Here is a 116,604-nt window from a genome sequence, read left to right on the forward strand (position 1 = left end):
AAAAAACGATCTAAGCACTCCTCTTAATTTAATACTTTTAAATTACGAGGAGTGCTTAGATAATTTAAAAGTATTTGTTCATTTGGTTTAAGTTCTAGAAAAGTTAGCAGTCGAAAATTGTAAAAAAAAGAAAAAAGCAGCAAAAAAACCTATACCAAATGCAGTAAAATTTAATTATCTACTATTATTATACTTTTAATGTGCTAAAACTAATTGTTTTTTCTAATTTCAAAATATGTTGTTCAAAGTGATTTTTATACACTGAATAAAAAAAAATAAACAAATGACCCCTTATCACTTATCGGGTAGGAAGGCTTAATTTCTCAACAGTTGTAAACAAATGACTTATTTTACCACTAACCCTAAGTTCGAATTGCACTCCCAAATTTAGAGTTAGTAGTAGTCATAGATTTTTTATACAATTTTTCAAGAATGAAGTCCACAATGGTTAAGCGACAAGCAACCAGTTAATGGTTGTAATGACAACGATTAATTACAGAAATGAAATAAAAAGAATTAAAACACAGTTTTAGTATGCATATAAAAGACACTTGAATTTTACTGCATTTGGTATCAGGTATTTGTTGATTTTATTTTTTTATTGTTTGCAATTCTCGACTGTTAACTATTCTACACTTTAACAAATTACTGTGTTGTTCTTACTTGCCTCCCCAAAAGCCAACATTCATGATTTTATTTATTTTTACAACTTTTTCCAACATTTATTATTTTCTAAGATGCAGCATATGTTAATACCTCAGCGAAGTTTATTGCATTTATTTTTTAGCAAACATTAATAACCAAAAGAAAGTTTTTCACATGTAAAAAATTTTTACTTGCCTTCCTACGATGGCAAAGGTTGGTTTTTAATGTAGTAAAACCCAGCTACCCCCAAAATGAGGTATTTTGGATTGAGGCAACATCTGTTTTTTAATCCTCAATCTTAAAGGATTTCTCCTTCATTGACCAAGGACAGAAAAGCTAAAGTATAATATAGAACAGATATTATACTTTAACATTAATTTTATTTTGAAAAGTAAAAATAATACAAATAAACCGAAAATAAAAAGATTGTAGTGGACTGGTGGATATATTATACATATCCCCCAGTCGTACAAAATAGGAGAAATGATTTGAATTGGGAAAGGAAAAATGAATTGCTTTGAGGAAGGAACGAACAATGCGCTTTCTTGAATTAAACGAACTAGGATTTATTTCGTGAAGAAACAAGTGAAAGAAAAGGGTACTACACATGGTTAGTTTGCCGTGCACCTCTCGCTGTTTACTGGTGAGAAGGAAAGTCTATTGTCGTAGAGAGAGAAAGAGGGAAAGTCAATCCAGTTTGGTGTGCGTCTCTCGCTGTTAGCTGGTGAGGAGGAAAGTCTATTGTAGTATAGAGAGAGAATGAGAAAAAGTCAATCCAGGCTATGGAGATAGAAAATGTATAAAGTGTACATACTGTCTGTTAGCTCGTGCCCCATACATAGTAGCAGGGGACGTGACACGTGCGAGCGCGCGCCTCCTTTTCGGGAGGCGGCTGGTTCGCCGAACCTCTCAGCTCGAGAGCTGGTCTGAAAAAGGGAGATGCTGCTTATTGCTCTTGCTTTTATAATTGTTTCCGGTGGTCTTTTGTTCATGTGTGGGTTTCCTTTGAAAGGGGAAGTGAAGTTGTCCTTGTGTGTGTACGTGTGCGCATATGTAAGTACATGTGTGTATGTTAGCGTGTGTGAGTGTATACACGTGAATGTGAGTGTATGTACACGAACGTTAATATATCTACTTGTGTGTACATGTGCGCATATGTTTGTGTGTGCGTATGTATGACAAGAAATATGGCTCGTGATGTGAACGTGTGTTTTTGTGTGAGACTAGAAAAGGCTCCCACAAGATACTGTAAAATTGGCAAATATTTAAATCATATTTTCTTTTCATTTTTAAAATATTCAGAGTAGACAAAAATATTACTGTGAAAAGTGGTGGGCATGAAAAGTGCTGCCCAATTGAATGTTATATAACATCCTTATTTCTAAGGCTTTATAACGGTTTAGGATTCAAGGTTGTTGAGCATTTTTTTTTTTTTTTTTAATTCTGCTTGTTTTACTTTTTAAGGGGATTTTGTGTGGTTTTACGACATTGCAAGTCAGACTTAGGGTTAGACATCTATTAATGATTAGTTACGTTTCCCAAAAAGTTAGAATGTCCTAGAAATGAGGGATCATTTTAATAAATTTATATGAAAAAAATGATCCTCCACTTTAAATTCTAAAATATTTTTTTCGAAATATTCATATGTAATCGCCTAAAAAAGCAGAATCTCATTTTTTGGAAGGGGATATATCTAAGGGTTCTCATCTGCTTTTAAATATAGATATAAATTATTTTTTAAATTGACAAACTTAATGTTTTCCCTCTATATATATTCTCAAAGATTTTCATCATGTGCTATTTTCCCCATTTATACATTTGTGCCATTTTTACCTATTCTCCTCAACCCCCCTTTCAAAATGGTTAAAGAATCTATAAATAAACTTGGTGCCTATTTTTTTGCGGATTTTTTTTTAATTTTTTATTTTGCAAATATTAATTCATACGATATTTATGGAGAATTTATTCGGCAATGTTTTATACTTTGGTACACCATTATTGTAATGTTTAATTTCAAATATTTCAATTTAACTTTTATTATAAACACTGATTTTATTTGTTTCTTGCAAAACAGGTAACACCGGTAAAACTAGCTGATGAAATGTGAAAGCCTTCTTGGGGGCTAACCGTTTCCATATTATTCCAGAATAGATATTTTTTTATGTAGGATAAGAAGTTAAAATACGGTATTTTTCTTTTTTGGAGACTTTTTTGTTTCGAATTAGCGGTTATTGAAACTTTCAGACGACAAAAGTTAAAAGTCTAGCGATTTTGTAGAGATTTCTTTTCCCGCCTGATATACCGGGTTTTTTACATTTCAGTTAGTAACAATGATCATAAGTAGTGTTTTTATTGGTGCAACTGCACTATAATAACGAAATTCCAACTTTTTAGTATCGAATTTCAAGTCAAACTTAATTGTCATGTTATAGTAATAAATATATCCAAAAATTACGAAAAACGATCAAGTAAAAAAAAAAATGGTGCTAGTGCACTTACTGATCCGCGCTATTTTTTAAATCGTATTTCCAAGTTTAATTAAAGTTTTGATATGTTTTTTATTCAATTGTAAGGTTGAAGTATAGAATAGCTACAAAACACCCTCCCCCTCCCCATGTTAAGAACGGCTTTTTAACTAATAACGTTATTATTTCAGCACGGATCAATAAGTGCACTAGTATCAAAAAATATATTAGAAGAAAATATTTTTGGACGAAAATCAGTGAAAATAACGTTTGGCTAAAAAAACAAAAAAACATTGGAGTTGCGGTAGCAGTGTCAGAAATTTCATGAAAACTATTGAATAATTCCACCCGCTATCTTTCGAAGCTTATAACTACTCGAAAAATGTAATTCAAGCCCTATTTTTTTTTTTTCAATTAAAGGAGCAAGGACCAAGGTTTCATTAAAAAAACAAAAAAAAAACAAAAAAAAAACGTGTTTTTTTAAAAAAAAAAAAAGGTTTTAAACTTCGGACTTTACAGGTAAATTTCTAAAAAACACTACTTCTTTTGTTTTAAATTTGAATATATTATTTATTGATCTTTTATCTTCAATTTGTGATATATAAAACTCTGGTACATAAATTATTTACTTTTTAATAGACATTTGAAAATGGGGGGGGCGTAAATTAAAAAAAAACGTTTGTCTAAAATATTATATTCGGTTTATTGGAAAGAGCATAAAATTTCACATTGACCCTGAAAATATCATAAAAATAGAATTACTAGAAAAATTTTGATAGATTTTTAAAGTTTAAAAATTGAAAAATACTGAACTCGTAAAATTCAATTAATTTCATTACTATTTTTTTTTAAATATTTCTATTACTTTTTATACAACTTTTAATAGTTTATTTTGGAAGTATAATCCATAAACAAAATAAACAACCCACCTTTAAAAGAGAAATTACGAGTTTTTTTATATTTTATTTGCAGTTTCGTGTTAGGGAGGTAAAAAATTCCTACAAAAATTCTGATACACCTAGAGTTGCGGATGTCCCTCCCCTCAATATATGCAGGTTTAATGCGGTCAATAAATAGAGTGTAATTATTGCCTTTTTTTGTTTGTTTGTTTGTTTGTTTGTTTTGCTTCGTTATTGTACCTATTTACTATGCCTCCCCACGGGACAGAGTTAGACACCAGGGTCGTTTTTTAACATGGAGAAAAGGTACAAAAATAAAAAATTGTCTCAGTCGTGAAGGATTTCTCCTCCACCGAAAGAGAACAAAAAATGGAAATGCAGCATCTGAAGAACAGATACTACACTTTGATCTTGTCCCGAAGGCACTTATTGTAGCGAAATTCGAAAATCGAAATGTTGAATTTAAAGTGAAACCAATGGTATCTACTGAATTGTCACAATAATGAAAATATCCAAAACTTATGAAAAACGATAAGATATAAAATCAATTATTGATGAAAATAGTTTTCGAAAAAAAAATTTAAAGCGTGTATATAAATTAACATCAAGTCAGGGGGAGTAACTCGGTCTGTCTTGTTACAATTAAGGGTTGATGTCACGCAATGTTTTATGTACTAATGAAGTAATATTTGACTAATTGTGACATGTTGGAGATTGGCATAAATCCCTTGAAATAAATAAATAAAAAGAAATACACTACCAAATAATGTAAAATAAACTTGTGGTTATTTTCATTAAAAGAAAAGAAAATACTTTTTAATGTGAGCCAAGTTGGCAGTTGGTATGAAAGAAGGAAGGGAGGAAGAAGGTGAAGACTTGAAAGCATGAGAAAAAAAAAGTCCGACTACGTGTTGTGGCGAAGTGAGAGAAAGAGAGAGTCAAGCAATCTTCTTTGACGTGCGAGAAAAGCTGTCATTTCAGCTACTGAATTTCACTTGGTGGGCGTTGCTGTTGATGTCGGTTATCCCTCTCTCTCTCTCTCTCTCTCTCTCTCTCTGATGAGAGAAGTTCTCTGTGCCTTTTATATTTCTTTAGCGGCTCCCAGAAGCATGCAAAAATAAGTTTTTTTTAAATCGAGCCCTGATCGGTCAAAAATTCATATTTTTGACAAAAAAAAAAAAAAACGTGCTTTCAGCGACGTCGACCATTTCTCAAACCTTCTGCTTTTTGATCCAAGAGGTTTGGTGTGGGTGAATGCTGTAATTCCTGCACAAATAAATTTATAAATTTTTAATGTGTGTGTGTGTGTTAGAAAAACAAAGAAACAGCACAAATATTGGAAAAAATATGGAAGATGTATATATATATAAATATATATTTTTTTTTAATTTGTGATATATATATCATTTAATTGGAATTCATTGAGATGAGTATTATTTATTAATTTTATTTATTGCGGACAATTATTCTCATCTTTTTATCAGTTGTTTCACGACGTTTCGGGGAACTATTCCTCTGGCCTCCGTCAGGTGGTAACCGCGACGGATAGGAACTCTGAATCTCCTGACTGAATTCACTGCAATTACTGCCTTCCGTAGTTGTCGTTTCACCACGTTTTGGCCAAGTAAGCCTCTGGCCGGCTTGTGGTGGGATTGAAACCGTTATCTTCAGACAATTCTCACCTGGAACCGTAGAGATACAACATCTCTATCAACTGCATCATGAGTCCCGAAGGACCTTTTTTTTTTCCTCTTTTTTTTTTTTTATTCCTCTGGCCTTCGTCAGGTGGTAACCGCGACGGATAGGAACTCTGAATCTCCTCACAGCAATTGCAATGAATTCAGTCAGGAGATTCAGAGCTCCTATCCATCGCGGTTACCACCTGACGAAGGCCAGATGAATAGTTGGTCGAAACGTTGAGAAACGACTAATAAAGATGAGGATAATAGTCCGCAATAAATAAATTGATATAAATAAAAATTAATAAATAAAAATTAATAAATAAAATTAATATGTAACATATTCTTTAAAATGTTTCGGCCAGTGGATTCTTCTGCCGGTTTTTGTAGTAGGTGTGACGTCCGTATTTTGTTTTTCAGCTTCCTCGTGTTCTTTATGAATTTGTTCTTGTGGAAGAATTTCATGCGGATGTCCCTTGATATATGCAGGTTTAATGCAGTCAATAGCGATATTATCTTTCTTTTTTTTTTCCTCAGGATAGTAAAATATTTTTTATGCCTTTCCAAAACTACGTGTGATCCTGAATAATTTGGGCAAAGTGGCTTTTTAACTGCATCGTTCCTGATAAGTATTTGCAGGTGTGAAGATCATTTGGGATATAAGTTTGTTTGCTTTCCTGGTTGATGTAAAACTAAAAAAACTATACAAAATACTGTTAAAAACCCACCGAATATATGTCAGCTCCTGTTATGGTAACATATATTGAGTGGGTTTCTAACAGAATTTTGTATAGTTTTTTGTTTTAACTCATTTTCCCAAACTTACATAACAGAGTCCACCGCCATTTACATTTTTCAAATACATTGGTAAACACTGCATGTTTTTCAAGCCAAATAAACACTTTTCATTAAATAAAAAATCATCCAGTTAGGTAGAAAGTAACTTATCTTGCCTTTGATAACATTTATTTGTTATATATTTGTTTTTTGACAACTTTTTCAAATCTATGTGTATAGCAATACAAACCCGAATAACTTTCTACTTGATGAATTTTTGGTAATATTTGGATATATTACTAGTTTCGACATAACAATTAAGTACGTAATATAGCACCTTTTTTTTTTGTAAATCGTGTGTCTTGCCTAGATTTTAGTATAACTGAGTTATTTCCCTTGTTATTATGTCACGTTTTCCCTTAGAAATATGGCAGTTGTTTTTTACAATAAAGATCGAAAAATGTGATTTTGTTTTGTGTTTTTGTTAGTAATGTGGTAATATTTAAATTTTTCTGACATTCCAATTAAGTAGATATTTAGTTAAAATTAACACAAAAGGTGAGTAGATACCATTGTTTTTGTTTTTTGTAATCAATTTTATTTGTTTTCCAGATTTCGCTATTATAGTGTAGCTGCACCTTTTTATTTTTTTTTTATACTAGTATTTCAGCCCGGCGTTGCCCGGGTGTTTGGAGGGGTATGTTGAGCAAAAAAAAAAAAAAAATGCGATCAATTTTTTTTAACTTTGACCCCTTAACATTTATTGTTTTGGGCTCAAATCAAGTTATTAAGTTAAATCCATGTCCAAGGAACCTATATCTAAAATTTCAAGTGTTTAGACCCAAAATTGTCGGAGGAGTTTGGTAAAGTTCTCAAAGGTCAAATCGTTGAACTTTGACCCCTTAACAGCAAAATTTCTGGCCGAAAACCGATCACATAGATTTTCCCAAATCTTAGTACCCTGTATATCAAATTTCGGGTCTTTAGACTGAAAATTGACAGAGTTATTGCGTAGGGAAATGTACACACACAGACAGACACACAGATACACAGACACGTTCACTTTTATAGATATATAGATAGGCTAGTAGGGCAATGGTCATAAATTACGTTTTTATTTTGTTTTTGTTTTTGTTTTTTTTACTTCGGAGTCACCACTTATCAAGGCCTGTAAGCCACTCGAGGATAAGGGTTCATGAATGTAAGGTGGTAATGTAGTAATCGTTAATAATGTAAATTGGGTAGAATTTAATTATTTATGGGGGACGGCTCAAAAACTACTTGTTTACATTGGATTTGAAGACTACCATGTTGTATTTAACTGGGAAGTAGGCTAGCAGAACAGTGTTCCACAGGCGGGTAGTTCTAGGAAAGAAGCTTTATTCATGGAATCTGTGTTTGGATGTAGGCACAGACAGAGTTTGGGAAATATATATATTGTGGTTGTAGCTAGTCAGGTGTTGTGTGAAAGTTTGGCAAAGGCGACCATAGATTGGAGTTCAGTTGAGCATTTGCGGTGAAAACAGCGATAGAGCAGAGACACGTAACGTCTCTTCTGTGAATAACCAATCATCTCGAAAATTCAGAAACGTGATGATGATGATGATTGTAAGTTTCCATTTGTTATCTACTTATTTTATGTCCAACTAAAAAATAGAAGCCATGCACTGCAATAATATAATAACAGGAAATAAGAATAACAATAAAAATAATGTTAATTATAATAGTGATGATCGAAAATAGTAAGACATAATTACAGCCTCAACTGCTGACCTGAAATAATAATAAAAAAGTCCGAGTCTAGGTAATTAATAATCTTCCAGGAAGAGGTCAGCAGAAGCTTTTTCTTATTTATAGTGTCAAGTACAGATGGATTTAAAGCTGTTTGCGTTTCTTAGTTGCGACTAATAAAGTGATCCAATTTCTTTCAATGCATTATGGGATAAGCTGCACCTATTCCAGGAATAACTGGACTAACCCAGAGACAATAAATATATGAGGTGCGGCATATAAGTAACGCCCCCCCCACACCTTTTTGTTTAAATGGAACAAAATTAAAGCCTTTTGGTTATTATTTATTTTTTCAAATATGAATGTATTGCCACAGGTTAATAAATTAATAAAGGACGATCTAAATGTTGTGGCGATGGTTTATGGAAGCTTCTTATCAATCGGCCATGATCACAAACTATTGTGAATTGAAAGCCATGTTTAATTTCAGAAGAGTTTCTGATGGGTAACTATTCTGTATAAGTCTTGGACTTGAAAAAGAGTTTCTGGTGGGTAGCTGATCTGTATAAGTCTTGAACGTTAAAATTTTGCAAGCAAAGAGTGGACACAAAAAATTATTTGTGGGAATTCAAAAAGATCCAATAATTTCCGATTTCTGATTGGTTGTTAGCAGAATGTGGCTCCATTTGATTGGTCAGTTCCTATCACCAGTGTCTATAAGTAAAGTAGAACATTCAAAATTTCTTTAACCATACCCTCATTTATTCTTTGAATTATACGGGTGGATCTCCTTGCTGCTTCAGCTATGAAGGCTGGGTAAAAAGTACCAGTCAAGAATTCGTTCTTGATAATCAGCCCGACAGATACGAGGCCAGAAACTGGCCCAGTGCCTGTCGGACTGAGGTACACCACCTGGATATTACCTAGGAGGTCCACCTTCCTAGGTCTTGCCACTCGACTTTCAGGTGGGGCAACTTTATTGCTTGTTGCCTGATTAGAGATGCCCAGGCAAATTTTGCTAGGCCAGAGTGTCCCTCTTTTAGGGGCACTGGTTGGACACCCCCACTTTCTGACCTTGTGTCACATCTTGCTGAGGTGGTCAGCATGCAGATATCTACCCTCATTTATATAAAAAAAAATATTGCAACAAACTACAACTTGGTTATCTTCAAGCAATGTCCTTTCCATCTATTGTTTTCAATCTGTAATAGAACATTATCGTGGACTGCTTCGCTTTCTATTACAACTTGATCACCTTCAAATCCACTATCAACAAAATCTTGTCACTGATCATCCCATAAGCAATCAAATGTAGTTCATGCCACTAATTAATGTTACTACTTATCATCTTTTGGCTGATAATCATTCCCATCTCATTACCTAACGGGGAAGCAAGCAAATAGGAACTTACACTGTCACTCAGATTCCAGGGAAAACCACCAACCATTATCAAAGCTGGTGCGAGAACATAGAGCAAGTTACAATGAAAGAAAGTGGATCTGTGGAGATCTTCACTCACTCAGACCCCAGTTATTGCCACTCAGTGAGAAATCACTTGCTGGTTTGGGAACTCTAAGTGAGTAATACATTTTGGGGGCACTTCTGCAATTAAGCACCCCAGCAAAAGAATACGATGTTTTGAACGCCATTACTTGTTATTTTAATTGCTCTTTTTTAATTTATTTAAAAAGTTTAATATAATTAACAGTACTTCTGAAGTTTACGGACTATGATAAAATAACTTTATTATTTAGAAACCCATTCTTAACATGGGAGGGGAAGCATCTTGCCGGGAATGCTATAGCGAAGAAGTGTCATTTGGGGATGGGAAGGAGGAATTTCAGGATTTCATTTCTATAAAAAAATAAATGTTTGATATGAAACCATAAAAATAAATATTTTCATCCTCAGACCCTCAAAATCAATAGATTAGACCATTCCTATAATGATCCGGTTCCTGTTGACTTTGCAGTGGAAGTTTAGTTCCATGCAGTTCTAGTAGGTCCACCCTCCCAGGCATTGCCTGCTCTCTATGAGTAGGGCTTTATTGTAAATCGTCTGAGACGCCCTAACTGGGGAATGCCGACGGGGCTGCCCAGGCACTTTTTGCAGGTCAGAATGCCCCTGCTCACAGGCGCTGACTACTCAATCCCAATTTTAGACCCTGGTGTTTAAGTTCTTGCAGTGGGAAAGAACCAAATTAATACTATAAAAGTAAATGTATTGAATAAAACTATGATTGGTTGATATTTAACTATGAATGTTTGAAATGAAGCTATAAAAAGATGTTTGAAATCTATATATCTATAAAAGTGAAATTATTTGTCTGTGTGTATATGTGTGTGTCTGTGTCTGTGTGTGTACAGTTCGCTACCAAACTACTCTGTCAATTTTCAGTCTACAGACTCGGGATTGAGATTTTGGGAAAATCTTTTTAATCGTTTTCAGATAGAAATTTGGCTGTCAAGGGGTCACTTTCAACCGTTTGACCTTTGAAAATTCAACCAAACTCCTCTGCCAATTTTGGGTCTAAATACTTGAAATTTTAGATGTAGGTTACTTGGACATAGATCAAACTTTTTTAATTTGATTTGAGTCCAAAACGATAAATGTTAAGGGGTCAAAATTGGGGTCAAAGTTTTTAAAAAATTGACTTCTGTGGTCTCTACCAAATTACTCAGCCAATTTTTGGTCTAAACATTTGAAATTTTACATAAAGTGTATGAAGACACAGGGCAAACTTTTTAATCGTTTTTTGCCAAACATTTGGCTGCCAAGTGGTCAAAGTTCAAAAGATTTGATCTCTGCGGTCTCTAGTAAATTATTCAGCCAATTTTGGGTCTAAACATTGGAAATTTAACATAAAGGGTATTCAAGCGTGAAACAACCTTTTTAATAAAGTTTTAAGCGAAAATTTTGCTGCCAAGAGATCAAAGTTGAAAGAGTTGACCTTTGCAGACTCTACCAAACTCCTCCGCCAATTTTGGGTGTAAACACTTGAAATTTTAGATGTAGTTTACCTAGACATGAGTCAAACTTTTTAATATATATATATGTATACATATGCACATAAATTTATGAACAGTACACAGGGCCCGATCAAAGCTGGGCTAAAACTTCTAGTGAAACTATAAAAAGAAAAGTTTGAAATGAAACTATAAAAAGAAAAGTTTGAAATGAAACTATAAAAAGAAAAGTTTGAAATGAAACTATAAAAACAAATTTTTTAAATGAAACTATAAAAAGAAATGTTTGAAATAAAACTATAAAAAGAAAAGTTTGAAATGAAACCATAAAAAGAAATCTTTGAAATGAAACTATAAAAAGAAATGTTTGAAATGAAACTATAAAAAGAAATGTTTGAAATGAAACTATAAAAAGAAATGTTTGAAATGAAACTATAAAAAGAAATGTTTGAAATAAAACTATAAAAATAAATCTTTGAAATGAAACTATAAAAATAAATGTTTGAAATGAAACTATAAAAATAAATGTTTGAAATGAAACTATAAAAAGAAATGTTTGAAATGAAACTATAAATAGAAATGTTTAAATTAAATTATAAAAAGTTTGAAATGAAACTATGAAAAGTTTGAAATGAAACTATGAAAAGTTTGAAAGCAGTCACAAATAAATTCATACACATTCCTTTGTTAGGATTCAACAAAGGTTCCTTTTCTTCCACAAACTCTCTTTGCTCATCTGTGTTGTACTGCTGTTCAAAGAGGAACTCTCTGTTGTTGACAACATGATGAACATGTAGGTTTTGTGGTGCTGGTAAGTTGAACTGCTGCAGATTTTTACCAAATGTGTCAAGCTTTTCTTGCAGATATGAGAGGGCTTGATTATAATGCTTTCCATTTATTAATAAGGTATGATCATACAATGTTCTTTGCTCCAGATGATGGAAATCCTCTGACATTGAGTCCTTAAATCTTTCCCAAAGATCAATTGGATTGTTGATTTCACAATTCACAAGGAGCACAACAAATAAATCTCTCATGAGAGATTTATTTGTTGTGCTCCTTGTGAATTGTGAAATCTTGTTCTTTTCGCCTCTTCCATCGTGTGCTGCCAGTGAGCATCATCATGCAGCAATCCTTTCTCTCGGCATGCATCTTTGAATGAAAGCAATATTACACCATGGACTGTTTTCAGTTCATCAAAAGACACTGGTCCTTTAACATGATGAAGCAGTAACCTCATATAGTACAAGTCGCCACTGTTGGGAGAAACTGTGTATACACGTCCTATGATGTTTGCTTCAAATATGTGAGGATGCAGTTGTACTCTCATTCCTGCTTTTCTTCTTTGCCATCTTTTATTATTCCACACATAGAATCGTGGAATGTCAACATAGTATAGTGTTTTTGCAAAAGGATCACGGACACAAAGATCAAAGAATTCCGTGAGTGTAATCTTGGTCATATTGTTATTGTGTTGGATTGTTTCATTTTCTTGGTAGAATACCTGTTGCTGCTCAGGAAGATGTACTTGGAGACGAATCACAGCAGGTTCTCTATTATGAATCGGAAAGCCAAGAATAGTAGAAACAGCCTCCGATGGACCAATATACCTACCAGTTAAGTACTGTGCCACTTCATCCTCACGGCTTACTCCAAAACAAAGTTGGTCACTGCCCTTCATTGTGTATAATGACATATTTTATTGGGTGCACAGAAGAGCATATTTCAACATTTAAGTGACCGTTGAAGATTTTTAGTAACTGCAAATTATGAGGAACAACCCATTCGTTTGTAATATTTTCTTTATGTCCATGATGTCCACCCATTTCAGGAGATCGGCGTCAGTAAACGGGATAAGAATCCTCTCCACACCTTGTATGCACACTATAATGCTTAGGATATCTCTTGCTTCACCGTCCGTCCTTCCAACATGGTGACTTGTTAGTGCAATACATTTGCCAAACAGACCTTGGGTACCAGTCAAGTACTTTATGAAATTTTTTCTCTTTAGGTCAAACACACGAGCTATCAAATCTGGCCTGTCATTGGGTTGTTGATTCAAAAACAAATGCTCCTTTATTTCTGGCCAGTTAGGGTTGCATGTCATGGTGATAAAAAATGTAGCATTTCCATAACGTCGTACATACATTATGGCATCTTGACACCGTTCCATCATGTATCTTGGTCCTCCAACGAATGTTGAAGATAGAATGATTCTCCTTTCAATATTGCTAAAATCATCATCATCATTTAGTGCATCAACAAAACCTCTGTAGGTGGTACATCTGAGAGTGGATTGGTTCAGCCTCAATTTTTGCAGCCATATCAACCAAAAACTGTTGCAACAAACGCCCACCTCTTAAGAGATGATTAAATTCATTTTCATGAACCATAATTCGATGGGCATAGTAACGCATTGCAGTTAGTTTTTTGTTATTGGTCATTTGCATTTGTTGGTGCCAACCGTCTTCTCCAGATGGAAAGAACAGGACATACTGAAGAGGGTCATACGATCGGTGGGATTCAGATATAGTTTGCAGTTGTCCTCCTGTGTGTAAGAACAATGCGCCGTGAGGATGAATGTGGCTCATTATTATTTTGAATGATGATAGCCACTTCGTTGGCAACTTGCTTATTGAACCTCATGCTCTTGAGTTGGCCTCTTATCGGGATCGATTTCAATTGTTGCATTAGGAAGGTTTTTTATTTCTTCTTTAGCATGCCTTAGTGTCAAGATGTATTGATTGTGCTGTCTTTGAATGTTTTCCAATAATTCAACACTGTTGCGTTGAATGGTAACATTTTGCAATATTTTCAATCTAATTGCAATGCTGTCTTGTGAATCCAAAAAAATATATCTGAATGTACTGAGCTTGTTCTTCAGGGTCAGGGATAAGTGATCCAATATAATGATGAACCTGGCCTTGGATCACAACAGAAGGATTCCAACCATTTCTATGACTGATTTCCTTTGCTGCAAAAGAAGTCATTTGAAAAAGACAGTTATATTGTCTTATGTTTTTCCTAAATTCATTAGAAATGAGTTCATCACTGCTGAATAAATGATGGATCTCAGGAGGCAAAGGCTGAAGATTTTGTAACTGAACTTTGCCTTTCATACAGCAAAAATTTGCAGTTTCTCCATGAAAAAGATTAGCTCTGCAGTGAGGACAAATCTTGGTCATGTGGCCAACATCTGCACCTCAAATTGTTTCTCATATTCTGATGTAATCGCTCGACTCTTTCTGCTTCTGTTCCTTCACTTCTATTGTATCTCTGCATTTCTCTTTGACTGTTGAGCTGCTGCTTTCTGTGCCCTAACGTTTCTTCAATTCTATTTTGCATATCTGTTTCTCTCTGACTATTCAGACGCTGCTCTCTCTCTTCAAATGTCTCTTCATTTCTGCTTTGCCTTTCTCTTTCTCTCTGACTGCTTAGGCGTTCTTCTCGCTCCTCTAGTGTCTCTTCATTTCTATTTCGCTGATGTCTTTTCCCTCTGATGGTTGAGGCGCTCTTCTCGTGCTCCTCCGTCTCTTCATTTCTATTTCGCCTGCTTCTTTCTCTTTGACTGTTGAGGTGCTGTTCTCACTGGTCCTGTGTCTCTTCATTTCTATTTTTCCTCTTTCTCTCTGACTTCTTAGACGCTGCTGCCTTTCTTCCTGTGTTTCAGCATTTCTTCTTCGCCTGTCCCTTTCTCTTTGTCGTTGGAGGTGGATTTCTCTTTCTTCTTCAGTTTCAGTTCTTCTTCTTTTTGGTCTGCTTGGTCCTGCATCACAGCTTCAATTTTTATCAGCTACTTGTGGTCTTATAACTTTGCGTTTAGGCATGATCTGAGGGGAAATACATTATTTCAATTTTCTTCTTCTTCATTAGTAGTAGTAGTATTAGTAGTAGGAGAAGTAGTAGAGTAGTAGTAGGAAAAATAGATGTCAACCAGTAGTAGTAATAGTAGGATAAGGAAGAGGATGCGTAGTAGTAGTTGTAAAGAGGAGAAGTAATAGTAGTAGCAATACTGTTTTATTGTGTCACAACTCATCAGTGTGGCTAATATATATATATATATATATATATATATATATATATATATATATATAGTAATTTATAAAATATATATGGCGACTAAGCTACACTGAATATTCTGCGTTTCATCCACTGTAGGATTCGTCAGGCTGGAATTGTCCCATCACTAATATATATATATATATATATATATATATATATATATATATATATATATATATATATATTAGTGATGGGACAATTCCAATATTTTTCCCGATTCCGATACAATTACCGATTCTGTACTAAAATCCAGATTCCAATACAATTACTGATTCCAATCCTTTATAAATGTCTAAATATTTTACCTATAAAAGTGTTATTTTGTCCCGATTACTGTAAAAACACATCTTAGATGTGCCTATATTTTCTCAGACATAAAAACACACTTGTAAGGGCGTGATCTAGAGATTTTAGTCTTACTGGAAATTTAAATCAGTAAATATTTATTATTTTATTATTCCTACAAGCTATGGAAGATGTTTCTTAAATCAAAATCAAATAAAAAAAGATAATTAAAGGAATCGGTTTTGGCATTGGAAAATAAGCTCAAATTCTTCTGATACTGATTCCAATACCCCAAAAAGCTCCGATTTCCCAATTCCCGATTCTGATTCTGATTAATGATCCCAACGTTAATATATATATATATATATATATATATATATATATATATATATATATATATATATATATATATATATATACATTAACATTCGAGGCTGCTGTATTGTTTTAAAAATTTGGCCTTCTTACGTTTTGTCATGGAACCAAGTTTTAATAAATAGCATTAAAAAAGGGTCAAATTTGGCCATAAAATGGCCAATCTGTCAAACTTTAGAAAAGCCAAATTTTAAAAGCAATATGGCAGCCTCGAATGTCATAAATTTAGTCAAATAAAAAATGATAAAAAGATAATAAAAATGAAATTTTTTCTGGTTTTGTTTCAGCTTTTGTGTCTAATGTGTTTTATATAGAAATAAAACGTTTTTAGAATTTGTTTGTCAACAAACGAAAACAAAGCAAAAAAAATAGTACCGTGTAAAAGGTTGTAAGCAGTTGACATGATAAGTAACATGTGTAAGAAAATATATAAGTACAAGCGTCCATGGTAATAATAAACGTAAAAAAAAAAAAAAAAGAAAATGCAATAAAAAAAACGCCCCCTCAAAAAGAGCAAACAAAACAAAAAACAAAAAACTAACATCGTGTAAGGGTTGTAAAGACGCTCCAAAATCGAAAAATAAATAATGGTACTTGCGCGTTCATTTATGTATAAAGAAGTGGATTCTGAATGATTGAATTGGCTGATCTCAGCCAATCACATGAGGCAGATTTTAAAAAGGGAGTATTTATTATTTTTTATTTAGTTAATGGAAAGATTGTTATTATTTTTTTTAATTGGGTAATGGAAAGATTATGTTATGTGTATGTAGCTAATATCCAGTTACAATGGGTGCAATATAAGTAATAAGTAAGTTATAATAAATAAGTAAGTTGGAAAATATAGAATAAGTCCCGGTGTCAACTGGTAGCAGTTGGAAGACTAAATATTTATAGAGAAAAATAGGGACTCCTTCCTCTATGAATGTTGCGATAGTGATGGTGTTACTCCTAGGATGCAATGTAGTATTTTATTATAATGAATAAATATAATAGAATAGATACATTTAGAGCATTGCCAAGGCTGCTGCAAAGAAGATTGGCTCCCTCTACCGTGCTAGAAAACTACTTACGCCTGAAAGTATCCTGTACCTCTATAAGGCCACTATTGGCCCATGTATGGAGTACTGTTGTCACATCTGGGCTGGTTCATCTGCTGCTTGTCTCTCACTCCTGGACAGGGTTCAAAAGAGAGTCACCAACCTGATAGGTCCTGAACTGTCATCTAGGCTTCAGCCTCTGTTCCATCAACGAGATATTGCATCCCTCTGCCTGTTCTACAAATACTTTAATGGTGAATGCTCTGACAAACTGAAAACACGTGTACCTCCTCGATGTAACTACCCCTGACAAACCCGACAAGCCACTAAGTCTCACCCCTTTACAGTAGAGATCCCTAGGTGCAAGAAAGCCTTTTACTCCAATAGTTTCTTCCCCAGAACTGCAGGTCTTTGGAACTCCCTTCCGGGATTCTGCTTTCCCAACTGTACTGATATGCAGAAGTTCAAGTGTAATGTGAACAAACATCTTTCTACTCATCCCCCTTCATAATCTCCCTGCAAATTATGTCCCTGATAGTAGCCCCCTGCTTCAAAGTGGCACTGTGCCTTGTTTGGGGTGAAAATTGAATTAAAAAAAAAAAGAAAAAAATGACTTAATGTGTATAAAATTGTGTTTGAAAATTACATAAGATAGTGGCTAATAGCCTAGATGTAATGAATTAGTATGTGACATCTGTTATTGCAAACATACGATACTTTGGTCCAGAGGGGAATTTCTGCACAGTCAAAATATTATATAGGAGATATATATATATATATATATATATATATATATATATATATATATATATATATATATATATATATATATATATATATATATATAAGATCTGTTATTATTTTTTGGCGATATAAACAGTTTTTAAATTATGTTTTTAATATTTAAATTCGCTACCTTAGCAATGAGAGTTATCTGTCCTTTGTTTTGCATATAAATGTGTTGCCCCTTTTATTAATGAGACTTTTTTAGTTTTTTTGTTTTTTTTAAATATTTAAATATTTTTATGTGCATTGAACAAAGCATTGATGTTATTGTTTCTTTTTCCCCTTTGCAAAACTGAATCATGTTCTGCAAAGTTAAAACCAAAAAAGAACACAATTTCCCTCTGCAAAACAACCAAATGATGCACAATCAATAAATATTTGAAGATACAAAGAACTTTAAGCATGAAAGGTTTTCTCAAAATGATTGGCTTTTGCATTAAATTATCCAAAAAGAGTTGATATGCCATAAAACAAAACAGCCAAACCAAACGTTATAAATAAATATTTGAAGATCTAAATAACTTGAAGCATAAAATTTTTTCCAAAATGACTGAACTTAGCATTTAATAACGTGAAAAGGGTTGATTTGCCATAAAGCAAAATAATCAAAACAACTAAATGAACATTTATTTTGTTGCCATCTTATCTCTATTTATATTCACACAGCTGCTAGGCAATAAGGGTAGATGATATTGAATATATATATATATATATATATATATATATATATATATATATATATATATATTGCAAATGAGGGCGCAAAAAAAAGAGGGGAGGCTTTCATGAAAGTTCAAATACCGCCAATTTGTGTGAAATTCTAAATAAATAAATATTCCCAAAATGTTAGTTTATTAGGCCTTTTAGGAGCATAATATCGACACAATCTCCCATTTTAACATTCAAATATTTAAAACTAGTACGACCCGTGGACATTTCACGGAAGGAGAAATATATTTAATCAACAAATATGTTTTGATAAAGCCGTTATTTTTCTGGATAGTGCAAACAATTAGTTTATTGGACAGAAAAAAAAAAACAATCATCATAGCATTTCACTCCATCTCGTAATCAAAGCCTGCTGGAAGGTCTTCTTTTGGTGCCAGAAGAGCTTCATTGTTGTTGTCTTTGACTGATTCATTTCACCAACACAGGCGGCAGGGCTCTACATTGCGAGTTAAACAGTTGCATTTTCGAGTGATTTTTCAAAGTGGCGACTAGAAATAATAAAACACTTATCTTTTGACGATTATATTTCTTTCACTGACAATCTTCCAAAGCTCACTACTGAGTGAAAAATATCTTTTCAACTTTCGTTTCTTTTTTTTTAATAAAACAAAAAGATAAATTATTTAAACAATAAAAGTTTAATAGAACAATATACTCATTTTTTTTTTTTAACAAAGGCTGTTTAAAAATACATCTGAAGAAATTAGAATGTTTATACCTTCAAGTATCAACATAAAATTTAGAATTAAACTTATCAAAAAAAAATACAGAAAAATGTTGATGTACATACTCATCACAGAACGAAGATGTCATATTCTAAAAATCATGTGAGTTTGACTAGCAACTTTTCTATTTAGTTAGTAAACGAAAATATTTAGTTGTCAAAGGTCAACTAAAGATAAATTTGTCCGAAGAGCTCTGGCAGGTGGAAAGATGTTAGTGTTGTTTATTCGAGGCCTGTGATGGTGGCAAAGCTCTTGCAGCATAGTAGTTGCTGCAACACCTCTTCGTATTGAAATAGAAGATGTCGATTGTCATTGTTCTGCTTGTCACGCTCTGCCTTCATCATCGCCTCATGACGGATCAGTAGCAGAGCGATTCCGGACATCCTGTAGACAGATGACAGGTTCGTCGATTTCAGATTGCCAGTAATCGTCCTACATACCTTGTTGAGTTGGACGTCAACATTTGCAGCATGAGCAGAACAAGCCCATCCTACTGCATAGTATTCTGCAGTCGAGTAGTACAGCGCTAAAGCTGTACACCCCAAAAAATGAAAAGCCCATAACACGCAGCAAATATGAGTTTATTAAGATCTTTATGAAAATCGTGTCCATTGTATTTTAAATATAGAACTGGCCCAAATGATAATAAATTAATAACTAAGTACTACTGAATACACAGAAAGTAATATTGTGCTACATAGTTCAATACAAATCATAAAGTCACATTGTAAGAAACAATCTTTAATTTACTCCTTCAGTTCAGCACCTCTTGGCAGACAATGTTTTTTTTTTGCTCTGTTTCTTTCGAATGTTCCCTTTTTTACATTATGCTTTGCTGACTTTCTTCAGTGAAGAACCGTTGCACATTGAAATTATTACAAGTTCCTTTCTTATAACATTACAACAATGATCATATATTATATAATGATATTCGAAAACGAGGCTAGATCAAGGAGAGGTCACTTTCATATTCTTGTCTAGGGTTGTCAGATTGACCTTTTTAAAGTCAAATTTGCGAATTTGGCTTTTTTTTCTTTTTTTTTTTTTAAGCAGTTTGGCCTTCAAAAATTGTATTTGGCCTTTTTCAAATCTAATATACAGACTAACTATGGAAAGAACAAGCAGAATATTATATAGATTTATATTAAATGTCGTCCCTAGTAATTAGACAGTAATTAAGAAAAATTCCCTGAATTTCTGTTTCTTCTTTAGATTTCTTAAGCATTTTAGAGATTTCCTAGAATCAAAATCATGTCATGGATTTTGATCAAAATTGGAATAAAAATTTTAGTTATATAGATTTATTATCATTATATCTTGATTCAGGTTTGTTTTACTATACACAGATTCGAAAAAGTTGTCAAAAACAAATATAGAACAAATAACTGCTATCAAAGGCAAGATAAGTCACTTTTCTACCTAACTGGATATGTTTTTAATGTTTTTATTTAATGTAACATGTTTATTCAGATCAAAAAACAGTGTTTACCGATGTATTGGAAAATTTAAAATGGTGCCCGACTCTCTCTTTGACATAGTAAGTTTGGGAAAATGAGTTATAATTAAAAAATACTAGACAAAATACTGTTAAAACCCCACCGAATATATGTCAGCCTATGTCCTGGTAACATATATTGAGCGCGTTTCTAACAGCATTTTGTCTAGCTTTTTATTTATAACTCCTTTTCCCAAACTTACCGTGTCAAAGAGAGAGTCGGGCGCCATTTTTAATTTTTCAGTACATCGGTAAACACTATCTGTTTTTCGAGCTGAATAAACATGTTACATTAAATAAAAACATTAAAAACATATCCAGTTAGGTAGAAAAGTAACTTATCTTGCCTTTGGTAACATTTATTTGTTCTATATTTGTTTTGTGACAACTTTTTCGAATCTGTGTACAGTGAAACAAACCCCTTGATTCTAATCTTTGCTGGGGGGAGGGGGGCATAAAAGTGGTGCAAAACTGTTCTGTTCAGAGAAATTTATTTTACTTGTCCTCTTTACTCATTCATTTGTAAGTAATCTGTTTCCATGGGCAAAACATGGATACTAATTAATCTGTTTAGTGTTTGACTCACAACATGTCAAGTCAAGATAGCTTCAATAAAGACCAAAAAAAAATGTTTCAAACAGAAGTCAAAATTGTATCTATTCAGTTTCTAGGTCACATAGTTTATGAGCTTTCGTTCGAATGCACCTTATGATTAATGGTTTTAAAACGTCTTTTCCAGTTCGGCTGATGATCTCAGTGCATTTATCTTTACTGTAAAGATAAATGCACTCAGACCATCAGCAGAAGTATGTTTCATTATCCCGGAGAGACAAAAATGAGGGGGGGGGGCTTTAAATAATATTTAGATGTTTTCACTTTGTTTTGTTTTAAGGCATTTCGACTATTTTTGTGTGATTTAATGTCGGATCCAATTCTTTTGATAAAAACATCTGATGTTTTAAAGTTCTTAACATCAAACAGAATTTCAATGAACAGGGTTTCTTTCTAAGAACTTCCCATCCGTAGAACACATTATCGCGTGATTGCTTCTCCGTAAGGTACAACATGGCCGTCTTCAAATCCAATGTCAACAAATACTTGTCAGAAACTGTCCTCATAAGTAATCAATATTTTGTTGTTTTTTTTCCATTTCTCATTTTAAATCCTCTCATAATATTCCTCGTCATTCAACTGTCAATCCCGTCATCTCATTAACCCTTATATTTTTAGCTTTAATAAATGATAACTCATTAATAAAAGGAAAAAAATCTTCAAATATTTATTGATAGTGTCTGTTTGAATTTTTTATGCATTATATAGATCAGAGGTTGGCAAGTCATTTAGCCTCCGTATCAAGTATCATGGTTCAGTTGTGCTCTGAAGAGAAACATTCATTTCGAATGCACCCCTGTCTTATCAAAGAACCAACTGTTGATTTTATATGCTGGCTCGTTCTGCTTGTGTGGTGATAAAACCTCACTTGTGATGTTAGGCTTTATAAAGTGCTAACTTTATTCAAAATTAGACTGCTTCTTTTATAATCGGATATTTCGATTATCAATTAATAATTTTCGATCCTTATTGGAGGCATTCCGATACAAAACCTATATTCCCAGATACATAAAGTATATTCCTGTTAAATTTCATAAAAATGGTCCTGCCGTTTTGGAGTTCATAGGGAATGAACTCACACGGTTAGACAGGCAACTACTTCAAGCCAGAATCGAAACTCGATCGCCCAAACGACAGAGCTTCTAACCGTTGCACTCTACGGCTGTTGCTATGCGGGCAGTGTATCTATATAATAATATTTTTAAATAAATATGTTTCAAACTTTCGTTCTTTTCAGTGCAGAAAATAATTACTTTCAATCTTAGGCTCATGTCTTACCTCCAGGCCATCAGTAATTAATAGAACACTTGAAGGAAATTATCTATAAATGCTAAATTAGTGGCTATAAACAGTAAACAGCTAGAGAGTATTCAACAGTAGGAAGTCAGAATATTGCATTTAAGCTTAATTTGATTGTTTATTCTCAATTTCCAAAGAGGGCTCAGCTTATTTTCTTCAAGGAGCCTCATAGCAATAATATTTTATATATATAAATGGCAAATGATAAAAACAAAGATGGCGTAAATATCCTAAAACACAATGCAACTACTCTTAGGATTTTTTTGTATTTATGTAATCATGCCCAAATCTTTTTTTTCTTTTCTTTTCTTTTTAAAGTTAATGAGTTTATATTCTTCTGATGAATCAGGGCGGAAAACATTAAAAAATTATATGGATGTTTCTGTGCTACAAAACAGGTGCTGTCAAGAATCGAACATTTTAACATGCTGAAAGAAATAAATGGTAAGATGAACAACATTTTGGAATCTGGAAGATAAACTTTTTGTCATTTATTTGTATATGCTCTGTAACATACATCGAGCTTCATAAATAAAGTGTGCGATATATTTGAATAAGCATATTTTCCCATAAACACACACACACACACACACACACACACACACACACACACACACACACACACACACACACACATACAAATACTAGCATGGGTACCCGGCGTTGCCTGGGTTGACATGAAGTTCCATTTGGAACACACCTGCTATACTAATCATTTTCATCATGGGTAACATGGATACCTCCACAACAATTTAAAAAATAAAAGAACGGATAAAAACATGTAAATGTAATCGCCCCCAAAAAGAAGTATCTGATACCCTCTCCGCCAGATATTTCGGCACTGTCCTAAGAAAACTCACGATTTTGTGAAACTAAAAAAAAATAACGCTTATAAACATTAATGCATGCGTTTATTTTTTATTTTGGTAAATGTGTAGTTTAGCAGCGTAAATTATTTGCCAGACAAAACATTATAAAAATAATATAATATATATTTTTTATATAAAACACATTGTTAGACCCAAAGGCTGACATAAAAAGGCCGACATAAAACCAGAAAAAAAATTTCATTTTTATTTTTTTATCATTTATAGTTATTATTCGAGGCCGCTATATTAATTTTAAAATTTGGCCTTTCTAAGGTTTGGCAGATTGGCCTTTTTAAGCTCTTTTAATGTTTTTAGCCGCCATATTTTTTTTTATTATTTTTTTTTTTAATTTTAAAATTTGGCCTTTCTAAGGTTTGGTGGATTGGCCTTTTTAAGCTCTTTTAATGTTTTTAGCCGCCATATTTTTTTTTATTATTTTTTTTTTTAATTTTAAAATTTGGCCTTTCTAAGGTTTGGCAGATTGGCCTTTTTAAGCTCTTTTAATGTTTTTAGCCGCCATATTTTTTTTATTATTTTTTTTTTTAATTTTAAAATTTGGCCTTTCTAAGGTTTGGTGGATTGGCCTTTTTAAGCTCTTTTAATGTTTTTAGCCGCCATATTTTTTTTTATTATTTTTTTTTTTAATTTTAAAATTTGGCCTTTCTAAGGTTTGGCAGATTGGCCTTTTTAAGCTCTTTTAATGTTTTTAGCCGCCATATTTTTTTTTATTATTTTTTTTTTTAATTTTAAAATTTGGCCTTTCTAAGGTTTGGTGGATTGGCCTTTTTAAGCTCTTTTAATGTTTTTAGCCGCCATATTTTTTTTTATTATTTTTTTTTTTAATTTTAAAATTTGGCCTTTCTAAGGTTTGGCAGATTGGCCTTTTTAAGCTCTTTTAATGTTTTTAGCCGCCATATTTTTTTTATTATTTTTTTTTTTTAATTTTAAAATTTGGCCTTTCTAAGGTTTGGCAGATTGGCCTTTTTAAGCTCTTTTCCGCCATATTTTTTTTATTATTATTTTTTTTTTTTTTGTAATAAAAGAACGTAAAAGAACTTAAAAAGGCTAATCTGTCAAAACTAAAAAAAAAGGCCAAATGTTAAACATGTAAGGCGTGCACATTTAGTCTAATAAAAAATGATGAAAAAACATAAAAATTAATTTTTTTTTTGGTTTTATCTCAGCCTTTTGGTCTAATAATGTTTTATATGAAAATGAATAGTTTTTTTGTTTGTTTTTTTTGTCTGTCAAACAATTTACACTGCTAAACTACACATTTACCTTTATTTTTTATAAGGGCACTTTTTTTACTGGCTCCTTTTTTTGTAAATAAAGGAAATTTTCGATTTGCTTTTTTTTGGGGGGGGAGCTTTTCGATTTGCTTTTTATTTGTCGTTTTATGTTTCTAATGTAATCCCTCTCCCCCCCCCAAAAAAAAAAAATTAATTTGTCATATTTTGGGGTTTGTTTTGTTTATTAAATTGTTAGGTGAACATAGAGAATGGTCTCATAAAAAATGATTAAATTTATCTATTTTATGTTTCCAATGTAATTCCCGCCCCCACCCCACCAGAAAAATTGCCGATTTCTGTATAGCCGTTTAAGGAATAAAATAAAACAAACAAATGAAATCTTTTCAGTTTTCTTCGTAAGTGTTTTTTTGTTGCTTGTTTGAATATTAAAAAAAACAAACAAAAGCCAAACATTTTCCTATCTAGATGGAATTATTTTTCCAGCTAGAAACTTAATGAAATTACCAAATGATTTTATTTGGCAAACGTTTGTTTTTTTTATGCATAGCATCTAGGGGTAAATAAATCTAAAAGAGTTTTTAAAAAGGGTTGCTGTTGGAAATAATAATTTCAAATAAATTAAATTAAATATATTATCAATATAATTGTTGTTTAAACTTTATTAAATAACTATTTTAAATAGAATACTCTCATTAAATTCTCATTAACAACATTAACTAAAATTATATGCAAATAAGGTGATCTCTTCATTGTATATTTTTGCAAGAATCATACTATATATAAAAATAACTGAAAGATTAAAATAAAGCATGTTTTGTATATATTAATCAAATTGTAAACAGACAGGAATACGAATTGTTATATATATATATATATATATATATAACAATTGAAGTGGAAAGACCTAAAAACTTGACGACATTTCACCCATTTAGTGCAGGCTTTTTTAAGAGTAACAAGGCCGATAGTCATTAGTCGTATGCTCTCGTGTAATGAATGAATGCGTGAATGTAGGATTGACATGAAATTCTTAAAGATAAATTAAAATGACCGAAAAATGGGCTGAAATGACTTAAATAAATAAAAAGTAAATGACTTTAATGAACTTAAGGATGAATTGAATGACCTTAAGAATGACTTGAATGCTTAAAAAATAACTGGAATCCTTCAAAAACAACTTGAATGATCTGAAGAATGACTTGAATGGCTTTGAGACTGACTTGTTGTAAAGTGGATGATCATTTTACATTAAATTAATACAGAAAAGCAATCCCCCACTTTATATCACAAAGTTACAAACATAAGTACAGCATGTAGTAAGAACAGATACTACACTTTGATCTTGGCCAAAAGGCCAAGAAAAGAGTATTTATTTGCTCCCCCACCGAGCAAATTAGGCACAAGGCCGATTTTTAATGTGAGGAGTGAAGGGGAAATGGAGACCAGTTCCCCGGGGAGTAGGGAAGCTGGATAGTGACAATTGGTATGAAGGGTTGCCCCTACATTGACCAAGGTCTTATATGTCAGGTTGCCCCCACATATGGTCTTTGCTTGCAGCATCTGCCGGAACAGACACTACATCTTGATCTTGGCCAAAAGGCTAAGGAAAGCTTAAAAAGCTAAGAACAGCATCAATTAACAACAGACCTTTGATCTTAACCAAAAAGGCCAAGCACAAAAGTGTTACGGACAGACAGACTGACTGACAGACCAACCGACGGACCAATGGAGTGACTTATAGAGTCACTTGCATGCGACTAAAAATGTAAAATGCTCACTGACGAGAAGATTAATTAAGAATATATACAGAGAGGGTGACAGTATATTTGTTCATATGTAAAGAAAATGAGATTATATATAGTTACAGGAGGTTATTTCAGATATTTCAATATTTTTTTATATATGGCATTGTTTTTACTATTTGTAGGTAGGATAATACTTCTGTTAAGTGATTTTTTTTAGTTATGGGGCTGTCTTGATTGTGCTTAAATATTTCTGGGGCTTTTCTTTTGGTGTTTAGTAAGAAGTATGGTGATTATTGCAGTTCTTTAAAAGTGCGTTCTGTGTGTCAGAATTCTTCCTCTAATTGTTCGTTACTGCATATTCTCAAAGCTTGGAGGTAGAAACCGATTATGGTGCCTCTTTTCACTCTATCGTTATGATGAGAGTAAAAGTGTAGTCAACCTTATTGCAATGGACTTTATACTCAAATTCAATGTTATTACTTATTAAATGGATATCAAGAAACAATATGTATCCATTTACTTCTTTTTCATGTATGTAATTTATAGTGTGCTCAAATTTATTTATTTTCATGGTAATATCTTCTCTTTTGGATGACCTAAGCAGGAAAATCAAGATGGTAGATATTGTAGATATTGGGTAGATATTGTAGCTATTGATGGTAGATATTGTAGCTATTAATTGTAGATATTGTAGATATTGATGTTAGATATTGTAGATATTGATGTTAGATATTGTAGATATTGATATTAGATATTGTAGATATTGATGTAAGATATTGTAGATATTTACGGTAGATATTGTAGCTATTGACAGTAGATATTGTAGATATTTACAGTAGATATTGTAGCTATTGACAGTAGATATTGTAGATATTGGTGTTATATATTGTAGATATTGATGGTAGATATTGTAGATATTGATGTTAGATATTGTAAATATTGATGTTAGATATTGTAGATATTTACGGTATATATTGTAGCTGTTGATGGTAGATATTGTAGATATTGATGGTAGATATTGTAGATATTGATGGTAGATATTGTAGATATTTACAGTAGATATTGTAGATATTGATGGTCGATATTGTAGATATTGTAGAAGGTGAAAGTCTTTTGTGAAAATAATGTCCTTATTTCAAGGTTTTTGTTTGAACTAGCGAAGTTCGTCTTATTCAAAAGTCCCATGAAGAAAGTAGTCCATTGTTAGTAATTCTTATAGAAAATGTACGGAATGGGTGCGTGTGTGCATAAGTGTGGTTTTTTGGATGCTCGCGTGGCGTGTCTAATTATGGTTTCGACAGATTTGAAAACAACGATGAGATGAAAACAAGAGACATGTTCTTGTGTCAAGTTGGAGCGAAGAGAGAGAGAAAGAATGTTTGTTACGTTCAAATACTTTTTGAATTGGATTCCAGCACAAGATTGCTGCTGCTGATATTTGGTTTGGGAAAGCATTAAAAAACAATCTTCTAAAATTTCTCATTGGTCGATATTGTCACGTGGTATTGTCTTCGCCTCCGTCCGGCAGAAATATCTCCATTTTGCTTTTGTTGTTGTGAGAAAAGCGTGTGGGCGTATTTGAAATTATGTCGTTGCTGGAACTTATTTTTGTGCAAATGCGCGGGGAAATTAAAATCAATGAATGTTCGTTTATTTGCGCAACGAGCGCGCGCACACGTGTGTGTGTGTGTGTGTGTGTGAGTAAGTGACAACACAAGTGTGAACAGACAACTCGCTGTTCAACTCCCTACATAGTATTCCTGTCGAATTGGTCCCAAATAGTCACCCGTTACGTTCAAGTGCACTGTGCTTTGTTTGGAGAAAAGTAAAAGTAAAATCTCTCTCCCTTTAGAGAGAGAGAGAGAGAGAGAGAGAGAGAGAGAGAGAGAGAGAGAGAGAGAGAGAGAGAGAGAGAGAGAGAGAATTTAAAATAATATTTGAAACATATATTTACCGAGAGAGAGAGAATAAGTTATTATATTTATTATTATTATTCATGACGGGGTTATTATACAGAAGTATGTACACTATATCCCCCCCAACCAATTTACCAAAGCAGGAAACACTGCGAGTTATTCCCCTTGGCCCTTGGCATAATCCCTTAAATTATACATTTTAATAATTATTTATCTTTATTTTCATCCGTTCAAACTAATAGCAGTCGTCATTTCTGTATTAGTCATAAATTAACATCGCTTTTAATGGAGTATATGGATTTATTTGTATGTAACTGGAAATTGTAAAGGGGTTTCCTTTCGCTGCGGCTGTTGGCGAGCGCATGCTCATTACGTAGAAAGGAAGTCGCGTGGCCCGCATTTAAGAACACGACTGCAATAATTCAAATCTAACATGTCGAGGGAACGGCGTCAAAATTGTGCAAATGTTTACTCAGATTATTTTTATTTTACGGCTATCACCTTTTTATTTTGTTAGGTAAACCTTTATTGCTTTAACATTACGCATAGCACGTTTGTAAAAAAAAAAAAAAAAAAAAAATCCCGTTCATAAAAAAGATTTTAAAAAAAAACCGAGGAAGAATAATCCTTCTACATAAAAAAAAGAAGCCGGTTGGATCCAAAACAAGAGATTTATTCAAACACAAACAAGAAATCGCACATTGTTTTGGAAAGTGCGATAGATTAAAAAGAAGTAGAAGTTTGTTTTTCTTATATAGAAAGAGAGAGGGAGAGACACGCGCATAAGTAAAAAAAAAAAATTAAAAAAAATTATATATTTACTAAACAACATTCTGAGATTACAAGCAAACACACAAAAAAGACGCTATCTCATGCGAAAATTTTAAAATTATTGTCACAAAAATTTCGACCACTTGCTGGATGAACTTTTTATTATGTTAGTGACAGTAACAACTTTATCAGACGAGGTTTTCACGATTGAAGTGAGTGAAGACCTTGAATTGGAAAATTTTAAGGCGCTATGCGAATTCGAAACTGGTATCCCAGCCAAGGAAATTGCGATCCTATGGAACGGGAGGCCTTTACATGATGGAAAAACTAGCCTGAAAACCTATGGGATTCGTCACAATGATATTTTGCTCCTGCAACATATGCGAGGGGTAACCGGACTAGCCAATCCGACTGGGGTTCGATCGTCCCCGAACACTAGCACAGCTCAGCGAACAGGTAAGAAAAACCCGGAAAGAAATGGAGTTGTTTGTTTGTTAAATCGGTATTTTTTTACGACGCGCTCCAGCGTAGTATAAACACCTCCAACCACCCCATGTTAAGAATGGCGGTACTAGTGCAGAGAGAGTGATCCGGACGTAAATAATAACGTTATTATTTAAAAAGCCATTCTTAACATGGGGAGGGTGTTTTGTACCTATTCTATTCTTTCAATCTTACAATTGAATAAAAAAAACCATAAAACTTTGGGTTTGTATTACTGTACACAGATTCGAAAAAGTTGTCAAAAAACAAATATATAACAAATAAATGTTATCAAAGGTAAGATAAGTTACTTTTCTACCAAACTGGATATATTTTTTGTGTTTTTATTCAATGTAACATGTTTATTCAGCTCGAAAAGCATACAGTGTTTACCGATGTATTGGAAAATTCAAAATGGCGGCCGACTCTCTCTTTAACACGGTAAGTTCGGGAAAAAGTGTTATAAAGTTCGGGAAAAAGTGCTATAAAGTAGACAAAATACCGTTATAAAGTCGCTCAATATATGTTACCGTGACATAACTTGACATATATTCGGTGTTTTTTTAATAGTATTTTGTCTAGTTTATTATTTATAACACCTTTTCCCAAACTTACCATGTTAAAGAGAGAATCGGGCGCCATTTTGAATTTTCCAATATATCTGTAAACAATGTACGTTTTTCGGTATTATTATACAAACACCGTGACAGCGTTAGGGTTAGGGTTAGGGGTAGGGTTAATTCGCTGTCACGGTGTTTGTATAGTTTTACCCGTTTTTCAAGCTGAATAAACATGTTACATTGAATAAAAACACAAAAAATATATCCAGTTTGGTAGAAAAGTAACTTATCTTGCCTTTGATAACATTTATTTGTTATATATTTGTTTTTTGACAACTTTTTTGAATCTGTGTACAGTAATACAAACCCAAAACGTTAAACTTGGAAATACGATTTTAAAAAAATAGCGCGGCTGCACTAGCACCAGAACGGCTTTTGGAATATCCCCCCCCCCGTCAACCTCCCCATGTTAAGAACGGCTTTCGAGGTTGGGATTATTCCGAAAGCTGTTCTTAACATGGGGAGGTTGGGGGTGTTTATAATACGCTGTCTGGGCATGTCGTAAAAATTTACCGTTTAATCTTTAAGCTTTGAAAACAAAAATCTGAGAATACGGACCGTGCCGACATAATGGTACTTGTGTATCTATGTTACCGTGCTATTTTTAAGAATAGTATTTTCAAGTTAAATTTAATTTATTTTTTTTTACGATATTTTTGTTTATTAAATTGCTAGGTGAAAGTTCAGAATAGTTACAAGACATTATCCTCCTGTGTGTTAAGAATGGCTTTCTAAATGTTATTATTTAGTTCCCCATTCTTAACGTGGGGAGAGGAGACAGTTTATCGTAAAACTTGAATTCAACTTGAAAATCTTATCTAAAACAAGTAGCACGTTTCGTAAACTACAGAAGTACCGAATTTTTAGTTTTGTTCGGAATTTGGAGGTTTGGGATTATTCCGCTCTTTTTCTCGTCTTGGTTGTTATATCCACAACGTTTCAGCCGATGTAACCTCCGACCCCCTTCGTGTGAATTTTTCGAAATTGGGATTTACAAGCCTTTTACGTAATCCACGAGGGTAGATTGTTCTCATTCCGTCAGCCATGATATGATCGGGTAGAAGACTTGGTACTGGTACAGAATAGTTAACGAAACCTCCAATCATGTTAAGAATGAGTGGCACGTGTACATTTTAACACAGCCAAGCAAATTAACTTGTTTTCATTTTAGGAAAGGAAGAGTTAAGTCCCACCTTCTCCCCATATTAAGAATGGCTTTCTAAATTTATCGTGGAATGTAAAAATGCCCAAGTGCCAAATGGGTTTCTAAATAATGGGTGCTTATGCATTTATGTTACCGTGCTATTTTTTAAATAGTATTTTCAAGTTTCACGAGTGGGAGTACAGTTACAAAACACCCTCCTCATGTTAAGAATGGCTTTCAAAATAACGTTATTTCAATACGGTAACATAAGTGCATAAATACTAAATGTTAAGAAATCCATTTGGAGACCGGGGGCATCTTTGTTAATTATTCTGTACTTTCACTGGAGAATTGGACATTCTTGATTATGATTACCTGTAGTAAGGGTTGAACCTTCACTTCTCAGAAAATTACCAACGCTGTTAAACGTTACTCCATGGGTCCATTTCGAAAATTAACACCTTCACCCAATCATGGCTGACGGGATGAGAACAATCTATCCGACATGATTTAAATAAAGACTCCAGTTTGAGACTCCGTCCAGATTTCTGAGTTCAACTCAATACGTTTGAAGAAGGTCGAGGGTTACATTGGTTGAAACTTTATAAATATAACAACCAACTAAAAAACCGTTTGTAGTCTTTTGTAGTGGTATAAACCAATCCATTCTAACCCTCTCCCCCCCCCCAAACCGAAAACAGTAACCTACTCAGACCTCAAGCGACACGTTTTAAGTTGTAAAAACTTTATTTATTTTTGGAAAATATATGCTTATTCAAGACGGACGATTAGAGCAATTAATTATGTGAGACTTTAATTTTGGCTAAGATCAAAGTGCAGTATCTATATATTAACACTGTAGTACTTTTTAACGTATTTACGTCACGGTTTCCAAATTATAAATTATTCGATCGGGAGATCCTATTTATTCAAAAGGAGGAGAGAAGGTGATAACTACGAACATTGCTATATAGAGACACTAATTTAATGTTCGTAGTATGCTATCACGTATTCTCCTCTTGGTACTAGTGCACTTATTGATCCGTGTTGAAATAATAACGTTATTATTTAAAAAGCCATTCTTAATATGGGGAGGGGAGGGTGACTGTTTTGTACCTATTACGTACTTTCACCTTACAATTCAATAAAAAACAAAACTTTTATGAAACTTGGAAATACGATTTAAAAAATAGCGCAGATCAGTAAGTGCGCTAGCACCCTTCTCTTTAATAAATAGGATCTCCCGATCACCGAAAACGCAATGTAGTAATAATAATAATGTCGCTTTTATGCCGTGCGTGAAATTAAAATATACCTTGTTGGTTTTCTGACTAAGATCCAAGAGTAGTATCGGTTCTGTCTAAGGATGGTATAATGATATCGTGGGGTTTCTGTTCGTGCAGGACGTTACAATGGAAATATGTCGCAGACACCTATAAGGATATTGGAGATAAACCATAATGAACAGATACATTCTAACACTACATTAACTAGATTATTTAGATAAATACTTTTACAAATTTAACAAAAGGGCTACTGGGGAGGCATAGTAAATAGGTACAATAATATTGCGAGGTCTCCATCCACGCTGAACGTCTACAGAATGCACTGCAGGTGCAGCAATGTTACAGCTGAAAGATGCTGCTGTGGAATTTCCACAGGTCTCGATAGTAAATGTTATTACTGTAAATTTTAAGTATTTGAAACCAAGGATGACTAACGGCACTCATTATCCCCACACTTTTGAATGACCTTGTGCCTAATTTGTTCATTATGTATTTTTATATTTTGTGCAAATAAATATTTAAAAGTGTAGTATCTGTTCTTACACTTCACTTCATCCCTTATCTTCAGTCAGTGAAAGACTGAGTCAATTTTAATTTTTTTGCCAATCTAAAGTGACCCTTTTGGGGGAGGGGGCTTTATTTTCTTTACATTAAAAACATGTCTAAAAAAACAAAACTTGGTACTTATGCACTTTTATTACCGTGTTGGAATAATGTTATTTAGAAAGCCATTCTTAACACAGAGTAATTATAATTATTCTGTACTTTCACCTCACAATTGAATAAAAAAATTGATATTGTAAAACTTGATTTTAACTTGAAAATACTATTTAAAAAAAAAAAAAAAACACTATAAAAAAGTGCATAAGCACCCAAAACTTAATCTAGGTAAATTGTCAAGTCTTCAGTTTTTATTTGTTTAACTAGGTTCGGGCCAAATTATTAACCGGTCCCCACAAATGTTGGGTACTTGTGCGTATGTTATCGCGCTGAAATAATAATGTTATTGTTTAGAAAGCCATTCTTAACATGGGGAGGGGAGTGTTTTGTAACAATTCTGACCTTTCACCTAACAATAAACAAAACGGTACTTACCGCACTGAAACAATAGCGTTATTATATAGACACCCATTCTTAACATGGGGAAGGGGGGGGGTCTAACTATTCTGTACTTTCATCTAAGAATTTAATAAATAAATATATTGAAAAACTTGAATTTAACTTGAAAATATTATTTACCAAATTATTAGCACAATAACATAGGTGCATAAGCACCACTAGCAGTGTCAGAAAATCGCCATTAAAAATGCGTGATAAAAACTTGAATAATTAGACTTACTATCTTTCGAAACTTATAACTCCTTGAAAAATGTAATTCAAACCGTAATTTTTTTTTTTTCAAAAAAGGAGCAAATACCAAATTTTAAAATAACAGGTTTAATAGCAAAATATGCAATATTTTTTTTTTTTAAATCGATTTTCTTTAAAAAAAATTTCAAGAAAATCAATGAATTTTAACTTACTTTGAATATAGTATATATATATATATGTATATATATATATATATAAATTCCAAAAAATCACTTGCCTATAAAAAATACTAATCAATGGGTACTTCCATTCTTCATTGTTAAGAATTTATCCATATTTTATATTCCATATCCTTTTTAAATAAAATACTTTTTTAAGCAAGGATTCAAAAATACTGCGATTTTAAATTATCCACAACTGGAATAAAGGGAGACAAATGTCTCCTTTTATTCGAGTTGAGAACTTTGGTGGCCTTAAGCGCCAGAATTAATCTCCCTTTCTATTGCTGGCTGTAAACAAAAGTTAGTCAATATGAGCCGTCGTAACTTGAAAAATGATCACATTTCACTTATCAGTTTTTGCTGTTAAAAAAAATTCCACTCGACCGATTTTCCATTTAAAAAAATTTTTTTTCATTCACTTAAAGAAATACATGAGTTTTTGATTTAACATATTTTATTTTTTCTTTATGGAGTGATTTTTTTTAATCTAAAAAAAAACATTGAATGAAGCAGAAAAAATTGTTGTAGGTATTCTATCTTTGTAGGACATAATTTTAAAAATATAAGGTTTCACTTAAAAAAAAAAAAAATCAATGTGGTTTGAAACAAAAAAGGCTTTAAACTTTTGACTTTACAGGTAAATTTGCACAAAATTATTTGTTTTAAATTAGATTATTTTATTTATTGATCTTTTCTATTCAATTTGTGATATTGTAGCAAAATGTAGTAGGCAAAAAACAGGAACAAAGATAGGAAATAGTCAGTTTCGCCCTGCACCACCTCTAGAAGAGCGGGATTACTTGGCTATAATAACCATAAAGAAAGGAGACAAAAAAAGGTAGAAGAAAACTTGCTTCTCGCAGATACGTAGGTCGTCACAAAGAACAATCCAACTGCCAGAACCACCTACACACAATCTGCAGGACACTGCCTGACTGCTCCCCAGTGTTGTGCCTTTATAGCGGCCGGGAATTATATATTTGCATAATAGCGCGAGAGCAGACGCAATTCTGCGAGAATTGCATGGGTTCAACGCCAATAAAAGCCCATGGATGCCTCTTGGAACTCTCTCTTCCGCTCAGCCCACAACACAACAGACATATCCGAAGTACGCTCCCCCCCCCTTTCGAGCTGATGGAACCGGCGTCACATGCATTGTCAGCCTGTACTCTTTCACGAGCTCCTTGAGAGTGTTTAGTTGTCTTCTAATAAGCATCTCTCTTGCTGCTTTGGTGCGTGCTCATGCCTTTCCAGTTAGCGTGTCTGAGACCCAATGGTATATGCAGACAGAATCTTGCTCTGCCATTGAACAGCCAAATTGATGCCTTTCAATACAGCGTCCAGTTTGGCTAAGTTGATGTGTTGAGTCATCTTCAGGTCGCAGCCAACATGCATCTTCCAACACAGTTTCACACGTACCATCCCGACCATCAGTCCTAGAACCCGTGCACCGTCTTTCAACTGCTCCGGGTTCTTGCACTCCAACCTGGACTGTGCTAGGTGTTCTCTTACACAGGTCGCAGGCACCACGTCTTCATTGACAAAAATGTCATCAATGTAAGCAGATGCTGCGCAGCTTACAACTTCTTCCTGGGATAATACTTTGCTGACAATTGCTCTCATTATCAGGGGAGCCACATTCAAGCCGAAACCCAGACGGGTCAGACAGTGTTTTTTCCCATTGATTTCCACAGTCTGGTATGGCCACAGTGTCTCATGGACCCGTACTTGTAGGTATGCTCTCCTGGGGTCCAGTAGAGACACATTAGCACCTTTTTGTCTCCATTTGCGGAGCTTAGCCGCACAAACATCTGTGTTGGCCGTAAACGCGTCTACGTAAAGATTTAGCTCCCGGTAGTCTATCACTGGAAGCACTTTGGCTTTGTTCTGCTGTATCACAGCCATCAGGGGAATTAGGCCTTGAGGGCGGCGGGCCAAATTCATCCTCTGGGTACGGCACGAGCCAACCGTTATCTATCCAGGTGCGGAGCTCCTGCGTGTATTCTCCACGGATTTCTGGCGGCACTGGGTATTCTGACACTCGATTGTGTAGCCTTTCAGGGGGGATGGTCCTCAGACAAATTCCACGATGCGGTCCACGTACGATTTTGTTGGTCAAAGTGTGTTGGTGAAATCTCATTCATTAATAGAAATGGCTGCGCATTTAATATTTTTCCTGCCACCCAGCCACACTGATCCTGTAGGCTCGACAATGACACCTCCCAGAGCTTTTATGGCGTCGATCCCTAGAAGTAAGTCAAACCCCAGCAGTTTCCCACGCACCACCAACACATCGATTCTGGCAGACACACCTTCATCAGTGGATACAGAGACCGCTCCAGCACCGCAGCACGCATGGGATATTCCACCAATCGTTTCGACATTCACATTCGTTTTTCTCCAAGATCGGCACCAGTCTGCATGTAAAATCATCCTAGAGCATCCTGTATCAATAAGTGCCAAACATCGCGTCTCGTCAACATGGATGCCTGTCACCGGGAGCGTTGTGTTCGCATCTTGGTGGGGAAGGAGACTGGCGCTTATGCGTCCTCCCCTTGCTCGTTTCCCGAGCAGTTCCCAGCTCAGTGTCCACTCTCACCTTACCGGTAACACCGTGTTCCGAGTTTTCGACAGTCCTTCGCAAGGTGGCCTTTCACATTGCATTTAAAACAGGTCACACTAACAGGAATATTCTTGGCTCTGTTGTTGTTGGGTGAGCGTGTGGCTGCAACTACAGCCTGATTTTGTTCCCCAGTCGTCATCAAAATTCTCGCTCTCGGCATTAGCTCCCCCATGGTTAGGGCTTCGATGTTCGGCACTTGTTGAAGAGCAATTGAGATGACGTCAGGGAACCCAGTGACGAAAGTCAACTTCGTGAGTCTCTCTAGGCCATCTCCTGTGAACCCGGCCAATCCAACCAACTGCCTGATTTTGTTGGCGAAAACATCCACACATCTGACCATGTTATTTTTCTGTATGCTGCAAACGCGTCGTCGGTAAATGCCTCAATCTGGTCTATCTTCTTTTGATCGTCCTCCTCCATTTGCATGTAGAGAGCCAGTGCATCACCTTCCAGATATAAAGGTAGCAAACTCGCTACATCATCCACCTGCTGAAGTTGTGCGATAAGTCTCACTTTTTCAGCCACGCTACATCTCCCTCACCAGAGAACGATGATATCATTGCTTATCTGCACCTTCGCCATAGTCGAGCCGAAATAGCTTGTAGCAAAATGTAGTAGGCAAAAATCAGAAACAAAGATAGGAAATAGTCAGTTTCGCCCTGCACCACCCACCTCAAGAAGAGCGTGATTTCTTGACTATAATAACCGTAAAGAGGGAGACAAAAAAAAGGCAGAAGAAAACTTGCTTCTCGCAGATACGTGGGTCGTCACAAAGAACAATCCAACCGCCAGAACCACCTACACACAATCTGCAGGACACTGCCTGACTGCTTCCCAGCATCGTGCCTTTATAGTGGCAGGGAATTATATATTTGCATAATAGCGCGAGAGCAGACGCGATTCTGCGAGAATTGCATGGGGTCAACAAAACTCATGGACGCCATCTTCGAACTCTCTCTTCCGCTCAGCCCGCAACGCAACAGACGTATCTGAGGTAAGCTCTTTATCCCCCCCCTTCGGTTATTGCTAATTCTGCTACAGATATATAAATCTGAGGTGAGAAAATTATTTTCATTTTAATAAACATTTCAAAATTGGGTGGGGGGGAATTTATTATATCTGGTTTATTGAAAAGAGCATAAAATTTCACATTAAACCTGCAAATATTGTAAAAATTGAACCAAAATAGAAAAATTTTGATAGATTTTTAAATTGAAAAAATTGAAAAAAATTTAACTCGTAAAATTCAATTCATTTTATTACATAAAAAAAATGGCTGCATGAGCATGCGCAGGCACTTTGTAAACACTGTTTTTTTTTTTTTAAATAAAAAATATTTCTTATTATTTTTCAAAAAACTTTAATAGTTTATTTTGGAAGTATATTCCATAAAGAAATTAAACAAACCACTTTAAAAAGAGAAATTACGAGTTTTGTATATTTTATTTGCAGTTTTGTGTTACAGGTGTCAAAAATTCCCCAAAAATTCTGACACACTTTGCCTTCCCTTTTAAAAATTCACCAAAATTCATGAAGTCAACCAATTTTAATGATGCTTTCAGTATTTATTAATTAACGATCACAGAATATAATAAACTTATTATGATTTATTTAAATCTTAGTGAAAATGTATTATTTTGTGTAAACAAAATACACCTTTGTTAAAGTTTTAAAAAGGAAATGGGGGCGGATCTGAACGAGAATCACTCCACCTCAAAGAATATCTTTCGGAATAAACACCCCCAACCTCCCCATGTTAAGAACGGCTTTCGGATTTTTGCAATTTTCTCAGTGGATTATTATTGATTGGACACCAGGGGGTGATTCTCGTTCATGTGCGCCAGGAATAGATTTAGGTTTACTTTTCACCCAGGTTGTATCCTAAAAACATTCTCGATTTTAATTTCCTGGTGGGGGTGAAGGATCCAACATCAAAATGAGATTATCGTAAATTCAATTTAAAAAAAATGGGGGATACTAGAATGTTGTATGTGAAATTGAACCCCCTTCCATATTTTTAAATATGGATTTTTTTTTTTTTTATAATCGGGTAGCTTAGTGCTCAATCGATAATAATCCGCAGAAATAGTTAAAAAAAGACGAAAAAGGTAAAAAAAATTGTAAGAGGAGCGGTGAAAGTTCATGTGAACCAATTTCCTTTTTTCTTTCATCAAATTTTTCTAAAAATAATTTTTTTAAATCTTTGATTTAACACACACACACATTTAAATTTGTTTAGTTTTAATATAAAAATGTGTCTACTATGAGTATGACACTGTTCTAATATAGGCAGATCAATTTAAAAAAACTGTTCATGGATTTAAAAATGTTGGTGCTTGTACATATCTGGCCCATGGCGGACAATATTTGCTCGGTAAAAACCCAGTAATGAGTTACATCAGCCGAAAGGCAACAACACAAAATGAAAACAAACAATAACAAAACTTTTTAAAAAAAACACTTAGTAATTTATTTGTTTTCTTCAAGCTCAGCACCCCTGTGTTGACAAAAGCTTTTTAAAAAGGCTTCGTTTTTTTTTTTTTTTTTTTTTTTATCCTAAAAAATGTGGAAGAGGTTTTTTTTTTTTTTCGTCCAGCCGACAGGACTGCAGAAAGCCTTTTTTTTTTTTTTTTTCTACATAGGAGTCACTACTAATCAAGGCCCAGAGGCCACTCAAGTATAAGGATTAAAGAGTGTACAGTAGTCAATGGGACAATATTGTAGTAATTGTTAGTAGTGGAAATTTGGTAAATTGGATTACTTAAGGGGAACGGCTCATCAAGAACTTGTTTACGTTGGACTTGAAGACGACCATATTGTGGTCAGCTGGAAAGCAAGCAAACGGAAGAGAGTTTAACAGGTGTACATTTCTAAGAAAGAAACTTTGTTCATGGAATCTACGTTTTAGGTTTAGGCACAGATAAAGAGTGTGAGAAATTATTGATCGTGTTTTCATCTAGACGAGTGTTTCTTGTGAAAGTTTGGTGAGGAGGGATCATAGATTGGAGCTCAGTCAAGCACTTGCCATAAAAATAATGATAAAACAGAGACTGGCCCACAACATCTCTTCTGTTAGAAAGAGGTTGCAAGGAAGAGAAAAGGGCATTCCCTACTAGGCTACGAAGTCTATTTTGAACTCTATCAAGGCAGAATAAGGTCTTTCTAGCAGCTCCTCCCAGATGTGGCAACAGTACTCCGTCCTTGGATGTACCTGGCTCTTAGAGTAGAGAATTGCATCAGCAGTGAGATATCTACTAGATTGATAGGAGGATCCCACCATTTTCCCAGTGACCTGAGCAACGGATTTGATGTATGCGTTCCATTTCAGATCAAGAGTAAAGGTCAAGCTCAGAAGCTTGTCAAAATATGAAGCCTCCCCAAGACGAGAGCTATTCATTTCAATTAATGCCAGTTGAGGATCAGAGCATTGATGTAAAGATAAAAGCTTGGTTTTTGATGCACTAACACTAACCAGCCACTCCTTTCTCCATTCTACCACGTACTCAAGATCAGACGAGAGAATCAGAGAGAACATGTTCGTTTATGGCCTTCGATGTGCTGCCATAGATGGTAGTATCATCAGCATAAATGTCTGTGGATGATCTTGGGATGTAATTTGAAAGATCATTGATGTAAATCAGGAAGAAAGTTGGGCCCAAGACGGGCTCCTGAGGGACTTCCGCATTAATGCTGTGAGCTTCTGATTTCTGCTCATCAACCACTACTTTTATGAACCTATCAGAGAGAAATGATTTAATAATTGAGAAGACATTTCCAGCTATACCATAGCTGGAGATCTTGTAAAGTAGACCTTTATGCCATACCTTATCAAAGACCTTTGATATATCAAGATCAATTGCCCTAGAAAGGAAGCCTCCATCGAAAGATTTGCTAATTCTATGAGATATAACTGTAAGCACATATGCTGTAGATTTAGAAGAACGGAAGTTTTCCCGAAAAATCTGTTCTGTTACTTTTTTACTCATATCAGATTTAATGTTTGTGCAGAATTTCAAAAAATTCCAAGGTGCAGTTATTGAAAAAAAAGTGTGGACAGACAAACGGACAAGGGTGAATTTATAGATCCACCCTCCATTTGTCGGGGGACCAATAACTTTTCTTTTTTAACTGTTTGGATTTTTCATTTTTTTTTTTTTTTTTTTTTTTTTTTTTTTTTTAAATAAAAAAAAAAAAAGATTGGAATTGTGAGATATTCAAAACTTAATTAACTTCCCTGTTTACTCTCCAATTCAAATTGGTAGATTTTGAAAATAAATCGCTAGATTTTACAAATATCTTTTTTTTTCTTTTTTTTTTTTTTTTCATGAATAATTATTTTTCTACCTTGTCGTTTGCCGTAATTTTTGGATACGTTACTATTTGCGACACAACAATTAAGTAGATATCATTTGTTTACTTGAACTTCAATATTTTTTGTTATCATAGAAGCATCCAAAACTAATTTGGATACAACAAACCACATCGAAGGGACCCAGAATAAGGAAATAAAACTACAGGACAAACGAGCTTCTGCTTGATACATATTTGATTGAATTTATCTGGCGGCAAAAATTACAAATTAATCACTTTTGTCGTGGAATTGGTTTAACGGTTCGTTTGTTTGTTAGATTCAAACTAACCTTTCTTTCCACTATTTTTACACACATGGATGTTAAGCCATGACACCAAAATCTTGACTCTTCAAACACACACGGTTCCACTTGCCTCACACCTAATCAAATACCAGCATCAAGTTGCTGATTAAAAAAAAAAAAAAAAAAAAATGATGTAAATACTATCAATCAACATCCCGGATATGTTTGACTGCAACAAATTTGGTCATTAATTAATTACAACTAATTAATTTCAACCCAGGTGCATGGCGGTAGTAGGCTTCTTTTTAAATGAATTTAATGAACTCTGAACAGAAAAATTTAGCTGGGGTGGTTGGAAGCTCAGGGAGTTGAAGAAGACACCAGCAGCAGCAAATCAAATTCCCCTTTTTAGGGTACCTCTCAAACTACTAGAATCTAATAAATCTTTCACACCTTGCTGTCTGCTTCATCCACTTGACTTCAGTTCCTGCTCCGACTCTTGCAGTTTTCAGCTCAATCTTGTAGCTTTGAGCTCTCTTTCCACTTCGACTCCTGCAACTCAAGCTCACTCCTACACTTCCGACACACTCCTGCAGCTTCTAGCTACAGCTCATTCCTGCTCTAGTTTTTTTCCGGTGGTTCCTGTGCCTTTGGCTCCCCATTCCAGTGACTGTTGATGCTTGACTCCAGGATTCATTGGATTAGTTGGAACCTAATCCAATCCTTGGTCACCTTCTCGCAGACTGGATCTATCTGAGAACTCTCATCACACCTCAGGGATCACCATGTTGATCTCTTTTGACGTCATTTCATGCTATCCAGAATCCAGTTCTCCTGTCCATCCAGTCTCTCCTGCTACCCAAGTACAATATTGCCTATCTTCTAACCTTCCCGCTTCCAAAACTTCATCAATCGACTTTCTCCAGTTCTACATTTTCCTCGGGTATTTGTGCGGAAATAAATTTATTTCTTTTATAACTGTTCATCTGCATTTGCTTCTCTTCTTTGCCACTTGTCATATTTTGCTTGCGTCTTGATTTTAGTTGTAGAGTCGATCAGCAACGAAACTTATTCGGCCTCTTGTAACACTTTCTATCCCATATCTATACTTATAAAAAATATCAAATTACTCAGAATAAATGCTGCAAATTTAATACCAACCAATTGAAATATAAATAAAATACGTTTATAAATCAGTTTCTTTTTTGCGTCTTTCAATTCTTGAACACATTTTTGTGTCTTGATTTATGAAGGCCTTTCCAGTTTTCCATCTTTTCTCGAAGGCCTTTCCAGTTTTCCATCTTTTCTCGAAGGCCTTTCCAGTTTTCCATCTTTTCTCGAAGGCCTTTCCAGTTTTCCATCTTTTCTCGAAGGCCTTTCCAGTTTTCCATCTTTTCTCGAAGGCCTTTCCAGTTTTCCATCTTTTCTCGAAGGCCTTTCCAGTTTTCCATCTTTTCTCGAAGGCCTTTCCAGTTTTCCATCTTTTCTCGAAGGCCTTTCCAGTTTTCCATCTTTTCTCGAAGGCCTTTCCAGTTTTCCATCTTTTCTCGAAGGCCTTTCCAGTTTTCCATCTTTTCTCGAAGGCCTTTCCAGTTTTCCATCTTTTCTCGAAGGCCTTTCCAGTTTTCCATCTTTTCTCGAAGGCCTTTCCAGTTTTCCATCTTTTCTCGAAGGCCTTTCCAGTTTTCCATCTTTTCTCGAAGGCCTTTCCAGTTTTCCATCTTTTCTCGAAGGCCTTTCCAGTTTTCCATCTTTTCTCGAAGGCCTTTCCAGTTTTCGTTTTTTTTCTGTTATAGACAATACCAATATTATTGTTGCTAGTGTGTTTTGAAGATGGAATTCATCCCATTCTATCTAATAATGATGGCAAGTCATTTCATTTTAAGCAAGCTATATTTACTCATTGTTAATTGGGTGAAAGCTTTACAGAAAAAAATCTTATTATACAAAGTAACGCCCACCGTCCCCGTATTTTTGATTGATTCGGCTATTAGTGAACTAGCTGACTCATATCCTGGTGTTTCCCTGAAAAATATATTAACTCAAGAAATTTCATGCCCAACCTTTAACGATTAGTCAGTTTAAGTCTGTTACCTATTATTAGTAATAGTAATATTAGTAATGGTATTATTAGTAATAGTAATATTAGTAATGGTATTATTAGTAATGGTAATATCACAAATTCCATAGTTGTTAAGCAGACGACAGAACCAGTATCCCTGTATGAATCATTTTTGTTATTTTTACTTGTGCATGTGAACTTATTTTTTATGAGAAAACCCCTGTCTCTGGCAGTGTTTTGTAATTCATAAAACGTAATCAATAATCACATACCAAATGAAAACATAAGACATGTGAAATGTTTGATGAGAAGTTACTTGTGCTGAGTGTAGAACTTGGATGAAGATGGCATTTCGAAGTTGATGCCTGGTGTTCATTAATAAAACATTTGGATGAATGAATTAAATTTTGGCAGGTTAATCTTTATATACAGGCTTTCTTGAATGTTCTAGCCTGTTCGTTGTATTTATACGCAAGGGAGCGTAACATAGTTCCTTTTCTTTTATGTATGCGTGTGGTTGAATCACAGCGTCATGTTCTTGCACATTTTTGATAACATGCAGGCGTTTCAAAGCAGTGACCGCAGTGAAATGTTTCTGCTTATTATTTATTCCCCTTTGACTTAGTAACTACAAAAGGATTCAGAGTTCGACAAGATACACCTGAAGAAGGTCAGAAGTTACATCGGCCGAAACGTTATGAAAATAACACTCTAAACAGTAGTCGAAAAAATCTAAATAGTACAAAATAAATTATTTGGGTCTAATTTCATGATTGTATTTCCTTTAAAATAATTTGGCGCCAATTTTGGCGTCTTTTATTTTGGGAAATGACTAAGAATAGGGTAAATTATGTTTTTTTTTTCTTTTCTTTTTTTTTTTTGTCTGTTTGTATAAAAAAAAAGTAAAAGCAGAAAGCAGTGTGACTAAAAAAAATAATGGGAATATTGCCAATTACCCAGAGAAAAAAAAAAAATCCGTCAAGCGGCTGAGTCATCTCATGGACAAGTGAGTGTCTCTGTATACAGTCACTGTATACTGTTTCCAATTTGAACAAAAAAAAAAAATTGGCTTAACCACGGCTACCGAGAGAGAGTAGACCAATGAACATGACAGCGTGATGTCATTACTAGATTAACATGTAGGTAAAGAAAGTTTCTGGTGTTCAACCACGTAGCCATAAAAAATATTTTTTGTTGCCTTAGATTGTGCATGTTTTCTATTCTCCTAAAGAGAAAAAACAATTTTCCATTTGGATAATTATATAATTGCAATTAGAATAATTGCACGTTGGGATAATTTTATAACTGCACTTTCACCTAACAATTTAATGAAAAAAAAAGATACCATAAAATTTAACTTGAAAATCCTATCTAAAATATAGCACGGTGTATACACTGCACAAGCACCATTATTATTATTATTATTATTATTATTATTATTATTATTAACTATATATTAATACGATAGCGTGTGTGTTCTTTTGTGTGTCATGTTTACATCCAGGTCGTTTAATTGTTATGTTCTATTTCTTGTCATAAATAATTTTATCAAGAATTTTCATGAGTTTTGGTTTCGATTTCAACTATAGCTGATGACACTTCATTTATTTTTATTGTTATAAATAATTTTATCAAAAATTCTTCAAAAGTTTTGGTTTCAGTTTCGATTATGGCTGAAAGAAACTCAAGTTTTATATATATATATATATATATATATATATATACACACACACATATTTTTTCATAAGTTTTTATTTCGGTTTCGATTCAAGCTAATGCACCCAAGTCATATGGAGTTTTTTTTTTTTTTTTTTTTTTTTTTTTTTAAATCGCAACTTTATAATATATAAAAGTCGATAGAACATTAACTCTATGAAAATATATACGAAATCTGCAAGAATTAAAATAAAATTAAACATACTTTACAACCAGGCTTTGCTGGGCATTCGTGCTAGCTTAGATAAATACCTTTGCAGTTTTAACAAAGAAGTTATAAGAGTCTTCATTTACACTGAACATCTACAGAATCCCAACATCAATATATTACATATGAGTTCCCTGTGGAATTTCCACAGGTCCCGCTAGTTATTATTATTATTATAACAACAACAATAATAATAAAAAAAAAAAGGTACTTTACGGGGAACATGGATGGGTTTTAATTTAATGGTTTCTCTCTAAAAAGCGCATTTGCAAAAGGTTTTCGTTGGTTTATTTAATCACAAAAACTTTTTTGAAGGTACTATTTGAGGCCAAAAAAAAGGGGGGTAAAAGCATTATTTGAATATGTGTGAAAAAATAAATGTAACCAAAAATAGAAATATTTGTGTGGAAAATATAATAATAAAAATAAATTAAAATAAATGAAAATAAAAACACGCACAAAATAAAAGTATGAATCAAATTTAATTGAAGAAATTTAAGAAATTCAAAAAATAAAATACACGCTTGATTACAAAAAAAAAAAGTGTGAGATATATGCAAAGTGAAAGAAAACCTCAGGGAGCAGCCATTAAATTAAAACCCGTCTATGTAGGGTCCACGTTCCCCGTGAAGTGCCAAAAAAAAAACACTGTAGATGACATCGACTGGTGCTACACCAACTAATTCTGAAGGGTCAGAGAGTATTAAAAGTCCAAGGTGGGAAAGTACGAACCAGATCTCCACTGGAAGTGTGCAGTTCAAATCTGGTACCTTTGGGAGGCATTTTGTCACCGAAACCCCATAATGGCCGATGCCAAAGGGAAATCTATGGCAAACATTTGTTGCGATAACGTGCAATCATGTGCACGAGTGGTCAAGAGGTGGAGAGCACTGGAAATCTGGGGAGACTTGTTCTCACTCAGTCTCCAGCGAATACCACAGGTTACTGCCAGTGAGCGATCACTGATGATGGCCTGTGAGACAACTCTTAGTGAGTGAAATAATAATAATGTCCCCTCCCAAAGTCACCACCACTCGGATTTAATATCGTATATGTTTACTATGTTTTCTTAGTTTTTAGGGTTTTTTTATGATTCCTAACCATGTAACTGATGAAAATATGCTACACATTTTGATGAAAAACATGGGAAAAAATGGACATAGATGAACAGAAAATCAAAACTTTAAATATAAATTCTGTATTAAAAGTAATAGTTATTTAAATATTTCAACATATAATCTTATGGGGAAAATCCAGCTCCCCAATAAGGGGCACTCTTGATAGGAACAAAAATAAAAATTGTCTCAGTCATGAAGGATTTCTCCTATACCAGCCGAGGACAGAAAAAGTGAATTGTAGCATCAGAACAGATACTACACTGGGATCTTATCCCGAAGGCAAAGAATCGATTGTGTTATGTTTCTTTAATTATTTGTTCCCTAAATTCATAATTCAGTTTTATCAGTATTAGATTGTATATTGCTTTAAAATTACATGATTTTACATATTTATATTTTATATTGAACTAGTGGGGGTACCCGGCGTTGCCTGGGTGTTTGGAGGTGTGTGTTGGTGGGGTTGGGGGGGGGGGGAGATTAAAACAACCCTGTTAAAAAAAGAAAATGTTGGCCGGTTGTTTGGAGGTGTAAAAGAAAAAAAATAGTTTTAGTATAAAGGTAGGCTTGAACCCCGAACGTTTGATGCGGAGGTGGAAAGGAAATGGAAAAAAAAAACCTGCGACCTAACCATCTCGACCACGGGAACTGATGAATAGGTGCGACAACGTCAAGTTGCGGAAGCCAGTTTCTGTTTTCCCTGCTATGCGGTGATCAAACAATAAAAAAAAACACAAAAAAAACTAACGTAAGGCAAACGAACGATGAAAACAGAAAAACGAACACGTGAAAAATGGCTTAAATAAGCCTGTTTCGATATTAAAATTTAAAAAATCGGTGGATACCCAGGTATTTTGGGGTGTCGCTAAGATTAAGCGAAGTAAAAAAAAAAAAAAAAAAAAAAAAAAAAAGCAGAAAAACGAACGTTACATGAAAAATGGCTTAAACAATACTGGTTCAATATTTAAATTTCAAAAATCGAAGAAAAAAGAAAAATCTCGCACCACGATTCGAACCCAAAACGTTTAGATAATAAACCAAGGCCTAAACCAACTGAGCTAACGCGACGTACATGAAATTTGTTCAGTTTTTCAACTATTTAAAGTAAATCAGGTTACGACGTCATCTGACGCACGCGTAGAATCGGTCATTGTCATGAGAGGACCGTTTTTGTTGACCCCCCCCTTCTCGAAAATTGTCGATTTCGGAGTGAAAAAGTTAACGTTTTTGGCCAATTTTTCGATATTTTTCGAGCAAAGGATGAAGCTTCGATGTGATACCGAGTTTGAATTTTCGTTGTGTCTGTCGAAAGTTTTTAGCAGACATCCAAACATACACACATACATACACATACATACATACATACATTTTCGCTTTTATATATATAGATAAAGTTCGGTTTCATTATTAATTGAATTGGGTTCCTTTCTTTTCTTTTTAACATGTTTTAATGCTCGTTTTAAAAAGGCCCTCATATAGTATCGACAGTGACAGTTTGACAAATATTACTTACATTGCCTGCAGGTATTTTTCAGTTTACAGGCCTTCTATATCTCGGTGCCATGGCTTAACCCAATCAGCATTTATTCAAATTTTCCTTTGCCCTTCCCTTCCTCCATGTCGGTGGAAAATAAAAATCAGATGTTATTTATTTATTTTGAACAAGAAGAAATTAGGAAAATTAATTAAAAACTAATCATTATTTTTTAATTTTTTTTCAACATGCTAGAAAAGTTTGAATTTTCTGTCTTTTTATTTCCTATCCACTGCTTCAAATATCTTCATCGAATAACATGACTTGATTTTTTTGTAGTTTCATAAAATATGGAAAAGGCGAATTGGGGTCACGTTATGTTTTTAATGACCCTCTTAGTCTTTCGGCTAGGAGTAGTGTACTTCATCTTTTCTGTCTTCGGTCAGTGAAAGAGAAATTTTTCTAGACTGAGGCAATTTTAATTTTTGTCCTAATTCAGAGTGACCCTTTTTTTAAGGGGATGGATTCTCCTCCACATTAAGTGGACCATGTAACTTTGCCCTCGTTGGGAGACAAGTAAATAGGGACCGTCTGTTGCGGGGGCCGGTCGTCAGGGGACAATCGATCCAACAACTAACAAGGTAGACACGGGCAAAAAGTAAACAGCAAAAAAAGGCGAAGAAGAATGAGAGACACAGGTTGTTTGGTTAAAGATGAGGGTTTGCCTTTTATTTGCAAAGGAAGCGAAAAATCATATGATCTGGATGCTGGTTGTCCAGAAGGTTGCACGTCACCGGAGGCTAAGGTCTGGAGGGCTGGAACAGGTACTCTAGACGTAACGTGGTTTAGGGTTGCTCGCTGGGTCTGGAACGATCGGCTGGACGGCAGGGCGATCCAGAACGGACAGTAGACACTGAGAACACGGGTGTCAGTGTTAAGGAACGAACAACACTGATAAAGAGTGAAGAAAAAGCTACTTTCCATTTTGTGAACAGTAGTCTGAGATGTCGGAAATTTTCTATGTCTATCCTTGTAGCCATGTCATTAGTAAGGGAGCTGGAGATAAACATTTCATCTGGGCTGACGTTATCCGCCTAATAGTCAGGGACCCGAATCTTGGATTAACCACTAAGGAGGCTGTCCTATCAGCAGGTGCAAAGTACTGGGGCTGCTGTGTTGCCATTTGGTGAATGGATTCTGGACCATGCAGTAGCTTCTGGTGGGGCCTCTCGATGCCATATTAGTGGATAATTGTTACGGCTTTACCTTATGTGCTACAAAAAAAAAAAAAATTTCCTGTCCTTTGCTCTCTTACTCTCCCTCTCTATCTTGCTCTAACCAAGTATGCCGACCTGTTCCACAAATCCCAAAACCTCAACATGAAATATCTCAAAAAAACAAAAAAAAAAACACAAATAAACCTAGAACCCCATCCTCCAACGTAGACCCCTGCTACAATGTCTCCTTCTCTAACATCAGGGGTCTACATTCCAACCTTCCAGAGGTTGAAACATGATTACAGGAGACGAAACCGGACATATTCTTTCTAAGTGAAACTGGCATAGGGCCAAACACTTCCCTAAACGAGTTCATAATTAAAGGATGCTCTAACTTAAAACTAAATCCGACCCCCAAGCTCGCCATGGGCATGGAATATGTGCCTACATTAAAGATGGCTTCCTGTGTGGCAGGGATATCTCTAGAGAAGACCCTAAGTTACCTTATACGTGCTTCCGGGTTGCACTTGCTTACACCACTGCATTTATATTTGCCCTCTATCGCGCCCACAACAGCTGTCTGCACATCCCTCGGCTAACATTCACATTTGCGGTGACTTCAATGGCTGACCCACTCAAATGAGACTGATGATGAGGGAGAGGTTCTGTCATGATTTTGCTATTGCCTATGACCTCACTCAGGTTGTTTGTGAGCCCACCCGTGTGCCCGATACTACCGGTCAGTATGCAAGCCTTCTAGACCTTTTTCTCTCAACTTCCCGAGCTATGGTCATGTTCCGTTCTATCTCCTCTAGGACCCTCCGACCACTCTGTTGTATCAGTTAAGATAAAAATGAAATGTAATAAGTCCTCAGACGTACCTCTCCACAGTACTGTATACCGATAACCTATGGCTGACTGGGATAGTTTTTGTACATCTGATCTACCCCTGCGTTCCATGTTTAAAAAGAATGTGTCCTCTATAGTATCAGACCTGACTGATTGGTTAATTGTAGGCATAGACCGATTCATACAATCCCAAAATTTCCAACAAAACCCTAACAGCCAGCCATGGTTCTCCCCAGAATGTACTGCTGCCATCGCGCACAGAAATCACTTTTTCCATAGCTACCAACATAATAGATGCACTGAGACTAAAGCTGCTTTCCTGACTGCCAGCAACCACTGTAAAAGAATAATAAAAAATGCTAGAGAGCTATATGCTCAGTCCGTTAAATCCAAAGTAGCTGAGCAGCGGCTTGGTTCCCACCAGTTTTAGCAAATAACAAATAGGATCCTGAACAGAAGCGTGCGTTCTATCCCAACCATTATCAATGGACCAGAAGTCATCTTGTTAGCGTCAGACAAGGCCAAACTATTTGCCAAGAACACCCTATGCGACGAAGGCCATCAACTCCCCGTATTTCCTCCTATAACACACAACATGCTAGGTAACATACAAATATCTGTGCATGAGGTTGCTAAGCTAATCAAGAACCTTGATTCCAATAAAGCAACTGGCCCTGACGGCATCCCATTAATAGTGTTAAAAAAGCTTCAACCAGAACTTGCCCCCATACTTACAAAACTGTTTAAGCGTTGCCTTAAGGAGAAGTGCTTTCCAACACCCTGGAAAACCTCATCAGTATGCCTTGTATTTAAGGATTCAGGTGATAAGTCATCTTCCTGTCAGTACAGACCAATATGTCTCCTGTGTGTCACGAGTAGGTTTCTGGAATCCATATTGAATAAAGTAGTCAACCACCTCAGCAGAAATAACCTTCTTAGTGACACGCAATATGGTTTCCGTTTTGCAAGATCTGCAGTAGATGTGCTAACGGTTATATCTCAGGATTAGCAAATCTCTCAACGGAGGCAACCTTTCTAGGGCAATTGCTCTTGACATATTAAAGGCCTTCGATAAGGTATGGCATAAAGGCCTACTTCACAAGATTTCCAGCTACGGTATCACTGGAAATGTTTTCTCAATCATTAAATCATTTCTCTCTGATAAGCTCATAGCGGTTGATGGGCAAAAATCAGAGGCCCGCAGTATTAATGCTGGAGTTCCTCAGGGATCCATCCTGGGCCCAACTCTCTTCCTGATCTACATCAATGATCTCCCAAAACACATATTTAAATCATTCGTTGACATCTATGCTGATGACATGACCATCTACGGCAACACATCAAAGGCCGTAAATGACAAAGTTCTCTCTGATTCTCTCCCCTCTGATCTCAAGCGTGTTGTACAGTGGGAGAAGAGGTGGCTGGTTACCTTTTAATGCATCTAAAACCAAGCTACTATCTTTACATCATCAACGCTCTGATCCCCATGTGGCATCAGTTGAAATGGATAGCTCTCATCTAGCGGTGTCCCCATGTTTTGACAAGCTTCTGGGTTTGACCTTTACTCCTGATCTGAAATGGAACACGTGCCAAGGTCGCTGGAGAAATAGTGGGATCCTTCTACGGCTCCAGAAAATATCTCACTACTGATGCAATTCTCTATCTATATAAAAGTGAAGTACGTCCAAGTATGGAATACTGCTGCGACATCTGGGCAGGAGCTGCTAAAAGCAGCCTCTCCTGCCTTGACAGAGTACAAAATAGACTTCGTGGTTTAGTGGGGGATGCTCTTTTCTCTTCCCTGCGACCTCTATCCTACAGAAGAGACATTGCGAGCCTATCTTTGTTTTATCGTTATTTCCATGGCAGGTGCTCGTCTGAGCTCCAATCTCCGGTCCCCCCTAACCAATCTTTCTTGCTTCTTCAGATGCTGAACTTCAATTTCTTGTTCTGTCAGTGGAGGAGAAATCCTTCACGGCTGAGACAATTTTTATTTTTGTTCCTTTTCTCCACATTAAAAAACAACCCTGGTATCTGACTCTGTCCTGTAGGGAGGCATTGTAAATAGGAACACCCGTCTAGCTGAAACCGCTGTCAACAATTTTCTCCACTTTTTATCTGTGCCTAAATCAAAACGTAAATTCCATGAACAAAGCTTCTTTCTTAGAACTGCATGCCTGTGGAACTCTCTACCGCTTGCCTGTTTCCCTCCTGACTTCAACATGGATGTCTTCAAGTCTAACATAAACAAATTCCTGATGAACCCCTTAAGTAATGACACTTTACCAAATCTCCAGTACTAATGAATACTGCAACACTATCCCATTGATTACTGTACACAAAATAACCCTTATCCTCGAGTGGCTTCTGGGCCTTGATAAGTGGTGCCCTTCATGTAAACAAAAAAAAAAAAACAAACAAAAAAACGTAGGAATCAGTGTTAAGGAACGGACAGTCGGTAGGGAATCAGGTGCAGGTGAAGTTACAGACTGAAGGAGCAAGGTGCATGTGAGGTTGCAGGAGGAGCTGGAGTGAGCTGGAGGCTCCAAGGGCTGGAATGTTGCAGGAGTGAGCAGGAAGCCGCTGGAGGGTGCTGGAAACTGGAAGTGATGTTCTCTGCTGATGAGTTTCGGGGGGCAAGCTGTAGTGAATCGCATTAGTAGAAAAACTTATTAGCCCTGATAAGGGCTGGTTGTTTAGTCCTGATAAGGGCTGTTTGAATTGCTGCTGGGAATCCTTCGGCTGGTGGACTCGGTCGGCGTGACTGGTAGCATTAACGTCATCATCTTGGGAAGCTCCTTGTTCCCCTGCCACATTGAGCTGACCGGCCACCATCATGCTGTATTTATGAGAAGACATCATCACATGTGCCGGTCCCAGAGAGAAAACAAAGAGAATCAATTCTTCGCTGAATCGAATACAACCAAAAGAATTCCACATGTAAATTGTGTTTATGTTCGATTCAGCTTAGAATCAGTCTCTGCTATCTAATTTCATGGAGAAAAAGTTGAAATTAGGTTTATTTCACCTCAGTTCGACTTGAGAAAACGGTTATTTGCCGCCAGGCGGTGTATATAAGACTGTTCACCAATAAAAAAAAAAATGTCCGGCATAGCAAAACCTAAACTACGATGTGACCACTTTGCATTTAAAAAGTTAGACACAAGGTCAGTTTTTGATGTTTAGGGAGGGGATCCATACAGGAGCACTTTGGATTGGGGCAAAAATAAAAATGGTTTCTATTTAAAAGGATTTCTCCTTGTGATTGGAGACAGAAAAGATACTACACTTTGATCCTAACCAGAAGGTTAGATAAAAAAAAAATCATGTTAAGTTAATTCCTATTTCAGCTAAGCAGATATTTACTCACCTCCCATCACGAGAAGAGGTTTGAAGGTGTGTATTGGAAAGCCATTGTATAAGAGGAAGTGTACACTGGATCACAAAAATGCTTTAGCAGCCCCGTTGCCTTTCCTTGGTAGAGGTGCCTCAGCTGAACTAGCAATAAACTAATCCCCCCCTCAAAGAGAGAAGGTAAAGTTTAGGAGTAGATCTGCCCAGAACCATACCTCAGCCCAACAGACACAAGGTTATCCCCTACTAAAAAATGGCCCTGACTGTCAGACAAGGATTTATCCTGGACTGGTATGAATATAACTTATTCAGGGTGTACATTTTAAATGGGTGGGATGATTAATCGGAATCGGAAAAATTAGAACTTTTGAAGGTATCAAAATCTGAAAAATTTGTGCCTATTTTCTGATACCAAAAACGATTCCTTTAATTATCTTTTTTTTATTTGATTTTGTTTAAAACAAAATCCTCCACTACTGATAGTAATAATAAATATGTATTGATTTTAAATTACCAGTGAAACTAAAATCTATAGATCGCCCCCCCCCTCCAAGTGTCTTTTTACATTTGAGAAAAATATATGCACAAGATTTGTTTTTATGGTAATCGGGGGGGGGGGGGACAAATATTGGAATCATTTCATCACTAATTTCAAGTAATTCAATGAAGTAAATTATTTAGAGTGGATTTTTAGCATTACTTCAACTTAGTTTTGCTTAAATAGTAAGTAAATTAGTTAAAAAAAAAAAAATCAATTAAAACATGCAGTTATAAATAGAAGGCTTCATTATTGATGTGAAACGCTGAAATGAAAATCGCCAGTAAACAGCGTCACCACCTTTTTATGAACCAGCTAAAGGGCTATCTGAGAAAGAACGATAACTTAAGTTCATAACCTTGTCCTTTTAAATAAAGGATTATAAATTTGAGTCCTCATTCTTTCTTAGTTAGCCTTGTTCTCAATTTGTCTATAATGATGGTGACTAGATTTTTCCTGGTGACTTTTCATTTTGGCATTTCATATGTGATGAAACTTGTTATAACTTAGCATTTATAATGTTATTTCCTTATAGATTTAAAGCATAATTTAATTTTAAAAGGTAAATTGATTGAGAGTAAAATAAAAAAAACATCCATGTAACATAAATAATTTACGTGACTAAAATAGGAATTAACCCCAGTTACGCACCGTCAGGTTCGAATGTATTCAAGGGAGGGATGTCGTATTTTTTTAATTTCTCATCTGACTGTGTTCATGTAACATCTTCCAGTTATATAAGCTGTCGAAAGATACCAACACAAAGTTGCTAAAGATTGAGCTGTTAACTGGATAAGTACCAAAAGAAATTGACACAAACTACTTGTTTATCGGAATGTGATTCAATGGGCGTGGCATTTCAATCATCTGATTCACATTTTATTTTTTGCACACTTAGCGAGTGTGTATAAAACCATATACATCCGTGTAGTTGTTGTGAACCCAGGATGTTGTTTGTTTGTTTATACAAAATAACTTGGATGCTAACGTTGATTTATACAAGTTTTGTACGCTGAAGAGAGAAAGACGGACATATAGAGAGACGGTTAGCTTGTCTTGCTATATCTAACCCACACTTTGATAAAATCGGTTATTGGGAAGAGTGACATTGTGTTTGTATCGTGGGGATGTTTCTGTTACACCTGTTAAGTCCTGACATGGCACACCAGCTCCCCTAGTATTAAACCCGATAAAAACGATAAGCATGTCTCCTTTAGATCAAGGGGTCGATATGTTGTTTAACATTCGTTTGGCTGGTCTTTTAAGAGTTCTCAGCATCATTAGTGGCAGAGTTTTTCATCATCGGGCTAGGACCATTTGTAATGAATGCACATATGGCAGCTGTATACAAATGACTATGCCCTGTGCGAGATAACATCACGGCAAGAAAAAAGATTATAAAAAGAGCATGTGTGCAGACTGGGGATCACATTAGAGAGGTGGAAATAAATGTCTGGTATTCCAACGGAAAGAAGTGAGTTGGATTTTTTTTTCCTCTTCCTTTATGCTCCTTGCGACGGATTCTACAACGTGTTGGGTCCGTACATGTTAAGACGTGTGCAATGTTACAGTTGTGCTGAGATTGAATGCTTGTATAAAATAAGCAAACATCCTTTTTTTTTTTTTTTTTTTTAATATAAAAATATAAATTTATTTCAATTTGAAGGAAGAGCATTTTCTTTAACTCTAGAGTTGATCCAGCATACGACTATCTGTGACAAGGCATGCTTTCAGACTGATATCTTTCTCTCATGATGACAAATACAAGAGAAGATAGATAGATAGATAAATATTAAAAACGAAAAGACTAAAATGTTATTGCTTTACAATTTTTGTATCGGTCCAGTACATCTGACTTTTTTATCTGTCAAACTCAATTGCATAAACAACCTGGCCGAGTTAGGATTTATAAACATTTGAGCTAAAATAAAATTTTGATTGACAACATGCTCTGAAGTCACCATGTTTTAGAACGATGCAATTTAAATTTAAATGCCTAAGGTAGGCATTAGGATTTTAAAGATAGGGAGATCAAGCTCCTTGGAAAGAGCTTTTTATCCATGTGCCACAGCACTATGCAATGTCTGAAGACGTTCTTCCTACTTGAAGTATTGCTAGAAAAAAATCTTGGCATGAAAGTTACATGGTTTTGTGACTTCCGTCTATGGTCACCTCTGACCTTTAAAGTGTCACTCGAACTTTTCTATTCTAACAAAGGCCCTTGTTATGTAACAATTTAAGGTGTAAGGGTGATACTTTTCTTTGTAATTTCCTTGTTAGTTACAGTTATTTCCCTTGAAAGGCAACAATTTGTGCTAAAAATGATATTATTTTTCATTTATTTCACATTCAAGACCACAGAACAGTAACCGAACTTTTGTGTAATCTCTGATTCCCATAATGACCGATCTCATATCACATAAGTTCTTCTGGCTCATTTTCCCCAAATACTAATTGTCCACCAAAATTGGTCAGAATTCCAAATTTGATTAATTTTAACACATTTTAGACGACTCTATTTCATCTTTGTTCATTGTTCGTCTTATTGACATTAAATTTTAAAGAAAGATTCTGCTTTTCAATCTCTACAAAAATACTATTTGTGAGTTTTTAAAAATTTTTTCGTCATGTTGCTTAGAATTGAGACAACTTTGTTAGCATTTCTTACGTATGCTGTTTTTTGTCTGTATCATATTATTAACGAAATGCACAGAGATACTAAAAGGGGTTTATTTAAAAAAAAAAAAAAAAAAAAAAAAACTGTTTCACCCTAAGCAAGACGTATTGCCACTTGGGTGTGAGGGGCTACTAATTGGGTTCATGTCTACAAGGAACTGTGGAACTGTCTATTCAAATTACATTTAAACATCTGCATGTTAGTACAGTCAGGGCAGCAAGAAACATGGAAGGAAACCCTAAGTCTAACAGTCCATGAGAAGAAACTATTAGAGTAAAAGGCTTTCTGGTATATCTAGGGACCTCAACAATGAAGAGGTGGAATATAGCAGTTTGTCAGGAATATATACGTTGATCGGGCACAAGTCCGATGAGTTTATTAGAACACATTTCATTAAAGTACTCATAAAACAGGCACAGAGATGCAACATTGTGGTGCCTGAGAATTCTTCTTTTAAACTCCTTGGCTTAACATTCACAGGAAATATGAACTCGAACAAATATATCGAGGACATTGCGAAGGCTGCTGCGAGGAAGGTGGGCTCCCTCTATCGCGCTAGAAAACTGCTCACATCTGAGAGTATCCTGTACCTCTACAAGGCCACCATTTGCCCATGCATGGAGTATTGTTGCCACATCTGGGCTGGTGCATCTACCACTAGCCTCTCCCCTTTGGATAAGGTCCAAAAAAGGGGTCTGCAATCTAATAGGTACCACTTTGTCAACTAGGCTCCAGCCCCTGTCTCATCGCCTCGCCGCAATGTTGCATCCCTGTGCCTGTTTTACAAGTATTTTATGGAATGTGCTCCGATGAACTCATTTCACTTGTGCCCCTCCCCCCGACAAACCCGCTTAGCAACAAAATCACACCCCTTCACTGTTAAGGTCCCTAAATATCAGGAAGTATTCTACTCTAATAGCTTCTTCCCTAGAACGGCTAGACTTTGGAATTCTCTTCCTGCTACCTGCTTCCCGAACTGTACTGATATGCAAAAGTTCAAATGCAACGTAAACAAACATCTTAATCTTTTATAAGCATGGTCCCAATTAGTAACCCCTTACGTCCAAGTGGTAAAGTGCCTTGTTTGGGGTGAGGGGGAGTAAAAAAAAAAAAGAAACTTCTGCTTTAACTAACCAACACTTTGATGATATGGCCATGTTGAGAGAATGGATGACTAATCAGCAGAATGTTATCATTGTCAACCAGTCTTACTATTGTCTATTAGAAATGTGTACACAGTGTGATGTATGACAGTGAAACTTGGCTAGTGAGGTTGAGGACATGCATTGCATGAAGAGAAATGATATGAGAATAATACAATGAATGTGTACTGTGAGTCTTAAGGGCAGGCTTAATTTTATTGACCTTTTTTGGCGGGGTGGGGGTGCTAGCAGTAGATGCACTAGCTCAGATGTAGCAACGATACTCCACGCATGGGCGAATGGTGGCTTTGTAAGGATATAGGATACTCTAAGGTGCAAGTAATTTTCCATCATGATAGAGGGATCTCACATTATTTGCAGCAGCTTTGGCTATGTCTTCAATGTGTCTGTTCCAATTCATATACTTGCGAATCTTAATCCAAGGAGTTTCAACAATGAGCTCTCAGGTAGGGTGTTATTTATCATTGCAATCGCTGATTGAGAAGATTTCTTGTAATTGTTAAAAGACTAGAGTATTTAATTCAAATATTTGCCTGAGATGAAAGAGAAGATGACTACTGAAGCAGCTTTGTGGTTGGTGATTGTTATCAGGGAAAAGGGGGGAGCACGTGGTGGTACACTCCTTGTCTGCGTCATTAATATGACGCAGACAAGGGGTGTACTACCATAGGCTTCCTCTCTTAAAGAAGTTCATAGATTTTGAGAGTTGTACTGGAGCATTTAAATCCAAAAATTTATTCTACTAGCAAAAGTACCCGTCGTTGACTGGGTTCAAAAACAGCCTACAGAAAATGGACTCTGATTTATGAAAGTATGATTGATTATGAATAGGAAGGGTTGTAAAGAGATAGCTTTGAATTTGGAGGTATCAAAACCAAAGCAAAATATGATGAAAGTAAAAATAAAATAGATAAACCCCATAATTTATTATACCATACTTGTTCACACTGAAACACTTATCACAATATTCTGTGGATCTATATTCAAAAACCTTGTTAAACTTTGTGACATTTCCATTCTATGGAGGTCAGGCGCCAACGAACACCCCATAATTTTATTATACCATATTTCTTCAAACTGAAACATAATTATCAAAGTATACTTACGCAGAGATATGAAAAGTCTTTATTAAAGTGTGTCCCTATTTCCATTCTATGTAGACCAGGTGCGAACGCATACCCCACAATTTTATTATACCATCCCTATTTAAGTTAAAACATACTTATCAAAGTATTATGTACATCTATATAAAAAACACTTGTAAACGTTTTTTTTTTTAATTTTTAAATTTTTTATTTCCATACTTTATGGACCAGGCGCGAACGCAGACCCCACAATTTTAATGAACTACTGTTCTTCCAGAACAAACATACCCATTCCTGTGTCTCGATACATCTATCATTATATGTAATTAGTTTTTTAAAATAGTCAACCATATAGGAGCCTATTCGTGACCACACACACACACAGACATTCAGCTTTATATTATAGATTTAAAAATAAGATCTTTTTTCTTTTCATAACTTTTAAAGACTTTAAATGGTTTTTTTTTTTTCTAACCTTAGAAAATGTCTCATTTACATCTTTTTAGTTATACTCACTTCTTATCATGCACAATAAAATCAATATTTTTTCTTGTTTTACATTATATCAGGCCAATTGATTGCAACAGCTCAATCTAAATGCGAATAAAATGTTAGAAAAAAAAAAAAGAAAAATTCCTAAACTAGCAAACACTCCTCTACATATTTATAAACTTGAGCCATTGGTTGCACTGAGAGTGAGATTAAAAGACCAATTTTATGTTTATGATACTCTAGCAAGGCTATACGGTGTTGCCTGGGATAAAAGTTTTAACATATTTCTATTAAAACTTATATCTCTCTATCTGCCTCTTTATCTTTCTCTCTTCTCCTTCGCCTCCCCACCCTTCTTCTGTCCCCAGCCCATTCTTCTCTCTTAACATGCACACTGACAATTCATTTTTATAGCTTCCCGTCAGTTTGTATGTAATCTGGCTGGAAAAACGACCCTGCGTCCTCGATGAAATCTGCCCCAGTTTAGGGTTAAACAATGAATAATTTTTTTGGAAATCATAGATATTATTCATCCGGAGTAATACCAATCAAGAAAATACCAACATTGAAGGTATTTGTTTTGTCGTTTTTGACTTTTAGACAGATGTATAAACATACAGGCAACTGGTCTTTATGTAAAAAACAAATTTCTTATTGACTTAGTTATGTCTATATGGTCGATTTCCGAAGTTTAACTATATATATTGCTTTGCAAAACGAATTCTCATTAATTTTTGTTTTTGTTTTTTCTTTTTGTTTTTCTTATTCAATTATTGTTTCATTTTACTATTATTTACAGTTTTGTTTATGGATATTCAAGATAAATGCTTAGTATTTTAAGCAAAAAGAGTCCTTTGAGTGCTTTCTGGTCAATTTATTTCTTGGGGGTGGGGGATTCTTGACTTCTCTCAATTTTCCTCTGCAATGCCAGGATGCAGGTCCTGCTAGTCTTTATTATATTTCTCTTAGTCTGTCTGCTTGCCCATTCCACTTTTTCTTGGAAACTACTTGGCCAATTTGGCTGAAATTTTGTCTAGACCTTTGCTATGAAAGGTACAATGAACTAAGGATTATGGTATCTGTTCAGTGCACAGTTAGGAATTAATATGGATTAGCAGGACCTGTGGAAATTCCACAGCGGACTCACTCATATGTAATATATTGATGTTGGCATTCTATAGATGTTCAGCGTAAATGATGACGCTCTGATATAATTTTAGCTCTTTAAAAAGCTAAAACTGTATTTATCTAACCTAGCAGGGACGCCTGACATAGCCCGATCATAAAGTATACTTAAATATATTTTAATTCTTGCAGATTTCGTATGTATGTATTATAGAGGTAATGTTCTACTGATTTTTTTTTTTTTTTTTTTTTTTTTTTTTTTTTTTTAGCTTCTTTTATTTCTTTTTTTTTTATATTATAAAGTTGCGATTTCAAAAATAAAAAAAATATACCCATATGACTTTGGTGCATCAGTCTGAATTAAAACCAAAACTTATGAAATATATATAAACTTGAGTACCTTTTAGCTATAATCGAAACCAAAACTTATGAAGAATTCTTGGTAAAATTATTACAAGAAATAGAAGTACATAAGAATTAAACAACTTGATGTAAACGTGACACAGAAAATAACACATGCTATTTTATTAATATGAAATTTATATTTCTACCGTGATAGAAAATTATTTGCACCTGAGAGTATCCTATGTCCCTATTTAATGCAAAAACCAGCACAAATTTAACCATATTCGACCATCAATTTAGCATAAAGCACTCATAATATAACTTTTGCTTGTTTTTAATGGGTTAAAGTCTAGTTAAATATATTTCTCAGTAGAAGCAGGATGTTGCAAAATTCAGACTCCTGCAAAAATTGGCAACTTCCCCCCCCCCCCGTCTGTGTGGAGAGGAGTTGGCTAAAAAATAGATCCAGTTTCACAGTCCATTTTAAAACACCCAAATATCTCCCCACCTTTGTATTTAAGACCTTCATTGTAAGTGAATGGAAAAAAGATTAGTTTATAAATAGAATGCAAGGAAAAGCTTGAGATTTGCTTCTTGTCCAGAATTCTTCCTACATTAGAAAAGAAAGAAAAATTGATGATTTATACCGTCATGACTAAATGAAAATATCAAATTCTAAAAAGTTGATCAAGTAATTTTATTTATATAAAGAAAATCATTTTTAAGCAAGTAATGGGCATTCGTAGGCATTACAGCATAAATATTGCAAGTTTGAATTATTGAGTTATGTTTGTTTCCTTTTATTTTTATTTATTTTTTTTTTGTAGATAGTTTTCAAAATACCCCACCCCACCCCTTCTTCATTCTATAGCAAGCATTGGAATTCACTAATGATCACAATAACATATTTGAAAAGAAAAAAAAAAGGGAATCGTCCTGGGCCTACAACATCATGCCAGAACAATATGTAGCAATAACAACACATACCTGGAGGAGTTGGAAACCTTGGAATAACCCTCCACCGAAATGTTAACCCAGAGAGCTCTGAAAAATCTAGAGCAAACACCAAAACTTGCCACATGGACTGTCTGAAAATTTTTTTAAATATGCAGTCCATATGACATTCTTTAAATATGCAATCCATATGACATTTGTTTCAAATATGCAGTCCATATGACATTTGTTTCAAATATGCAGTCCATATGACATTTGTTTCAAATATGCAGTCCATATGACATTTGTTTCAAATATGCAGTCCATATGACATTTGTTTCAAATATGCAGTCCATATGACATTTGTTTCAAATATGCAGTCCATATGACATTTGTTTCAAATATGCAGTCCATATGACATTTGTTTCAAATATGCAGTCCATATGACATTTGTTTCAAATATGCAGTCCATATGACATTTGTTTCAAATATGCAGTCCATATGACATTTGTTTCAAATATGCAGTCCATATGACATTTGTTTCAAATATGCAGTCCATATGACATTTGTTTCAAATATGCAGTCCATATGACATTTGTTTCAAATATGCAGTCCATATGACATTTGTTTCAAATATGCAGTCCATATGACATTTGTTTCAAATATGCAGTCCATATGACATCAGAACAATATTCAAGAGTGATTTGACTCTCAAGAAGCACCTAGTACGGGTCAAACCTCTAACCGAAAGTCTTGTGACAAAAAAAATTGTATATGAGATCTATACAACGGTGAGACCGACACCCCCTAGTGGTAGGGCTAGAAGAACACCTTAAAGCTGTTACATGGGGAGAGGTTGAAAAGTCGGAACTAGCTGATCACATATGCAAAGAAAAAGGAACACACTTCCTCTTTGTGGAATGAGGTCAAAATAATTGACAACAATACAAGGTGGAGGGTCAGGCGATATGCTAAAAAAAAATTACTAAGCAGACCAAGCCTGGAGATTAATAGCATTTGGGGGCCTCTAAATGTAGAAAAAAAAACAAACTGGAAGGGAGATAATCCCCTGTCTATTTATATTAGTTACCTCCCCTTTGTTCACCAAATTTTCACAAATAATCCATATATATATATATATATATATATATAGTCCTGGTCAAAATCATAAGACCACTTAAGAAAGTAAGTGTTTACGCATAATTAAAAAATAATTATTAGATCAGGGTTAAGGTTTTGAATGGAGCAGATTTCATTTTTTTCCATCATATTTTCCCTTTTGGCAATGGTTTCAACTATTTGTTTGAAAAAAAAAATTCGATAATATGCATAAATGCTTACTTTCTTAAGTGGTTTTATGATTTTGACCAGGACTGTGTGTGTATATATATATATAAGATTAGACATACTTGTGATTGTTGAGTCATAACATCTATTTTTTATTCCACTTTGATTTCATTTGAAAATTCATAAACTGACATTTTAAGACATTGTTCTTGCATAACTGGAATCGAGTTTCTATACTTCTGTATTATTAGAATTGTTATTTAGAAAAAAATATTTTGTCATCTAATTTACATACGTGTTTGTTGAGGGGGGGTGTATCCTACATGGCTATCTAATTTACGTGCATGTCATTTTCTCTAAAAGCTCTACGACATTAAGAAATATTGGTAGAAGAGCCAAGAGAAAAACATAAATAGCTAAAAGAGAGATGAGTGACTTGTTCAGTTAATTATAAATTATGGTTAGATTCTATTTTTATTTTTATTTTTTCCAAACATAAATCAATTTCAGAAGTAAGCTATATTTTAGCATGTATTTTCTTAAAGTATATAGGGAAACAGATGTTGACTAACTCAATTTGAGTATAATTTTTTAAAATTTATTTATTACATTTTCACCCCAAACAAGGCACATTGCAACTTTGATGTAGGGGGCTACTATTAGGGACACAAGCTATAGGGGAACTATGTGGGGAGTTGGGCAGCAAGACGTCGGTTCATGTTACACTTGAACTTCTGCATGTCAGTATAGTTGGAGAAGCAGGAACCCGGATGGGAATTTCAAAGTCCAGTGGTTCTGGGGAAGAAACTACTGGAGTAGACGGCTTTCTTACATCTAGGGATCTCTACTGTGAAGGGGTGGGATTTTGCTGCTTGTCGGGGGTATTTACGTCAAGGGGGTACAAGTGCTTGCAGTTCGTCGAACATTCACCGTTAAAGTACTTGTAGAACAGGCAGAGGGATACTACATTTCGTCGATGGGACAGAGGCTGAAGCTTGGATGACAGTTCAGGACCTATCAGGTTGGCGACTCTCTTTTGAACCTTGTCTAGGAGTGAGAGACTAGTAGCAGATGCACCGGCCCAAATATGGCAACAATACTCCATACATGGGTGAATGGTGGCCTTATAGAGGTACAGGATACTTTCGGGCGTTAGTAGCTTTCTAGCACGGTAGAGAGAACCTACCTTTTTCGCAGCGGTCCTGGCAATGCTCTCAATGTAATTGTTCCAACTCCTGTTTCCTGTGAACGTTAGGCCGAGGAGTTTAAAAAATGTGCTTTCAGATAGAGCCTTTGGCCATTGCTATTGGTGGTAAAGAAGGTTTCTTGTAGTTATTGAAGGAAATAAGTTTAGTCTTGGCAGCATTGAATGTGACCATCCATTTTTGTCCTCATTCCACTACAGATTGGAGGTCATTCTCTAGTGTTTCTGCCATTTCCTTAGATATGTGTTCATTTGTTTTTCTGTCGTGTCTGTTATAGAGCGTGGTGTCATCAGCAAATATACCCATCTCAGACATTTTTGTCAGGGAAGTCAGTTATGAATATTAGGAATAATAGAGGTCAAAGGATAGACCCCTGAGGCATTCCCGCATTTATATCCTATTGTTTAGATGTATGACCGTCGAAGACAACCTGGATTTTTCTCTTATCTAAGAAGATTTAATTATGTTAAGTATTCTTCCAGTGATACCATATGATCTGATTTTCCTGAGAAGACCTTACCCTGTCAAAAAGCCTTAGATATATCTAGAGCTACCGCTCTACCCTCCCCTGCTTTATCCAGTGAATGGTATATACACTCAGAGATTAGTTAGGATATCTGCTGTGGAACGGGCTTGCCTAAATCCATATTGTTATTCGGTTAGAAGTTTAGCATCTGTAAGGTGATGGACTAGAGCTTGGTTAATTATGGACTCAAATATTTTGGTAAAAAGTGGGAGGAGGCTAATGTGGCAGTAATTTACTGGGTCAGTTCTTTCGCCAGAATTCGTGAAAACTGGTACCACAGAAGCAGTTTTCCAGCAGGCAGGAAAACAAGATTTATTAAGGCATTTGTTGTAAAGTTTGGAGAGGATTGGAGCTACTTCGGCGGAGCACTTTTTTGATAGCACTGCCGGGATGAGAGCAGGTCCACATGCTTTTGTAGTGTCAAGATTTTTTATGATTGCATGCACTTGAGGGGAGATTTTCAGGTCGTCTAGTGTGGTGTCTGTCCACAAAGGAAAGCTTACATGTTTTAATAAATAAAAAATTACCTTTATGGTGTGCCGGTTACATCAAATGCTGTTGTGTTGGGGACTTGGCTAAAAATATATTTCACCATTTCATAATTAAGTTTTAACAATACTCTTACAAATTCCAAACATAAAAAAAAATGTAAAACTGTTTCCAAAAATCCTCAAAATAACCTTTGTATGGTTGAATACTAAAAAGCCATAATTTCTGACCTTTAGAATTATTTTTTAATGGATTGTATTCATTCTTGAATGATACTGATCTATTTAAAACTAGCAGAATTACTCGGCATTACCGGGGAGGGGGCAAAAGTATGACCTATTTCTGCTAAAACTTTCATCTCTTATCTTTCTTTTTTTTTCTCTCCCCTTGCCACACCCCTCTTTCTCCTCCTCCTGGCTAATTCCTCTCTTTAGACATTATCATGGCCTCTGTTCAGTTTCGAGTAAGAGAAAATGGATATCTGCTGTAAGGGCGGTTGCATGTGTTATTGCGAAGTAAGGATTGCGCAATCCACAACCACATCTCTCCAAAGTTGGCACTGGAAGCAATGCAAAGACATAGCACCTGGTATTTCCCAAGGTCACCCATTTAGTACTGGTCAGGTTCAATGTCACTTGACTTTAATGATCTAACAAGAACCAATGTGTCAATGTGATTATGACAAATATACAAATATACCTCTCCTTTTTATATAGATTTCTTGACGAATGAGTTGACATTTTCTTTTCAAATTAGTATGTATGGCTTAAAAAAAAAACGCCCTCCTTCTCTATCCCCCCTCCTCGACTGATGAAACTTGTCCCAGTTGACCACCAAAGAATGAATGATTTCTTTTGTTTACTACTATACATGTGGACAGTGAAACTATGAACTTTGTGGGTATTTGTTTTGTGATTGTTTTTTTTTGTTTGTTTGTCTTTTTTTTTAGCTGGATATACAGACAGAAATGCAGACAACTGCCTTTTATATAATAGACTGGCCTGGGTGCCTGGTATTGCCCGTGTGTTTAGGTGTGTGTTGAGCAAAAAAAAAAAAAAAATTTGTAGCAGGCAGGCTTGAACCCGTGACACGAAGGCGGAAAAGAAAGTTGAAGTGTCTGTAAGGATGTTGCTTGAGCAAAAAAAAGAATTGCGAGTGCAAAAAAAAAGTGAGAGTAGTAAGCAGGCTCAAACTCATAATGCGTCAGAGGAAAAAGAGGTGAAAAAAAAAACTGTCAATGAGTCTACCGTGGTTGTGACGTCATGGCCAGTCGAAATAACGCCTTTTATCCGTCGTTTACGCAAGCTTTGAATGACTTACAAAAAATATCAGCAAAAAAAAAACTGACTCTTCCTGTAGAAAAGTGCCCAGTTGAGGTTGAAGGAATTAATGTTTTTGGCCAATTTTCGATATTTGTTGTTCGAAGGGTCAGGCTTCAAAATGATACTGATCTTGTGAAAATTTGTTGCTTCTGTCAAAGTTTTTGCGAGACCTACAAACATTCATACATACATACATACATACAATTAAGTTAAGTAAAAAATGTATAACTGATTTTGTCTCCACCTTGAGCAACATCACTCAAATATCGCTAAGTAATAGTTGCATGAACAAAACGGTAAATAACAGGCAATTAATTGCATCGTATATATATAAAAATACATTGACAGAAATTTTCTTTTTAATTATTTTTAGAAACAAACAGTAGAGGACATCATTTAGTTCAACATTTGTGTTTTTGTTTGTTTTCTTTTTTTTGTTTTTTTTTTCATTCTGGCATGACTTTAAGAAATTGACTTCCAAACAAACCCAGCTAGGTACAGGGTGAAATGATAAAATTGTTGCCCTAGAAAAGACATGATTCCATTTCTGTTTGATGAAAAACGTTTTTTTTTTTTTTTTTTTTTGCAGACCATCTAGTAGTTGGTCAGTTGTGTATAAATCCCAAGAGCGATAGGAGCCTTCTATCATGTCTGAAAATGACACAAGGTTTAATGAGTGAGATCAGGGATGCGCTGCTATACAACTCCTGCTCTCTAACGATCCAAGTTATGTCAACAGGACCATTGCCAGCACCCTCAAAATGCAAATCCAGACGATTCAACACTCAATGCAGCGGACAACCCAGGATTGTTTTTGATGCGGTTTAAAGTGAGAGCCACATCATGCCACCTCACATCTTTAAAGTCAACACCAAAGTGTACCTGGATGTGCTGAAGAGTGTGGTGACCGCCTGGTGCAATCGGGTAGTCGCTGACAAACCCTGGGTGTGGCAGCAGGACTCTGCGCCAGCTCACAGCCAAAGAGACCCAGGCTTTCCTTCAGAAGCAGTGCTATGACTTTGTACCCTTCTCTCATTGCCTTCCCCCTCCTCCCCCGATCTGAACTTGCTGAATTACTTTGTTTGGTCATATGTCGAGAACATCACCAACATGACCTCCCACAACCCAAAGCCAGCCTTATCGGCACCATCCGCCGAGTATTCGCCAAGCTCCTGTCGGCACTTGTGGAAAAGGCATTCTCTCAGTTCCAGACCTGTATGAAGACAGTGATTGAGGCTGAAGGCAGCTACATTGAATAGATGTCAGCTCTACTGCATAATCAAGTTACCTGACTTGATTTTTTCCAATAAAACTTTTTAAAATAAAGTTGTAGTGTTTTTTTTTTTTTTTTTTTTTTCAAGGCAACAGTTTTATCGTTCTACCCTGTATTTATTTATTCCTCTTTCTTTCAAGTCCATCCTTATCATTTCCTTCCATGTTTTTCCTTTAAACTTGACCTGCTACCTCACCTAATCTGGATCAACTGATCCAATAATCTTTGTCTATACTTTCAACATGGCCATAGCATCGAAATCTCCTGTTCTGCGCACATCTCTTTATATTGTCTTAATTTAATCTTCCTCTGAAATCGTCAGAACTAAGCCTGTTCCATGACAGGTTCCCATGACACATCTAGCTCGTATCATTTCTCTCCGCAACCCGTACTTACCAGGTTTCACTTCTATGCATCTGCAAATTGCATGCACACACACATTCAGGCAGAAGTTTCTAGGGATATTAAATCACATGTGTATTATTTTTATTTTTTATTTTTATTTTTATTTTTCAAGCACTCATTGCTGTCCTCCCATGTGTTTTCAAATGGTTACCCATTTAGCATTGATCATGTTCGATTTGACTTAACTGGTGTGTCAATGTGATTATGCTGTATATAGACGGTCAGTGATCAATTGGTAGGTGTTGTTCAATGCTAGGTTTAATTCATCCATTTAATGGTCTAAGAAGAACTGATGTGCCAGTGTAATTATGCTTTTTCTTGGATACTTTAAATAAACATGGTTACCAGTTTTAATTTTTCTTAAACATAATAACAGCGTGAAACAAGTTTCTTTGAAGGTGTTTATTTTAAGTTGAGGAGTGCATGCATTGCTAATATGGCAGATTGGAAGACTGAAATCACTACAAGACAATCAGGGATCATTGTTAGATAAGAGCCAGGTAAAGACATGGTGCCAACTCGTGCTGGTTATCCTTAACTCTGCTACCATAGCAGCAAACAACTGCATGAAATTAAAATAATTTTTTTAAATAAAAAAAAAAAATGTTCGTTTTCTATTTTGAAAGTAAAATTTGAAAACCAATTTTATTTCTGTTAACAAAATTAATAAAAAAAAAATGTAACATTTTTTGGTCCCCTGACAACAGAGAGATTGGAGTTAGTAATTCACTCCCATTCATTTGTTCGTACTTTTCTCAATAACCACTCCTTGGATTTTTAAAGATTTTTACAAACATTAGTCATGGTGAAAGTAAATTTTTGCCGGAATGGATATTCCGGGATAACTCTGGTTGTCAACTAGGAGGCAGTTTGTTTTATTTTTTTATATTCTTGTTCACCCCTAATAATACATATTTCGACTTGGGTGTAAAGGGTTACTACTTGGGACTATGTCTACTGGGGCACTATATAGACAGTGAAGTAGCAAGATGTTTGTTTGCATACATTTAAATTTCAACATTTTTAGTACAGTCAGGAAAGTAGGACACAGGAAGGTAATTCCAAAATGTGGAGGTTGAGGGAATAAACTAGAAGGCTTTCCGGCACTTAGGAACTTCTACAATGAAGGGGTGAGATTTTGCTGCTTGTCGGGTTAACGGGGGATGTTTACAACGAGGGGTCACGGATGTTAAAAGTTCGTCAGAGCACATCCCATTAAAGTACTTGTAAAACTATTAATCGAAACCTGACACTGAATAAGAAAAACCCATTGTCTTCAAGCATTCTTTAAATGAAAGAAAATTTCTATGCCTCGAAATGAAGATTTGTTTTTCTTGCCAAACGATCTGGCATCAAACCAATATTTGTCTTTTATCATTTGAATCTTTGTTTCCGTTTTCTTTTTTTTTTTCTTTTTTTTTCTTTTATATTCCTGATATTTGTTCTGTAAAGTTATACAAAAAAAACATCAAAAAAATACATCTCTCCTTCCATCTAGGTTAGTATATTTTGCATTTTGTTGAGAGAAAAGCACAATAGATCTAAGTTTTTTTTTTGTTTTTTTTTCCTCTTTTCTTTTTTTTTCTTTTTTTTTCTCTTTTCTTTCTTTTTTCTCTTTTCTTTCTTTTTTCTCTTTTCTTTCTTTTTTCTCTTTTCTTTCTTTTTTTTCTCTTTTCTTTCTTTTTTTTCTCTTTTCTTTCTTTTTTTTCTCTTTTTTTCTCTTTTCTTTTCTCTTTTTTCTCTTTTTTTCTCTTTTTTCTCTTTCTTTTTTCTCTTTCTTTTTTCTTTCTTTTTTCTCTTTCTCTTTCTTTTTTTCTCTTTCTCTTTCTTTTTTTCTCTTTTTTTTTCTTTTTTTCTCTTTTTTCTTTCTTTTTTTCTCTTTTTTTCTCTTTTTTCTCTTTTTTTCTCTTTCTTTTTTTCTCTTTTTTTCTTTTTTTCTTTCTTTTTTTCTTTCTTTTTTTCTCTTTCTTTTTTTCTCTTTCTTATTTCTTTTTCTTTTTTTCTCTTTCTTTTTTCTCTTTTTTTTCTTTTTTTCTCTTTCTTTTTTTCTCTTTCTTTTTTTCTCTTTCTTTTTTTCTCTTTCTTTTTTTCTCTTTCTTTTTTCTCTTTCTTTTTTTCTCTTTCTTTTTTTCTCTTTCTTTTTTTCTCTTTCTTTTTTTTCTTTTTTTCTTTCTTTTTTTCTTTCTTTTTTTCTTTCTTTTTTTCTTTCTTTTTCTCTCTTTCTTTTTCTCTCTTTCTTTTTCTCTCTTTCTTTTTCTCTCTTTCTTTTTTTCTCTTTCTCTTTCTCTTTCTCTTTCTCTTTTTTCTCTTTCTCTTTTTTCTCTTTCTCTTTTTTCTCTTTCTCTTTTTTCTCTTTCTCTTTTTTCTCTTTCTCTTTTTTCTCTTTTCTTTTTTTCTCTTTTTCTCTTTTCTTATTTTCTCTTTTTCTCTTTTTTCTTTTTTTCTTTCGTTTTTTTTCGTTTTTTTGTTCTTTTTTCCTTCTTTTTCCTTTCTTTTTTTCTTTCTTCTCTTTTTCCTTTTTTTCTCTTTTTTCTTTTTTTCTTTTTTCTTTTTCTCTTTCTCTTTTTTATTTACTCTTGTTTTTCTCTTTTCTTTTTTCTTTTCTTTTTTCTCTTTTCTTTTTTCTCTTTTCTTTTTTCTCTTTTCTTTTTTCTCTTTTCTTTTTTCTCTTTTCTTTTTTCTCTTTTCTTTTTTTCTCTTTTTTTCTCTTTTCTTTTTTTCTCTTTTTTTCTCTTTTCTTTTTTTCTCTTTTTTCTCTCTTTTTTCTCTTTTCTTTTTTTCTCTTTTCTTTTCTCTTTTTTTCTCTTTTCTTTTTTATATTTTTTCTCTTTTCTTTTTTCTATTTTTTTCTTTTTCTCTTTTCTTTCTCTTTGTCTTTTTTCTTTTCTTTTTTCTCTTTTTCCCTTTTTTCTCTTATTTCTTTTTTGTCTTTTTTCTCTTCTCTCTTCTCTTTTTTCTTTTTTCTCTTTTCTTTTTTTGTCTTTGTTCTTTTTTCTCTTTCTCTTTCTTTTTTTTCTTTTTTTCTCTTTTTCTTTTCCTTTTTTCTCTTTTTCTTTTTTCTCTTTTTTCTCTTTTTCTTTCTCTTTTTCTTTCTCTTTTTCTTTCTCTTTTTTCCTTTTTTCCTTTTTTCCTTTTTTCTCTTTTCCGTCTCTTTTTTCCTTTTTTTCTCTTTTTTCTCTTCTCTTCTCTTTTTTTTCTCTTTTCTTTTTCTTTCTCTTTTTTTCTTTTTCTTTCTTTTTTCTTTCTCTTTTTTTCTTTTTTTTCTTTCTCTTTTTTTCTTTCTCTTTTTTCTTTCTCTTTTTTTCTTTCTCTTTTTTTCTTTCTCTTTTTTCTTTCTCTTTTTTTCTTTTTCTTTTTTCTTTCTCTTTTTTCTTTCTCTTTTTTCTTTCTCTTTTTTTCTTTCTCTTTTTTTCTTTCTCTTTTTTTCTTTCTCTTTTTTTCTTTCTCTTTTTTTCTTTCTCTTTTTTTCTTTCTCTTTTTTTCTTTCTCTTTTTTTCTCTTTTTTTCTTTCTCTTTTTTTTCTTTCTCTTTTTTTTCTTTCTCTTTTTTTCTTTCTCTTTTTTTTCTTTCTCTTTTTTTTCTTTTTTTTTCTTTTTTTTTCTTTTTTTTTCTTTCTCTTTTTTTCTTTCTCTTTTTTTCTTTCTCTTTTTTTCTTTCTCTTTTTTTCTCTCTTTTTTTCTCTCTTTTTTTCTTTTTTTTCTTTCTTTTTTTTCTTTCTTTTTTTTCTTTCTTTTTTTTCTTTCTCTTTTTTCTTTCTCTTTTTTTCTTTCTCTTTTTTTCTTTCTCTTTTTTTCTTTCTCTTTTTTTTCTTTCTCTTTTTTTTCTTTCTCTTTTTTTTCTTTCTCTTTTTTTTCTTTCTCTTTTTTTTCTTTCTCTTTTTTTTCTTTCTCTTTTTTTTCTTTCTCTTTTTTTTCTTTCTCTTTTTTTTCTTTCTCTTTTTTTTCTTTCTCTTTTTTTTCTTTCTCTTTTTTTTCTTTCTCTTTTTTTCTTTCTCTTTTTTTTCTTTCTCTTTTTTTCTTTCTCTTTTTTTTCTTTCTCTTTTTTTCTCTTTCTCTTTTTTTCTCTTTCTCTTTTTTTCTCTTTCTCTTTTTTTTCTTTCTCTTTTTTTTCTTTCTCTTTTTTTCCTTTCTCTTTTTTTCCTTTCTCTTTTTTTCCTTTCTTTTCTTTCTCTTTTCTTTCTCTTTTCTTTCTCTTCTCTTTTTTTCTCTTTCTCTTCTCTTTTTTGGTCTTTCTCATCTCTTTTTTTCTCTTTCTCATCTCTTTTTTTCTCTTTCTCATCTCTTTTTTTCTCTTTCTCTTCTCTTTTTTTCTCTTTTTCTTCTCTTTTTTTCTCTTTTCTCTCTTTTCTCTTTTTTCTCTTTTCTTTTCTTTTTCCTTTTTTTTTCTTTCTCTCTGTCCTTTCTGTCCTGTCCTCTCTCTCTTTCTGTCCTCTCTGTTTTCCTCGCTCTCTTTCTTCTCTCTTTCTTTCCTCTGTCCTGTCCTTGTTTCCCTTCTGTTTCTCCTTGTTTCCCTTCTCCCTTTCTTACATTTTGTCTTATATACATTTAACACAACTAACATCTTACATACTTTGGTTGGGAGAATCTATGATGTTACTTTGTATCTTTTTAAAGCATTTTTTTTTGCATGTTTTGTTTTATTCTGTAAGATCTCTCAAGCTGCATCAAATGGACAGAAGAGAGCAGACAAGTGTTGCAACGCATGGTTGGCTCTCCTCTCCCCATTCACAGATTGTTGGGTTGCTTTGTCATGGCAACTTTTGATTGCCCCATTCTCAGGTGGTTAAGTTTTCAACTGAACTATGGGTGTTTCTAAACTAGGGGGAAGGGCTTCAGGAGGTAGAGGGTATCTCATGTTAGTGGGGGATGAGTCATTCTCTAAGTCCCTGGGCCGCAGCCATATTTAGATCTCCTCCCGAGATGTTCGGGCCTTTTATATGGCTGAGGAAGCTTCTTGATTTTAATCATTGGGCGATTGGTTCATATCCATGATGGAGATGGCGTTCATCACTGATAGCTTTTGTGAGTTTTACTCAAGTGGTAACTTCCCATCTCGTATCTGCAGGCACAATGAAGGGTCAAGGCTGTACATGTGTGTGTGTGTGTGTGTGTTCTGTGGCTTCCACTTGAAATTAATCAGTTTCTGTAGGATATTGTTCCAGGAACTGGCTTTCATTTTTATTTTTAATTTCTTTTTATATATCCCTTAAACAAAAGGGTGTAGTCAAGTGTTACACCAAGATAGACAGGACTTGTACAATTCACAAATTATATTCCAGACCATGTGATCTTTAGAATCGGTTGACGTTCCAGTTCCGAAGCTGGAACAAGCAGATGAATTTTTTTAGGATTTTGTCAAGTTCAGGAAGAGCAGTGATCCTTTCTTTTGTTTTGGGTTTTTGTCTATTTTTAAAGATCTTTGGAAGGTTGCTTGTCAGCAGGAAATTGTTCATCAGCTCAAATATCCATTTTTATTTCAGAGATCCAGAGTGCTTAATCTCCTCTGAAAATATCTAGGCCATTGGCTTTATCAAACTTAAGGGCACTGATATCAATATTGATCTCTTCAAGTAAGATCAACTGTCAGTCCAGTGCTCTGAGAGTATTGAAGTCAGTCTGTTTGATTTTGACTGTTTGGTTGTGGACTTCCCATTGAGTAACAACAATTGGCAGTGATGCTGTTGTTGTGTTGCAGTTGATAAATTGTTTATTTTTTTCAGATCAAACTCCATGCCTTTTTACTATTCTTTGTCATATCAGTTTTTTTGTTTGTTTTGTTTTCAGCAAATTTTGCCATATCTGTTGACAGCATTCTGCTAAGTAGGTTATAAATCTCTCACCTATTTCAATAGCATTTTCAGCAAAGGGGTCAGACTCCTAGAGCTGTTGGTTATGCTCATATAGTTTGCTGCATTGAGCATTGATTCCCAGTGTGTGTAGAGTGCAGCAGCCTCTTTGGATTTTCTTCTGGGCTGCTTGGAACACAGCCTTGGTGAATCTATCATAGTTTGTAGGATATGTTGAGAGATGGGTAGTCTTCAGCATTGATTGCATTGTTTTACTCAGTCCGGTGATATTCTGATTAACAAACACAATATTGAAATCGTAATCTGCTTTCCGTCAATGTTGAATGGCTTTGGTTACTTTGCATTGTAGATCAAACTAAGATTTGGTTTCACCATGCTTCTACTGCATATACCTCCGCATTATTTTTAGCGTAATCCTATTGGCTGTTGAAATCACCAATCACAATCTTTAGTTTCATAGATAATTGTACATCTGACATCACAAGTGACGTGGGAGGTAGTTTATAAACTGAAGTGACGGGGATTCCTCTGAGAACTCTAATTATGGATTCAGCACTGCCAAAATTAATTTGTGTGGTTGTATTGCCGTATATATTATAAAAACTTATCACAAAGCTCCACTTATGTATTGAGCACTCTCAAAGTATATTAGTGTAGCTGAATTGCCATATATATTTGCAGAACATGATACTTAGCTCTTCTAATGTATTGAGCACTCTAGAAGTTAATTTGTGTGACTGCATGTATACTTTAAAAACATACGAATAATGTTTACTTGGGTATTGAGCACTCTCGAAGTATATTGTTATTGCCATCAATCTTAGATGTTGATTCCATGATTGTCATTTTCTGGCTAGCTTGATGCTTCCATGTTATATGGTCTTTCTATGATGATGGTCATTCCATCTACATGAAGATGCCCGAACAGTTATTACCACATTGGGCCAAAGTGAACCTGGAAGCAATGGTAACTAAGGAGCAAGTCCACATTCCCCACAGCCCCCAAATTGGGCCACACAACTGAATGTCTTTTAAAGTCATACTCAGGACCAATAGTAAAAAAAAAAAAAAAAAAAAAAAAAAAATACTGGTTTTGGAAGCAGGTGTCTCGCTTCTCTTCATACTTTGGACTGGTTAGCTGCTGACATTCATTGGGCTCAATAACATTGCTCGCCGTTTGGTTTGTTTAGCTTGATAGAATTCACAGCAAATAGTATTACTTGACAGTGATTATGACATGAAGGCTTCTACCTTGATGTTAGTATAACACAACTATTTTCCTCAGCGCAGCTGATTATTAATGAGTCCCCACTTGTCGAGATCGAAAGCAACTTGAGAATAATGCTGTGTTAGCATTACGGAGATACCGAGGGATAAGCAGCCACAATTAGCATGTGCCTACTTCAACTATGGCCACAAATCTACAACTGTATGATTATGAGGTGAAGATAACTATGCAAAATAGGGAGTCCGAAATGACTAAATAAAAGGAAATAAATTTTTTGTTTGATACTGTAACATAGTGTGGATGGCTATATGCAAATAGCGAGTTGTGAGCGAAATGACCTCACGGTAGGAAAAAGAAGACTAAAAAGGAGAGAGCACATTCAAGAAGACGATGACGTTTGAGAGCACGATCACGTGAAAGACTTCAGTCGTAACAGGATAATGAGGAAATAAATGTTATACAAAAAAGAAAAAGCAAGTTGAAGTTCTTTTCTATTTTGTCTATTTTGCGACTGAGATTACATAACATTACGAGTCTTGTTTTGGATGGCACTTGGTTTGCATTTTTCATGGTGGTTTATCGTGTTGTCAGTGAAAAGAAGAAACAAAAATCTACTGTCATTGCTACTGCTGATATTATGAGTGAATATTGTCAGTGGTCTACCAGATCTGGCTGTTCTGAAACTGGTTCCTTGACCTAAAATGCACCAAATGTTGATGTTCTTGTTTTTTTTTTTTCTTTTCCCTTTGCAAAACTCAATCATGTTTTGCAAAGCCAAAAACAAAAGCAATTTTTCTCTACAGACCAAACCAAACACAATGAATTTAAAGATATGAAAAACTTAGAGCATAAAAATCTTTCACCAAAATGGTTGGATTCAGCATTATATAACTTGAAAAAAGTTGATGCCATAAAACAAAATGGTCAAATGAATAAAAAAAAAAAAAATGGGAAACAATTTGTCTTGGACCAAGATAAATCTATTTGATGCTTCTTTAAATGTAATATAGACATACACAATAACGGTCACTTGTAAGATTTAGTCCAAACATTTTATTTTTTCAGATTTAAGAGGGAGTATTTTAAAAAAATTAAGTTTTTTTTTTTTTTTTTTTTTGTAAATATCTTTAGATTTGCCAAAAATAAACTCAGCTGAAAGTTGTGACTACATTTTTTTTATTGTTTATTTCAATAATATTAGAAAAATATTTACAATATTTTATGCTGACAGACCCAGATTACTTGAAGGGAGTTGGCTCGAACGACAGGCCAAAGTTGCCTGAGTAGCAAATCGGCAGCAGCAAATAGTCATGCTTTTATCGTGCCTAATTTAGTCATACACAAATAGTAAAACCCTAATTCCATCATTCGATTTATACACTTTAATTTGGGAATCATGTTTGCATCGATACGTGAACCGTTCAATCTGAAATAAAACAACATTGTTATAAAGACATCATTTATGCTTTGTTTTTTGCATGTTGTGATGTTTTTTTGTAACTTTGCTTTATTTTTTGTCGTTTTATTGCAGGCAATGCCCCAATGATTGACTTTGGCAGCATCCAAATACCTGGCCCTTCATCTGGTCAGGCACCTTTGGCGGCTGCCGACCAGGCAACCATTCCTGCTGGAACTGCTGCTGTTACTGGTGGTAGTAGTGCTACCCAAAATGTGATGGAAGACCCAAAACTTGTACGAGACATGTTCCTCAGCAACCCTCATGAACTGGCTCTTTTGAAAGAGAGAAACCCTCCATTGGCTGAAGCCCTAGTTAGTGGAAGCCTTGGTAAGAATTTTTTTTTTTTTTAATTTATGTATATACTATTAATTTTAGAAATGCGTATGTTATCAGTTGGGCTGTGACAACAGCATGTTCTTTATTCTTTTGACTCTCAAGTATATATCTGACACAGACTCAGCTAATCAACCAAGAACCACATCAGTCTATATAAAAACGTATGATATTAACGGATATATACTCGAGAGTCAAAACGATGAAAAGAATATGCTGTTGTCACAGACCTACATATCAGATATCAAAATGCGTATGTTATCAGATAGATTTGTTAATGTTCTGAGGTGCTTCTGAGTTTTTTTGTTTTTTTTTTTTAAGATGAGGATTGATAATTTGTATTTGGACTACCGTTCTCATCTTGGGTGTTACCCTCACAACGTTTCTGCGGATGTTATTTCCAACTTTCTGAGAACTTACTGAGAACAGAAAAAAAATGTTGAACAAAAAAAAAAAAAAAGGCGAGTTGAAGTTCTTTCCTATTCTTTGTCTACTTTGCGACTGAGGCTACAACATGTTGGGTAACTTACATGTCTTGTTTTATGTGTTACGGTGAATGAAAACCTTTATTTAACCCTTGGGCTACGATGGTATTTTTACACACATTAGCTATGATGGGTGTGAATCCCATCACATAAAATCAAGTCTAAGATCTTTGAAAAAAGAATGTTTTTATCAAAAAAACAAAAACATTCAATTCAAACATGGGTTTCATTCATTGATTAATGCACTTAAGGCAAAGAATTCCATAGTCCTTGAAGACACCATTGTTGCAGTTGTTTGTAATAGTAAAATCTAGGTGTTAAAAAATTAACAGCCACCATAATCTAAGGGTTAATCTATGCTCTCCTTCTGTCAACCAGTATTTGCAATTGTATTATTAGTATCACCCGCACGGAGGATTGAACCTCCAACCCCTAGCAGCGTGTCACTTAGAACTGAATTTTATTTAGTACGTTATTCGTTACGCCACGAGGTTCAATCCTCAGTGCGGGCGATACTAAGAATTACTCAAAACTTCTGCCTGGTCATGGCTGGCGGAATATGAGCATGTTATCTCTGTGGATTAAATAAAGGGTTACATTCAAAATTTCATGCGGATTTTGAGATTGCTAGAAAGATTTTAGAGCTTAACAAGATATACCGGAAGAAGAATGAAGATTACATCAACTGAGACGATGTGAGAAAAACACTTGAGATCAGAACAGTAGTCTGAATAATGCAAAAGTTTTCAAGTGCATATTTATCATAATCTCATTTCGTAGTTGCATACATCAAATAAAGAAAAAAATGGACTCGACTGTGAAGCCAGTTGAACACGTTACAGTTATCTGAATCAAACCTTTTAAAATTTCAGAAGTCAGCCGTTCATTTGGATGCTGACTCCACAGCCAATTTTATCATGTATTGCTTTTTTATTTTAAAATAGAATATGATGGCGTGAAAATAAATGGCAATTAATTTTGGGTAATGTTGTGTTAATGATGATCTATATACTATGAAAATGTTTTGATGTTTGTTCGTACATAACTAGAAAAGTAGAAATAGGTGATTGTTTGATAGAAGGAATAGGCAGAGTATACATTATTAATGCAGTAGTTTTAATATAGATTCTATATTGAATGCTTTCTCGTCATAAGTTGCATGAAATTAGAATCTCAATGCCTTTTCATATGTCTTTAAGGTGGAATGTATCGTTCATGTTCAGATCTCATCTTATTTGACTGACGCTTAAGCCAACTAAGCTGGCAACAGATTTTAGTAAAAGAGAAATAGTCTATTTGATGACGATTTCCGATTTTAAAATCTGAAATCGACAAGTGGCATTTGTCGATGTCGTGAGGTGCTTCTGAATTTCTGCAGACGAGGATTGATATTTTTGATTATTCAAACTAGTGTTTTCATCTTGAGCATTATTCTGACAATGTTTCAACCACTGAAACCTCTGCCCTTCTTCAGGTGTATCTCGTCCAACTTTGGAATCTTTCTGTTAAACTCTGGAATCTGCATGGAATTTCTAACAGAACCATTTTAATTTATGGTGGTAGTATTCATTTCTTCCAAACATGACCAGGTAGAAATCTTATTGAATTGAACCTTCAACCTCCAGAAGAGTGTCACTTAGAAGTAAATTTTACTTGGTCCTTTATCTGTTATGCCTTGGGTCTTTACAAACTGAATTTTACTTAGTGCATTGTAAGAATAACACTCAAGATGAGAACAGTAGTCTGAATAATCCAGGTAACACAAATTATCAATCCTCATCTAAAAAATTTGGAAGCATAAATCTTCAAGATAGAAACGTGTCTTCAGTCTTTAAAACCCATCTTACATGACTGATGTTTCAACCAATTTGACTGGCAGCAAATTTTAAATATACAAAAAGAATACTTAATCCCCTCAGTGGTGTTGTGTAATTGATCTATTTTTCTTATGGCAAAAATTACTTTACCAATTATTTATTATTTTTCTTATCAATCCATGTATAATGGAGTAAGGGAACCAACGCGTTGTAGTCTCGGTCGCGAATTAGACAAAGAATAGAAAAGAATGTCAACTCGCTTTTTGTTTGTAATAACATTTATTTCCTCATTGTTACAGCCATGATGTCACCCACATGATCTCAAACATTCTCCACACTTCTCACGTGATCTCAAACATTATCTCCATCTCTAACGTGATTTTTTTTTTTTTAAGTCATTATTTTCCTCTACCGATGACATTTTGCATGTATTTGCATATACCCATCTGCACTATGTTACATATCTTCTATAATATGTCTCACCTGTCTGTTTAAATGTATTTATGTATGTCTGCCTAAAACTTTCAACGGAGGCGACAAATTTTCATGAGATCGGTATCATTTTGAAGCTCCACGTCTCTGATGACAAATATCGAAAAATTGGCCAAAAACAGTAATTCCTTCACCCTCAACTGGGCTGTTTTCTACAAGGAGTCGATTTTTTGCAAGCCATTTTTGCAACTCATCGTATCGGTTGGATTGACTTTGCCTAATTTTAAAGTTCTGAACTTCTAGTCGTGTCATGGAGTTGCGGTTAGACATCAGACTTTCTTTCACTTTCTTTTCCGCCTTCGCATCATAGGTTCAAGCCTGCCTGCCTACCACTTTTTTTCTTGTTTTTTTTTTTTTTTTGCTCAACACACACCTCCAAACCTCCCAGCAATGCCGGGCACCTAGGCTAGTATGTTATAATAAGATTTCAAATGTACAAATCTGAAATATAAAAAATATTTTAACTCCGGATTGATATGTAAAAGCAACTTGTTTTTGTTGAATTAATAATTAAAAATTAATGTTTAATATTTGTTTTTCTTTAACAGAAAAATTTTCTGAGGTTTTTCGACAACAACAAAGTGAACGGATGGAAAAAGCACAGGAACGAATGCGACTGATGTCGGCAAACCCTTTCAATCCAGAAGTACAAAAATTGATTGCAGAAGAAATTCGGTAATTTATTTAGTTTTTTGTTTGTTTGTTTGTTTTTTTTGTTTTTTTAGTCACCCCACCCCAAACAAAGCACATTAACACCTAGCCGTAAGGGGCTACTGTGAATTAGGAGTCAGATTTATAGGTTTCAAGTAGGGAGTTAGAAAACAAAATTTTCACATTACGTTGAAATTTCTGCATAAAAGGGGCAGGGAAGGAATTCCAAAAGCAAACAATTAAAAAAAAAAAAAAAAAGAAACTATCTGAGGATATCCACAGTGAAAAGGATTTAGTTAACTATCAGATTGTTCAGATGTATTTATTTCGAGGGGCACTGAAGCAGTAAGTTCATTGGAGCACATTCTGTTGAAGTACTTATAAAACGAACACAGAGATACAACCTGGTGGCGATGGGACAGGGATTGGAGCTTAGTGGACAGTATGGGACTTATTAGATGAAATGTTTTTAGGGAAAACTACTGGTTGGTGCAGCAGCCCAGATCTGACAGCAATACTTTGTGCATAGATGAATGGTGGCTCTGTATAGGTTTGAGAAGTTTTCTTGTATGGCAGAGAAAGCCTACTTTCTTTGCAGCAGCCTTGGCAGTATTTTCAATGTATTTGTTCCCATTCATGTTACTTGTGAATGTTAGGCTGAGGATTTTTTTTTTTTTTTTTTTTTGAATGTTGGACTTTCGGACAGGGTGCTATTAACCACGGCAATTGGTGGTTGAAGCGATTTCTTATTGTTAAAGGAAAGGAGCTTTGTCTTAGTAGCATTAAATGTTATCCATTTATGTCTCAATTCAACTGGAGGTCATTTTCTAAAGATTCAGCCATTGTCTTGAATATGTTTGCGTTTGTTGTACACATGTGTCAAGAATAAGGCATGGTGTCATCAGCAAATATATCCATCTTGAACACAATTCCGCCAGAGAGATTGTTTATGAAAATCAGGAATGATCAAGATCAACCCCTCCCAAGGTACCTTCACATTAATGCCATGTTTAGCTATTCAGCCATCAAGAACAACCTGGATCTTTCTTTTGGCAAGGAAGGATCTAATTATATTAAATATTTGTCCAGTAATATCATATGAATTGATTTTCATGGGAAGAACTTCATGCTTGCTCTTGTCAAAGGCTTTAGATATATCAAGCGCTACCACCCTAGATTTATCTGCCTTGTTTAGGTATATGGTATGTGCGTTCAGAGATGATATTTTAGGCAAGCTCATTCTACTGCAGATATCCTAAATGTATAGCATTAATGAGGTGGCGAACTATCGCTAGATTGATTAATGTTAACACTTGATTTTGACTGTAAATTATGTTTACATATGCAAAGAATGAAAGTAGGATTGTTCAATACTTATGTCAAGTCTTTCATGTACTTCACTAACGTTGACGTTTTTGATTCAGGTTCAGAATTTCTCTTATATAAACTAAAGAAAAATTTGTATGATGTATATATCCATGACAAAGCGAAAATATCATATTCCAAAATTACATAAATTGAGTAGTATTATTTTTAAATAAGAAAATCAAATTTTATGAGTAACTGATGAACGGCTATTTTTTCTGCCATTTTGAAAAAGCTAAAAACAAAGGGAGACAACTCAATAATTCAAACTTTTCAGATTTACAAGGTGCCTCAAATAAGTTTCCAGACTTTTTTCATGTGGACACTTTTATTGATAGTGTACATATGAAACTCGAGTCCCATTCGAAGTAATCTCCTCCAGCTGCAATGCACTTGTTGTACTGTTCTAATAACTTCTGGAAGGCTCCATGGAAGTCGTCTTATGTAAGCATGTCAATGACCCTCACCACAGCCTCTTTCATCTCCTCAATTGTCTCATAACAAGGTTTTCCTTGAGCTTAGAGAATAAGCAAAAGTCACAGGGAGCAAGGTCTGGACTATAGGGAGGGTGAGGAACTGTCTTAATGCCCATCTTGGTCAAATAGTCTGTGACAAGGATGGAGTTGTGGACTGGTGCATTGCCTTAGTAGAAATGCCACTGACCTGATTTGAAGAGTGCTGGCCTGATGGATCTGTTCCTGAACTCAACATAGTATTCCTTGTTGACTATCTGTCCTGTGAGAACCCAGTGCATGTGGATCATGCCCATGCTGTCAAAAAAAAAAGGGATCATAAATTTCTGAGTGGATTTACTCTGTCTGGACTTTTTGGGTCTGGGAGAGCCAGCATGCTTCCACTGGGAACTCTGTCTATTGGTCTCTACGTCAGCTTTCATCGCATGTTACCAGAACATTAAGAACTGTGGGATCTGAATTGATCAGCTCGACCATCTCTCTGCCGTCATGACAATGTCTTTATTTCTGATCTTCTCTGAGAACCCTTGGGATAAACGTTGTGCAAATCTTCCATATCTTCAGTTCCCCACAAGTAATTGTGTGTACAATTCCTACACTGACATCAAACTGTGCACTTATTGTTTCTATAGACACACGACGGTCCTTATCCATGAAATTCTTTATTTGGCCAATCAACTCTGCTGTTCTGACTTCCTTACTCCTCTCATACCTTTCATCATCACTCACAAACTCCATGCCTTCCTTAAATCTCTTAATGGTACTCAAAAACTGATGCTTATTTCTGAAGCATTCCATACGTTTCTGTGGCATCATTTCCAAGTTTAAAACAGTTTTATTGCACATCGTTCTTTTAACGTGTCCTCACGTCCAAATTGCATCTTTGAAATTCACCACCTGTGACGTTAGGCTTTAGTAGTGTGTATTCCAATTGCTGTTCATTTGAACTTGAAATCCAATAGCTGTTTATTTGAACCTGAAATTATAAAAATTGGTCAGTCATCTCATAGTATGTATATCAATAATATACTGAATTTTCAATAGTCTACAACAATTTTAAATGCATGTACAAAAAAAGTCTGGAAACTTATTGAAGGCACCTGATATGTCTACAAATTCCCATTAATTGCTTAAAAATAATTTTCTTTATAAAAATAAATCTATTTGATCAATGTATGTGATTTTTGGAATATGATAATTTTTTTTTTTGTCACAAGTACATACATCAGATTTTTTTTTTTTTTTTTTTTTTTTTTTTTCAATTTAATAACAAAATTCATTCAAGAAAATATAGAATTGCATCATTTTTTTTATAGTATGTACAACCACATAACAATTCTTAATGAAAATTTCACGGTCATTCCATAATTTTTTTTCATATCATAAACCAACACTTCCCACCACCTTTTCTTAGATTTTACTTTTTTAGACAATTATGTGTGAACACCCTAAAAGTTTTTCAGAAAGAAGAAAAAAAAAAAACACTTGTTTCGTTGTGAAGATCAGCTCTGATGACTCTGGATCTCTAAAGAAATTGCAGCAGAAACATGTATGCGTATATGTAGCCAATAATGTTTGCGTAAATAAACATGCTATAATAAGACTCTGCTTGTCATCGAGCACTTTTTGATCAACTCTTGAGTTTCCGTGGATTTACACCTAGGAAACTAGAGTGTTAGAATCATTTTATATGAAAAAAGTGAGAATGTGTGCGAGGACAATTCTCAACCTTATTTTTTATTGGAATTAGTGTTGTGCCGATGAATCAGGAATCGGTTAAATCGGTAATTTTCGGGGAATCGGAATCGGCATCGGAATCGGAAAAATTTGTGTATAATTTCCGATTCCAAAATCGATTCTTTGAATATTTTTCAAAAGTTAATTTTCAATTGCTTGTACCGATTATAAATATTTATTTCTTTTAAACTATTAGTAAAACTAAACTCTATAGATCTACGTACTCATTATAGAATGAAGTTCTCATAACAAAATCACGTAATTTCATTAAATAGTTTTTGTTTTACGCTCCCTTGACTAATTATCGCAGTTTTTTTAGGAAGATTCCGAATTTCCCAAATCGTTTTTACGGCATAAAATAAAAACTATTTGATGAAATTACGTGATTTTTTTATGAGAACTTCATTCCATAACGAGTACGTAGAATATATATTTTTTTTTTATTTTTCGTTTTTTAACATAGTGTAAACTGCACAAGCACCCTTTTTTAATACGTGAAGACAGTTTAGAGCTTCATCCTAGATCTAAAAATAATTTGGTTTTTAGTGGGTTTACAAATATCGTCCAAAAGTAGAATTTCAATGAGAGGGGACTTTTAAATGTAAATATAATTTCTTTTTCAATCTGAAAAATTTCTAAATGTTTTCTCTTTATCTATTTTATCCAGACTTTGATAAATTCATTGTGAGATATTCATGTATATTTTTAACTTTTCCGAAACCCGAGAAAAATGCGACGGTGTCAGACAATGTGGCTCCAGGAAAATAAAATAAAACTCTATTCGTTTGAAATCTTTTCATATTAAACTCCTTGAGAAATTTGGCAAGTGGGTGTGAAAAAGTATTGTTGTCGAAACCAACGGCATCGAAGGTGTTAATTACCCCATAATACTTTCAACTCAACTTTTGAGTGAGATTGGCGGGCTTCAGCGAGGCCTCCGTGATATATATATATATATATATATATATCTCAAGGAGGCCTCGGCTTCAGACGGCATTGGCGCCGTCGTAGCAATCCTTAAGTATAAACATAAACAATACCGGCAGAATCAAAGAAAATCACACTGGAAGCATATTTCAAATTAAATCAAAGGCCAAGCCTTTTCACAATTTTGCCCATTCCTTGTTGGTCCCCCCGATTTATCGGAGAGGGACTATAGTTTTCAGTGGCGTTCGTCCGTTCGTCCGGATGATTCCCGGATAACCGTCCATTACTTTTTTCTGAAATTTTGCCACAAGTTGTACTCCAATACGTAGATGTGCACAACATCGAGTTTTTTTTTTAAGAAAACTCTCGTTGCTCCCCCAGGGGCTGAAAAGGGGTCAAAAATGCCCAAAATGGCAAAAATGACACTTTTGGCCCCATAACTTTTTTCCCGTCCATTAGATTTTACTGAAACTTGTCCAAAATGTGAAGGCAATTGTTGCAAATGTAAATTCAGTATCGCTAACCCTGGCAAAACTCTGGTTTGCGCCCCCCGGGAACTTTTAGGGCTAAAAACCACCCCTTTTTTAGGCTCTTTTTTTCATATTTGTCTGAAATGTGATTATGTATCTCTATTTAGTGTTTTTTTATGGTGCTGAACTCAAATTTACATGTCTTAAGGCCTGAAACATAGCCGTTTGTCCATTTTTACAAGTAATCAGCTCCCCATGGGGGCAAAAGAGGTAAAAAAAATACCTCAAAATGACTCTAAATAGACAAAATTGACATATTTTTCAGAATAACTTTTCATCCATTCATTAGATTTTTCTTAAACTTGGCAAAACCATGGGCATACCTGATATACACCTGATGGAAGTATCACTGACCCTGGGAAAAATCAGAGTCACAAGCCCTGGAGGTTTAGGGCTAATATTGGGTGTGGAGCAAAAGTTGAACTTAGTCATTTTTCTGAAAACTTTTGAAAATTTTTTTTTCACTCAAAATTGTTTTTTTATCAGTTATGTATCACGATTATTTATTTAGTATTGGAGGTAATATTTATTCACCAAGTAGAAATCGTCTGAAAGGCGAAACTGGAGAAATGTTAATGTTTTTACATTATAATTTAAGAATTTTAGGACTTAAATATGAGTAACAACGAGACACTTAAGTGTATTACATAACTAAATTATTATCTTGTAATCATTGTAATTAACCAAATTCTTTTTTAATTTTAAGGGTTCTTTAAAACGAAATAAAATCGATTTTTATAATTTATGCTTCGTACTACTGTTCTCATATTGAGTGCTCCTATTTACTTGCCCCCCCCCCCCCCCGAAAGTAAAGTCGTTTTTAAATGTGGGGAATATCCAGCTCCCAAAAGGGGCACTTTTGATCGGAACAAGAACCAGCTCAAATTAATTTTCAATCGATATTTGCCCTTTTTTCCTAGCTGGCGAAAATGGCCCTTTTTCCTAAATTTCTAAATTTAATATAAAATGATCCCCCGTTTCCCAGCCATTCGAATCGTTTTAAAGCAGTTAACTAATTTTTTTACCATTGACTCACAACCCAATCGGCAAAATCATAAAAGCACAAATAATCGCTTTTTTTTTTTTTGTATTATCACGGACTGAAGGTTAGTAGTAGGAAGGGTCCGTGTCTTTTATAAAATGGAGAATCAAACTCTTCTTTTCGCAACAAAAAGTTATAATTGCGATGGGCGAAAAATGAAAACGGAATAAAAACACCGATAATTTCACGAGAATACATTATTTACATCTACGTACCGTTTTACACGTAACTATTTAAAAATGAAATAAAAAGATTGCCTATAAACACTCATGATTATAAAATATATATATATATATATATATATATATATATATATAAAACGATTAGGAATTTAAAATAGACGGTCAGTTTCACAAATAAATATAACGTAACATGAGCTGTAGTGTGTTACCGATTTTAAATTATGTGCGCTTATTGGGGATAGGGTGTCTACTTTTTAAGCGATTACACATGGTTTTACAACGTTGCAAACCGAACTTAATTTAGTGGGAAACACTTTAGTTAATATCCATAAAGAATTAGGATGGCCAGAAATGATGATCATTTTACGTTAAATTTATATTCGAAACTGATCTTACACTCTAAATTCTAAATGATCGCTTTTCTTTCCGCCAATTAAAAAAATGTTCTAACACGTAATCTATAAAAGTAATATTTCATTTTGGAATAGGGATTTAGCTGCGAGAGAAAGCACAGAAAGCTCACGCAATCTCACGTTAAAAATGGTTTTCAAAATTGTAATATTATTATTTAGAAATTCGTTCGTAACAATGAGATGTGGCTTTGCTAAGTGGCGTTGTTAAATATATTGTTCTTACATCGTTTTCTTATTTTGCCTACCAATCTTCGAATATTTTCCACTATTCATGTAAGTAGCATGTTATACAGTAAATACGAACTGGTACAATATAGCTTTGTTTTAAAATCAAAATAAATTTTTTGTTGTGTTACAATTTTTAATCAATTACAAGGCAAACATTTGAGATAAAATATACGCGGACATTAACCAGGGGTTTATGTAATAATTTGAAAAATCTCTAATTAAATATGTATAAATTTTACAAGAATCGGAATCGGATCGGAATCGGAAATTTTGAACGGAATCGGAATCGGGAAAAATGTTGGCATCGTCCCATCACTAATTGGAATCCTTTCAGATGAGTAATTTGTATATTTTTATTCGTTTGCGGATTGTTATCCTTATTTTCACAGCAAATAAAAAAATAAAAATATGCAAATTACTCTATGGATTCCAATAAAAAATATACCATTCGGTACAGACCCGACGATGGAAGACCAAATAAAAACAAAAATCTTGAATTTATAAGACCAAAAAATCCTACCTTAATAACACTTGGGGGCCCGTGGTGCAGTAAAAAAACAAAAAGCTATGAGTCTCTACGGTGAGCATTGTTTGAAGATAGCGGTTTAAATCCTACCAGATTATTAGTTGGCCAAAAGGCAGTAAGACGACAACAACTATGGAAGGTAGTAATTACTGAGGATACAGTTAAGACTCAGCATTCTTGTCCCATCACAATCACCTGACAAAGGCCAGAGGAATAGTTGACCAAAACATTGTGAAATAACAACTATTAAGATGAGGATAACAGTCAGCAAATTTAAAAAAAAATATTCTCGATCTATATTACTAACTGAATTTTTTTATCTACAGATTTGAAATTTAGTATATAGGGTATTCAGACATGTGAAAAACTTTTTAATCAGTTTTCGTCCAGAAAAAATGCTAAGTGTTCAAAACTGAAAAATTGATACTTGGGAGTCATTGAATTTTTATCTGTCATCTGTTTCACAACTGCACATGCACGAACGTTCATATGACAACTTTTTTATGTTAAGAATAAGTAGGTTTGAAAACACTTTCTAAAAATCATGTCAACTTGGTCTAATGATTATTGTACTTGGCTCACTGTCTTTAGGTTTTGGTTTCGATTTCAGCTTGAGTAAAAAAAAATTTTTTTTTTTTTTTTTTTACAAGAAGTGAACTGTTTGCAAAAAAAACATAATACTTGCATGCACAATTTTTTTAAACTTTTTTTTTTTTTTTTACGGAATTTAACATTATATTTAATACCTACAGTATTTCTGTTTATAATAAACTAGCAAGCCACCTGACTTCACCCGGTCGTAAAATACACATATATATCATATTTTAATTAATGCAGAAAACTTATTTATTGTAAACAGAAATATTGTATGTATTAAACGTAATGTCAAATTCCTTTAAATAAAAATGAAGTAAAAAAAAAAAAAAAACAGAAATTGAGACGTATGCATGTGAGTATTATGCTTTTTTTTCTAAACCATTCAATTCTAAGTAAAAAAAAGAAAAAATACACTAAGATCAAAACCTAAAGATAGCGAGTCAAGTTCGATAACCATTAGACAAACTTGACATGATCTTTAAATGGTGTTTTAAGTAATCTGTAATGTGAATTATTCATGCCTGCGTATTCGTGAAACAGCAAACAGATAAAAATTTGATGACTCTGTGTACCAATTTTGATCCCTTAGCAGCCTTTTTATCAGGATGAAAACGGATTAAAGTTTCACATGTCTGAATATCCTATATACCAAATTTCAAGTCTGTAGATCTAAAATCTGTTGAGTATATAGGTTGAGAAGTGTCCGGACGCACATTCTCAGTTTTACAGATATATCGATAAGAATTCTGCAGTAATTAAAATATAATATTTATGTATATTTTACGATCAGGCAACATTGAGCGGTCTAAGACATATATAATTAGATGAACCATCTATGCTCTTAGGGTGTAGTACTTTATTAATTCTTGGACGTTTTTATAGTCTTAACTAATTTATTCCAAGTTAATTTCCCCCTTAATTTATATGTTAATGAATATAGAAATTTTTTAAAAAGTACTTTTCTGCTTGTTGTATATTTTAGATTAAAAAATGTTGAAACAAATATGGAGACTGCAATGGAGTTTGCCCCAGAGAGTTTTGGCCAGGTGCACATGTTATATATTGATTGCAAAGTAAATGGTCATCCGGTCAAGGCTTTTGTTGATTCAGGTAAGTTGTTCAAACAGAATCTAACATTTTTCTTTTCAACATGATCCATAGTCAATAAAAGTGAACAAAAAGAAAGAACTTTCTTGAATATAATCATATTTTTTTCAAATTCAATCAATAAATTGTTTTTTTCTTTTTAGGTGCTCAGATGACAATAATGAGTCAATCTTGTGCTGAACGTTGTAACATAATGCGTTTAGTGGACAACAGATGGGCAGGAATTGCAAAAGGTGTTGGCACACAAAAAATTATCGGAAGAGTTCACTTAGGTATTTTTTTTTATGTTTATTCTTTTATCTGTCATTTTTTTTCCTTTAATTTTTCTCTTTTGCTTTCCTTTTCTCTTTTTTGTTTCTCTTTTCATTTTTCTCTTTGTTTTCTTTTCTGTTTTTCTCTTTGTTCTTTTCTGTTTTTCTCTTTGTTCTTTTCTGTTTTTCTCTTTGTTCTTTTCTGTTTTTCTCTTTGTTCTTTTCTCTCTTCTCTTTGTTCTTTTCTCTCTTCTCCTTGTTCTTTTCTCTCTTCTCCTTGTTCTTTTCTCTCTTCTCCTTGTTCTTTTCTCTCTTCTCCTTGTTCTTTTCTTTCTTCTCCTTGTTCTTTTCTCTCTTCTCCTTGTTCTTTTCTCTCTTCTCCTTGTTCTTTTCTCTCTTCTCCTTGTTCTTTTCTCTCTTCTCCTTGTTCTTTTCTCTCTTCTCCTTGTTCTTTTCTCTCTTCTCCTTGTTCTTTTCTCTCTTCTCCTTGTTCTTTTCTCTCTTCTCCTTGTTCTTTTCTCTCTTCTCCTTGTTCTTTTCTCTCTTCTCCTTGTTCTTTTCTCTCTTCTCCTTGTTCTTTTCTCTCTTCTCATTGTTCTTTTTTCTCTTCTCCTTGTTCTTTTTTCTCTTCTCCTTGTTCTTTTTTCTCTTCTCCTTGTTCTTTTCTCTCTTCTCCTTGTTCTTTTCTCTCTTCTCCTTGTTCTTTTCTCTCTTCTCCTTGTTCTTTTCTCTCTTCTCCTTGTTCTTTTCTCTCTTCTCCTTGTTCTTTTCTCTCTTCTCCTTGTTCTTTTCTCTCTTCTCCTTGTTCTTTTCTCTCTTCTCCTTGTTCTTTTCTCTCTTCTCCTTGTTCTTTTCTCTCTTCTCCTTGTTCTTTTCTCTCTTCTCCTTGTTCTCTCTTCTCCTTGTTCTCTCTTCTCCTTGTTCTCTCTTCTCCTTGTTCTCTCTTCTCCTTGTTCTCTCTTCTCCTTGTTCTCTCTTCTCCTTGTTCTCTCTTCTCCTTGTTCTCTCTTCTCCTTGTTCTCTCTTCTCCTTGTTCTCTCTTCTCCTTGTTCTCTCTTCTCCTTGTTCTCTCTTCTCCTTGTTCTCTCTTCTCCTTGTTCTCTCTTCTCCTTGTTCTCTCTTCTCCTTGTTCTCTCTTCTCCTTGTTCTCTCTTCTCCTTGTTCTCTCTTCTCCTTGTTCTCTCTTCTCTTTTTTCTCTCTTTTCTTTTTTCTCTCTTTTCTTTTTTCTCTCTTTTCTTTTTTCTCTCTTTTCTTTTTTCTCTCTTTTCTTTTTTCTCTCTTTTCTTTTTTCTCTCTTTTCTTTTTTCTCTCTTTTCTCTTTTCTCTCTTTTCTCTTTTCTCTCTTCTCTCTTTTCTCTCTTCTCTCTTTTCTCTCTTCTCTTTGTTCTTTTCTCTCTTCTCTTTGTTCTTTTCTCTCTTCTCTTTGTTCTTTTCTCTCTTCTCTTTGTTCTTTTCTCTCTTCTCTTTGTTCTTTTCTCTCTTCTCTTTGTTCTTTTCTCTCTTCTCTTTGTTCTTTTCTCTCTTCTCTTTGTTCTTTTCTCTCTTCTCTTTGTTCTTTTCTCTCTTCTCTTTGTTCTTTTCTCTCTTCTCCTTGTTCTTTTCTCTCTTCTCCTTGTTCTTTTCTCTCTTCTCCTTGTTCTTTTCTCTCTTCTCCTTGTTCTTTTCTCTCTTTGTTCTTTTCTCTCTTCTCTTTGTTCTTTTCTCTCTTCTCTTTGTTTTTTTTCTCTCTACTCTTGTCTTTTCCTGGTGCAACCAGATCAGGCTGTCAGAAGATAACTCCCTGACACAAATTCACCTATATTAACACTTTTGTTTTTCTTTTTAATTATTCGCACAACTAAGTCATGTTCTGCAAAGCCTGAAACAAAAAGTCCCCTTCCCCTCTCTCCCCTCCTCACTTCCCTACTGGCTTTCTAACTTAAAACATACCAACCAATAATACTATAACCCTTTCCGTTTGCAAAACTCAATCATGTTCTGCAGGACCGAGAATGAAAACAACAAAATCCACCGCAAGAACACCAAACCAAGCATTGATTCATGAAGGATGTAATTAAAAACAAACTAAAATGCATGAATAAAACATTTGAAAAAAATAAACAACTTGAAGCATTAAAAGTTTTTTTCAATTAACCAGATGTTAATAGGCTCCGTCGGTGGGGCATCAAAATATGCCAACTGCCCCCCCTCCCTGCAAAGAGTAAAAGTCCCTCATTGGGGCTACCTGTTGGCTGTAGGTAGCGACCCGTAATGTTTTGGGACAGGATCCTGGTGGTTGAGCAGTCCATGACCTGGGTAAAAAAAAAAAAAAATGTTGTGTCCTTGCAACACACCATTTCGCCCCTTACCTCGATTAGACAGGAAGTCGGAGAGGCCCGATCAGATTAATCGGTTAGTTATGTCAAGCCCTAACACTTATACTGGCAAATGTCAATTACAACATTTAAAAAAAAAAAATAGTCTAAAGATAATGCAATATCTTACTCTTACTACAAACACAGGCAAACCAAGTAAGTGTTAGAAGGCGATGGCATGAAGTCAATCAATTGCTGAGATAAAACCACACAACTGTTCCCTACCCAATGTTTCTATTAAACTGGGAAAATGAAACTAAAGGAGGAGTTGGGAAATGATGGCATAAACTCAACTGATTGAGTATATCTTTTTTGTATCCTTGGGATGAAAAAAGGGGCGAATGCCCCCCCCCCCCCAATATCTTCTATATTTAGGCTCCGAGGAGGGTGGGGAGCAAAAAAGATGAAATAACCAAATGTATATGGAAATCAGAAAACCACTCAAAAAACCTAGAAAATTAATCAATAGTGCTCAAAATAAAAGAACACACTCCAATGTATCTGATGCATCCAATTCAGACAGCAAGCTAGAATCCATATCAATGGAAAACAACTCTCCAGAATTTATAGAAAAGAAAAATTTCCCAAGATTCCTAGCAATAGAAATTTTAGTTCACTGATTTTTTTTTTTTTTTTTTTTCCTTCTTTCACCATTACTAATTGAAAAAGTTACTACACAAAATATTCATGCCAAAAGCGGTAAAAAAAAAAAAAATGAAAAATGGCAATCTTCTGATCGAAATAGATAATTATAAATATGCTCAAAATCTCTTAAAAATGAAAAACTTCCACATTTATCAATATAGGGTATTCACCCACGAAAAATTAAATGCGTCACAAGGCATCGTAAGAAGTGAGAAACTAACCTTGGCAACATTCATCAAAATCAAAACAACTTTTAAAAAACAAGGGGTAATTGACCACACCCAAATTAATATCAAAAGAAATGGTCAAACCATACCCACAAATACGTACATCCTGAATTTTAATACCCCCACAATCCCACAGAAAATTAAAATCGGATACGTAATTGGAAAAGCTGAACCATATATTCCAGCCCCTAATAAGACGTTTTAAGTGCCACAAATTTGGGCATCATAAAGAAACCTGTAGAGGGTACAGAACATGCGGAAAATGTAGCCAATGAAATAAAATGTCCAAACTGTCATGAAAATTACTCGGCTTATTCTAAAACTTGCAAGATTTTTAAAAAAAGAAAAAGTTGTGGAAGTGAAATACAAGGAAAAGATTTCCTTCCCGGGGGCAAGGAAAATTATAAATTACCTCCAAAAAAACAAATACCTATGCGGAAACCGCCAAAAACCAAACCAAACAAACTACCTTCAACAAATTAATATCAGAGCTGAAAGATCTAACTGAAATCCTATAAAAGACCCCAAAAGAAATCAACATGAATCAAATAATGCCTACTACAACACCCAAAAATGATTCAAACCAGAAACAAACCCTAAATGACAACAAACTAGAACCAGACTCGACTAAACAAAAACTACAGATGAAGCTACTAATTCCCCTCTCCAATAATGGAAATGGAGAACTCTGAGGAGCAGAATACTAACAATAAGGAGAGTCCTTCAATTCCCCACAAGAGTTCTAATATAAAAACAGATAACAACAAACACAAAAACACTCTACAAAAACATTTGAACAGACAAGAACAATAAATAGGGAAAATCTCTTCAAAGAAAACCACCCCTACAAAAACCAAACCATGATCTCGCTCAACCTCTAAAAACAGATAAATCAAGCATAAAAACTAACAAATCGAACGCAAAGAACCAGAAGCCATAGAAACAGAAACCAAATTCACCAACGATAAAAAGCTCATAAATACACAAACGCACATGAAACGGTCCAATGACTCAAATACAAGAACTACAGACAAAAACAAATTTAAAACCTTGGAAACAATGGAAGTAGAGGACAGACCCACCCCCCTAATAAATACATAAAAATGAAACTATGGCCAACAAAATAATCCATTTCCAAGTTCAAAGAAGTTTTTTTTTTTTTTTTTTAAATTTTTTTTTTTTACGTGTAGATCATCACTTATCAAGGCCCGGAAGCCACTCAGGGATAAGGGTTAGTGCAAGTACATTACGTTAGTGTGGAGATTTGATGAAGTGTTTACTTAAGAGGGCGGTTCATTAGGAATTTGTTAACATTGGCCTTGAAGACATCCAAGTTGTAGTCCGGTGGGAAGCAGGCAGACGGAACAGAGTTCCACAGGCGTGCAGTTCTAAGAAAGAAGCTTTGTTCATGGAATCCGCGTTTTGATTTAGGCACAGATATAGAGTGGGGGAAATTTTTCACAGTGGATTCAGCTAGACGGGTGTTTTTCGTGAAAGATTGGCGAGGGGGGACCAGAGATTGGAATTCAGACGAGCACTTGCCATGGAAATAACGATAAAACAAGGATAGGCTCGCAACGTCTCTTCTGTGGGAGAGGGGTTGCAGGGTAGAGAAAAGGGCATCCCCCACTAAGCCACGAAGTCTATTTTGTACTCTGTCAAGGCAGGATAGGCTGTTTTTAGCAGCTCCTGCCCAGATATGGCAACAGTATTCCATCCTTGGATGTACTTGGCTTTTATATAGATAGAGAATTGCATCAGTAGTGAGATATCTTCTGGAGCGGTAGAAGGATCCCACCATCTTTCCAGCGACCTTGGCAACAGACTTGATGTACGTGTTCCATTTCAGATCAGGAGTAAAGGTCAAACCCAGAAGCTTGTCAAAACACGGGGCCTCACCCAGACGAGAGCCATCCATCACAATTGATGCCAGATGGGGATCAGAGCGTTGATGATGTAAGGATAGGAGTTTGGTTTTGGATGCATTAAAGGTAACCAGCCACATCTTCCCCCACTGAACCATGCGCTCGAGATCAGAGGAGAGAGAATCAGAGAGAACTTTGTCATTTACAGCCTTTGATGTGTTGCCGTAGATGGTCGTGTCATCAGCATAGATGTCAACGAATGATTTAAGTATGTGTTTAGGGAGGTCATTGATGTAGATCAGGAAGAGAGTTGGGCTTAGGATTGACCCCTGAGGGAGTCCAGCATTTATATTGCAGGCCTCCGATTTTTGTCCATCTACCACTACTCTTATGAGCCTATCAGAGAGAAATGATTTAATGATTGAGAAAACATTTCCAGTTATACCGTAGCTGGAAATCTTGTGAAGTAGACCCTTATGCCATACCTTGTCGAAGGCCTTTGATATGTCAAGAGCAATTGCCCTAGAAAGGAAGCCTTTGTCAAGAGATTCACTAATCCTGTGGGATATAACCGTCAGCACATCTGCGGTAGATCTTGCAGAGCGGAAACCATATTGTGTTTCACTAAGAAGGTTATTCCTGCTGAGGTGGTTGACTATTTCTCTATTTAATATGGATTCCAGCAACTTACTCATAACACACAAGAGACTTATTGGTCTGTACTGAGAGGGAGATGACTTATCACCTGAATTCTTAAATACAGGGCAAACTGATGAGGTTTTCCAGGGAGCCGGAAAGCACTTCTCCTTAACGCAGCGCTTAAACAGTTTCGTAAGTATGGGAGCAAGTTCTGGTTGAAGCTTTTTTAACACTATAATTGGGATGCCATCAGGGCCAGTTGCTTTACTGGAATCTAGGTCCTTGATTAGCTTGGCGACCTCATGCACGGATATTTGTATGTTACCTAGCTTGTTCTGTGTTATAGGAGGAAATATGGGGAGTTGATGGCCTTCGTCACATAGGGTAGAATTAGCTGCAAAGTTCTTTGCAAATAGTTTGGCCTTGTCTGACGCTGACGAGATGACCTCTGGTACATTGATAATGGTTGGGATAGAACGCACACTTCTGTTCAGGATCCTATTTGTTATTTGCCAAAACTGGTGGGAACCAAGCCGCTGATCAGCTACCTTGGATTTAACAGACTGGGCATATACCTCTCTTGCATTTTTTATTACTCTTTTACAGTGGTTGCTGGCAGTCCTGAAAGCAGCTTTAGTCTCAGTGCATCTATTACGTTGGTAGTTATGGAAAAAGTGATTTCTGTGCGCGATATTAGCAGCACATTCTGGGGAGAACCATGGCTGGCTGTTAGGTTTTTGTTGGAATTTTTTAGATGGTATGAATTGGTCTATGCCTACAATTAACCATTCGGTCAGATCTGATACTATAGAGGACACTTCCTTTTTAAACATGGAGTGCAGAGGTAAATCAGATATGAATGTACGGAAGCTATCCCAGTCAGCCATAGAGTATCGGTATACAGTACGGTGGAGGGCTCCGTCTAGGGGCTTCTTACATTTCGTTTTTATCTCAACTGATACGACGGAGTGGTCGGAGGATCCTAGAGGAGAATGAACGGAACATGAACATAGCTCAGGGGAAGTTGAGAGAAAAAGGTCTAGGAGGCATGCATATTGACCGGGTGTATCGGGCACACGGGTGGGTTCGCGAACAATCTGAGTGAGGTCATAAGCAATGGCAAAATCATGACAAAACCTTCCCTCATCGTCTGTCTTATTTGAATGGGTCAGCCATTCCACGTTATGGACGTTGAAGTCACTACAGATGTGGATGTTAGCCGAGGGATGTGAAGACAGTATGTGGTCTATTTTCTCAGATATGCTCTTAAAGATAGTAACTCCGCTGTTGTGGGGCCTATAGAGGGCAAATATAAATGCAGTGGTGTTAGAAGCGTGTGCTCCATCCCAACTATTATCAATGGACCTGAGGTAATCTCGTCAACATCAGACAAAGCCAAACTCTTTGTCAAGAACTTTGCAGCTAATTCTACCCTTTGCGATCAAGTCCGCCAACCCCCAATATTTCCTCCTGTATCAGAAAACACGCTATGTGATATATGTATATCTGTATGTAATGTTGCCAAGCTAATCAAAAACCTTGATTCTAGTAAAGCAACTGGCCCTGACGGTATTCCAATTATAGTACTCAAAAAAACTTCAACCTGAACTAGCGCCCATACTTACAAAACTGTTTAAACGTTGTCTTAAGGAGAATAGTTTCCCATCTCCCTGGAAAATTTCATCAGTATGCCCTGTATTTAAAAATTCAGGTGATCGCTCATCCCCCTCTCAGTACAGGCCAATAAGTCTCCTGTGCGTCATGAGTAAGTTGCTGGAATCTGTGTTAAATACAGAAGTAATCAACCATCTCAACAAAAATAACCTTCTTAGTGACACTCAATATGGTTTCCGTTCTGCTAGATCTACAGCAGATGTGCTTACAGTTATATCTCATAGGATTAGCAAATCTCTCGACGGAGGCAACCTTTCTAGGGCAATTGCTCTTGACATATCTAAGGCCTTTGATAGGGTATGGCATAAAGGTTTACTTCACAAGATCTCTAGCTATGGTATAGCTGGAAATGTCTTCTCAATTATTAGATCATTTCTTTCTGATAGGTTCATAAGAGTAGTAGTTGAGGGGCAAAAATCAGAAGCTCACAGTATTAATGCTGGAGTCCCTCAGGGGGTCCATCCTGGGCCCAACTCTTTTCCTGATCTACATTAATGATCTTCCAAATCACATCCTTACATCATTTGTAGACATTTATGCTGATGACACTACCATTTATGGTAGCACATCTAAGACAGTAAACAACCAAGTTCTCTCCAATTCTCTCTCCTCTGATCTTGAGCACGTAGTACAATGGGGTAAGGAGTGACTGGTTACTTTTAATGCATCTAAAACCAAGCTTCTCTCTTTACATTATCAACATTCTGATCCACATCTGGCATCAATTGAAATGAATGGCTCTCGTCTTCAGAAGGCCTCAAGTTTTGACAAGCTTCTCGGCTTGACCATTACTCCTGATCTTAAATGGAACACGTATATCAAATCTGTTGCCAAGGCCGCTGGAAAAATGGTGGGATCTTTCTATCAATCCGGTAGATATCTCACTGCTGATGCTATTCTCTATCTATATAAGAGCCAGGTACGTCCAAGGATGGAATACTGTTGCCACATCTGGGCAGGAGCTGCTAGAAAGGACTTGTCCTGTCTTGATAGAGTTCAAAATAGACTTCGTAGCCTCGTAGGAGATGTCCTTTTCTCTTCGCTGCAACCTCTATCTCACAGAAGAGATGTTGCGAGTTTGTCTCTGATGTATCGTTATTTTCATGGAAGGTGTTCGACTGAGCTTCAATCTATGGTCCCCCCCTCGCCAAACTTTCACAAGAAGCACTCGTCTAGCTGTAAACACTATCAATAATTCCCCCCACTCTTTATCTGTACCTAAACCTAAATGTAGATTAGATTCCATGAACAAAGCTTCTTTCTTAGAACTGCACGCCTGTGGAATTGTCTTCCGTTTTCCTGCTTTCCGGCTGACTACAATATGGTTGTCTTCAAGTCTAACGTAAATAAGTTCTTGATGAGCCGTTCCATATAAGTTATCAAATTTACCAAATTTTCATTACTAATGATTACTATATTGTCCAATTTCTACTGTACACTCTTTAACCCTTGTCCTTGAGTGGCCTCTTGGCCTTGATAATGTGGTGATGCCTATGTAAAAAAAAAAAAAAAAAAAAAAAAGGTGCAACCCTGAAGCACATATAGGGTAAATTAGGATCTTCTCTAGAGATATCCCTGCCACACGGGAAGCCATCCTTAATGTAGGCACATATTCCATGCCCATGGCGATCTTGGGTGTCAGATTTAGCTGTTAAATTAGAGTGTCCATTAATTATGAACTCATCTAGGGAAGTGGTCGGCCCTATTCCAGTTTCACTTAGAAATAATAATTGGGTTTCAACCTCTGGAAGGTTGGAACGTAGACCCCAGAATAGTAGCCGAATAATCTAAATAATATGAATTATCAATTCTTATCTCAAAAATTCAAAATCATAATAATTAAACAGATTCAAAACAATTGATAAATGTTTACAAAAAAGAATATAAACAAACATGATAGTTTAATTTGTTTTAAGTAACTTTTCTTTTTTTTTTTTACATGTAAGTCACCACTTATCAAAGCCTGGAAGCTACTCGAGGATAAGGGTTATTGCTTGTACAGTAATCAATGGGACAATATTGTAGTAATCATTAGTAATGGAGATTTGATAAAGTGTCTTACTTAAGGGGGCGGTTTATCAGGAATTTGTTTATGTTGGACTTGAAGACATCCAAGTTGTAGTCCGGTGGGAAACAAACGGAAAAGAGTTCTACAGGCGTGCATTTCTAAGAAAGAAGCTTTGTTCATGGAATGTACGTTTTGATTTAGGCACAGATAAGGAGTGGGGAAAATTACTGACAGTGGTTTCAGCTAGACGGGTGTTTTTCATGAAAGATTGGCGAGGGGGGAATCAGAGATTGGAGCTCAAACGAGCACTTTTCATGGAAATTTTGAAATCTTGTTAGGTGATGGTTAACACCAACTACTGTGACGTCAGCAGAAAAACAAAATTCAATGGAAAGGCTTTCTCTTTTTGAAGGCCACGATTGAACCCAGCTAATTTTAATTTGTAGAAAGATTTTCCTAAATTACTAAAAAGTTAACTATCAAGAACTTGTATGTCAAAAAAATGTTCTTTTTAAGTGTTGAAATGATTTATAATTTTTTTTTTTCTTTTTTAAGGTAAAATATTTTACAGATTGCTTTCCCACATTAAAACTACGCATGTTTGGTAAAGAATTTGATTCTTGTCCAGAACTTCTCCGATATTAAAAAATAAAAATAACAAAATTCCAAGAATCACGTACAGTTATAAAGTAGTTTTTTGTTTGTTTTTAATAAGAAAATCAAATTTTATGAATATTGGAGAAGAAAATAAAACATTAAAAAATAAGGGAGATGACTCAGAAATAATTTACTTACAAGATTTATGTCGTAATGCCTACGAATTCCCATTAATCGCTTAAAAATGAATTTCTTTATAAAAAGCAAACTATTATATATTATTGTTTTTCATTATCGGAATACTTTGAGATGAGTAACGTGGTTAAACAACAACTATGAAGATGAGGAATAACAGTCCGCAAATAAATAAAAAGCAAACTACTTGATCATTTTACATGATTTTTGGAATATGATATTTTCGTTTAGTCACATAATACAGATTTTTCTTTTATTTTTGTTTTTTAATATAGAGGGATTTCAATAAAAAAATTTTTTAAACCATTTGATGAGAACTAGAACTACAAAAAATAAACTTGTAAATTTAAATATATCTGTACATATTCAACATAACCTGGTATTCATTAATGTTATTTTAATTTTTTTTAATGTGTAATTTAAAATAAAATTGGGATGAGATTTCTCAAAAATAAGGGGGATAACTCGTGTTAATACGAATCTGGTTCTTGGCAATATTTTTACTTTGAAGTTAAAATAGAAATTTACTCCCTTACACTTTTTTTTTTTTTTTAAGGTTATTATTTATAGTTACCTCCATTGTAATAATCTTTGCCAGAATAATTATTTTCAGGAAAAAATAGAAGCAAATTATTTATTTTAGTATAAAAAACATTGTGCAAGTATAAAAAGGCTAGTTAGAATCAAATATTGATTTGTCAGGTAAGCTGCTATGTAGATCCAACATGAAAAATCTGACAAGATAACTTTATAAATTAAAAAGAATGAAGAAGAGAAAATGTTATCATTAATCAAGTTAAATTTAGTTGCAGTTTCCAATTGATGTTTGCAGTGTTTTTTTGGGGGTTTTTTTTTTGGGGGGGGGGTGTTTTTTTATGGTTCACATGCAGACAAACTTCACAAAATCAGTGTGAAAAGGTAAATGAAAAATTTTGTTTTTAATTCATCAAAAATATTGGCATAAAAAAAATTCATTTTATTTTTGTTATAATATTGTTGAATATTTTCTGAAGTCCTGTAGATTTTTTGGGGTTTTTTTCTTTTTGTATCTAGGACAAATTCAAATTGGGCCGGATTTCCTTCAATCATCTTTTTCCATCCTAGAGGACCAACCAATGGATATGTTGCTCGGTTTAGATATGCTTCGTCGGCATCAGGTGAGCCTCACCAATATCTCTTATTTATTTTTATTTATTTTTTTTTTTTAACTAAGAAATACTTTTAATTATATCTCCTAGGTTTTTCACTCTTGGTCTTTTGTTTTCTTTTTTTTTCTATTGCCTTACGGTCCATTTTATTATAAAACATTACTGATTGAATCAACATGCAGTGAAAAAAGCAGGAGTAATACATATATAGCTAACACAGACATGAGTGACTTATCCAGTTTAATGCAACTTCAAGAATGAAAATCGTTTTATTTTTCAAAAATAACTTCTTCCCAAAACTAAGGTATATTTTGTTATAAAGACAGTTTTTAAACCGGACAAAATCGGCTTTTGTTTGACTTTTTTTGACTGGAATGCAAAAGCATTTATTGAATCAGAAGGCAGAGAGAAAACGAGTTGTAAATTGATTAAATTGTATATTGATTTTATGCCACAGAAAAATTTCTTGTTAGGGCTAACTCCAAGAGAATCTTCAGAATTTGGAAAAATGATTAAAAAACTTCGCGAAAACTCAAAGCATAAATGTTTTTAAAAAATATTTAAAAACGTGGTATTTATTTTTAACTTATTAGTTATTAAAAAATGACTAAAAAATTTCTATTCAAAAAAATAAATAAATATATATGCATGTCGTTTCATTAATTTTATTCATCAAAAATAGTTTTTCTGTAAAAAAAAAAAATATGTAAGATGCTGAGTTTTTTTTGGGGGGGGGGGTATGCTTTAAAAATTATTTTTTTCTTTTGGAAATGCTGTCTTGTTTTGAATTTGACAGCAGTTTTTATCTTTTTCCGTCTGCAAAAGTAGATTTGGTCTGATTCAGAATCTGGACGATCACTATGGAAATATAGAGATAAAAGCTCTTAGGGAAACAAACATTGATTTACTCACATTTAATATAATAATAAATTATTCTACCTACCTACTGATGGTGTCTATTTTGTTTGTGAAATTTACTGTAAATCATGAGTCGCTTCCCTTGATATACAATCTTTTGTTAAATTGAAAACAAGCTATAACAATCAGTGCTTCTTGACATAACACTCGTAGTAAATACATTAAATAAAATCCTAATTTTTAGAAATACTTACTAGTTATGGGAAATAAAAACCATAACTGAATTTTACAGTTGACAATCTAGTAGTTTTTTTTATTTAAGAAATTCATTTTATCCAATTTTTGCCAGCGCATGAATTCAGTTTAATAAAAGTTTACTATTTGCACTGATATTTAAAAACAAAAATGGTAGCTCTGAAGTCATCTAGTGATTCGAAGAAAAAATTGGAATTCTTTTAATAGTCCTGCTGCTGTTATAAGATCAGTCTGTCTGGAGATATCGGTTTCCTAATCTAAAATGTACCAAACATTTTTTTTTTTTTTTCCTTTGCAAAACTGTCATGTTCTGCAAAGTCCAAACCCAAAACAATTTTCTCTACAAAACAACCAAACCAAACACCATGAATAAATAGTTGAAAATATAAAGGACTTGAAGTATAAAACATTTTCCAAAATTACTGGATCCGGCAATGATTATCCAATAAACGGTTGATATTGTTAGAAATTTCAGAATGCAAGGGCGATAACCGCTGGATTTTCCAATCACGCGGTTATTTCGACCAATGATATTGCATTGTTCAGTTGCTGCGGAGGATTCAGAATTTGGCGGGAATATTGTGTTTCTAAAAACAGATTTCAATTCGGCGTCGAGCAAATCCGACGCGCGTTATCTCGCTCCGTGCCTAATGAACTAAGGCAGGGTTCTATTCCATTTATTATCTCCGCTCATTTAAATGCGGATACAAGCCTGAGGCTAAATGTTCTATGGATTAATTACTTCATTTTCATTGCCCGCAATGGGGCATATTATTTTATGAACATCGATCGCAATGTGCGTTGTTCGTATTGACCAATCTCGAAGGATTTCGAGAACCCTCAACCATTTCTACGAGTGGCGATTCTACCAGCATCTTCCACAAGAAGAAAACTACCTTCGCCTTTCAAGGCATGAACTACCCGCCATTTGGCTGAGGCTAAAGAGGGCACTCTTTTGCAATACAGACTCATTTTTACCTTTTTGTAAATAAAAATATTCTTGGTGAGCCTTTGTTGCTTTTCTGTGTCTCTTTCATTCTGCCAAAGGCAAAAACGAGTAAGAGAATTTCTTACAATATACCATAAAGCAAAACGACACATGAATGAATATTTGAAGATATAAAAAACTTGAAGCATAAAAACTTTTCCTAAATAACTGAAGTTGGCATTAAGTCACTCAATAAGGGTTAATATGCCATTAAACAAAACCACCTAACCAAAGTTAAACAACAAAAAAATTTATTGGATTGTTTTTCATGAAATTTGATTCTTTTTCTTTCACCATAACAAATAAATATTTCTCAAAGTAGAATTTTATTTAATGTATTTATCGAAGAATGTTATATCAAAAAGCACCAAAAATAATGTTGTTTTTGAAGTGTACTTAATACATTCATTAAAAAATAAGTACATTAAATCAAGTTAATTAGCATGACACATGAAAATTCCAGTTAAAATGTTTCCATTATATCATTTTACATTAAAAAAAAAAAATTTTCTAATCCTTTACCATTTATCAACTTGTGTGAAGCTTTCTTTAGCCTTGGTAGGCAATCATCTAGAGATGGTGGCAGTGTTTTACAATTTGTCACTGTGAAGAGGGAGACAACTCTCGTTTACTAAAAGATTTGTTCATTTTTTTTCATCTCGTAATTTAGGCCGCGATATTTTAAATCAAAGCATTAAAAAAAAGCTGCAACGAATTTTTTTTTTTTTTTTAATGTAACAAAGTTAACATTAATGATACAAAACGTAGTCTTTACACGATTATTAAGAGAAAACCAACAAATCCACGATATTTTCATTAGACGAAAACCTTTAAAAAATAAGTTTGGCAACTTGTTTTTTAATTAAAAAGTGTATGTTATGGTAAGGTTCTTAAACTTCCGTTGCAGCTTTTTTTTTTTTTTTTTTTTTTTTTTATGTTTTTATTTAAAAACATAAAAAAAACTGTTGTCCAAAATTGAGATGAAAAAATGAACAAATATTTTAGTAAATGAGTGGTCTCCCTTTGCACAGTGACAAATTGTAAAACAGCGCCGAGATGATATCTTGATAAAAGCACTAGTCCCCATCATCACACTGGGTTGGCATCAGAAAGGACATCTGGCCTATAAAGTCTTGCTTCAACTAAAAAAAATGATTTTTTAAATAAAATTTGTTACATTTTAATTCATGTAGTTTGACTAATGACCTGGCCAGAGATAGGTTAGCTTGGAATTCAATTTCTAAAATCTGTCCAACACCTGTCAGCATGTAAAAACAAACATTAAACGGAATTACAAAAAGATGTGAATTATTTTATCCCTTATTCATATTATTTCGATTCTTTCGAGTAGTTTTCTCATCTTGAGTGTCATTCTATTATGGAATAGAATCGGACTTACAAAACAGCAATTCTTTCTTCTTTGTCAGAAACATTGCTCCTGGAATGTGAGGACTAAAGGACAAAATAAGGGAAGTGAGAGTTTTCTAAATAAAATAAAATAAATTGGATTATCTAAGTAGGAGCACCCTATAGAATGAATATGGTATTTTGGGGAAAGTGTTTAGCGTAGGGTAAGTTCAAAGGTAAATGACAAATTGCATGACCATCGACCCCCCCCCACACACACACACACACACACACGCGTGCGCGCAAAAAAAAAACAAAAAAAAACGATTTGGACTTCGTACTGTTTTTGTTTTTTTTATGGAAATTGCTCCAAACAAATCATGAAGCCATTTAATGTGAGGTAAAAAAAAAATACTATTTCAATGTCACAAACATTGCTCATGGAATGTGAGGACTAAAGGACAAAATAAAGTGAGAGTTACCTAAGAACTACTTTCTACTCTCCATTGTTATATAATCTGGATCCTTTCTGTTGAACTTGTGAATTCCAAACAGAACCTTTCATTTACTTCACGAGGGTAGCGTGCTCTTATTCCATCAGCCATGATTGGATTGAGGTTCTAAATAATTTGCAATTGTATTTTTCAGCCGCCCACACCGAGAATTGAATCGTCAACCTCCAGGAAAATATCACTTTTACAATTGATTTTTCCAAGTACTCTAACTACTGTGCCACGAGTCCTTGCGGGCAAAATATTCTAGAGTTCAATAAGATACACCTGGAGAAGGTTGGAAGTTACGTCGAATGAAATGTTGTGCAAATGACATTCAAGATGAGAACAGTAGTTCGAATAAAACAAATAATGAATCCTCATCTCAAAAATTCAGAAACATGTTCTCTTCTTTTCTGTTTGTATTTTTCTTCTCTCAGCTGCTAATATGACAATGTTGTTCAAACTAATATTTATTAAAAATGATTTGGGAAATAACAAACTACTCTTTATCATAATTAGTCAGCATGTTCAGCATTCCTGTCCTGGATAAAGATGGAACTCAAAGAAGTAATGTCGCAGTAAATATTTTATGGTTTTTGTCTAGAATTCCCCTCTAATAAAAAAACAAAAAAAAAAAAGTAAAAAATCTGTATGATATAGATACCCATGACAATGAAAATATCATATTCCAAAAATTTTGTAAATAGACCCAGTAGTTTTATTTTAAAGCCTACAGTGTGTAATGTTATCTCCCTTTGTTAGAACTCTTCACTAATGTCCATTTCTCAAGTCCCATGTTGATCAGACTTGTAGCACTTGCCAGGATCAATTGACAAACTATGCAATTTTGGCATGAAATGATCTAACATGGTTGACATGTAAAACCCAACAAGTAAACAGAAAGTTACACATGTGATTCCTAATATGGACCACCAGTGGTTCACAGATTTTTGTCAAGAATTCTCACTATATTAAAAAAACAAAAATGAAGAAAAATCTGTATGATGGACATATCTGTGATGAAACAAATTGTTATATTTGAAAAAAAATCACATAAATTGACAAAGCAAGCTTATTTTTATGAAGAAAAAGCTTTTTTAAGCAATTAATGAAAATTCGTATGCATTACAACATCTAAGTATGCATTATTTTGGAATTATCTCTTATTTTTTTTCAAAATGATGCAGTCACTTCTCGGACACTCATTTTTTTATTTAAAAATAACACTACTTGATCAATTTGCATGATTTTTGGAATATATTTTCATTTCATCACCTGGACAAGAACCTAATTATCTATTATACGTTTTTCCGTAATTTATGTTTTAATGTTCAATATATAGCTTTATTAGTAAAATTCAATTTTTAACTTGAAAAAGTTCTTACATTAATGTTTTTCACTTTGCAAAGCAAAGCAAAACGTAGAAGCAGGCATTCCATCAGTTGCTGACATATTTACAAAAGAAAAGAAACATGTTGGACATGTATAAACCTGAAAAAATGCAGATTAAATAAAATTATTTCAATTGATTATTTATTAGTGATTTATCGATGGTCCACATCTGCTTTTAAATGTAGATATAATTGCATTTTTTTATGTTTTCCCTTTATGTATTGTATATTCAATATTTTGATAAACTCATTGTAAGATTTTCATTGATTATATTTGTCACTTTTACTGTTTTCTTTTTCTGCCTTTTTTACCTTTGTCGTTGTTACCAGGCCCCCTTCTTTTTCCCCTTTTTCCTTTTTTCCTTCCTTTTTTCCTTCCTTTTTTTTTTCCTTTTTCCGTTTTTCCTTTATTTTTTCTGTTTTTCCTTTATTTTTTCTGTTTTTTCTTTATTTTTTCTGTTTTTCCTTTATTTTTTCTGTTTTTCCTTTATTTTTTCTGTTTTTCCTTTATTTTTTCTGTTTTTCCTTTATTTTTTCTGTTTTTCCTTTATTTTTTTCCTTTTTTCCTTTATTTTTTTCCTTTTTTCCTTTCTTTTTTCCTTTTTTCCTTTTTTTTCTTTCCTTTATTCCTTTTTCCTTCTTTCCTTTTTTTTCTTTTTTCTTTTTTCTTTTCTTGCTTTTCTTTTCTTGGTGTGACCCCAGCTTGCAAGCTCTGGGGAGTGTGGAGCCACCCTTTAATTGCCATTGTTCCCAAGTTCACTCTGAACCAGAGTGGTAGTACCTGTTAGGGTCCCAACTATGGGTTAAATAGAAACAGACTTGAAAAAAAAAAAAACAAATATATTCTATTAAAAAGTTGTTCTTCAAAATCACTGGATTCGGCATTAAATAACCTGAAAAGGGTTGATATGCCGTAAAACAACCAACCTTTTTTTTCTTTTCTTTTATTTCTTTTTATCTTCTTCAGTGTTATTTTATCTAAATTCATTATAGTCTATAAATTTAATTTTATTGGTAGTTTAGATTGATCATCTAATCGTTATTGCTACTACAGGTATATAAAATTAACTTTTTAAATAAAAATGAAAAGTAAAAAATCATGTTTGGAATTGGATATTGTGCTCAAACTTTTCTGATATCAATTCCAATATTCCCAAAAGTTTCTATCTTTCTGATCAATTATATCTGCACTAATCTCTCTCTCTCTCTTGTTTGTTCCATCCCCTCCCCTCTCGCCTTCTGCTTTCCTCTGACTTTTAAGGACTGCTGTTAGCTGCCATGGAACACTATCGTATTAACGTTAACATTTTTATTTTTTTTATTTTCCAGTGTTCAATAGAACTAAAACGAAACGTCTTGGTGATAGGCACAACGGGTACAGAGACGCCATTCTTAAGTGAATCTGAACTTCCTGATCATGCTCGCCTGAATTTACTACAGCGACCGTCAATGGAGACCGAAGATCAGCAACTTGCTGAAGCTCTGGCCCGGTCCGCGGAAGAGGCTGCAAGTAAGAATCATTTGTTTCGCAGCTTTACGCAGTTTGTGTGCGTGTCATGTTTACCTGTTTTTTTTGGGGGGGGGGATTTTTTTTTTTTTTAAAGATGCATTATAAAATCATAAGTGACCAAATTATACGGACTCCTTCTAGCGTTTTACTCATCTCATTTTTAAATGTTGCTCAAGATTTTATTTTATAAATATGTTCAGACCACATTAAATAAGATTTTGAAAAGAAAAAAAAAAGATCTACAATAAAGTTGCTATCCCAGTGTAAACCTGCACCGTGTTGCATGTTTACACTGGTGCATGTGAATCTACAAACATTTCAGTGGTAGATGCTTTGCCAAAGGAAGTTGAAGTGCAGAAAGCTGAAAATATCTTTGGCCAGAGTCAGATCACCCAAGAGATATTCTCTTTGTTTGAAAAAGTGTCTCATTCAATGGGAAAATCACACTGGGATTGACCTATGTGGGAGAAAAATAATTTTCCTAGATGGGCTCTAAATAAAACCCTCTATGAATAGACAGACCTAGACAGGCTTCAATAGATGTCTTCTCTGGATGACTGAACTATGATTGCCAACAAAGGGCCAGATGTGAAGAAACCTCGGAGGAGAAGCAAGAATGGGAGTTAAACATTTGTAGCGAGAAGTTGATCTTTGGGAGAGCTCAGTTGAGCCAGTCTTTGGATCCCTTTGGGGCTCTCAGTAAATGACAGTGTTAATTAGACTTGTTTTGATGTTGGTCATGCAAATATCCTGCAAGTCTGTCATTCAACCTTGATAAAGCGAGTGTCACTTATCTAAAATAATGTTACGGAATCGCTGCGGATGGTTGTTCGGAATGCGCTTGTCCAGTCTATATAATATTTACATGTACTGTTGTCACTGGTACAAAATATATACACCCACTGATAGCGAAGTAAAAATCACAACACAGTTGATCTACAAAAATATATATTGCTTTTATTTCACTGACAATCAGCTTTTCAGTGATAATTTATTCTGTGTTTTGACATTTACTGAAAGGTGCATGCGGTGTGTGATTAGACGGTTGTCAGCCGGTGAAGAAATGGTGACACCTGCCGCAGCCTCTCTCTCTCTGTGGCAATCTTATTTATAAAAACATTCTTTCCTATTGGAATGTTTAATATCTCTTCTGTCTATTGTATCAACCTTTCACCAATATCTGCTCACATATTTCTGGGTCAAATTATACATTCCATTAGACAATAGTGGAAAGTCCTGAATTCTTCACATTTGAACCCATTTGAACCAATCAAATGTTTTTCTTCCCGAGGTTACCTGACAATATCTAACAATAATAAACAATAACGGCTTCTGTTTATAGATTGGACTTGTTTTGTTTGAAATGCAAATTCTTTGTGGCAACATTTGATGGATGGATCAACAATTTTTATCCAGACAAAACATGTCGGACAATTACAACAGTACAGCAAATGAGCACACAGTCAAAACCACTTTTGCTTTGTCGTTGAGTTTTTGATTTCTGGTTCGTTTATGAAAAATCATATATTGTTTTGAACAGATATTTTCCATTTATAAGATTGTCGGCTCTTTTTGACTTCTGGTTTTTGCTATCCATTTTGCTGGATAATTAGACATGATTAATTGGACAAGAAAGCCATTCTTAACATGGGAAAAGGAGAGCAGACTTTCGTATTATCTGAGAGGAAGATAATCATTAATCAGAAAGGCCGTATCTTGCTTCTCACCGTCGTTCCATTTGCAAAGGGGAAAAAAAAACTGATGTCAGAAAAGTAGACAATCTTCAATATAACCATGATATTTGTTTTAATAAAATTGAGTATCACAAACCAGCCCAGTTTAGCTATGATGTCTGCATTAAATCATCAAATCTGTTGCCAAGATCACTAGAAAAATAGTTGGATCACTCTATCACTCCAGTAGATATCTCACTGCTAATGCAATCCACTATCTGTATAAAAGCCAGATCCATCCTAAAATGGAGTACTGTAGCCACGTGTGGGCAGAAGCTGCTTGGCGTGCCCTCGCTAACCTTGATAGAGTTCAAAACCAGCTTTGAAACCTAGTAGACATTGCCCTTTTCTCTTCCCTGCAGCCTCTTTCCCACAGAAGAGATGTTGCGAGCCTAAATCTGCTCTATCATTATTTTCATACCACGTGCTCGACTGAACTCCAATCTATGGTTCCTCCTTACTACACTTTCACAAAAAAACATTTGACTAGCTACAACCACTATATGCTTTTTTCCCCTACTCTCTAACTGTGCCTAAATCTAAATGCAGATTCCATGAACAAAGCTTGTTTCTCAGAACTGTCCGCTTGTGGAACACTATTCCACTGGCCTGCTTCTTGGTCGAATGCAATATGATAGCTTTCAAATCCAATGTAAACAAATTCTTGTTTAGTCATCCCCATAAATAATTAAATATTACCCAATTTACACCATTAACAATTACTATATTACTAGTTTTTATTCATTAACTCTTATCCTTGAGTGGCCTTCAGGCCTTAATAAGTGGTAACTCCTAAGTAAAAAAAAAAAAAAAAAATAAATAATTAATAAATATTAGCAGGGAAGCCCGACGTTGCCCAGAATTGAATGAGGCTCAACAAATCGTCCATTTTTTTAATCAAATCTGTATATTACCTGTTTTTGTTGAGAAACTCACTACAGTGTAACAGAAGGAAACTTCACATGCCTTCCCGCACTTAGTTCACAATATGTTGTAGTTTACATTGCACTGTAGAGAACTTATTGCTGATTTTATGAAATTACTTTTTATATAATGGCTTGAATTAAAGATTAAAATACAAAAGTCAAGTATCGTGTTTCAATTGTGCTCTAAACAGAAACATTCATTTTGATCTCTCCCCTGTCTTATCAAAGAACTGTTGATTTTATTAGCAGGATCTTTCTACTCATGCAGTGATAAAACTTTTTAAATGCACTTGCAATTTCGGGCTGTATAAAAATGTTTGCATGGGAGAAAATTGGGCATCCTTCTTCAGATTTTTTCGATTATCAATTTTCAGTACTTATCAGAGGCAAACCAATATAAAACCTAAGTAAAGACACTCACATTCATTAAGTACATTTGTGGGAAATTTTTTTAAAATAAGCCCACCCATTTCAGAGTCCATAGAGAACAAACTCTTGTACACACACACACACACAAAGTGACTTATATAATAGTAGATATTATAAATAAATCTCTATAGTTAATGAATAACTGAAAAATACAAAAATGTGTATAGGAATTTATAAAGTTTTTTTCTATTTATTTAAAAAAAATTTTTTTCTTTTTTTTCCCCCACAGCAAAACCTGAATCTACCAAATCCAATCCAACAGATCCTTCTCCAAAGGCATCAGCCAGTGTCTCTGCCCAACCAGCACCTTCTCTACAGCAACCGCCTGCCCCCACGCCCCAACAAACATTTCCAGATGATGCGATGGTGAAGCTCATGTCTTACGGTTTTGAACGGCAGCAGGTGTTGGATGAACTTCGACGAGCAAACGGAGATGCCGACCAGGCACTGGCAGCTTTGTTGGCGAAATCACTTCAAATGCCCTAAGGACAAGAATCTGAGCGATTGGGGTGGGGGAGGGAGTGAATCTTATGATGGTGGTAATAAGTGGTATGCTTTTCCAAATGACGTCATGTTATTTTTTTTTTTTTTTATTGGTCAAGATCAGAACTTCACTGAGAGCCCTATTTTTCAGATCCTTTCATCAGCAAGTAGGATAACTCCTGCGTACCCATCTTTCGGTGTTTCGACAAAAGTGTAACGCACCAAACACTGAAATATGACCCTGAAAGCAGAGTCGGAGGAGGGGGGGGGGGCTTTTCTATGTGAGTGATGAAAACAAACGTGATTGAATTTCTCATTTGAAAAGTAGGCATTTTTTTTTTTTTTTTTTTCGATTTTATTAATTTATTTTTTTACCTAAACTCACAACTATATTAAGGAACATTTAAAAAGCTATTTGAGAAATATCCAAGGGGCATAACTCTTTTTTTCTTTTCCATCAATCAAATTCTGTTCATCTTCGTACACATATTTTATGATTTTTTTTGAGTTTGTATTGTTTATTAATCATTTAAAAAGCATAAAATAACTAGCAGTCTTCAAAATGTTTTTAAAGTAACTTTTTATTTTATGCATTTTTTTGTTTTTGTTTTTTTAATTAAATATTCGGTTACCATTATAAAAAAAATGTCTCCTCTTTCAAGTATTTGCGTATATTAAAGCGCAATTCCAAATTCTGCTTGAAATAATTTACTTTAAATTCTTTAGTACTTAGTCTTTCAAATATTGAATTATAAAAAAATAGGAGTGCTTATCAAATGCAACCAATTTTTTAAACAGAAATACAAAAATTATATTTTTAAAATTTTTATGATGTATGCATCCATCACGGAATGGAGATGCCATATTCCAAAAATCATGTGAATTGATCAAGTAGGTTTTTTTTTTTCTTAAGATCAAATTTTATGTGTTATGTTTTGATCCACCATGTTTTATAAATGTGAGGGAGACAACTCAATTCAAACTATTGAGATTAGTCTTGTAATGGATACAATTTACTATTAAAATTGCTGAAAAGTGTTAAAAAAAAAAAGATTTTCTATACATATATAAAAAAAACCTACTTGATCGATTTATGTAATTTTTGGAATATGACATCCTCGTTCCATGACAAGTATATACATCTTAAAGATTTTTTTTTTTTGCAACTTATTTTTTAAAAATAGATTTAATTCTAAATAAGCACCAAAGTAATTATATCCTAACATAAATTATTTTAAAAGATGCAGTTTTCTAATTCATCAAAAACAATTTATTTTTATCTACCTACTAATTTGAGACAGATTTGCATAAAAAAAATGTTAATATTAAAAGACTATACAAGTGAAGTGACCATAAATATTGATTGTGGGTAAATAAGTATAGTTGACCACTTATCACCAATATTTACAGTAACTTTACAATCTTATATTTTTTATAAATTTATTTTCCACTTGTACAGTTTAATCAAAACATTAAAAACTGAAAATATTGAAAAAAGGTTATATTTGAAATATATATGTATCCGTTTCGGACTGAAGATCTCCGGAAAAAAATTTCACTTAATTTGATCAAGTAGTTTTTTTTTGTTTTTTTTTTAACAGCAGAAAAACACATTTTTATGACAGTACGTTGAAGATAGACATCTTGGAATTTTTTGAACACGCCACGGGGAGATAACTCAATGTAAAGCGTCGACACTCCCTCCCCATCTTTTATACTAGCTTTTCTTCCTATAAATCAAACCTTTTGCTCAGTATTGTAACAAATTGTTTTTTTTGCTGTAAAGAAAAAAAAAAAAAAATCTACTTGATGAAATTAAGTGAAATTTTTTTTTTTTTTGAAGAACTTCGTTCCATAACAGATACATACAATTTAAACTTTTTTTTCGATATTTTCATTTTTTAATGTCTTGATTAAACTGTACAAGTACTATTTATTTATACAAGTTTGTCATAAATTGATAGGTAAGCCAAATTAAATTTTGTTTTTTGTTTATTTTTTTTTATTTTATTTATTTATTTTTTTACTAATTTCTCAACTGTATTCCCTTTAAAATAATTTAAGTCCCCAGATTAGTAAGGTTTACCAAAAAATGTTTTCAAGTCTAACGGCACTTGGACATTTTCAATGTCAGTAGCTAACAGTTCAAACCATAACTTTATCTGTTGCAATTTTAAATTACCCGGCTCTCAAAAACGGGAGAAAAAAATATAAATTTTAATCAATCCATTTACTTTCTGAGAAAATAAATCATCCAAGGGACATAACTCTTTTTTTTTTATTACCAAATGCTGTTCATACTCATACATACATTTTTATGATTTTCTAAGGTTCAATTGAATATCAATCATTTAATAAGCGTAAAATAGTTAGCCGTCTTTAAAATGTTTATAAAGTAGTTTTCATTTTATTTTATATATTTTTTTAATATTCAATTTAAAAAAAAAAAAATGTATTCTTCTCATTGACTTATGTTTATGTACAGTATTCTAGTCTAAATTTTGAAAGCTTAAAAGCAGTGTGTCACCATTTGCAATCTAGGCCACTTACAGCATTAGATTAAAACAGCACTCTAAATAGTTTGTATTATTGAAAAATGTTTCCATGCCAGTCAAGTAATGTTAAGAATGAATATGTTAACATCTATGTAACAAGAAATGTAATTGTTTATCTGATAACAGAAATGAATGAATTAAGATATTCTCGATGTGTCATTTCTGTTAAAACTTCTTTCTTATTTTCCACCTAGCCAATTCCTCTTACTACACACACATTCTTATAGGTTACTTGAAGAAAGAATCCACATAAGAGAAATAACTTAAAGTATCAATTATCTCCCTTTAGTACATCAATCAATATCGGAATTTAGAAAATCTGTCAGTTTTCGAGCTCATCTTTAAGTGAATCATTCCAAGGTTTTTCTTGGCGCTTGCTGTGTCCTCACTTATCTCCAATTGAGATGTGTGTATGTCTTTTTTTTTTTTTTTTCTCAATGAGTCACCGGGTTTGTTTTCGAATGCACATAGATTCAAAAAAGTTTTCAAAAAACAAATATATAACAAATAAATCTTACCAAAGGCAAGGTAAGTTACTTTTCTACCTAACTGGATAAGTTTTTTGTGCTTTTATTTAATGTAAAATGTTTATTAGGTTCAAAAATCATACAGTGTTTATCAATATATTTGAAAAAGACAAATGGCAGCGAGGTTTCTGAATACATTAAGTTGGGGAAATGAGTTCAAACTAAAAAATTATACAAAGTATTGTTAAAACCCCACTCAATATATGTTACTGTGATATAGGCTGACATATATTGAGTGAGTTTCTAATGGTATTTTGCATAATTTTTTAGTTTGGACTCATTTTCCCAAACTTAACGTATTCAATATAAACCTCGCTGCCATTTGTCTTTTTCAAATATATTGATAAACACTGTATGATTTTTGAACCTAATAAACATTTTACATTAAATAAAAACACAAAAAACTTATCCAGTTAGGTAGAAAAGCAAGTTATCTTGCCTTTGATAAGATTTATTTATTGTATATTTGTTTTTGGACAACTTTTTCAAATCTGTGTATAGTAAAACAAACCCAGTTACCTCTCATCAAGATGCAAAGGTCACTTGAGGATAAGGGCTAATCGAGTTTAATAGGTGGATAGTGAAACATTGAGATTAGTAACAATGTTTGTAAACTTGTCAAAAGTTGATTTTTTGATTATTACTTGAAAATGGCAATGTTGTAGACAGGAAGCAGTCTCATAGTACTCTGTTCCTTGGACAGAGCTTTATTCAGCATGTCCATAACACATTTACAATGCAAAGCTGACTCTAGTATAAGCACCCTTATCTTCAATAGTAGGGAGGCAGAACTCTGTTTTCAACACTCGCACTAAAAAAAATCCACTGTGTGAAAGCTATGTCATTCGTCTACATCCTCAGAAAGATCAACTAATCTGAGCCCAGCATTCACTTGCTTGTAACATGTTGTAAGTGTAAATGTTTTAAACTCTACCTTGAGCAAGAAGTGACAGTGAATGACGTATTATTAAGAAGCTCACGAAACTGACCCTTACAGTCGGTACATTCCAGATCAAATTTAATTCACATGCCATTGATCATCTCGCTTATATAGTTGAAAATCAATATCAGAATTTAGAAAATCAGTCACTTTCCGGATTTGTTTTGCCTATTATATAATGGGTAGTTGTCTGTGTGTGTGTGTGTGTGTGTGTGTGTGTGTGTGTGTGTGTGTGTGTGTGTGTGTACATGAGTATGAGTATGTCTGGCATATATATATAGATATATATATATATATATATATATAGAATAGACAGCATAATCACATTCACACCAGTTCTCTTCAGATCACCTAAGTTAAGCAACATTAAGCCTGGCTAGCATCAGATGGGTGATCATTTCGGAAGTCTAGGTGCTGTATGTGCTCTCCGCTTATCTCGGCATTGTTTCCAATCATCCTGGACCTTCACTTATTGCTGGTATTTTACAACGCTAAATGAGGAGAGGTATATTTGGGGATTGTGCAACTCTTGCCACAAAAATTCCACGCATAAGCACCTTTACAGTGAGTATTCATAGTCTGGCAAGACTGAAGGAAGCTACCGTAGGTCCAGCTAAAGCTTAAACTACAAAAGAAACACAAAATTTAGTTTTTTTTTTTTTTTTTTTTTTTTTTTTTTATTTGCGTTGCCCTGAATGAATAAAATTGAAAATAAAAATGATTAATTCTCCGACCTTCTAAACTGGCACACATTTCATAAAGGGAATCCGTTTTCTGGCCATTTGATGTAGTAAAGGGAGGTAATTGATACTTTTCAATAAGTTATTTCCCTTATACTGACTCTTTCCTCAAGTAATCTATAAGAATGTGTGTTTGTGCATCGTAAGAGGAATGAGCTG

General features: G+C 34.4%; 2 protein-coding genes and 1 pseudogene across 2 annotated transcripts; 1 reads left to right on the top strand and 2 right to left on the bottom strand.

Moving 5' to 3' along the window:
- Window positions 1-12,195: 12,195 nt before the first annotated feature.
- On the bottom strand, window positions 12,196-12,843 carry LOC145240604 (uncharacterized). Its single transcript, XM_080103984.1, has one exon. It carries the CDS (start codon window positions 12,841-12,843, stop codon window positions 12,196-12,198), a length of 648 nt encoding a protein of 215 aa, XP_079960110.1.
- Window positions 12,844-25,894: 13,051 nt separating this feature from the next.
- On the bottom strand, window positions 25,895-26,058 carry LOC145242431 (U2 spliceosomal RNA; annotated as a pseudogene).
- Window positions 26,059-28,535: 2,477 nt separating this feature from the next.
- Window positions 28,536-112,243, top strand: LOC145297032 (protein DDI1 homolog 2-like). Its single transcript, XM_080143259.1, has 8 exons — window positions 28,536-29,580; window positions 76,833-77,087; window positions 80,436-80,562; window positions 89,541-89,668; window positions 89,809-89,937; window positions 101,175-101,278; window positions 107,932-108,112; window positions 111,430-112,243. Exons 1-8 carry the CDS (start codon window positions 29,289-29,291, stop codon window positions 111,684-111,686), a joined length of 1,473 nt encoding a protein of 490 aa, XP_079999385.1. The 5' UTR covers window positions 28,536-29,288; the 3' UTR covers window positions 111,687-112,243.
- Window positions 112,244-116,604: the final 4,361 nt, after the last annotated feature.

Source organism: Euprymna scolopes, chromosome 2 (assembly GCF_053919585.1).
Source record: "Euprymna scolopes isolate OS-2025 chromosome 2, ASM5391958v1, whole genome shotgun sequence".
NCBI lineage: Eukaryota > Metazoa > Mollusca > Cephalopoda > Sepiida > Sepiolidae > Euprymna > Euprymna scolopes.

Excerpts from the sequence above, each read along its gene's own strand:
- LOC145240604 (XM_080103984.1), bottom strand. The coding sequence starts at position 12,843 with ATGAAGGGCAGTGACCAACTTTGTTTTGGAGTAAGCCGTGAGGATGAA.
- LOC145297032 (XM_080143259.1), top strand. The coding sequence starts at position 29,289 with ATGTTAGTGACAGTAACAACTTTATCAGACGAGGTTTTCACGATTGAA. Across the intron at positions 77,088-80,435 it reads CCTAGTTAGTGGAAGCCTTG|AAAAATTTTCTGAGGTTTTT; the intron begins GTAAGAATTTTT and ends TTTCTTTAACAG. Across the intron at positions 80,563-89,540 it reads TTGATTGCAGAAGAAATTCG|ATTAAAAAATGTTGAAACAA; the intron begins GTAATTTATTTA and ends TGTATATTTTAG.